At 45.1% G+C, this 144,179-nt stretch overlaps 1 protein-coding gene and 1 long non-coding RNA gene across 9 annotated transcripts; one reads left to right on the forward strand and one right to left on the reverse strand.

Annotated features, from left to right (window-relative positions):
- Positions 1-4,727: 4,727 nt before the first annotated feature.
- On the reverse strand, positions 4,728-13,282 carry LOC140614635 (uncharacterized). 4 transcript variants are annotated; one of them, XR_012015433.1, is made up of 6 exons: positions 13,081-13,282; positions 12,012-12,104; positions 11,636-11,835; positions 7,364-10,286; positions 5,304-5,448; positions 4,728-5,172 (listed from the first exon to the last, which is right to left on the reverse strand). It is a non-coding gene; the product is annotated as an uncharacterized lncRNA (long non-coding RNA). The 4 variants fall into 4 exon arrangements; XR_012015429.1 differs by having other exon boundaries at positions 4,728-5,177; XR_012015431.1 differs by having other exon boundaries at positions 4,728-5,177; positions 7,364-10,582.
- Positions 13,283-14,575: 1,293 nt separating this feature from the next.
- BDNF (brain derived neurotrophic factor) lies at positions 14,576-68,254 on the forward strand. Of its 5 annotated transcripts, none has more exons than XM_072793725.1 (2): positions 14,576-15,082; positions 64,641-68,254. In XM_072793725.1, the coding sequence occupies exons 1-2, from the start codon at positions 15,080-15,082 to the stop codon at positions 65,403-65,405; spliced, it is 768 nt and encodes a 255-aa protein (XP_072649826.1). In that variant the 5' UTR covers positions 14,576-15,079; the 3' UTR covers positions 65,406-68,254. The 5 variants fall into 5 exon arrangements, with proteins under 5 accessions (XP_072649826.1, XP_072649828.1, XP_072649827.1 ...); XM_072793727.1 differs by lacking the exon at positions 14,576-15,082 and adding an exon at positions 15,685-16,071; XM_072793726.1 differs by lacking the exon at positions 14,576-15,082 and adding an exon at positions 15,687-16,154.
- Positions 68,255-144,179: the final 75,925 nt, after the last annotated feature.

Below are 144,179 nucleotides of genomic sequence, written 5' to 3' on the forward strand. Positions count from 1 at the left end.
TAAATGAAAGGATAGGGCAAAAGTGCTCCTCAAGACTATTTCTAGTAAACCAGGTAACCTCCTTATACATGTCTGGTACTTTGGTCTCCCAAACAACATATTTAATAAGCATCTGTCGGTTGGAAGAAGAAGTCCCTCTATAAATGGGTTGTCCAATCTCTGCTTGGGGAGATCCAAGTGTTCACGCACGCACACACACACACCTTAATCATAAACCCTTGGTAACAGAGTTTTGGGGTTTGCTTTGTTTGCCTGTAGGACCTATGTGTGTCTAGGACTCTGCCTACAGTTACCTCCCCTAGGTTCGTAATCACCCGTGAGCATTGTTGCCTGCTAAAACCATGACAGTGGGCAAATAAAACACAAGTGAACGGGTGGATCTGACCTAGAAGCTGCATAAATACTATGTCACAGCTCTGCCTCCAATGTTCCAAATAAGAGGGTAAACGTTGGCAATCCTTTCATTAAACCGGATCATAATCGCTGAAAAAGCACATACTCTAAAGTCTTTCTGACATCAATAAAAAAGGTCACAAGATTGGGAGAATTTTGACAAACTATAATAATGACAATAAATGTAAGTGTATAAAGCCACTCTGGCCTTTCAGCAGGAAGCTTCCTGTCCTGGGTGCCATGACTGAGCACTGCATGAAACTCTGGGGCAAGGTCAGTAATCGTGTGGGAAACCTCACGAGTAGCACGTGGCATGCTTCGTATAGCAACTTAAATGTTTTCTCAGTTTTACCTACATAGGCTGTTACAGAGCTGGGTTGCATGGAGGGGTTTCTGTAAGTCTGTAACTACTCTAAAATCCCAAGCAAACTTTGGAAAGGGGGTACATTTTTTCTAAGAGATTCCAAAAAAAAGTACAAAGCTAGTTGAGAAGACCTCCTACAAGGCCTTTACTTTGTAATTCATGACCACTCCCCTTTCCTCTTTTCCATGGCCCATCTCCATTCATCTTGATTCCAGGTATATTTTGTAAAATTGTTAGTTTTTTCCAAGATATATACTATCCACGTCAAGGGAGAAAAGGGTGACAAGGTCATATCGGGCGTAGCAATCTTTTCATCACCCATACAAAGCCAAAGGAAGTACTCAGTAAACATTTAGTGATGGAAGGAATGAACCATCTATTTATAACAGCAGAATCATTGAGCTGTTAAGTAAGATCATTATGGGCCTCTAGTTAGGGTTTGATTTGATGTCATTGTGTTCACAACTTGACTTTTTTAAGAGCTTGAGATAAAGGAAGGAACTCATTTTAATTCTGAATTTAAATATTACAATAGACGGCAATTAGCACAGACATCAAAGGAGTGGAGAAAATTTCATCATTAAGAGGATAAGGATGTTATTATAACCAAAGAAAGATGATCAGATGCCAACCTATTAGAGTAGCTGCTAATAAAATAAATCTTCATAAGATGGGTTAAATTACCTCCTTAATATTAAACAAATGATTTTACAGAGTTGTCTTGCTGGAACTGAATATGAGGGCAGGTCGGGGCATATCGGTTCCCTTGTTTCTGCGTTCCATGATGAAAACAGAAAAATGCAATCGTGATCATAGCAATATCTACAGAGTCATCTCACTTTCGAACACCTTTCACATGTTCTCATTCCTTGATTAGATTGAAAGGTATATCAGGCCAGGTTCAGGGTGTCCCAAGACTCAAATGTAGAACCAACTGGAACCTATGGTTGTTTTATTAACAAGGTAACACCTGTGGCCCCTGGCAATTTTTAGTCAGGTCTGTGCCTCTAAAGGAAGGGGAATTCACATTCTCTTCACATTCCATTCTGCTCCCGTACACACAAGGGTCAATCACTGTGATGGACTTTTCATGTTCCAGTGTCATTCTTCAGCGCTGGAGGAAGAAGAAGGTGGTTCTAAAATAGTTCTGATACAGCATTGGGAACAGCCTTTCATCCATGGGAATTACCTGAAATCATACGATGTCTTAACTGGTCACAATTATTAAACCTCAGCAAAACTACATAGTCCTTCGAAAGGAAGCACACGATGGCTTACAAAGGAGGTGACTTCTCTGCTTAATAGCCAAGGACAGCAGCGCAAAACGATTGGGACGGGAAGCAAAGTCTACCTTGTCCAAATGAAGAGCGCAGGGGAACTCGAAATTGCCAGAATGCAGTTACCCCCGCTGGACCTGGGCAGGCCAGCGTCTGACACTTGCAAGCAATGCCGTAGGCCTATGCAGTGGACACGAAGCCTCCAGCTTGGATTTCACCTCCATTCAAGGTATAAAACCTACACTCTGAGAATATCGAGTACAGAGATGTTAATTAGTTCCCTGCTGTCAGGTTCAGAATTGCCCTCCTTGAGACCAATGCCTTCACCTCACCGAGGAAACTGAGGCCTAGAAGTCACTTTGCTTCTCTGTGCCACTAAATCCACGGTTTCCCCCAATTAAGTTTAACTCAACAACTATTTACTGTCCCCTGCTCTGTGTCAGCTCTTTCCCTGAAGTTCTTGGCATTTAGAGAGAGAGACGGGGACCTTGTTTCTGCATTTAAACACGGCCGCTGTGGGACACAAGTAATTTCTTTTTTTTTTTTTTAATTTTTAATTTATTTTTTATAGGTGTTCAATTTACTAACATACAGAATAACCCCCAGTGCCCGTCACGGACACAAGTAATTTCTATCAGAAGGCAGATGCGCCGTGGGCTAGACTCAAGGACAAATGGGGCCAGGGGTGAGTTCCTTCCAGGGAGGAATCTGGAGAAGTTCCAGAGGAGGCCTGCCGTGCTGTGCTTCCAAAAGCCCCCCGTAACCTCCCCCTGGGTCTGCCCTCCTACTCAGAGTTCCTGCCCTGCCATTTCTCAGGCCCAACTTTTATTCAGAACTTGTCTGGAATTCATGCTCTTGGGCTTTCCTACATTTTGACTTGGGGACAGGGATGGATTCAGGTTCTGTAAGACCTGGAGTGTATACAATCTGGGGGACTCTTTAAGAAAGACCTCAATGTTACAAACACAACCTCAGGTCCAGAAGGAAATGTTTACTTAGAATAAGAAAAAAATATCACAAATAGCGGCAGCTGTGGGAGTGGGTCCTTCTCTTCTTCGGTCTGTCTGTCAACTTGCCAGAAATGCTTACACAGGGATGCTTCCTAATTGCTACCTGGCTTCCGACCGCCACTATCGCACCTCCAGCCTTCTACAGCTCCTGGAAACTCCTGTCTCTCTCCAGGGGTCTGTGCAAGGGAAGTGCTTCGTTAGCTTCACAGTAAGCCTGACTTTGCCTGAGGAAGTGACCACCTCAAGGTCACCTGGCCAATCCAGGACCAGAACCAGGTTGCTTGAGCAGAATGAGCACAGACTTAGAAGTCACACAGACCTGGTCCCAGTCTTGTCTCGGGCACTAAGAGCTGTGCGTCTTTGTGCAAGTCAGTTCTCAGTTTCACCTTTCTCCTCTCTTAGATGGAAATGAGCAGACTAAGCACATGGGGCAGGTAAGTACTCTAATTGCCTAGCACCATTCCTGACTCGAAACAATGCTTGGTAAGTGGTGACTGTTAGGAAGACTCCTTCCAGGATGCCTGGATGGCTCAGTGGTTGAGCATCTGCATTCTGCTCAGGGTGTGATCCTCGATCCCAGGATCGAGTCCCACATCGGGCTCCCTGCATGGAGCCTGCTTCTCCCTCTGCCTGTGTCTCTGCCCCTCTCTCTGTGTGTCTCACGAATAAATAAATAAATAAATAAAATCTTTTAAAAAAAAGAAAGAGTCTCCTTTTCCTTGGAAATGACCTCTTCTCCCATGGTTAGAATTCCTAGATTTTAGCTGGGCACATGGATGTCCTGACTCAAGTCTACATCCCCGAGCTTGTGTTATCAGATAGGTTTGGCCATGTGACTAAGTTGTGGCCAGTGGCAAAACCCGTGTCCATCTTCCGGGGAGTGTCCTGAAAACCATCGAGTACGCCCTTCTCCAACCATTTTTTTCTTTCCTGATGGTATGGAAGACAGAAAGAGCCTGGATACCTGGCACCATGCAACACCATATGGCACAGGCTACCTACTTGGACTTTCAAAGGAAGTCAAATTTCTAATATATTTAATCTACCTTTTTAGGGGTCCTGAGCCACTTTCAGCCAAAACTAATTCTAGAACACATCAAATCCCACGCTCTTTACACTTGGCTACATGGCCCCCAGTTTACAATGTCATTGTATACATCAATCTCACCAGGTAAAACTAGAACTTTACAAGATTTCGAGTCCTTAAGCTGATATGTCACAACTGGAAGGCGTCAATGGTGGGACTTGGGTCCTGTGGTAGACCACTGAGAGCTGCTTGTTTAGCAGGCACATCTCACCCAGCTCCACTGACAGCTATAGGTGGGCCGACCTGGTTTTATCATTACAATCAGCAGCAGCATAGCACGCCTATTGCAGGAATGGTGGTTACCATTTAACATGCTCTCTCTCTGCATTAGCAATATGACGTCCAATTAACACATTAAATTATCTCCAAAGCCCACGCAGCAGGGGCAATTATCCTTATTTCACAGATGAGGAAACCGAGATCAAAGGCGCCAAGTTACTGAAACCAGACAAGTGACCTGTCGATGGCAGAGTTTATCAAGATCCAAACCTGTCTTAAACCAAATCCCTTAAAAATTGCACCTACTCCTTCCCACAAAATGAGACTTGGTAAGAATGGCTTATAGAGAGTTCATACAACAATAAGCACCCGGTAAATCAGTTCAGAATGTTTATTATATTATTATTACAAGCTATTGTTATAAATTGTTATTTATTATTATTGTAACAAGCTACCCCCAGCCTTAATGGTTTACTTACATCAGCAACCAAGTCATATCTGATGGTTTTGTGACATAGGAATTCAAGCAGGGATCGGCTAGGCAATGCTTGCATTCCCCATGGCATTGATCAGGGAATAACCTGATGGCTTTCAGCTGGGGCCGCGCTGACCTGGAGGTTCCAGGACGGCTTCACGCACATGCACAGCATCCTGGCAGGGCAACCCGGAAGGCTGGGCTCAGCTGGGCCCTTTTCCTTCTGCATGTAGTCTCATGGATTCACGCGGTCTCTCCAGCAGGGTAGTGTTGGACCTCTGACATGGTGGGACAGGGCTCCAAGAGCAAGTGTTTCGAGACACAGTCAACTTCAGTTGATTCCAGGACTAAACTTATTGAAGGAAATTTCACAGAAATAGGAAAGCAGGTAAGTTGGCTTTCTGAAATACATATCAGTTTGCTAGAACTACCATAACAAAATTGCATAGACGGGGTGGCTTTAACAACAGGAATTTACTTTCTCACGGTGTTGGAGACTGGAGGTCCAAGATCAAGTTGCCGGCAGAGTTGGTTTCTTCAGAGGCCTCTCTCTTTGCCTTGCAGATGGCCACCCTCCTGCTTTGTCTTCACATGTGCACGTGCATCCTGGAGTCTCTCCCTTCCTACAGTGACACCGGTTATATTGCATCAGAGCCCTACCCATGCATCCTCCTTTTAACTTAGTCACCTCTTTAGAGACCCCTATCTCTAAATATAGTTACATTCTGAGATACTGAAGATCAGGACTTTAATATATGGATTTGGGGGTGGGGGGATACAATTCAGCCCATAACAAATGTCAAATCTAATGACGTTGTATAAGTAGAAAAACTAGGATCCAGAGACAGATTACAATCTGCCCAGGTCAGACAATACAATTAGTAATAGAGTCAGAAGGAGACTTCTTTCCAGTGCAGCCCTTTCCCCAACATGTCAGAGGATTCCAAGACTTCTCTCCTGCCTTACAGAAGGCAGGAAACAGAGAAACCAAGAAAGGCCCAGTGTGGGGGCCAGAGATGTCTCCTTTTCTCTTGAAATTTCAGGCTTTTCACAATTGCCTCTTCTCCAAGTCATTGGGTACAGACCTAGATCTCTGGCCTACTCATTTCTTTTCCCATTTCTTGGCTGATATTTCTGATGTTCAGGTCACTATTTAGATTCTGAATCACAGGAATATTAGAGAATATGATGTCCTTGTTTCTGCCTTAACATAGATCTCAAGACTTTGGGAACATCTCCTCAGCGATTTGCAAGCCCAGGCCCATTCTGGAGCTCTGAGTCATAGCATTGGTGCCCCCTCAGCTTCAGTGTCTACCCCATCTTTGATTTGTAGCTCTTGGGTTTCAAGAAGAACCTGCATCTCAGGGAGGACGTGGCCTTTCTGCTGTCTAGGCTTCTTCTGGGACGCACCTGCCACCTGCTAGGATGGAGGTGAAGGAAGGGGAATCTCCTGATGTGGTTTAAGCCTTCCCGGGACATAAGACAATTGGTATTCAATGCTCTTCTTCCAGTCGCACGGTGCATCCCAATCTATATTTCTATGTTGTTATGAGGTTAGAAAACAAGTGTTCCCAGAGAGAAGAGGGGAGGTTTAATTCTAACTCATGTAATGAAATTCTATTAAGCTTCAATTATCTACCAGCCATGGCATGGGGGTGGGGTGGGGACAGAATAGTTCATTGAGACTGGCCTGTCGCAGTACCCTAACACACATTAGGCTGAAAAAAAAAAGATCAATTGTGGATGTATTAAGGGTGGGAGAAGGCCAGGAGGGGTAAATGTAGCCTTGAAAGCATGAGCTTTGGAATCTGAAAATCTTGAGTTTTAATCCCTACCCTACCGCTAACAGGCGGCTTGACTTTGGGAGAAATCAGTTCGCTTCTCCATAACCTGGTTATAATAGTACATCGTCAAGAGGATTAAACAGAAGAAGGAAGGTAACTTCCTGAACACAGCGCCTGGCACATTGTTCGTGCCCAATAGATAGCAGCGGTCATTTTGACCTGTCTCCCGGCGCTGCTGTAAGAATTAAGTGACCTAGACTCTTGACCTTCCCCATCTCTCCCCTACGCTGTACATCTGCTTTTCTTCCAATTTTCTCCAGCCAGTAAATGATTTCTTCAAACGTGCCATTGCTCACGCCAGAACCCTTGGTCACCTCATTCCGCATGACCCCATCACCCAGTCCTTTGATTTTTCCTTCCAAATATATCTCACATCCACTTTTCTAAGTGAAAGCCTTGATCTGTAATAGACTCCTGCCTGGACTCTACACCTAGACCCTTCTCGTCCAGACGTCACAGGGCATCCAGAGTAATCGTTTTAAAATATAAAGTGAATCATGTAACTTCTTCAGTTTAATGGTCTCCCAAAGCACAGAGGATAAAAATCCAAAGCGCCCCAGAGGCCCTGCGTGGTGGAACCACGTGCTCACTTCTAGAGCCTCCTCTTGCCCTCTTCCCTCCCTCCCTCCCTCACTACGCTCCAGCTGCATGGCCCTTCTCGGTACCCAGGTATACAACTTAACATTTCTCCCACCTCTGGTGGCTTTAAAGTACGTTATGCATTTCTTTGACAATCCTCCATTTAATAGGTGAGGTCTGATTTTCTTCTCTTTACACGTAGGCCAGACTTGGTGACTCGCTTGTAACCCATAGAATGTGGCAAAACTGAAGCTCTGTGGTTTCTGAGACGAGGTCATCAGAGGAATGGCTTCTGCCTGGCTTTCTGTTTCTTGGATTCCTTGCTCCAGGGAAGCCACCTGCCATGTTGTAACGACACCCAAGCAGCTTGCGGAGAGGTCCGTGTCGGCGCGGAATCCCACCAACAAACAGCAACAGTTATCCGTGTCCATGAATAGCCTGGAAAGGGATCGTCGCCGGCTCTGTGGAGGCTTTAGATGATGACAGCCCTAGCTGAAATCTCCACGGCAACCTCACAAGAGACCTACCCTGCCCCCCAAGCCAGAGCTTCCCAGCTAAGTATTCCTGACCCGCAGAAAATACGGGTGTAAAGAATGTTTATTTTCGTGTTACACTACCAAGTTTTGGAGTGATTTGTTGCATAGCAGTAACTAAAACATCACCCCGGGAGCTTCTTTCCGGGGCCACTTTCTCTTCTTGCAACACTCATTCCTCCCCTGTTCCTCAGGCTACCGGTTCCTGAGGATGCAGAGGAAGGCGGGGTGGTACGAAAGTGGGGCTAGGCCAGCCCTTGTTGTCCCGATGGAGGGAAAGGTAGCTAGGTAATAACATGCACATGAGCATCACACAGGCCTAAGGAGAAGCCAGAGAGAAACGCCGCCTCCTCCTACCTGCTGCCCTGAATTATTGACCACCACAGCAGCCGGAGACCACTTAGAGCAGTGGACCTAGAACAATTCCTGCCAAGGGCTGTCTAATTGAAAAGACACAGAGCTGAAAATGAATTTTGACAGAAAACTAGAATTCTGAGTTAACCCATGGTATGACTGATATTCTCCAGATAGTTCATGGGGGAATTTTCAAAGTTTCCAGAAAGTGTGTATTTTCTAATACCAAATGGACAAAATTGCATGATTGTCCACTCTAAAAGCTCCATATTTTCCTGCTGTAAAATGAGGGGGTTGACCAGAGTGACCCGCAAGTCCTTCCATCTCTGAGCTTCAGGGGTCAGATGAAGGTGTTAGGATCTCATATGCAAAGTCAGGGACAATGCTTTTTCTATGAATTAAAGAAAAAAAAAAAGGAATGTTTTCCAGGATTGATGAAGAGGGAAAAGTAACTTAACGAAGAGTCCTGCACGTTGTAACTGATTATTTACATTTCTTTGCTGAACGGATGGAAAAAGTACCATCTTGGTGATGAAGAGCAAGCAGAAATGTGATGTTACAGAAGCAGAGTCCTTGAGCTGGGGAATGTTGGTAAAGTTCACCATGTGCTATGAGTGAGGACTTCTACAGGATTAATAGATGCCTATTTTAAATGTTCTCAATGAAGAGATAGATGAGGTCCCCCTTGTCTCCTCATTTTCCAACTCTCACTTATTTCCTGGTCAAAATCCATTTTTTATCCCTCCTTTTGTGACTAGTGAAATTTTGCCAATAGGAACAGTGCTAACTGAGGGCCTTTAGAAAAGCTAGAGCCATTCTTCTGGCCTTCATTCTGTGCCAGAATCTTTCTACTCTTGTTTCCATAAGGCACTCTTGTCGCATCCTATTACTTCCACTACTTTTAGAATGATATCACCTCAGTGAGGTACCATCTTTTCTCTCCTTACAAAAGAAAACAGACCTAGTTTCTTTAACCTTTCAGCAGAAGCAAATTCCCCAAATCCCTCTGTCATTCTGGTTGCCTTCTGCTATGCCTTCTCTAGTTCCAAAATATCCTATTTATAGAAAGAAACCCAGAATGAGCTCAGGACTTATAATATGACCTAACCAATCCTCTTTACATGACTAGAATAATTTTCCTGACTTCATTTCAGTTTTGCAATGTGCCCAGTATATTCCAAGCCAATTCATTTTCCCCTTATTTCAGTGCATATAAAAAGACAAACATTTAAACTATGGCCAATGTTATTTATTTTGAGAGGTTGATGTTAGTTGTGTTCAGGAACTTTCTAGAATTAATGGGTTCAAGAGCAAGTCAGAGTTTGCAGTTGGCGTAATATTAGGGTTAAAAGACGAGGTCTATTACTTGGATTATTTTTTCATTTTTTGGCATTTGCTTCAGTTAATAAAGCGATTAGCTATTTTTTGACAAAGACTGTAATCCCAGTGATGCCATGGGTTGAAGCAGCACGTGGAAAGTGTGGTCCAGCCCCACCACCCGGAAATTTGTTAAAAATGTGAAATCTCGGTCCTCATGCTAGACTCCAAATCTGCTTTTCAAAAAAAGCTGCCCGGGTAGGGTACCTAGCTGGCTCAGTCAATAGCACATGTGACTCTTAATCTCAAGGTTATGAGTTCAAGCCCCACAATGGGGGTAGAGTTTACTTAAAAACAAAAACACAACTACCCAGGAAATTCATGTGCCCATTAAATCATTTGGAAAAAAAAGTATGGTTTAGCATCTGTGAAAGCTTCCTTCCAGATGTTTTAGGCAGCTTAAATATCAAACACAGCCTGGTAGGCCCCACCACGATATAGACGCTATTGCTTTTACGAGTTTCTGTTTGCCTTTTCATGATCCTAAGTTATGGGACTCCTTGGGGACTTGCTTTCTCATTTTATTCAATTTCTAATATTATCTTACATTTAGCTAAGTATATTTTCTTCCAAGCCCTGACCTGACATGCTCTTGACCTGTCTTAATCTTCTATCAGCTTTTCACATTAACAACGTCACTTCTCCCCGACTTGCCACCCATACTTCCTCTTATTCATCTCTTGTCCGTAGGATGGTTTGGAAAGAGTCATTCGGTTCTTCCTCAAAATCCCATGTGGTCTTGCTTCAGCCTCATTATGTGGCTGTCTGGTTTTCCTGAAATTGAGTTAAGTCATGATCAGATCTTTTGTCTCATGCTTACTTGTCAGGCTCAGGAATGCACCAGGATTATTACAACTAAACCATAACTTTTCCAAGGCTTTCTCTTGTTTGCTTCTTTTCGATGCTCTGCTTGTTTCCTCTCTAACTAAACTAGGTTTGTAACTGGAAGATTCCTTGGGTTCTTTTTAAATATGAGCTCAACATCAGGTTCTTGGCAATCATTGCCTATTCTTGTTTTCAGAAAGCTTTCCAAATTGTGCATCGTGATTCTTTGCCTCTCCTTCTATTGCCTGTGGAGAACCATTAAAAATCAGGAAGTGACTAAGGGAGCCAATCTTTCTTCCTACCTGGTCAGAATCACTTCTCATATCATAAACACAACTCTTTTGCTGTGTGGTTTTTTTTTTTTTTTGGTTTTTGTTTTTTTAGCTTCCAAGACAGCAATTATGTCACCATCTGAAGATTCTCTATGAACACTCTCCTTCATGGATTATAACAAGTGAAACTGAGGCAATGACTGCTGACATCTGGGCAATAATTAGCCAAACACTCTTCCACTGTGTCATCTTCCCCTAACTCCCCAACCCTTCATGGATTAGATCTTGGCCTTATGAGACTCCGAGATCTGTTAGGCTTGGGAATTATTAATATAGGGATCACCAACTCCCAAGAAGTGGCAGGCACAGAGTAAGTACTGACGGGCAAGAAGAAGTAGGAGTAAGTGAGAAGAAAGGAACTAATCCATCCAACACGAGGTGGAGCACCTGGCAATTAATTACAATCAAATAGATTTAAAAAGAAAAGTTGGAAAGAAAGAATGGAAGTACTGTCTCATCACTTCTGCCTTGATATGAGGGAAGGGAGTACCCAAACCATTCTTTTTACTGTGACACACCGAATTCCCTTTTAGAAGTCAAGGTTTTGTTCCAAGAGATATCCCAAGCATCTGCTTATTCCCCCAAGAAAAAGTAATACTCTTTCATTTCTGATGGTGTAGACTCCTGTTTTGTTACCTCGCTCCCACTAATTCTGAAAATCTTCACACACCTCCCTAATGATATTCTTGTGCCTCCTAGTCTGGATAAGTCCTTTCTTATTAATTTTTACGCTCATCTTCAGAAAGATACAGTCAGAGACCAGATTTTACAACTATGACTTTGGCAGAACACTGCGTGTGAACGTTAGACAATTCACCTACCAGGGACACAATATTCATGGTTTCGAAGCAAAAATCCTTTCTTCTAGGTTTTGTTAATACGCTTTGCTTTAAATCTGGCTACATTGTTAAGTAGTGATCTTTAAGGAACAAGATTTGTTTACTGTTCAGTTTGAAATGTTCTTACCATTGCTAAAAATGAATGGGGTCAGATGAACCTGGAGAAGTGTGATATTCATATCACAGCTGACTCGGGTTGTGCAGAGAAAATGAGATGACCTCAGGAATAAGTGCTCCCAAGATGAAAACTGTGGCAGGTACAATGCTTGGCATATGTCTTAACAAATGAAATGACTGCAATCTTTGCTTATATTAGACACTGGATTTCTGCAGATGGGAAAAAAGAAAAAGAAAATGTGTAAGTGAGTGGAACGAGGTAAGGTGGAGAGCTGATCATGCACCAAGAGAATTCTCATCGCTGGGAAATGAAGAACAGAAAGAAAAATACTATATGTTAAACACCACCTCTTCACTTCTCTCTCCAACTCTCTATGAGAACTCACCTTAAATAGCAGTTCTTGTCCTTCATCTTGGCCCATGACTTGTAGGTTTTAGTTAATGACTCCAAGGAAGAAAGGCAGCGGTCAAACGTATTCCTTGGAAAACATTTTCGGTACGATTATGTGTTGTCTAAATCATTTCAAACTAAGTAATCACTCATGTTTTGAATCCCCAAGCACCCAAGCTAACAACTCAGGGCACCCTACTATAAAATATGGCGTTAGTTTTCAGAATAAAGATCCCTCAGAGAGAGAAATATCTGATAGTCTCTATACAACCTATAAATTGCTGACAAAGAAGCCAAATAAATATAACACATGGATGACAATGGGAATAATTATGTTCATATAGTGATCGTCTCCCTGTGTTATTTCAAGGTTTCAGATCTGTAATGGAGTCACTGAATAGGCAGGGAAACCTAATTATGGCATTTTGAATCGCATTCTCAGGAAACCAGTCTTGTCCACAAAACCTGTACCCCCAAGACCTCTGAGGATGGTATGTACCAGCTGTCCCAGTCTTAGGGCAGCATCTGCTGGCTAATTCATGGATCGACAAAAAGTGGCAGTTTGTGGACAATCTGAGCAGTCCTCTCAGTTGGAGGGAACTGTTGCCTTGATGATGGGGAGGGTGCCTGGCATCCTTTTATCGTGACCTCCCTCAGGTGTCCAGGAGGAGGACGAGTCTAGAACTATCCCTGCGGAGGTCTAGGAAACATCTGTAACTACCCCTAAGGAGGTGTAGGGAACATCTGTATATTTGTACCTTGGTTGGAGCCTCGGATGAATTGGGTTGGCCCCGGAAGCATCTCTAGGGCGCTATCAACTCAACACTGGACTCACTCATAGTAATAATAACCCGGAGCCAATGGGAATTCCAATGAGCAGACGTCCATGTACGCAATTAGGAATTCAAGCCAGTTTTCCAAGGGGAAGGCATTTCTGGGATGGGGGAGGGGGAGGGGGGCAGATCCTTGAGGCAGCCCCAGAACATCCTGTCGCCTCCGATCAGGTCTTCACACGCGAGGAAGCCACGAATGAATGGCGTTCAGACAGGGCGCTTGCGACTGACCTAAAGGAAGTGGAGGCTGGATAGGGCCGGAGGGCCTGAAACTTCAGAGCCATATCCACCATCTTCTGCAGCATCTCTCTGCCTCATCCCTGCAGTCAATAGCGCCGCGGCCAGGGCCTGCGACGCCGCCGATGGGCTCCCCGGGGTGGGGACCCTGCGTGGAGAGTGAAATGATGGTGCAGTTGGTGCCAAAACGACGCCAGCCCCCACCCCACCCCCCACCCGCACCCGCACGAAACCCTCCTGGGGACTTCCCGGGGCCTCGCGCTCCTCGGGGCGGCCGGCATCTCCATAACAACTGGCGCACGTCCCTCCCCGCGTCCTCGGCTCGGCTCGGCTCGCGGGCGTCGGCCGGGGGGCTGCAAAGGGCGGCCTGGGCGGAGAGAGGCCTCGGGGTGCGCCCCCCAGGCTGCGGGAGCGTCGCGGGGATGGGCACAGCGCGCGCGGCCCGAGCTCCCCGGGCCCCCTCCCCTCCCCTCCCCTCCCCAGGCTTCGGAGGGCGAGGCCCCTCTCCCGGCTCCGGCGCCCGGGGAGGGGGCGCGGGGGCGCTGCGAGCCTCTCCTTGAAGTTCATCCTCCCCTCTGCAAGTTTCTTCCCGCCGGCACGTGACCTCCCCGCGCCCCAGCCTGCGCAGCCACTGGCGAGGACGCGCGTCTCCAAGCCGCGGGGCTTCCTGGGAGAGACCCCTCCCGCCGCGGCGATCCCGGCCCGGCCCCGCGGGCGCGCCCCCGCCGCCCCCCGCAGGCCCCCGGGAGCCCCCAGGCCCGCGCGCAGGCGCCCCCGAGCCGCGCGGCGACCCCCCCCCCGCGCCCCTGCCCGCGGCTCCGCGCCCCGCGGCGCTCCAGGCCGCCCCAGCCGCGCGCCGGGGCTCTGACTCCCACCGGAGGAGCCATAACCCATTAGAGCACACGCAGTTAGAACTTCATCCAACTCAGCCGCCCGAGAGCTGGGCTTGCACAGGTTCCCGTGGGCAACTGGTGGCTCGCCCCGGTGCCTCTCGCCTAGTCATCGGTCCCTGGGAGGGAGAGGAAAAGTTGTCGGGCTGATGCGCGCTTCGACGCACGCAGTGGTGCCCAAGGGCGAGTCACTCCCCCACACCCCCCGCCGCCCAGCCCCCAGCACCCCCCCGCCCCGGATCATCACTCACGACCTCATCAGCTGGAGACCCTTAGTCATGATGGGGGAGGGGGGCACGAACTTTTCTGAGAAGTTTCCTTTCTACCGAGGGAGTCACAGCGAGCTGGGCACGTAAACAGCCTGGAGAGTCGAGGCCGCCCCCCCTCCCCGCCCCCTCCGCTCCCCTCCGCTCCCCTCCGCTCCCCTCCTCCCCTCCCCCCCTGCGCTCTTCTGCTATTATTATTAAAGCGGTAGCTTGCTGGCGCTGATAAGCAACAAGTTCCCCAGCGGTCTTCCCGCCCTAGCCTGACACGGCGAAGGGTTTCTTACCTGGCGACGGGGAAATCTCCCGAGCCGAGCTCAGCTCTGCCAGAGCCCCAGGTGTGACCTGGGCAGTGGACAAGGGAGCGGTGTGCAGGCTGCACTATTTTTATGAGGGTACCCTTGAAACTCCTCACTTTCCCCGGGAACTTTCTGTGCCAGGACCCAGTGACGGGCGGTTGGGAGGCAGCCCCAGGAACCACCCGCTATTTAGCAGGGCAGTTGGGCAGTCCTCGGTAACCTCGCTCATTCATTAGAATCACGTTAGAACTCCAGAGAAAGCGTGTCTCTCTCGGAGTGAGGGCGTTTGCGTAAATCTATAGGTTTTTCAACACCGATGCCAGTTGCTTTGTCTTCTGTAGTCGCCAAGGTGGTTGAGAGTTTAAGCTTGCGGATATTGCAAAGGGTTATTAGATTCATAAGTCACACCAAGTGGTGGGCGATCCACTGAGCAAAGCCGAACTTCTCACATGATGACTTCAAACAAGACACATTACCTTCCAGCATCTGTTGGGGAGACGGGATTTTAAGACACTTGAGTCTCCAGGACAGCAAAGGCACAATGGTGAGTAGCAATAAACCCTGCATTATAATTGAAAAATCTTGACATGTTGCTTAACAACGGGCATATCACAGCTCTTCCTGGCACTTCACACGCCAAAGAACAGCAGCTACTCAGGCCAGGAGAATCGGGTTTTTACATAGTGCAACTTTAATTGGAATCATTTGAGATTTAACACAGCAATGTGGAACTGCGTGGAACAAACTTGGAGCTGGAGGGGGGGTGTGTGTGTGTGTGTTATATTGGCTGTTCAAGGCTGATGCTTCTCTCCCAGCCTTCTTGCATTCCATCCTTTTCCTCTATGTGTGTGGTGTATGAGCATATTCTATGATTTATATGTGGGCATGTAATTGACATTCGCAAGGGGGTTAATTTCCATCTGAAACCAACAATGCTATTAGAGGTTGGGGTTAGGGGGTGGAGGGGGGGCAAGGATGGGGTAGAGAATGGGAGTTTGGGTGCGGATGGGGGTGGGGTTGGTGGGGGGAGAAATAAGTCAGAAGTGCATATCACCGGGAATGAAATGGGTAATCCTCTCCTAGAAGAAAAGGGTCTCATCAACATGTGATCAACTATTAACAGGATGGCTTTGGCAAAGCCATCCACACGTGACAAAACGTAAGGAAGTGGAAGAAACCGTCTAGAGCAATATCAAGTATCACTGAATTAGAGATTTTTTAGCCTTTTCCTCCCGCTGCGCCGGGTGTGTAATTGGGCGAGCGGAGTCCATTCAGCACCTTGGACAGAGCCAACGGATTTGTCCGAGGTGGTGGTACCCTAGGTGGCCTCTCGGCCCCGCAGTGAAGCCAGCTCCGTGTCGCCCTTAAGAAGCGTCTTTTCTGAGGTTCGGCTCACACCGAGATCGGGCTGGAGAGAGTCAGATTTTGGAGCGGAGCGTTTGGAAAGCGAGCCCCAGTTTGGTCCCCTCATTGAGCTCGCTGAAGTTGGCTTCCTAGCGGTGTAGGCTGGAATAGACTCTTGGCAAGCTCCGGGTTGGTATACTGGGTTAACTTTGGGAAATGCAAGTGTTTATCTCCAGGATCTAGCCACCGGGGTGGTGTAAGCCGCAAAGAAGGTAAGCATCGGGGCGGGGACCCCCTGCAACCCCAATTCTTGAGCTATTTTGATACTCAGTCTTCCCGAGAGGACTTGTGGTGAAGGGGAGGAGGTGGAAGGAGAGCATGAGAGGGGGGTTGTTTCCTGGTATTTGCCCAGTTTGGATTGCCCTAGGTGAGAGCCTTGGGGTAAAGCGAGAAGGGGGGTGGGGGGGGGAAACAGAAATAAAGGGGGAAAAAATGCTCAGTCTTCCTGCGGATATAATGAGTTTAGTTAACTTGGACCTGCATATGTCTGATTCAAATGTAAGATTTCTCTTTTTCTCCCCTTCACCTCCTTCTTTTCCGTTCTTTGCCGGTGTGTGTGTGTGTGTGTGTGTGTGTGTGTACAGTAGATTCATTACTAATTATGAAGCTTTTACACAACATTCGATCCCCTAAATTTTGACTTTGTGCCATTTAGAATCAGGCGGTGGAGGTGGTGTACGGCGAGGGAAGGGGAGGTGGAGGCTGGGGAGGAGGTAGGAGGTAGCGTTAAATCTCCAACACAAAATGAATCAAGGTAATTTCAGCTCTTCTAGTGAGAAGGATTCATTCTCTATGTATCTCTCCCCCCTCCCTTCCTCTCTCTCCCCCTCCCTGCCTCCCTCCCTCCTTCCCGCCCCCCCTCCTTGTACCCCGCCCCCTCCTCCTGCCTCCATCCCTCCATCCCTCCATCCCTCCCTCATTCTATCGCTTCCCCTCCGTCGCCCTCGCTGGATGTTTCTTTCTGGTGGTTCTTTTTTTTTTTTTTTTTTTTCTTTTTTTTTTTTCCTCCCTCCCCACGAGTTTCGGGCGCTGGCTTGGAGGGCTCCCGCTTTCTCAAGGGAAGGGGAGCCGCCGAGACCGCGCTCCGCTCCCCCGCCGGGCCGGATGCCTCACTGAGCCCAGGTCCGAGTCAGTCGGGGTAACTAAGGAGAGGGGGGGCCTCCGCTCGGTGGAAGAAGGTCCCTTCCGGGCCGGGGGAGGGGGCCTGGGCGGCGGCGAGGAGCGCTCGCAGGCCCGCCCGGAGGATGCTCAGGCCGCCCGGCCCCGGCGAGGGGCGCCCCGGGGGCGCGGGGAGCACCTGCGCCGCTGAGCGCCCCCCCCGCCCCGCCCCGCCCCCGCCCCGGGGGGCGCCCCGCGATGCCCCAGCCTGCGGCGCGCGGTGCTCGGCCTCTCCCGCGGGAGCCCGGGGCCGCCGCCCTCCCCGCCCCCGCGACCTGCGCCCGCCCCCGGGCCGGACCCTTTGTTCCGGCGGCCGAGCCCGGCTCGGGGCTGGGGCGTCCCGGGCTCCTCCCCCCCGGCTCAGCCCTGCAGTCAGGAGCCGAGGGGGGGGCGGGGAGCGCCGGGACCCCGGCAGTGCCCGGAGGCGGGGGCGGGCCCGGGGGCGCGGGGCCGGGGGCGCGGGGCTGGGCGCGCAGCAGCCGAGGCGGCTCGGAGGCTCCGGGTGCAGCCGCGCTCCCCGCGCGAGCCCCGCGGAGGGAGCAGGAGGGAGGAGGGAGGAGGGAGGACGCCGGGAGGATGGAGGGAGGGCGGGGCGGGGCGGGGCGGGGCGGGGCGTGGGGGCGGGGGGATTTCTGATCCGTCTGATGCAATTCCAAGCGTGCTGCAAAGGAACTCCAAGGAGTCCGCATCACCACCGCCACCCACCCTTCCCAGATGGTGCTGTTTTAAATACGGATCTGCAGGGCTGAACGCAGAACTGGGAGATTTATTGCAAAATCCCGAGAAGGGCGGGAGGGGTGCGGAGGGGAGGGAGGGGAGGGGAGGGGAGGGGAGGGGAAGGGGAGCGGGTGGACCGGGAACGGATCGGCAGGATTTAAAGGTGCAACGCTTGCTTTTTCCTTTTTCCCCAATCAAGCGGCAACCGGTCGCATTTTTTTTTTTTTTTTTTTTTTTTTTTTTTTACCCTGCCTGGATTCTAATTCACCAAGGAAGAGGTGTAAATATTGTGACATTTTGAGGCGGCTTGATGGATGAGAAAAGAATCATCTGTCACTCTAAATTGCAGAGTTCCCTCTCGGCGAGGTGTCTTGCTCGCGAGTACTCCCCGCTGCCTAATACAGTTGCTAGGGCTTCCGAGGGAGGCATCGCTAAGGGAATATTAGCCTTTTAGTCGACTTGCCAATTTATCTGACAGGCGACCCGAGAAAATTGTAGATTCCGCGTCTCTGGGAGACCAGGAGGGGGAAATGCTTAACAGCCTCATGCTTGTAACCTCGAGATCATTAAGCACTTAAACCTGCAAAGTGTCACGTCATCCTCTGTCACAGACACACACGTCCTCGACTTAGGAGGTAAAATGGTTTCGCCTAGGGCGCCGCGGAGACGAAGGTCCCTTTAAGGATGGTGCACCTGCTAGTCACTGTTGATGTGTATTTACATAGAGCGTCTCAGCAGGAAGGCAAGAAATTTCAATTGTCCGGTTTGCAATCAGAAGGAAGATTAGAAGGTGATACAGAGAGAGAGAGAGCAAGGAAGGGGGGGGGGCTCTTTTTAACCCTAAAAACCAGCAACCTTCTAGCCTACTTTTGGACCCCTGGTCTTGCATATTAATATTTCCGTGTGTGAGATGTTCGCTTGGTCTAGCTCCCCCAATGGAATATATCAGTATTGATTCAGATGAAAATATATTCATCCTGCCTGTAGCTTTTTCAGTGTCATTGATAGTAAGACCTACAACACAGCAATTTTTGCAGGATAGGAAGAAAAAAAAATGTCTGAAAGGGTTTTGCAAACTGGGAAGCAGACGCTCTCCGCAAATGGGAGCTGTCACTATTTTACATTCTCTTTACGTGCAGCACTTTCATTGAATGGAATCAGGGTGCTAATTATTTTTAGATGATCGTTAAATTTGTATGGTTAAGGCAGGAATAGGGATTGTACAAGCAAGATTTTTGCTGGCTTACAAAACAGTATTTGTTAATTGCCTACCAGTGTGAGTCGGAAAGAAGGCCTTGAAAAGATACCAAAATCAACGTACGTAAACTTCGTTTATTTGCCAGCCTCTTTTCCTATCAAGTCGCTAATCTAAATTTTTAATAAGAGGAGAAGCTGGTGAATCTAGTTTCTTTTCTTTTCCTGGCCTGTCCTCTAGGGGAAGCGTTAGTAAGAAACAAAATCCCCAAATCAGTCAATGTGCGAGGCAAGGCCTGGATGATGACCACTAAATAGATAATCGGCCACAAAAACCAGCACATGGAAATGAAGAAAAGCCAGCATGGAGGCATTGCCGGAAAAGAATTTTTATTTTTAATTCTATGATTTGGGGACCAGGCTCCAACTTGCTCAAATAGCATTCACCAGATCAAATTGCTTACAATCTGTCAGTTAAAATGATGTCTCACTGAACATATTTTTTATTCAATATACTTCTACCAAAGGCCAGCAAAGCTATTCTTTGCTTTTGATTAGGGCAAACTATTTAAATGATTCTAATGAATACCAACTGATATCATCTGGTTTTAAAATTCTGCTTAAAACTAAATTTTTTTTTCTGAAAAGCACTGACTTGCCAGAAAAATATCTATTTTGGTAGCTTTCTTTTCACTCTATGGATAATTTAATGAGTTGCCTATTTTAATTTTACAACTGCTACCTCAGAAGTAACTCAAATTATCTTTCTTTGGCTCGTGTCTTTCCCTGCTGATCTGCTACTGCTGTGTGTGCGTGCGTGTGTGCGTGTGCGTGTGTAGGGGCATGTTTGTCTCTGTGTCTTTGCTGGTGTCATTAACAAGCGGGGCTCTCTTGAGTTGACACGACACAATCCACGTAAAGAACAGAGTGTGGTACTTAATAAAGATAAATAGTAACACCTAGTGAGAGCATACCACTATTGAATCCTATGGAAATGGGGAGGGGGGGTTGCCTGTAAAGGCAGAAAGACTGAATTCTTCAACAATAAAAAGAAAATTTCCTTCCCCCTTTGACTTAAGAGTGATCATACTTTCAACAATTTGAAATCTCTCTCTTTCTTTTTTTTTACTTTGGAAGTTAAAGCTACTGCTTTAACAAGTGTGTCTTGAGGAAGATACACATGTTCCCTGAAGACTAATACCCCAAAACAGCATGATGCAAAGGGCAGAATGTTAAATTCTTTGTCCCTGCCTCCATTTTCATTTGGCAATTTGGGGAGTGTTCATTCTGAGTTATTAAAAATGTAGGCAGACTTTCTTACTTTTTTTTCTTTTTTCCTAACATTCTAAAGGAGTCCTAGAAAGAATTCTGCTATAATGCAGACTTTATTTGTATTTCCTGATAATAGTATTTTGTAGGCATGTAGTGCTTTGATAGCTTTTTACCTTATTCCTTATTTGATCTCTTTGGCATTTGTGTCGGGTAGGAATTAGCAGTCACCTTTTTACAGATGAGGAAATTCAGATTCAGAGTTGTCCAGGACCACGCTGCTGGTAAGAGGTGAAGACTGACTCAGTCTATTTCTTCAAATTTCACGGATCATGCTTGTTCCTCTCCAGACGGTGCCACCTCAAATCCCACTTAGGTATCTGAGGGAACTGTATGTGTTATCTTTCTCCTATTTTGATTTCTTTGATAAAAAAAAAAAAAAAACTATTTACAAACAGTTCACCGAATTCTATGACCTTGCCTTTCTAAGCCACTTCAATCTCCTGCAATTGGAGACTCAAAGGAAGGAATCTTCCTGTACCTGACATACCATCTAAGGCACAGTCTCTAAGTCCCCAAAAAAACAACACAGAAAATAGGAAGAGCCAAAGCCAAGAATCATTTTGCTTTTCTAGTGAGTCATAGAATCCAAGGGCTGGGAAGGTTCTCAGAGGTCACTTATCCCAACCCATATCTGATGCTTGAATTCATACTGACTTGTTTTCTTCCAAGCCTCTGGAATTTCATCCCAGCTTTCAATTCCTGGGATCTTGCTTGTCTTGGTAGATACCCTGATACTTACGGGATCATGAACTTGACCGGCCGCTTCCTACTTTGCCCAAAAGGTATACTTTCTAGATGCTAAGATTCATATTTCTATGCAATAAGCATTAACTTACAAGCTGAAGATTCAGCAATAAGGAAGACTAAATGGCACCTATCTTGGTGGAGCTTATAGGTTAGAGACATGACTCGTCCTTTAATTTCCTCCAATCTCCAGAAGGGGACAAACTGCTGGAATCTTACCTTTTTCAAGAGAACACAGTGAACCAAATTAAAAGTCTGAGTTCAAGCTTCCCTCCCAACTAGTTGTCAGGAGCTGAAAAAAAATCCATTAGTCCCTCAGCATCTCTATTTCCTCACACATAAGACAAGGAAGATGTTCTCAAGATAAACTCTCAATTCCATGTTAGCTCCAAGTTTGAGTGATACAACAGATAACTCCTCCTTGGCGGAAGGTAGGGCCTAAGTCACCCTAACCTTTGATGATTTATAATTTGGGGTGCCACCAGGTTTTTAACTTGTTTGTTAGGAAGCACGTTATGAGAAGTCAAGGCAACTTATTTAAACCCCATATAGAAGGAATCTAGATGTTGAACCTGTGGTTTTCTAAGAAATGACGACTGGGAGAGTTTTAATTTGAACAATGATCCCAAACTCCTGCAGATTATTTTTCAAATGTATGGGATGATGAGAGAGACTCACTATCAAATTAATTGCTCATCTTCTTTGTGCAAGCATAAGTTCTAATTTTTCAGGTCATTTCCTTTTGAAATCAGAGATATTACATCCTGAAATTGTCTGGGCCTCATGAATAATGCATTATATATACATGATAATAGATAATTAGATGGACCAACCAGGAAAAACATGAAAGGGAGCTGGAAGCTCAAGGATTGCAGAAGGTGTGTGGGCATTTTGACATCCAGGAAATGCTATAGATCTGTCCTTAGCTAACTCAGCCTGGTGGAGATAATTAAGAAAAAATGTGGGTGTAGAAAGGCTGCAAGCCATTCCCTGGGATTGGCTAGCTTGCTGCAGTAGTTCAAAAACAATTGGCACAGCCACCCACACTGGACATGATTGCCCTTTGATGAGGCAGCTATTGACTTTTATAAAGATGCCATATTTAAAATAACTTCTGATGCACTACGGATGACAGATATCATTCTTGAATTCTATTTTGGACAAATGGCAAAATATATTCCAAAGTATTAATTTAAAAATTAAAAAAAAAAAAAACCTTTAAAATCTCGTTTCTAAAAACCAGCAGTTTAGCAACATGTGACCTCTGAATTTAGCAGTAAAGTCTGAAGCTAGGAGAAACATGCGGTCTATGTGAGACATTTTGACCAGTTGCAAGCATTTTCTGGACCACCACAGGAATTTAAAAGTACTTTGCCGATGTTTTTAACCCTTGAGTAAAGGTTAAATGCACCAAAATACTCCTCACGCCGAGAAAGAGAAATCCAATCAATTGCCCTCAACAGCAGAAGAAAATAATCTGCGATCTTTGTGCTCGGAGGACATCGAAGGGCATGTTATAATGTTAGGGAATCTAGAAATTCCTTCAGAATCTGCAGGGTCCCACACTTATCAGCACTAGAAGAAGTTGCAATTGAGTTTATCTTATCTCCAGCTTCAAGGAAAATACCAACTACCCACTCCCTAGGTAATAAGGCGACCTGTGGGAAGAAATACTCAAATTGGGTGATTATGGAAAGGTTCCATACATACCTAAAGCCTTTCCAATGGGACACTGCAGGGTGAGTGACTAGAAAGGAGAAACGTGAACATGAAGAAAATTGAGCAGAAAAAAATAAAAAGCCAAAGTAGGATCACTATTAAAAGAGAGATTCTAGAAGTAACCCCTCTGCGTATCCCCTAAAGCCATTTGTTGAGATTGGTCTGCACCATCCATGCTCCTTATTCTGGTTACTTTGGTGGGAAACCCATTTCTTCTGCTTTTACCAGATTCCTTCACTAAGGGCTACTTTCTTCCCAGCAACTTCCATAATCAATAGTTGAAAATGGGCTTGTTGTTTCTCCTTGGAGTATGTTGGATTAGCATGAGCTCTGTAACCACTCTTGGCCCATGGACTCCACTCTTGGCAGTCTGGTCAAGCCTATCAACCCTTCTCAAAATAATGGTTCTAAGTAAATAAAGAACTATAAGATTGCAAAGGAAGCCAATTATATTTAATAGTCATGAAAATATTAAAAAAAAACAGTATATTGTGTGATATGGTAACGTGTGCTTTTTTAATGCACGAAATAAGATCTAACAGTATGTCAACACTGACGTTTTGCAGTGGTGATTAAGCATCAACGTCTTTTGAGATGTCTGTAACAAGTGACAAGCGATAGGAAGGTGTCTGTGATTTCTATTGGTGGCCAAGTCTGCAAATACTACTCTGTAGCATTTCACAAAGCTATTTGACAACACGACACTTGTTGGCGGGTGCTTATGAACATAGTGTAGACTCAGAAATGCTAATCTAGCCTCTTGCTGTCTGCCAGTATTAGCCATTGAGTTTTCCTCCCTGGCAGAAGGAAACTGGCATTTGGGGAAAACTTTTAAAATATACTTTTACCATTCAACAAGTTGCCAAGTGGAGAAGGAACCAAGTGATGGCGTGGCTAGGGGTATGGTGACGTGTTTCTATTGATTGAGCTTGCTGTCATTCTAATGTTTATCCTTAGTACCACCAGCACTACCCCCACTGCCCTAGAAATCCACTACTGTATTGAAAAGTTCACACTCTGGTCACTAACTCAATGCACATTGCCTTGGACACCTTGTGTGACTTCACTAACCTCAACAAACTGTAGACTTCATTTTGTCACTACCGTCCTCTGGGAACTATATGCACATTATGATGGGATGAGATAACATTTATTTTGCATTTATTCAGTGCTAAATTCTTTGCTTTGCATTTGAATATACTGTTTAACCCTCAAAGCGACTCTCTGAGATGGATTATATTCTAATGGTACAAATAAGGAAAGTGGAGCTCAGAGAGTTTCAGTGATTTACCCAAAATTACACAGCCAATCTTAAGTGGAAAAGCTAAAATTAAAACCTAAAGGTTTTCTGGTTCCAAAGTCCATTGTAAAATCATGTCTCCCTATCTCATAGCTACCACCCAGATTTGATATGCGTCTCGCATTTTCGGGTTTGCACATACATTTCATCAAGAGATCTTGCCAAACCCTTTGAGATGGCTGAGAATCTCAAAACTGGTTGCCGCAAATGCTGGTCCAGAATTATATTGAATCTCTGCCAACGAATGAAAGACTTTCAAACTACTCATTGTCACCTATCCTCTTTGGAGTCCCATTCTCGCAGTCACAAAATGGAGACAGGGACAATACTTAGGGTTTTGAGCGGATCCAACCAATTAGCAATAACATCGAAATTTCTTGAGTTCCCTGTGGTGAGCATTCTACATTTCCACAGTTAACTGAATCCTCACAACCATTTTAGGATTATTCCGATTTTAAAGATAAGGAAACTGAGGCATCCATTAATTAAAGAACTATCCAAAATTTGCATAGCCACTAAGTGGCAAAGCTCGGCTCAAACCCAGGTCAGCCTCATCCCAAAGCCTTTTCTTTTACTTGGTAAACTAATCTGTAAATCCTTTAGCTGTTATTATCACAATTGTTGTCATGTTTAAAACACTAGCAAGAAAGAGAATTTCCAGAAATAAGTATATCATCACTGAAGAGAGAGATGAGTATCTGGAACTCTTCACCTGCCTGTTCTTCCTTCCACTTACTTTAGTTTATTAACCCAATGGATGATGTCTAATTCCTTTCTTAACTTGTTCAGGGCAGCTCCAACTTAGCTGGCTTCTGAGAGTTATTGAGTAAGAAACGTTGTAAATTGTTTAGATTAGGACTTAGTGTGTTTAGAAGCCATTTCATAAATTTGCCTTTTCAAACTGTTAGTGGCTCTCGCGCTGCAGATGCTGTGAGAGGCACACCCTCTCCAACAACACAGTGGATGACAAACCTCCAAAGCTAACATGTTGTTTACAGATACGGAGAAGAGAAGGATGGACAAGCACAATCCTGAATGTAATTACAAGGCTTACAGCCCCTGTTAGGGACTAAAATGTTTATTGGCTTTCCTTGTGCAATTCAATGTTCTTCCTCCAAAGGCTCCAGTCCAAACTTGGAATTTCTCTGGGAATCGCATCTCATTTGGGAGAATGCCAAAACTTGGTGTTTGGGTCCGTTGTGTCTTTGCGCCAACTCAGAACTCGAGCATCAGCTCTAGAAATAAGCTGGGAGATGGTCCAGGTAAGGGAGTCATACCTGGACTTGGGCATCTTCCTGACAAAACTCATCCATCTCCCTCCTGAAAAGCAACTCCTAGAAAGATGTGGCTTTCAGTGAGGGCCCGGAGGCAGACTGGTAAGTCTTGGTAGCACGAGTCAGTGGTGTTTGCAGAGCTGCCGAAGTTATGTAGGGAATCAAAGATGGGGAGACCCCCTCCTGCCTCCGCTCAGATGTGTGCAAGACAGGATGGCCTGAACGCCTAACGTGTTTGTTATGTCCTGGAGCTCAGAAACCATTCCGGCAGGAAAGGATGATCTTAAAGAACACGTTAACCTATGAAAACATCCACCGAAAGCCTTGTCAGAGGTAACTGCGTGCTATAAAGGATAGAAGACTGTGAACTCTAACCTTGGCTCAGGGCTCTAACTTTAGGGGAAATAATGATCCGAGTTTCAAGCTTAGTTTACCAAATGATATACAGTTCCTGGAAGGAGTCTAAATGTAGGGGGAAGGAAGTATCTTAATGATGATTTAGGTCACAGGTACCTCCAGTGCACTGAAGTCACCTGAATCATTTGTTCTTTCTGGGCTACCGTCTGAATGCGCTGCCCGCAGGCCTTAAAATTGCCTGTGACAATGATAGTTCTATTTTCCAAGAATAAAAACATAAGAAAACAATGGATAGCCTAAGTTTATATATAGCTTAATTACTAAAATAGAAACACGATTAACAAGATGTTGACAGCCTGCCAATAAGACATTAGTAATTTTAAATCGATAGGACAAAACTAATTACATTTACATTTTTTTTCAACACTCCACAGTTACTTTACAATGATTGAGACACTAGCTAAGGCAAGATGAATTGAAACCTCAAGTTTTCATTGATTCCTATATTTCTTATCTGAGATTTGACAAAACAGCTTTCTTTGGTTTCCAGTGACAATCTTTGTAGCTTCCTCCCCACTCTGCCTACGAAAACAAAACAAAACAAAAAATTGATTATTTCCCTTAAAATGATCAAAATAGAGGGGAATTCTAATATTAAATTTATTTATTAAAATCCCTAGTCTTAAAAATGATAGGAAATGTTTGCTAATTTAAACTTTATATTTTTTAACCCACATCATTTTCCAAAGAAATATTCTTTTTTTTTTCTTTTTCTTTTTCTTTCTTTTTTCTTTTTCTTTTTCTTTTTTTTTTTTTTTTTTTTTTTGGTAAGCTCTACACCCAACATGGGTCTTAAACTCATGACTGCAAGATCAAGAGTTGCATGTTCCACTAAGCCAGCCAGGTGCTCCTCAAAGAAATACTCTTTAAAGCTGTTTCTTTATTCTTCATATAACATCCACACACATAATCCCAGTTTTGTGATTAGTTTCTATTATTAAGTACTCTGAAGTTGTGCTCTTATAGAGACCAAGTAATTGAAGGGTAAATTAGATATTTATAAGTTGTTCCTAAAAATGACAAATGCAATTATATAAACAAATATCAACAATATGAGTTCTCAAAAACACAATAACAAAAAGTAATATTAAACATGTCAATTAGCCAAGCAAATAGTCAAGAATATGTCAAACTTCTATATATTTTTTGAGACAAATTGGCATCATGTAGGTTAGCACGATTCTTTTTTATGGAATTCAACTTATTTTTACTCACTTTAATTAGTTTTTGTGTGCAGATAAAATGGAAGGCAATGGAAATTTGGCTTGCAAAGTAGTTCTAAGATGATCTACATCCACAATCTGGTTGTAATGCCATAAGAATATGTTTATTATGTGAGAATGGTAATTCAAATTAGCATTCAGTATAGACATAAAGCAATGAGCAATGCAAGCTAACTTGAGTTATTTATCCTGGGAACTTTTTCTTTTTTTAAATTAAAAAGGTCAGAATATATAATAGTATTGGCTCATTCTTCCCAAGTACTCCAGGAAAACATGTCTATGGAAATAAAAGATCCTCAATGCTAAACATTTTCCTGCATTTGGGAGAGGCATGAAATTTGGTACCAAAGTGTTGGGTCTTCATTTTTCTAATTCAGCATCGAGGCTGTCTCGAGGAAAGCTGACTGTGGTCTGAATTTGCATCCCAGAAATATATTTAATTTGTATCATGGAATCAACGTCTGACTTCCAAAATTGGATACCTAGCCATGTATCCCCCTACCTCACACACATCACCCACCTTTCCCAGGTCATAACCACTGCCCAAGCAGAGAAAAATAGGTATATATAGCAATGACTAGAGGAAGAAAAATCAAGTAAAGAGTCTTGGAATTTAAACGTGTAGCTCTGCTTTCCCCCATTCGTTCCCCATTCTATCCCATCTCTCTGTCCTCGACTTTCATGAAACATTGTATTTGTCCTGTCCATCTGCATCAGCATCACCCTCTCTTAGATCCAACTAGACTTACCACTCATGGGGCCCTGCACTGATGGACTGAGGTTTCAGAAGTGCCTACTTACAGCAAACACTCCTAGTAGTCTTCGTTAGGTCACAGAGTCCCTGGGCAACTTCTCGAAATTATATTATGAAGGGGAAATAAGTGCCCTCCTTTCCTATTCAGTTTCTTTTTAGTGTTGATTTCATTCCATGGCTGGCCTCATTTCTCAGGACTAGTAAGTTGAGTTTGTAGTCACCACAGAATGCCCTAAATATGCCCTAAAGAGACAACCATGAGTAGTGGGAACGGTATTTCCGCTGATCCCATGCTCTTCATCTGGGCTATAAAGAATGAAGAGGCCCCAAATATTTGATTGTGAGGTCATAACAGACATATAAATGACAAGAGAAGTGATCATTTAAATGTGATTCTGGGAATCATGTAGATTAGCATGATGCTTTTGTATGGACTTCAATTTAGTTTTACTCTCTTCTAACGAGGCTTTATACGCAGACAAAATGAAAAGATATGGTTCAAATTAGGAGAAAGTTGAAGCTTTAAAAGTAGTGCAGTGTTTTGTAGTCCTTACCTTCTGAGAGAAATTACATCAAAATAAACCCCTGAGAATATGTAAGCACAATCCCACTTGAACAGATAAAGGTTCACAACTTGGGATATTAAGCGGAGTATAGAAAAATCACTTGTTCTTAAACAATTTTTTTTTTGAGAAGAAAAGAAATAAAAGCTAAATGTCCTGTTCAAGGCCTATCTCTTTTTTTTTTTTTTTTTTTTTTAAGGCCTATCTCTTTTGCAAAGTGCTTTGTCTAAAAACTAAGGACAGAAGACACAGCTCTGGCATGAAGGCTCATCTTTTTTATGAAACAAACCACTTCTGTCTCTAAGTTGCGAGGGAAGGATTTGTCAATCTGATTGAATCTCCCCTTTAGTTTTTCCCAACAGCTGTGTTCAGATAATTCATGACTCCCATGTTTCCTGAGCCCTGGATAATTTCACACACATGTCTAGTACGGGGCTCTACATTTTCAGAAGAATATGGAGATCTTGGAGGAGTTCCAGAGTAGACCCAGGGAAATGATTAATGGGTTGGAAGTTGGAGTTTATGAAGAAAGGTTGTGAGATCTGATTTCTTGCTATGAGAAAAGTCCGAGTGGTGACTTAATAACACAAGGAAGTTAGTGAGCAGCTGTTCTCCATCTTCACTAAGGTTAGATGAAGTAAAATGAGATATAAATTGCAACAAGAACAAAATTGTGTTGTAAGTTGGAACTTCCAAGCCCTAGAATTGCTGGATCCTTAGGAAGGTCTTCAGAAGAAGGATGTGGAATCTTCTTCAGTGGTCTGCAATGATAGGCCTAGGAGTGGTGAGGAAGACGAGATAATCTCTTACGATCTCTTCTGGATCCATCGTTTTATAAATCTACCTAATCACTCAGAAAAATGATCTGCCTGGACAATGCCTCATTTCCTTCCTGTCACTACTCGCATCGGTTATCCCTTATCATTTGTCTACCTTCTGTAAAATGCCGTTAACCAAGGGTAACTAGGGCTCTGATCGATCATGATGGGCCCTCCCCGGCTGCTAGGTGCCCTTCCAGCTTTGGGAACAGGTTTCTTGTCCATCACTACTATCCCCTGGCCACTGCCAGCATGCTGGAAGGTCGGTCTTCCCACACACCCATCCTATGACAAGGGAAGACAAAACCCGACATAATTTCCCACCTTTCACTCATTCACAAGTGACCTAGCGGATTAAAAGACAAATCTTATGCTCAAGAATTTGAGTGCCGAAAGACCTGAAATATGTCTTATTCATCTGCCTATAACATACTCCGTAGAGTTGGGGCACACGGTTGGCTCAGTCGGTGGAGTGTGTGACTCTTGAATTCAGGGTTGTGAGTTCGAGCCCTACACTGGATGCAGAGATTACTTTTAAAAATAAAATCTTAAAACAAAACATAGTCTGTAGAGCAATGTGTGGCAGTAGGTATTCAGCAAGTTTTCATCAGTTGAATGAGGGTAACCATGACATGAGGACGGTAAACTGAAGATTAACTGAAGTTGAGAAAGTCAAGAGTTTCAGATAATTCTGTGTGCTAGACAAATCTAAATCTCAACCCTTGCCGCCACATGTGTAGCATTGAAGGTTTTATTCCTACCATCCCTGTGCTATCTGGAGGACTTGGACCAGCAGCCAGCTGCATGTCCCACGCAGGTCCTTGGTCAAAGAGACCATTCAAGATAGTTTCAGAGTCACATAAAAATAGGCCAAATTCCTAGTGTGATTTTATTTTTAATATGACTTTAGGAAGTTCAATGATTACTTTTTTTCTAAATTCTCTTTTTCTCACGTTTCTAACTTTATCCATGAAGAATATAAAATTTAACGGTAGATAATCTCTCACCACCACCATCAAACAGCCTGTGTAGTTAAGTCTCAAAAATAATGTAATCTGTTCCTTACGGTTTGATCCTGAAACGACCTGAAACCCTTTGGTTTAAACTTGAGAGTTCTTCCAGCTCTTCTCCCAATAAAACCAGCAACATACCATAGGCAGCTATCACTGTCAGTTCTAACTCTTGTCTGTCTACAGTCACGGCCCTTTTGATCACACTTAAAGAAACATTACAGTGAGTAAACCAATTTATTCTTTACTATTAATTTTTAAATGTTCTCAGGGAAAACCTGGTAACTCACAGGGTTACAAGTTGATGACTCTCATATGTTTGGGGACTAGTCTCAGTTGTTTTATAATGGTTTTGGCGCGGTTTCTCTCGATCCAACTAAATATTATTCCCAGATGGGACTGGTTTTTGACCTCTTTGTTCTATTCTCCTAACTTTGGCCCTTCTAACATTTTCATACTGTGGCTCTTTTCTTTTGTTTGTTTGCCACTAACGGCCATGCCTGGTTGCATAATTACTGTAACAGGTGTTGACCAATTTGGACACATTTGATTATGGCATAGAGCTGTACTTAGGGTCCGTAAGAAGTTTACAGAGAAGAAACACACCTCATATTAAGGTACCGTCTGATGAACAGGAATATTACTTCTCTTTCAAGATTTTTCTCAAAATAGACCTTACTCAATAATTTGTAGGATTAGAGGGGACATACCTGAATGCTGTATTGGGCCTTTGATGTCACGCAGCATGACACTGAAAATACCTTTGCCACTCCGCTAAGCAGGAGAGTTTTCTGTTTACTTATTATTTCCCCTATGCTAATTACTAAGATTTTCAGCAGTTTTTGAGGTCAATTCATTGGATTCTAGACAACTTATTTATTTATTTTGTTGCAAGGAGGATTTAGGGCAGGAGTAACTAGGAAACCTAAATAAACATAATCAAACATAAAATGCTTACAACGATAGTAGAGTTGACCTCAGCCAATTAAAATTATTAATAGAAAAAATACGTCAATGTCAAATCTGAGTCTACCGCCTCTGTCCCCGCTTGGGTAATGAGGATTAGTTTATGTTTCCTGATAAGAATAGATGGGAGTTTGCATTTCTTCCTGACCTTTGTTCTTCTAGAACATTGGGTTAGAATAGAACTGACCCAAAACCAAAAACAAAGATTTTAGGTAATTCAAAATTAATGGGGAAATAGGGAGCATTTTCTTTTCAAGGAGTCAAATCTTTCCTCCTTTGGGTGATTAAGAAAATGTTCAGATCATGAATCTGGAAACTGTTCCTAACATATCAATCACCTGAGAGACTAATGTTTAGAGAGAATCAGAAAGTTGGCTCTACATCCTCAGCATCACCCTTGATCGTAATAGGAAAATAATCTCGTAAAAAGCTTGATCTGGAACCGTCTCCATACGCTACCCGAACTAAACAAATACAAGAATTATTCAGAATTCCATGCCACACACTAGTACAACCTTGGCTTCTTTTAGCTTCATTGTTTTTGAATGCAAGGTGTACTTTTAAGGCAAATAAGCAAGTATCTTAAGTCTCGTCTTTTATTGTTTTGGTAACAGTGGCATCACAAATCAGAACGTTTCAAAATGCTCAGAAATGTCAAGAGGTCTGATTCATCAAAGGGTTTATCTGAATTGGCATTGGTCTTCTTTTATTTCGAAATAGTCCTGCCATTTCTGACTCCTCTGTCTTTTCCTCAGTAAAACTGCACCACACACTGGAAGGTAGAGATACACACATTTATTTGCATAACGTCAAGGGAGAGTAGGAATAAGAACATTGGCCATAGACCACGATCAGAGTCTCGGAAACGAGAACACTTTTTCCTTCAGCAAAAATGCTGATGTGGCAACGTGGATTGGGCAGGTAGAGGATTCGCCATAACTTCCCAGTGAGCAGCACCGGGAATGCTAAGATTCTTGACTTTGGGTAGGTATTCCTCCCCCCCCACCCCCCCGCAGGAAGTAAATTACAATTGAGCTTAAAAACCTGAGGAAGTAGCTCATTTTCAAGCAAATTTAAAGTTGGAAAGTAAGCATGGGTTTGAAATTAGCGTAAAGTTATTTTTTCAAAGTTTAGGGTAGGATTCCTGCAGTACTTTAGAAGGCAGTACACGATTTGTGTGTACGCGTGTGTGTTTAATTTACGAATCTAGTCTCTTAAAATGTTTTGCAGAATTAAAAGAAACTGTGTCTGCATTCAGCCTCCACCCCAGGGAATCCATACAGGGGTTCTCTGGGTTGGCCCAGCCCAGCCTCATGCCCCCTGACATTGATTGCTTGTGGCTCGCCTGCCAGTTCCACGCGCATGACACACCTCGCCCTCAACTTCATCATCTGGGGTGCAGGGTACTTGGTTCGGGTCATGTTTCCTGTCAAGTTGATAGAGGTGCAAAGCTAACTGTGTGACACTCGAAGAACGTGCTTTTTTCCCCCTTTTTTAAACAATTTGACTATTCAGTCCAACAATTTGCGGACTCCTCCTGACAGCACTTCCACTAAGGGACAGAGAGCTTTGTCTGTTTTGAGGGACGGGGAGGCGGGGGTATTTCCAGCCAGAGTTCCCGAGTTCATTCAAGCCTTGTCTCTGGCATTTATTTAGCTGTGCGGATTTGGATTTGGGCAAACTGTTTCGTGGCACTGAGCCTCAGGTTCTTCGCTTATAAAATAATAACCGCTTCTGTCACTAGTCTTTGGACGCTCTAAAACAGCTGATGTAAGTGAACTCATTTTGTCAACTGCAAACCCTTAGATATAATATTATTACATACTGGGTTCAACACCGCATTCTTGATGACCACAAGAGGGTCCAGGAAAGGAAACTGTTTATAAAGCTTCCCCTTTCCCCAAATTAATGCGAGAGTGTTTAGGGAAATTCTTGCAGCAAGGAGTCTTAGCAATTAGTGGGTCAGATCCCTTTGAGATTAGAGAAGAATGCACAGACTCATAAAGCTGCCTACCAAATGGGGGGGGGGGAGATTCCTCTGACACCCACTGATTCATCCCTTGAGGGTTTCTCAGAGGGTGACCTCGGGTTTTCTGCATCTGGAATCCCCGAGGTGCTGGTTGCAATGCTCATTCCTAGACCCGGCCCCACCCCTCCTAAAAATCACCAATTTAGGAGGGGAACCAGCGCTTCAGCTGCACCCAGAGGACCTTCGTGAGCCCGCGGGAGGTCCGGGAGGTCCGGGAGGTCCGGGCCCTCCGTCTGTGTTTTGAGGTCCTTCCCAGCAGCTGCCAATCGGCTGAACTGACGGGAGGAGGACTGAGCTTTAGGACGGGAACCGAGGTGGAGGGTTGGCCGCGGTCGTCCCCGGGGGCCTCGCCCGCGAAGTTCTGCGTGCGGGTGCGGCCGCCTGCGCCCCGGGGCTGCCCCGCGCCGGGGGGAGGGGAGGGGAGGGGAGGGGAGGGGAGGGGAGGGGAGGGGAGGGGAGGGTGGGGGAGGGGAGGGGGGGGCGCGGGGGGGCGCAGGGCGCGCGGGGACGGGGCTGCGCAGCCGGCGTGGCGGCCCGGGATGGGGCAGCGAAGGCGCGGGGCGCGCGCGCGTGCAAGTTTGCTTGGGGGGCGGGGCGCGGACAGCCCTGCAGAGCGGCGCGGTGCCCCGCGACGGACCCTCCTAATAAAAAAAAGATGGATCGCTCTGAACGCGCTCGCTTCTGATTCTGCTAATTCGCGCACCGGCGTGTCTCTTTCGAGGCAGCGCAGGTGTCCTGTGACCCGCGCCAGGCCCGGGCCCGCTCGCGCCCCGACTTCCCCCGGCCGGCGGGCGCGCGGACACCCGGAGACGGGCCGCGGCGGCCGGGACTCGGCGGCCGGGACCCCGCGAGCCGCCGCCTTGATGCCCGCGTGGACGAGCGGCGGCGGCCAAGGTGGGTCCCGCTACCTGCGGCTCCGCGCGCGAACCCGGGCCGCGCCGCCTCCCCGCCTCCCTGCGCGCCGGCGTCGGCGGGTCCGCGGGGCGGGGGCGGGGGCGGGAGGGGCGGGAGGGGCGCGGGGGGCGGGGGCGGGGGCGGGAGGGGCGCGGGGGGCATCTCGCCGCCCACCCGGCTGCGGGGCTGCGAAGGGCCGGGGCGCGCGGCAGGCGGGCACGACCCCGGCCCGGCCCCTCCCCTCCCCTCCCCTCCCCGCTGCGGGGGCGGGGGGCGCGGGAGCCCGGGGCCGAGCCCGCGCCGCGGAAAGGCGCGCCGTCCCCTTTAAGCGTCCGCCCCGCACGGGAGTCGGCGGCGGGGCGGGGCGGGGCGGGGCGGGGCGGGGCGGGGCGGGGCGGGGCGGGGGCGGCGCCGCTGGACCAATCGGCGCCCGCCCGAGGAGCTAAATCCCGAGCGGCGGAGCGGGCGGCGCAGGCTGGAGCTCCCGGCCCCGCGCCCGCGCCCGCGTGGATGAGACGCCCGCACGGCGGCTGCGAGCGCTGCTGCGGGGCCGGCGGCCGGCGGGGCCCACGGGGGCCGGGGCTGCGCGCGGGGGCCAGGAGCCGGGCGACGATGTGACCCCGCCGGGGACCCGCGGGCTGCGAGTGGGCCCCGAGGTAGGCGACGGGCGGGCGCCGCGGGCCGCGGGAAAGTTGGCCGGGGGGCCCCCAAGTTGCGGGAGGACGCGGGAGCCGCCTTCGTCGCCGCCGCGGCCGAGACCCCACCCGGAGGCCGCGGAGCGGGGCCGCAGCCCGGCGGGACCCGGAGCCCTCCCCTCCACTCCCCTCCCCTCCCCGGGCGCGGGCGCGGGCGGGCGGGCGGGCGGACGCGGGGGTCCGGGACACCGGTGCCTCCCGGGAGCCGGCCGGGACCCCGCGCCCCCCGCGCCCCCCGCGCCCCGGGGCTGCAGCCGGGCCCCGCGCCACCACCTGCGCCCCACGGGCTGCCCCGCGCGGATCTCGGGGTCCCCGTCCCAGGCCTCCAGCCGGGCCGCCCCCTGCGCCCCACGGGCTGCCCCGCGCGGATCTGGGGGTCCCCCCGCTCCCGCTGCCCCGGGGCTCCGGCCCGGCCGCCCCCTGCGCCCCCCGGGCCGCCCCGCGCGGATCTCGGGGTCCCCGCCCCCGCCCCCCGGGGCTCCGGCCCGGCCGCCCCCTGCGCCCCCCGGGCTGCCCCGCGCCGGTCCGTGCCCGTCGGAAAACTTGAGCTCCTCCCGCGGCTGCGGCTGCGCCCGCGCTGCCCCGCCCCGCGCCTCCCGGAGCACCTTGCGGGGCGCGCAGGCCTGGGAACCGGACGGGGCGTCCCGACGGGGTGGGGGGGGCTTCGGGGACGCCCAGGCGGGAGGAGCGGACGGGTGGGCTGTGCCCGGGCGACCGAGCCGAGGGCTGGGGGGCGCGGCGGCCGGAGGATGCGCGCGGGGCGGGGGCCGAGGAGGAGGATGCGCGCGGGGCGCGGGGCGCGGGGGGCACGGGCGGGGACGGAGGCCTGGGGGGCGGGCCGGGGACCGAGGATGCCCGCGGGGCGCAGGGGGGGCCGGGCCGGGGCAGCGCCGGGGACGGAGGCCTGGGGGGCGGGCCGGGGACCGAGGATGCCGGAGGATGCCGGCGGGGCGCGGGGCGCGGGGCGCGGGGCGCGGGGCGCGGGGCGCGGGGCGCGGGGCGCGGGGCGCGGGGCGGAGGGGGCCGGCGCTCGGGGCTAGGGAAGGCCGGGGGCGCCCTCTGCCGGCCGAGCTCCCCGAGCAGCCGCTGGAGCCGGGGGGCGGCGGGGGGGGGGGCGGGCTGGCTCTTCGCGACCCCTGCGGGCGCCGGGGGACACCTGTTGAGGATGCTGCTGGCTCCCGACCCGACCCGACCCGACCCGGACGCGCGTGGCTCGTGGCCCCTGTCGGGCGCCCCGCGCGGGGGTCACGAGGGCCGAGGGTGGGCGGCGGGTTAGGGCCCCCAGGGCTCGTTTCGCGGTCCTCAGGGTCCCTGACCCTTACTGCCCGATGTCAGGGGGAGCCAGGGGGCAGTTTTTGGACAAGAATGCAGGAATGTCCGTGGCCAGAAGCAAAGAAAATCCTATTTCTGGATGTTTATTAATGCCCCCAGTGCAATTATGTTTTAAAGCAAACCGGTGTCTAATTGGGAATATTGTTGTTGTTTCTGAAATGCATAAAAACGTGGTAGGCTATTAAGTAAGATCTTCACACTGGCTCTGCTTCCTGGAAAATGCTCCTTCTCTATTTTTACCCAGAGATTTATGAGTCTATGTGTTTATTATAAGGTTAAAAGCCATTTTGGTTCTATACCTTTTTTTTTTTTCTTTACAGTTTTACTTACTGGGGTATACTTACAGACTTCATCTGACCATGGGAACCCTCCATGGTTACCTCCTGCAAAACACTATCACTTTCAAGTTGAAGTTTCTGAGATAACGGCTTGCGGTGCTCCATGTTGTTACCCGTAGTAGATCTCATCACACGTTGTCACACGTTGCACCGAGAGTGCAAAGTTTTGGCCCAGGGACCTGCACCCCTTTAAGACACTCCTTAACTCCTGTTCCCTGTTTCTACAAACACCTTATGATTTTTCTCTCGTGAAGTTCACCTCTGGGTTAGCAGCAGAGGTGAGAGAAAGGAAAGAGACACTTGTTGAAACGTAACCGTGACTTTTCCTGGAATTTAAAACATGTTGGTCACCATGACTGGAATTCCAGGGCCATAAGGTCGTTGTCTTTTTTTCTTTGATGTTATTTTGCAAAATGTGATTAAAAAAAAAATGTTGGTAAATACAGACTGGTAATGAGTATTTTGATAGGAGAATTGTTATGTAGGTAGTGCTATTTTAAGTTATTACAGAACGTTTTCTATTTATAAATGATATAAGCAGAAAGAAATTATTTCCAGATAAACAAGACTTACGTACATGTTTTGAAGCACTAGAACATTGCATCCACACTTAGACATCACATTTTTTTTTAAAAGCAAAATAACAGCGTGATTTTCCACATGCCTTTGGAGCCATTCATAGCCCATTCAGAACTGAATTAGTAACTGGAAATCATGTTTATTTTAAGGTGATATGTAAGGTTATTTAAGGTATAAAGTAGGTCAACATTTTAAGCATCCACGGAATAAAGCATTAAGGAAATCTCTTTTAGGATGTCTTTTCAATAAGTGTAACTTTTACTTTCGAATGAGAGGAACCAAGAAAATGATCCTTTGCCTAAAAAGCAAATGATTCATTTATACTAAGTGAATGAATTGTCTAAAGCTCCTAATGGCCAGAGTGGTGGGGTGGGGAGGTGCTGGGATATTGCTGGTTCATTGTGATTTACCAGGAGGGGGGGAAATCCTGTAAATGCAAATTTCTAAAATCCTGGCTTCAAGTCTTTTGGTTTCCTGTTAATAGGGGCACCATTAGAATGTAAGCTATTCCCTTCTTCCTGGAATCTTACTTTTCAGTAGTCAAAAATGCAGATGATTGATAATCCCATTTCTTTCAAACATAAATAGCTCTGGCTTGTAGCTCAGCACACACAGCAAGCTGGGCACGCCCACCCGATATAGCAGAGAGCTCTGTTAACATTTTTTTTTTTTTTTTACCTTTGTCTTTAAAATGTTCTGTAACTATCCCCCTGCCCCCAGACCTCCCTTCACACGGCACCCAGAGCTTCATGCTCTATATCCAGGTAGAGTCACGGCCAGCAGCTTTGGGTCTCAGTCACGGGCTTACTCCTCAACCAAGCTTCAGGAATATTGGAGATGTACACAGTGGAAAGGTCATGTGCACGCAGTTCATTAGCATTTTAAGATCTAGGCAGTTAGTCCCAGAGTAGAGAGAACAATTTTCGACTTTGTGAATGAAAGCAGAGAGCATGGAAATTGTATGATTGCTAAACTCTGAGCATCTTTTAGAATGAAAGGCACTCCCATTTCGATGCCTATAATACCAAATTTATTTTAATGGTTGAAACATCCTTTTCAACTGCCATCTCCCAGTATGGAAGATTGCAATTTGTGTGAGGGGGCCAGCTCAGCCAAATGCAAGTGAATATGTCCCTTTAATAGGGTAATTGCTAACTTTTCTCAACTTGTTTTCAAACGATTGTTATGGAGCACTCAGTTTCCACTAATTGCAAAATTGCTGCTTAATTGAAGGACTCTCAGCCATCGAGAGCAGCCATTCAGCCGCTGGCAAGCTCTGTAATCTCAAGCTGTGAATTGCATTTTAAAGAGGAATGGAGAAGAGAATTCAGGGGGAATTCTAGGTTTTACTGCTGGCTGCTCAGTGGAGGAAGAAGGCATTTGAACAAGAATCACATTAAGTTGCGTTGTGATAAATTGTCTTTACTAGGATGAATAACATACCCAGATGGGCTTCAAAAGTGAGTGAGCAAACTTATTGGTTACCCTTCTGCATCCATTTACTCCGTTTAGTATGGAGTAATGTTAAGCAAGAAATGATGTAGGCAAATGAAATCCGTATGTCATTTGTATGTGGTGGGGCTTAACCCTAGGAAACAGAGGAAAATTTTGGTATTTTTAAGCCTAGGCATATGGATCCTCAAAGCCCTCTTCAAGGCATTGAAGGCATAGAATTGTTCAGTCCTAAATAATTTTATACTTAAACACATCTCTGGCTTCCTAGAACACTTTTACCAAAGCCTTAGGAGAGGCATAGACCCAATTATTAAATATATGGAGTCATTCTTCATGACAGACATGAAACAATGAAGCTCACCAATATATTGATTTCTGAAAAACTTTGGGGGGTGGGGGGTAAGGGAGTGGGAATACGGTGTGTTCCCCAAGCGCGACAGGAAGGTATTCTCGGCTCAGTAGGAAAACATGCGGTAAGAGGTATGGAAGCTTTCCTTTAGATGCAGGTACTCCTGTTCAAGTTCAAACCCTGGGGCGCTTAGGCTCTTGGTTCACCAAATCTGACCAGATTTGCTAGACGCTAAGAAGCGGTTGATGTCTCGTTGGTACATTGTCTGAAGTTTGAGGATGGGTTCCATTAAATGAATTGGGGGGGCCGGGTGCGGGACCCAGGAGAGTGACTGGGGGCGGGGGGCGGGGGGGGGAAGCAGAGTCAGTTTACAAGCTTCAGGGACAGCCATAATCTAACAAAAGTTCATTTCCAGAGAGCCCAGAGAGTAACAAATGCTATGCAGTTTTCCCCCAAAGGTTCACTTGAAAGAACTTTTCATTGGTTGTCATGGTAGTAATGTCCTGATTTTGAAAGCTCACAGAACCTAGTAGCTCTTAAATGTGCTTTCATCTTGATTCCTTTGGTCTGACTGAAGCTTTATGACCACCTTCTGTGTTTTTGACGTGCCTCTGCATATTTAGAGGGAAGAGGGCGGGCAAAGGGAGAGTCCTTAATTCTAAGACAATATAACCAAGGACATGTAAAATCGTGATTTAAAAAAAAAAATCATTCAACTTCAAACCGGCTTATTAAAATGAAACTGGAAGACAGTCTGTCATTTAATTTCAACTAGTGTATATAAAATTAAGATTTATACTACGGAAATTCAAAAAAAAAAAAAAGATAAAGCGGCATTTTCAAGAAATTGAAGCAACGCGTCAAAAGTTGAAGTAATAGTGCCACCTAGAGAACAAAATCACCAGCTTTACCAAGCCAAATGGCTTAATTTGCCATATGAGCCATTTCTTTTCAGGCTACAGTTACTTGTAAGTCTCCCCAGCTACTAGGATTGGCTCGCCACCCTCTTCAGATTTGGCGGGGGGTAGGGGGGCCGCAGGGGGAGAGATTTATTATGCATTTGGGATTGTCCATGAGATATTAAAACTGGCAGATCCACAGCTCAATGGGTACAGCAAGTCATTTTAGCATTTTAATATAGTAGCCAAATGTAGAACAGCCTGCCAGGAATAAAGGCTGGCTTTCAATATTTTTTTGACATTTATTATTTTTAATAATATGTATCGAAGCATCGAGTACAAAGGTTCTGATTTTATTCACTTGCTACAGGCAATTCATTGCACTCTCCGAGACACAGTAACACCAAATAAATTGAGTAGAGAGACCTTAAGAATGTCTTTGATCTAAGATCCAATTTTGACTTTAATGATTTGAGAAAAATTAAGAGTAAAATAAAGGATCAGATATGTAACAAGACTTTAAACACCAAGAAAGTAAAGGGGGGAAAGAGACAAGGAGAAGGAAATTTATAAGAGCTGCCTCAGCCTTGGACTAGATAAAGATAGAATCTGAGCCAGCACCAAGTAATAGTAGTGGAGCCAGGAACCGATAATTATAAATTAGCTTAAAATTCTTTGATGACAAAAATCTCTGTTTAGTTCACTTTCGCGTGCTCCCACAATAGCCTCCAAAGCCGCGCTGGTAGCAGAGGGGGCCCTTTGACAAACGCTGTTGAAAGAACAAATAGGTGGATTAATAGTTGCTTCAGATTCTGACGAGCTGTGTAGACAATGAAGAAACCTCATAATTGCGGGAAAATGTTTACTTGTTTTGCTGGTAGAGAAGTAGAAGTTGGAAGTAGTAAGTGTAGTGCTGCTTTTTTTTGGGGGGGGTACCTATTGTTGATGTCCTTTACTTGGCTTAGTTCTGAAATTTCTTATGCATAATTTTCTTCTTTCATAAAATCAATCACGTTTGGAACATAGGAAATGTTAGAGTTGGTTTAGGCAGTAGCAACCGGAAACTTACTGGTGGGTTTTTGTCTAAATGTTTTCCAAGTTTTGGATGTCAGTGACTGTGTTCCAGGGAGTGGAAACCCGTGCACATGTGCGTGTGTATATTTTTTTTAACAGTATATGTTAAGTAAGTGCTAATTTCTTGCAGTAAGCAAATAACCAAAGTCATATATTTTCTGTATTTTGTGTCATGCAAAGGAACGATCGGGTGCAGAAAACTACTTTTCAGGGGGAAAAAAGTACTAAAAAAAGAGGAGGAAGAAAAAGGAAACTCATTGAATAGGATTTTGGGGAGCCCTGGGGGGCTCAGTGGTGGAGCGGCTGCCTTTGGCTCAGGTCATGACCCCAGGGTGTTGGGATCAAGTCTCTCTCTCATGGGGCTTCCTGCATGGAGCCTGCTTCTCCCTCTGCCTGTGTCTCTGCCTCTCTCTGTGTGTCTCTCATGAATAAATAAATAAAATCTTTAAAAAATACAACTTTTGCCACACGAGATTGTGTCCAATCAGTCTTGGTCTTGGAGCTGCTGGCATCAGCATTTGCTGCATTTTCCGATGCTCTTTCTGCCTTCCTCTGTTTTTGAAAACTGAGACTCTGCCCAAATCAGACAAGTTTCTCTTATCTGTTCACGTGTTTGTTTATTTCTTGAATTACGGGGAGTGTTTTTCAACACAGATAAATTTCTTTTACATCCTACGGGATCTGGAGGTCAAGGAATTTGCTTCGCGCTGCTGGAAGGGATGCTGGGCAGAGGCCCAGGCCACATTCCTCGACCAAACGTCAAAGGTGCGGGCTCCCACGCCCCACTGGGAAAGCGCATCCGCAGTAACATGTTGGCTGATGACGTCTCTAAGGGCACAGACGCTCCGCTTACCACATGGAAACACAGAGCCAGAAGACACTGTTGAATCATAGACTTTGCATCGTTTACATTTACTTGGATGTAAAATAGTATGATTCGGTTAAAATCCATCCTATGACCATAGGCTAGAATAGGGAGTTGGGCAAAGGTTTGGGGGGACGACTGTAGAAAGGCAACCTAGGTGTGCTGACGTACCCGCAGGTGCGTGTGACCGGCGGGGTGGCCCCGGGCAGGAGCACAGCCGCTCCCGCGTGGGTCTACACCCCCGCAAGCGGAGCGCTCACCTGGGGAAGCCAGGGACTCTCCTCCGCTCTCGGATAGACTCTGCGTGGAATGTCATCTTCGAGGGACTCAAGCTGCTTTCCCATACTGAGAGCCCGGGGACACGGAGGCACGGGGCCTCTGAAGTCATTGCATGTGAGGAACGGTGGAGGCGACTTGGAATGCATGGCCAGGAGAGAAAAACTTAGGCTGGAAAGGCCGGTGGGGTTCGGTGTCTCAGCAACCCCATCACATGATCCTGGCCACCTGCAGTGCTGGCTCAGGAAGAGCTCTGAGGCCCCAAGAGAAGGCCTCAAGAGAAAGGATGTTCCTATGGCCCATGGCCCATGCCCCATGCCCGCCGGGGCCTTGGCGGCAGGTTTGGGGACCTCCTTATTTACAGGACGGTCTTCACATGGGGAGGAGGGAGTGGGTTGGTTTCCTGTCACCCCAGAGAGCAGCTCCGGGACTGTGAGATAATGTGGGTGCCCTCCAGTGTCTGCAGGTGTGCTCAGTGCCATTTAATTCGGCAGATGCTGAATGCTTGCTTAGTGCATACAAAGCGCTTCATCAGGCGGATTTATGATCTAACAAAAAAAGAGGCTTTTTAGGGATAGGGGTCAGTTCCAGGTATAGATGCTTAAGCAGGTTGAAAACCTTGTGGGAAAAAAAAAAAGAAAGAAAAAAGAACCTTGTGGAAAGGGTGCATGCCAGTGTGGAGGTTGGGGTGCGGTATACGGGGCCAGGAGTACCCAAGTTTTCAGACGCACGGACCATATCGGAAAGTGAGCTCCCCGTTTTCACTTAACGTACAATCCCAATGATGACAATTACCTGTCTTTGCTTTTTTAATCCTCTACCTTTGCAGCTTCATGGAGTATCAGAAAGGCTTCTCATATTTTTACAAAATGCTGCACTTTTTCCCTACTTTCGTATGGATTCCCAAAAGTAGTTCTTTTTTCCTCTAGATCAGACTAAACAGAATGTTTCTAAAAAGAGCTGATCAGATTCAGATGCCCAAATTGCTTAACAAATTAACTTTTGACATTTGGATTTTCTAGAGAGTTCAACAGCGGGGCTAAAAAAAAACCCTTGAACATTCACCTCCTCCTTCTGGGAACCAAGAGCTCTTCAAATAGGACGGTTTTCCAAAGTTTCTCTCTTTAAATATAATAGGTCAAAGAAGTGGACCCCTTCCTCAACCCCAGGGGAAACCGGGTTTCAACATAAAATTTCTTTTTTATAACTTATTTTGCTCTTGTGTAGACTAGTTGGAGATTAACCAACATGGATATTGTCATTAAAATGCAAGTTTAGACAATGGGGGTGCATGGCCCACTCCCATACTCATGAATATTTATTCTTTATGACCCATCTCTCAGACTCCTTTCAAGTATCCTATAGTCAGCGTGTATGGGTTTACTATTTACGTCCCCTTTAGGACCTCACACATTTTGTAGTTTATGTTGCTGTGTGTATGTTTTCTCCTGTTTCAAAGCATTTCTTTTTAAAAAGTGGGAGTATTCACTTGATGGAATGAGCACTGGGTGTTATTCTATATGTTGGCAAATTGAACACCAATAAAAAATAAATTAAAAAAAAAAAAAGAAAGTAGGAGTATTATCCACAGCGATGACTGTTTGACTCCTGAATTCACCAGGCATTCGCCGAGCACCCAGTGGGTGCCAGACACTGGGCTAGAAGGGGTTTCTCTTCCCTGAACGGATCCATCCGCCCTAGGTGCTTGAGAAATCCATTGATTTTCCCCTATAAAGCTTGGTTACCTCTTCATATACTCACTTCAAGAGAGGCCTGGTCCTTAGACAGAAAAAAATCTGAGCAAATTCTCTGACTTCCTCTCCATGCTGTATTTTTAGCTCTGGGCTGTAACATTTTAAAATGACTTCCTCCTCTTTTAAGAGTTGATCTTTTTTATCACTTGACTTTCGGGTGTCATTTTGTATGCAGGTAGAGACAAAAGTGCTTATTAGTCGTGGTCTTCTCATTTTGCTACTTGAGGGTATTCCGCGAGGAAATCTCTGTGCCAGTTGCTGGTAGAAGCCACAGTAGGACTTCTGCACCAAAGATGCTGGTTCATTTCCACTGACTTTGTGATGGATTTTTTCCCTTACATACAAGGACATGTTTGGGCCTCTTAGTATTCAGGAATGTGTCTTTCATTTGACAGTGTTTATAAATGCTGTATGTATATAAATTTAAATTGTGAGAATGCTTCCATTTACTGGAAGCTGGTTTCATGGTTCTGCTGAATAAGGGAAAGATGGAAAACTCAGCGTAGTGAGTACTATCTTGCCTTTAAAGATTAGTCGGTAACAGGTTTAAATTTAGTAATGTGTCTCTTTAGCGTTTACTGAAAACCACTTTTCAATCCATGGGATCTCCTTTCATGGTGAAGTCAGGAGGTGTTTTTGCTCAAATATGCGGTAGAAGTACGAGTCCATATGTGGTGTTCATGGATCATGTAAATACGCCGATATAACTAAGAGCAGTTTGGCACCATCGGCTCAGAAAGGATTGTTTAACTTCTTGATATATAACAAGGAAGCGGATTTTCATGTAGTTCTGTGAATTTCAGAAAAATCAGGAAGTGGATCGAGAGGGGGGTGATAGGTCCCACTTTCCTTCTCATATGCCAAGCTCACAGCCACGTGCCCAGCCTTCTCCTTCGCTCCTGAGCAGGGCGGCGAGAGTAAGCAGTGAATAAACGGTGCCAGAGAACACCCCATGCTTCGTGTTTTGAGACGGACTCAGACAGAGAGAGACACATGTCCACTAACCTCAAAATCAGTGATATAAATATTAATAAGTAAATTGTAGAACTGGCTTTTTCCCCCCTTACAAAACCACATCTAGGAATCGGCATCTGTAAGACAACAGTAAGCAGAGCTGTTCTAATTGAACTGCAGGTGAGAACATCAGTGTCCTGCCCCTTTGACCTCAATTTTGTCCCTTGCAAGAGACCCCTTGACACTCTGCTCTGCAAAACCCAGATGGGAAATGAGTTTTCCAGGTAAAAGTCAGCACATAGAAATCCCAAAGTCCTAAATCTTCCTTCTTTTTTTTCCATGAAAAGGACTATCCTCCTGCCCATTCCTTAGCCATTCATTCTCTTGCATTGAGAGTTGTATTCATCTGCTTGTTCGGAGCATTCCTTAATCAAGGAGATACTTGTACATGACATTTTCCCCATTGCATAGTTTTTAGAAATAATCATAGATGTATAATGGCTGAAAAGCAATGAGGGATGACCTTAAGGATTTTATTGATCATTAAAATTGGTCATTAACAAAATTCATTTTAAAATGCTTTTCCTAAAATATCAGTGTGTTTTTCTAGTTCTCACGTTCTTGACAATGACTTTCTTAAAAGTTGGAAGCCTTTATCATCCTAGAGCCTCTGATTGTTCTTTAAAGTCATTCGCATGTAAAAATCTAGGGGAACTCGCACCATCGCTATTCCAAGCACCATAAGAGGATGTGAAAACTCGCCCTAATGCAGTAAGCATCGGTATTAGACCAAAATTCAGTTGGTTTGTCATCGTTAACGTTCCTACATGGTTTTCTTGGCTTATGTCATATGTAGACAAGACTGCACACAGTAATAATCGTGTCCAAAATCTTGTTTCATATTTTAAAAACACATTCCCATGTCTCATTTCCTTTAATCCTACAAATAACCCTTTGAAAATGATTGAGCGGACATTATTCCCATATAACAGATGGGGAAACTGAAGCTCAGAGTAGTGAAATAATTTGATCCAAGAGCCGGGATTACAACTCAGTGACTGCTCCTGACCTAGTCCTCTTCCATCATGTCTGTCCACCACCATAACCCATGGTATTCAGGTAAGAAACCATATTTCACCCTTGGCACATCAATGTGAGTGTCTGGCACAGGTGTAGGCCAATCGCGTCGCCTTGGCCTAGTGTCCATGCTGTAGAGCAGAGATTGGCGACCTTCTGCATGCCAAGGAGGAAAATGATGATGGGAAGATTTTAAAAGATTGTTTTAAAGAGTTTTTAAATTTAGTTTCCTTTTTTATTTTTTAAGAAGAAAACTCTTGAAGAGAGAAACAGAATAAGTGATTTTTTAAAAAATATTTTATTTATTTATTCATATGAGAGAGAGAGGCAGAGACACAGGCAGAGGGAGAAGCAGGCTCCATGCAGGGAGCCTAATGTGGGACTCGATCCCGGATCTCCAGGATCGTGCCCTGGGCCAAGGACGGTGCTAAACCACTGAGCTACCCGGGCTGCCCTAAATGAATTTTTTGAGCTTGAGCTTCTTCATTAAAATTTTACTTAAAGCCGAGGATCCGGGTAAGTGAACCATTGGAGAACATACCAGAGCGGGATCCTCACACCTGATGATCATCAGAATTACTTTTGAAACTGTAAAAAAAAAAAACACCCAATACAGAGATATCAGGTACTAGTCCTTGAGATCCATCGGTTTGGGACAGAGCCCGGACATATGGTTAGAAACTTCCACATGCAGGAAAGCTTAAGAATTGCTGAACGAAAAGCCAAATAAATTGAATATCCTGTCTTTAGAGAGACTTATCATTTACTTCATTGCTCAAATACGTGGATTAGCGCATGGTTAGAAGGGATTTGTGGCCTTGTAAATAATCAGGAGTTCAGAGGTTTTGAGATGGGAGGTCTGCTGAAGACAGTCTCTGACTCCAGAGATATTTCCCCTGAGACTTCGTTGAGAGCAGACGCGCTGGGACACTCTTCCCCAGCTCAGTGATCAAGTTGGAGTCCAGGCCCACCACTTCCTACAGGTGTGACCGCGTGCCTGTCGCGTACACTGTGCCTCAGCCTCTCCGCGGGGTGGTGGTAAGGATTCAGTGCTTTAAAACGCGTAAAGTGCTCGCGGTGGTGCTTGGCGTAGGGAGGGCTTCATGAGTCCTTCAGTCACTGTTGTTGCTGTTGGCACTTTCCAGGCCTACGTAGCACCATTTGTGACTGATTATCAAGACAATTAAAAACTTTATTAACACGCCTCATGCCTACATTTGCTTCACTTGGTACCGAAGTTGACGAGACTAAGACTCTTTTGCTGTACTCTTTGGAGTCTAGTTTGTTTATTAACAACTTTCTCCCCCGCCCCCCCGCCCATCCATCTAAATCCTGCTCATTCTTGAAGACCCAGCTGGAGTGATGGAGCTGGATTCCAGGTCTGCCCCTCACTAGAGCTGCGATCTTGGGCAAGTTGCCTAAATTCTCCATGCCTTGAGTAATGTTGAGGGAAATACTCCCCCCTCCCCATCCTGTGCTTCTACAAGGGCACTTGCCCTTGTCAATGTGTAAAATGCACACAAGAGAAGGGTCGGATCAGAGAAGCATGCTGGGTCTGCTCTCATCCCCATTACTTGCTCCTTTCTGTGAGAAGTGGTGAATAATCTGGTCAGGGGGCCCTTCCTGAATCTCTCCTCTCCTGGAGTGTATACTCTATGTACATCAAAGCAACGGACCTTCTGTGCTGAAATCGAGCCCACCGCTCTCCTGCTCTGTGGGACCACCACATCCAAATGTGTAGGTTCTTGCCGGTCCAGCCATTATGCAGTAAGCAGTAAGTGCAGGGCAGGCTTCTTCGGGCCCTGCCAAGACCTGTGCCCACCGTGTTTCCCAGCCCAGCTTTGCTAACATGAGGTTGACTCTGTATTTTTGATTCCCTCTTGGCAATTTGCTTCTGTTCTGTTCTCAATTCAGAATCCTGAAGCGAGGAGGTATGGTGACCCTATATACGTACTAATAAGTAGGAAGTTGAATAAACAATAATTTTTTTTTTCAAAGTTGAATGAGTTAGGGTCCTTCTCCCAAAACAGCTGAGTTACCAGTTAGCTTTTGTCTCCCCATGTATTTCAGTCTTTCTACGTTTTATTTTAATTCCAATTAGTTAACATACGGTGTTACCTACAGTTACAGGCATAATACAGTGGTTCAGCAACATTGTCCATTTTAGTCTTAATTCTACAACTAAAATTGTAAGCCCTTTGAAAGCAAAACCTATGTGTCTTGTGTTGTCTTAGTTCCCATAGCACGTAGCTGACAGGTGGGCATATACATAGTAGGTGGTGCCAGAGGTACTTGCTAAATAAATCAGCATTTCCTTCACGTGTGGGAAAGACCAGCGTTGTCATGTTCAGCTAGGCAAGCACGTGAATGGAAGTGCCCATAAACGAGTCTTGATTTCCAGCTTCCATGTCCCAGGAGCTCACCAACATTGAACTCTCCATGGGCACTTCTCTTTATGGCTTCTAGGTGCTAAGAGGTTAAACAGATCAGATAAAGTCGCCTTCTGCTCTACAGAATATGATTTATACTGAACATAAACCTAAGTCAACAGCCTCCTTCTCTGTCACCCCTCCTCCCTCTCCCTCCGTCTTTTGGAGCTGCCCTTGGGCACGTGTCCATGACAGCGTGTTCTCCAGTCAACTGTAGTTGTTGGTTTGTTCTGTGTCCAACCAGTTCCCCATCCCTTCTCTCTAACAGCGAAGTCCCCAGAGGCAGGGACCCTGCCTCACTCATCGGGGCGTCCCTGGCATCTGCTTAGAGATTGTTAAGGAGCAAAAGGTTAAAAAGCAAATGTTAGGAGAAGGCTAAGTCACAGTCCTCTTAAGCTGTAAGTTTGACGCCTCGACCCCAATGAAAGGCTTTAGAGGATAACCTAGCCACAGAAGGATGGATGATGACCTTTGTGTCCCTGAAAGGAGAAGAGGCGGAAATGGAGCTTTAAAAATACTTGTGGGATTTTCTTTCCTCATGGAATAATGGTGGTCTGCCGCTGAGCTTCTTCACGAGAGAGGATGGCAGAAACACAGCTGGTTATGACCTTCCACTTGAGCGATACGACCGGAGCTCTGCTGGTGGGACACGAGTCTGAATCCCCGACCCCGATGTCCACCATGGAGGTGTTACCTCATTGGCCCTATGTTCCCATAAACATCTTTAAAGAACTGTTTTTTGATCTTGTGAACCTCTAATTGATAAACTGTGTGAAACTGACCATTTGGGGTGACACGGAAACACTTCCTTGAAAGCTACTGACAGCTGGGAAGTGTTCCCACCTCCGTAGGTCTCAGATTCTCTAGTTATTCTTAAAAGTCAGTGACAGTTTAAACTCAGGGCTTACTCTCTTGAAGACTTTATTGAGTTTACCCAGTCAAGGGGCACCTGGCTGGCCCAGTGAGTAGAGTATTTGACACTTGATCTTGGGGTTGTGTGTTCAAGCTCTATGTTGGGCGTAGAGCTTACTTTAAAAAAAAAGTTTGTCAAATTGATTATTCCCACTTTACATAAAGCAGCCTTGAAAATTACCTCTCTTAAGCAACATACATCCAAACTCGGTAAGTTTTTAATAACCTTTGCTGAATAAATAAACGAATCGTTAACTAACATGTATGTAATGTGTCCTTAATAAGAGATAGCTTATGGCTCTTAGGCAAGAAGAGAGTCCAACTTGAAACACTATAGGTTAGTAAACCTCCTAGGGAAATTTCTGTAAGGGAACACGGTCTGCTGTGAAACATGAAGCTGGCGGTGAGGACATTGCATTTGGCCCAAAGAGGCATTGGTACTTCTCAGAATGGCCTAGAGTCAAGATTCATTTCATTAAGAGGTGATCCCAGAATGCACGGCACCATGTAGACTACTTAAGACTCAGCTGGAACCAGGCACCTTGCACAGGGCCTTCTTTAACCAAAAAGAAAGATGTTCTTTTCTTACTTTTTCTGAACCTTCTGGTTTCTCCCCAGGTGTCTAGGGGCCAGTACCGAGTAGAGCACCTCCAGTGAACTTCTTCCTGTGGTTATTCCCTGCCTCTATGAATGTACCTCAGGAGGCTGTGGAATGCCAGTCTTGGATTTTCATAATTAATTTAACATCGTGGTGTGGCCTTGACCATCCATTTAATGGGAAATCTGCTTTCCAGATGACAATAAATATGAAGATGAGAAGATGGTTGTGTTTTTTTGGTTTTAGGGGAGTTTTTTTGGTCTTTTTTTTTTTTTTAAAGCATGGTTTTTCATTCAGTCTCTAAATTTGGGGTAAAAGTTCCCTTAGGGAGTATTTTCAGACTGTTTGAAGTTTGCATCTAATTTCGGAGGAAGATTGGAGGCCTACCTGTGTGTGACAGGCACCTGTTGCCGACACCTATACTGATCACAAGGGATAGGGCCAGCATCTTGGATCATTCATTTGACATCGATCTTGCATTTGTGTTTTAAACTCCGTGTCCTTAAAGTTTGCTCCTGTATATATCATATCTCCCTAATTTCCCTGTTAGGCTTATGGAATTTGCAGTATATTCATTTGTAGATGAACACGCTTGGAGTCATTTAACCACATGTCTTCCTCTTCACGTCTGTTTTCGTCAGCCCGCTCTTGTTTTCTGTTTACACTTTGAGATTATTTTGGAGATTTCCTCTTCTCCACCACCGCCCCGACCATCTCAGTGTCTCCGAGACTTTTGGTCTTGTGCTCCTCCTGTGTTTGGCTTTGGTCACCCCACAGGCTGGTGGTATGTCTAACAACATTTGTTTGCACAGTTGCCCTTTATGGTTTCCAAAGCCCTTTCCCATGTGTTGATGACCATTGGTATGAGGCTGTGAGTCAGGGAAGGTGAGATTTCTTATCCTCCCATCACAGAGCTGAGGCAGCAGGGTTCCTCCGATTGGCTCACCCATGAATTTGCCCAATTTGTTGGTTAAAAAATGGCCAATTATCAGCCAGTTCATAGGATCAACTTAATAACAAGTGGGAAAAGCATGCCCAGAACTCAGGTCTTCATTGCCCAGTTTCTTCTAGGAAATTTACCAGAAATTGAGATGGCACCCAACAGACGTCTTGATTTTAGTCACTACTGGGATGTAGCAAGTTAACCTTGTTTCTAGGTCCTGAGATCCATCCCAAATCACAGATGAAGCCTTGCTGGGCTTTAGAACCTTCACACCCCAGGGGCTGCACTTTTCAGGAATGATTTTGCGCTTTCCTGAAGATGTGTGATTGAATAATCAGTACTTTATAAGATAAATTAAAACTGATGGCGTACAGTGTAAACATCGAACTGTGCCGCAGTATTGCTGCACTTCTCCCGTAAAGTTGCCAGCCGGTTCCCTGCAGCATACAAATAGGGGATCGTGGAAAAACATGGGGTTTAGAGCCCAGATAATATCTCCACATTTTGAAAAGCATACATTTCCGGTCACGTTCACATGACTCTACCAATCTCATTGAAAAGATTGATTCTTAGTCTTACTTTTCTCTACAGACCATGTGCTTTAATTAGGAAAAAAAAATCCCTTTAGTTTGCCTAGAAAAGTGGCGGAATGGTTCTTTTTCATAGAATTTTTGATGGGGCCTCTTTAAAAGGGAAAGCCACTCCTCGTCCTGGGTGTGGCCTGGCTGACCTGGGGAGTTGCAGCGATGACTGATGGCCCACACAAGGCTTAGGGTGGCCCTCCAGAAGCTTAGCTGACACACCGCTGATAAAGACACATTTTCTTTTGTTAATACCTGTGAGGGCTTTCAAAACAGGCATTTCCAGTTCTATTCTCAGGCTCTTTGCAGCTGCCTCTCTAGAAGTCTGCTGTCATCCACGGGCTGACGGGGGGCCAGAAGTGTGGCATTCTGGTTTTTGTGCCATGATGCGTCCAACCTGCCACACACGTTCAGGATGTCCTCTTCGGTGTATGTGTTGTATCGACTCAGTGTGGCTGGGGGGTCCACTTGGCCTTTGCTGTTCAGCCCACGGGCCTCTGGGCACCCATTTGGAGGCAGGGAACCCATGTAAGGTCTTCACAACCCTTGTTCCTTTGGCTCTTTGGGCTTGATTTCTCTTGTGGGCGCACTCGGAGGGTCCTCTGCTCCATCCGTGTTGGATCATCTGTTCCCCTGTCTTTGTGGTCATAACTAGTTGCATGAACTACTCCTTAATATATTTGAGGTTGTCCTGCCATACTTTTTGTTTCACTTCCGTCTCAGCCTCTCAGCTCTGTTCTTGAAGAATGGGAGTATGACGTGAGTCACAGGTGGGGTGGCCTAGGGAACCAGGCGTCTCGACTTGGAGAGGATTAGGTTGGTACTAAAAGGAAAGATTTTATGTTGTTGTTGTTTCCTTAGGCACCTTGGCACTTGGGTCTTGATTGAAATCATTCTTACTCAGGTGGAGTTGGGGCTATTTGCCAGTTATGGTTAGTGACCTAAAAAGCACGTGGTTCTGTTCCTGGCCCAATGAGATCTTCTAGGAAAATGTTCTGACATTTCAAACAAATTACCTCCGTGCATTGTGTTGACACTATGCCCTATTAAGTAGGCATGTAGGGCTGAGACCTTGACGATTCAATATGGGGAAGAGATAGTAAAACAGGAATATTCGGGTTAGAGTCAACTTTTGTGGAATTAGTGTGTCAATAAACTGCTTATCAGGAATGATCATAGAGGACTTTGCTTAAGTAAATATGAAATTGATGCTTAGGGTTTGAAGGTGTCTCTGCCAAGTAGACCTCCCTCAAAATATAAGATCCCATCCACATCTGACCCCATGTGGAAAGAAGCATGCAAGCTCTGGTTCAAATTCCATTTCTACCGTGTGTCTTTAAGTAATTTATTGAACCTCTCTGAGCCTCAGTTTTCTTTTCTTCTTTTTTTTTTTAAGATTTTATTTATTCCTGAGAGACATAGGCAGAGGGAGAAGCAGGCTCCCTGTGGGGAGCCTGATGCCGGACTTGATCCCGGGACCCTGGGATCATGGCCTGAGCTGAAGGCAGACGCTCAACCACTGAGCCACCCAGGCATCCTGAGCATCAGCTTTCTTTGCTGTAAGCTGTGGATAACTGGGGTATCCATCTTGCAGCTTATAAATGTTAGCTGTTATCTTTAATCATTTTTAATACAGAGAGGTTATTTATCCAGCTGCCCACAACTTCTCCCAAAATCTACAACCCCCCCAACCCGCCACTACCACCAGTGCTATGTTTGCTTACAGACACTATGTAGATAAAAAACACATCCCTCATCCTGTTGCTTAGATTAAATATGTTGGTGTTTGAGTTTGCATGTATTCTGTGGGAATCAATGTTTAGTGAAAAGGGAGGGAGACAAACAGATGTTCTCACAGTCCCGATGCTCATGAAACAGAATCGAGTGTTTCCATAAAGGTACAGTCTATTGGCTTAAGCGATGTGGATATTTTCTGACCAGCCATATGGATCTTTTGTCATCCGAGATGTTAATATTTTCCTTGTATTTTATAGTAGCTCTGGAACATGGCCAGTTTCTGGAACAGGGTCCACATGGCTCATTATGCACAGGGCCCAGAAACTGGCCGGCGTGAGCTGTTCACGTGAGCGGGGACACTGAGAAGAGCTGGGGATGCGGGAGGGCAGTGGGCAGGAGAACCAACTGCATGGTGTTTGCTCCTGCATAAGGCTGCAAAGAACGGGCACATCCCTGTGCTCTTTTAAGTGATTAAAAGAAATTGTAGGGGATCCCTGGGTGGCTCAGCGGTTTAGTGCCGCCCTCAGCCCTGGGATCGAGTCCCACATCAGGCTCCCTGCATGGAGACTGCTTTTCCCTCTGCCTGTGTCTCTGCCTCTCTCTCTCTCTCTCTCTCTCTCTCTCTGTCTGTCTCTCATGAATAAATAAAATCTTTAAAAAAAAAAAAGAAAAAAATTGTAGAGTTAGATGCAAAAATAGCCCGAAGGACAAATGGATGTGTGCAGCAGAGGCACCAGTTTTCCCCACGTGCGCAGGAGGTTAATCCTAGTTAAGGCCTGGAACGTTGAGTTTCTGCAGAAAGGGCTGCACGTCCACACACGTCTTGGCAGCTGCCCACACGCATCCTCATGGCGTGACTGTGCATCCCAGAGGGAGGGCTGCGGCGTGCAGAGTTTAACACACTGATCCCTGAAAATGGTCTCATGAAGGTGAGCAACAGGGAGCTACCGACATCCCCTTGTGGGACGTCTTTCCCTTAGGATTGCCTGGTGGGGCTTTAAAGGGGCTGCCCCTCTCATTCCAGGGGCACCCCCTCTGTCTGGCTTCTTCCCCGACCTGTGTTTCACCCCTTGCTTTGTAGGAACCCGTGTTCTCCGATGCAGTTCAGAGGATAGGGTCTGGTCTAGGGGGAGGTGTCTTCACCAGGTGGGAGTCATGTGTCCCAGGCTCATTCGACCCCTTGGCAGTAGTGCCCCCGAAGGCTTCCAGTTTGGATTGCGATGGCTCTCGTGAGCGGATAGTCTGTGATGGAATGCGCTCAGGTGACTGGCTAGCCGCGGGAGGGAAATCACTGGCTGTGGAGGATTTCAGGCGCTCCATCCGTGGAAACGCTGGGACCGCCAGGCCTTCACCAACAGCTCCGGGCCCACTAAGCCTGTGTTAGTGTGGAGACGTGTCTGCTGGGCGTGGGCTCACAGCTGCCAGAATTGCCGTAGCACCTGCTCGCAGGAATTCGGAGGGGGCCCGGCAACACCTTTCCAGCCACCTGTCAACTGGAAGTTTCCAATTCTGAGCAGAGAGACCGCAGTCGTCTCTCTTGCTTGTTTTTGGTCTTTGTCTGTAATTGTAATTGTTCTGGCTTGTTTGTTCTCCATGTCGGCCTTGTGGCAAACTTTTTTTAAAGGGGGATTCCTCTTATCCTCTGGCTTGAAAGGGTGTCTGTATGTTCTCCCTTGGGGACAAAGCGTGCAGTCACACCCCCCCTCTTGCACCCCCCTTCTTCACTTTCCGTGAAGTACAGAGCATGCTTATTCCTGGATCCCGGAGCTGGGAAGGCCGTGCTCTGCTGTGGGTTCACAGCACCACCTGGTAGTAGGTGCACCCTGTTTGTCATCTGGAGGGGGCAGTCCCTTAGCTGTGCTCACATCTGTACTGTGTGCGGCTCGAGGTGGAAACCAGTAGTACTTAGGACTGCACCTGGGAAAGGGGGTTCTGTGTCCTCTCAGTCCCACCCATTTGCAGGTGATGTAACAGCAACACTATCAGAGTTCCCGAGTGACTCATCTGTATATGTACTGGTGACTCGGTGACTCGGGTGTTTGGGAACTAGCTGTCTTTGCAATCCTTTGAAAAAAAAAAAAAAACCTAAACAGTGAAGCAATCTCCAGTTCTGTTGATGAAACTACCCCCATCAGCTCCCGGATGATATCCCAGTGACTCAAAAATTTTTAGGCTTTTCTTTAGAAAGCTGACTTCCCCTCCCCCCCTTTAACCTCCTCCAGTCTTAAAGGAGATGATCCCAGTTGTCAGAACCCGACTGAGAAATCGGGTTGCCTGCTGTGTACCCTACTGACATAAAGATGAATTGGGGTTGGTTAGAGGATTTGGATGCTTGATCTGTTTCAGGGTTTTGTTGTTGTTGCCACTGCTGCTGTTTTACGAATTTTATTTAGGAGTTAGGTGGTAGGAGTTCGCTAATCGGTTAGTTGTAGGAGAGGCTTAGAAACAAATCTTCATGTGGTGAGTGAGTCAGTTTTCCCTGCCTCTGTCTCTGTTTCACCACCAGAGACATCTGGCTGAAAAGAATATTCATGTGTGTGGAAATCTATCACCTGCTAATGCCGTCGGTGTCATTTCCAGTCTGATTCTGATCGAGGGAATGATGTTAGGCTTTGGAAGTGATCCGGGAAGCCAATTATGCTTGTACTTGCTTTGTAGCGTGGAAATAGAAATTAGTGATTGAGTGGAAGTCCAGATTCAGGTCAGTAATACAATATAAATTCTCATTCAGTCCATCATGTTTATAGGCATCCTGCACTGTATGTGTAAACACAATAGTGGAAAAGACAACAGAGCTAAAGGGAACACAGACTTATTTAGTATCATTACAAAAGGAAAAATATTTTCCTACATAATAAATGTCCCAATAAAATGAGTTGAACCAATGAGGAGAGACGGCAGGTAAGCGCAGAATGTACCAGATACTTAAGTTGAACCCAATTAACCCTTTCATTTCCTTATCTTAAGTAACTTTCCTTCTCTCTGTCATTTACAATCCAGCGTTCCTCAACCTTAATAAGGATACAAATCACCTTGAAGTATATGTGAATCTTGTGGAAGTACAGATTGTTTTAGTGGATAGGGTGGGTGGGATGGAGGAAAGGAAGCTGAGGTTCTTCGTTTCTTATAAGCTCCTAGGTGATGCTATTGCTTCTGGCCCATGGAGCTCACTTTGAGAAGCAAGGTTTCAATTATTTTTTCCAGGTCCTTCCTTACAAACTGGGCCATTGAAACTTAAAGGAACCTTGATCATATGGAAAATCAAGATTTCTGTCTGCCATGTATGGGAATTTGATAATGCATTGTTTTTTTGCAATTTAAAAATTAGAACATTGTTCAAAGAGTGACAAATACCATATGATTTCATTAATATAGGGAATTTTAGAAACAAAAGAAATGAGCAAAGGGGAAAAAAGAGAGAGAGAAACGAATCAAGAAACAGACTCTTCATTACAGAGAACAAACTGATGGTTACCAGATGGAAGAGGTATGGGGGATGGGTTAAACAGGTGATAGGGGTTAAGGTGTGCCCTTGTGATGAGCACCGGGTGATGTATGGAATTGTTGAATCACTATGTTTTACAGTTGAAATTAACATAACGCTGTATGTTAATTAACTATAACTTAGGATAGACTTAAAAAAGTCAAGAAAAATAGTAATAGAATACTGTTAAATCTGAACTTTAGAATTTCAGGTGAGATTTGTTTATAATAAAGATAATGGAATCCTAAATAAAGAGGTCAGGCTTTTTATTAATTGAGTGTTAACTGCCATTTTGTTCTTATGATCTAAAAACCAGCAGTTTAAGAGGCACCTGGCTAGCTCAGCCAGGTAAGAGTCTAGCTCAGATCATGATCTCAGGGTCGTGAGATGGAGCCCAGGGTCGTGAGATTGAGCCCAGCATCAGGCTCCACGCTCAGCACGAGTCTGCTTGGCATTCTCTAGCTTCTCCCTTCCCCCTTGACCCTCCCCCTGCCCACGTGAGCTTGCACACTTGCTCTCTCAAAATAAATAAATACATAAATAGAATATTTTTTAATAGGAGTTAAAAATGTATTTTAAAAAACAAAATTTTGAATCCATCTATTCGTTTGATAGGCCAGTGACCTGTGTGTGCTGGAAACTCTATTACAGAGACGTGCATTGTTTGGGTGGGATTGCTCTCTGAAGAGGAGGCGAAGGTGAGGGGCAGGGCTTAGATGAGCTGCCAGCTGTGGGTGGCTCTGGCTTTCAGGGGTTCTTCCTTGGTTACAGTAGAAGAGTAGGTTTCTTGGGGCAGTAGTGTTGGAGGAACTTAGGGACCTTTGGATGGTGACAGCCGTGCCTGGGATTGGAATGACAGGTTGGGTGATCTCTGACCAGACCTGGTCCTTGTGCCAGGCATTTCCTACCCTTATTCCAAAACTTGTTCCATCTCATTTTAAGACTTACCATTCTTACTTTGATTTCACCTCCCTAAATACTACACAAATATTACCAGCGCGAAGGGAAGAGAGTCATTTAGCCTGTGTGGGAACCTACTTTATACAAGGTACTGTACAAATTGTAAATCAGAGAGAAGACCCATCCCCATCCTACTGGAGACTACGGTCCTGCTTTACCCCTGGGTGACTTAGGTCTCTGGCCAGTAGAAAGATTTTTGCTTTTTTCAAGGATGGAATGGAATAAAGGGTGTTAATAGAGCATCAGAGCTATATGCTTGCTATCAAAAGTGGTATGTAATTTATCTATCAAATTAGTAATTCAAGGGGCTATACTTTTTTACATGATAATTATGTGTCTGTATTATTCTGGGTCTGTAAGAACCAGCAGTTTCTCTGGCACTCTGAGTAAGACATTCTGTGTCTACAAATGTCACAACTCCGTGGAGCATACTAGGGGATCAGAGCGTACTCTGGTTTGAGGGACTGTGTTGTGTAGAAAGCATAATTGGTTGCACATGAACGTAAAATACATTATGGTTAAAAATTTCATTTTTAAAGGCACTTCCTCCATAGCTTTGGAACATCTGCATTATCAGATTTCATTTCCTAAAATATTTGTTAGTTTCAATTGGTTGGTCATTCAGGCAAGTAGGTGAGCATCTGTCATGATCATTAGGCCCCCACCGCCGTCTTATTTATGGATGCCAACTGCCAAGTATTTTCTTTGAGGAATATGAAGTTTTCTGTTTTTGAGTTGTTGTCGTTTATATTCTTCTCAGCCAAGCAGTATATACCTAATGGGAAAATAATGCAGAGGGATAAAAGAAACTGGTCTCTGTAGTTGAAGGCCTAGTTTTCCTTTGGAATCTCAGGTTCTGACCTTGTTCTATCAGGGGAACCACAGAGAGTGGATGAGTTGATTAAAAACTCTGGTCCTCTTTCCTCCTGTACAGAAGGGGGATAATTATAGTTACCTGCACCTCTGGGGTCCTATGAGTCTTAATTAGTTAATATTTGCAAAGTGTTTAGAGATCTTTGAATTAAAAGTGCTGAGCAGTAGAATCCAAGTTCAGTGTAATTATAATTGGAATGAGAGTTTCGATTCCCGTCTTCCCTCTGCCTCGCTCCATGGTGTTCTTTCAGCCAACCCAGACCTGGCCCGTGGGTACCACTCATCCCTGCACACTTTTCTCCAACCCCTTCTGCTTTTGCAACTCACTTCAGCCTAACAGTAGAGAATAGAAGATAGAAATAAGTTAAAAGATATACCCAAGCCCAGAACCCCAATCTCACACTGAAGTAACTGTTCACTAATTCATTCTTTCTTTCTTTCTTTCTTTCTTTCTTTCTTTCTTTCTTTCTTTCTTTCTTTCTTTTTGAGAGCGCATGTGCACACAGGGCTGGGGAAGAGAGAGAGAGAGAATGTTAAGCAGGCTCCATGCCTAGCACAGAGCTGGACATAGGGCTCAACCTCACCACCCAGAGATCATGACCTGAGCCAAAATCAAGAGTCGACTGAGCCACTCAGGTGCCCCTCGCTATTTATTTTTAAAGTTTACTGAGAAGAAAACCAGCCAGTTAACTGGTCTGTCCCACTCTGTTACTCAAGGTCCCCCTACACCTGGTGATAAACTGGCTCTCTGGAAGCATTTTCCTGCTCAGAAACTCTCACTGGCTCTCCCATGCCTGTAAGGCAAGATCCAGACTCGTTAAGCATCACCCTGAGAGCCTTCCAGAATCTGACAGTCACTCTCTGTTATTTCTCGCCATTCTCTTCCAAAGCTCTTCTCTGGGGAAATGTACTCCATGACTCCTAACCAAGCCTCCATCCATCCGTCAGCGTCCTTTCTGGACACGTCTAAATCATCCCCATCCTTTGCCTTCCTCTTCACAAAGCATTCTTCATTCTCTAACTGGAAGTAACCTCTTTCTCTTTATAGAATTTTTTCTTTTTACTTTTCCTGGATCGTGTCTACCTTTCTGTTTTAGTTACTTAAATATATGTCCTACTTCCCTCCTACACTGTAACATTTGGAATTAGATTCCTTGTACGATGATTGAACAAGCAAAGGCTAATCTATGCATGTAGTGAAACTGGATACAAATGAAAGATTTTACATCTTACATTGATCTGCAAGATTGCATTAAGGTGGTCTTTGAATAGGTTTGCGTCATATATGTCAGGAATTAACTATTAATTGATAATTTCTTCAACAGTACCATTATCCTTGTTGCTTATAGGACTACGCTGAGCAGCCATATCTTTAAACTGCTTGCTTTGATAGCATGCTCATAGACAAAACTCTAAGGGACTGGCTTTGTGTTTTTTCTTCTGTGTGCCTGAATTACCCCTGTTGCTTTTGCTTTCCCTTCCTAGCTTTGGCCATGGAAGTGTTGTTCTATCTAACATGCTTAAATTTTTTGCAGAGCTTTCCTTTAGAGGAAGACCATGTTGTCTGAAATCCCATCTCCTGAAATAATCAAGCCTTAAAGTGGAAGGGACTTCTAGGTCACAATTAATCCAATACTACAAAGTAGTATCTCAGAGGTGCTGCCTTTAGAAAGTTGGGCTCCAGGGTACACACACCTGCAGAGAACCGTGGCCACATCTTAAAAGCTCCTCCTCTGACCACTCTTTGTAGCAGAGCCTCTCTTCTCCCTGCGGTTACATATTCTAAACCCGGCAGCGGGTCCTGATGGTGAAAACTTGGACAAAGAGGTAACCTGTTAACCTCTCTGAACCATAATTGTCTCATCTGTATAATGCGGATAATAATACCCTGTCTTACCTCCTTGTCACAATCAAGTTAGATCATACTTGTGAATGTGCTGTAGTCTTTTAGACAAATGTAAGTCGTTGCTACAGCATCCTGTCCTGGATATTCACCTGGTTGAATGTTGAAGACTTTGGAGTCATGCTTAAAACTAAACTTTCCTTCCATTTTGTCGATTTTCTTTTTAGCCCTGTGTACTATATTTAATTTTTTGAGAATAGGGCTAAAAAAAAACAAAAAACAAACCAAAAAACTCCTTCCTAGCATCTTATAGGTATGATGGAGTTGATTGTTGGAAACCTTGGAGCAAAATTAGCACCAGTTGTTTTATTGCATATCAACAGCTGTGTAGACTAACAGTCTCCTTAGCAGCATTACATACCGCCTCTTTATCTCTGGCGTAATGAAGACTCGTCTGAGCGGCTAAAATGTCAGGAATTGTCATGGAAGCTCTTACTTGCTTTTGGGATTCCCTAATACAACATCTAAAATCACTCAATGAAGAGGTTCAAGGCAAAAGAGGCAGTTACAAGACTAAAAAGCCCAAGCTTTGCCATGATCATTGTTATCACTGGCTGCTTTTCCAAGGGCTTCTATTAAAAACAGAGCTACAGAAATAGGGGCAGTTCGTATGATATCATGTCATTTGCTTTTAGAAATTCTTCAAGTAAAGCTTTCCCCTTTGCAGAAGCTAAAGAGATTCCGTGTGGCTGATCGTTGACATCTATCGAGTCCCTTAGGGCCTATAATTTGGGGTTAGCATGACCTGTACGTGGCCAGATAATTCCAGTGGGCTCACTGGTGCTTTCCAAATGGAAAGACTTCCCATGAAAATTGGGTCAAAACTGTCTTTCCTCATGGTTTAGGAAACCCATTAGTAAGTTTTCCCTGAGAACTATGATATTATTCTGTGTTAAGCATTAGTCGGGTCAGGCATGATTCATTCCCTCAGAGAGCTTATCATCTAACTGCAGACCGGCCATGGTTCGCAAACACTGTTAACAATTAACAAGCGAGTAGGGAACCAGGTACGAGGTGAGATGTAGTGTGCAAATTTTAGAAGACAAGGAGGGCAGCGTGTGCGGGGCAATTAGAGAAGGTGGCGCATATGAGCTGAAGCTTGAATGGGCTGTGAAGGATAAACAAGACTTAGTCAGATAGAGAGAAAAGAGTTGGCCCGAAGAATGGGACAAGTCACTTCCAGGCCTTAATGTGTACGGGGCTCCAGGGCCTCTGGTCTGATCAGAGCAGAGGTGAGTAAGGTTAAAGCCAGGTTTTGAAGAGTGCGAATACCCAGCTTGGTAAAAGAGGTTGGGTAGGATCTAGTGGAACAGAAATGCCATTGCAGGTTTTTGTAAGAGAACGACGAGATTAAGAGTGGTGAGTCAGCCAGTGGTCATCATAGTTGGATGGATCAGAAAGGATGTGAGGTACATCGGGGGGCATCGTCATCCCGAAACAAGGGGGTGACAGCTGAGCCAAGAGGGTGGCAGTGGGATGGATGAGAAACGTGTTTGAAAGGAAAAATGAGCAGGACTTCTTCACTGATTGGATTTGAAGACCACACCCAAATCATGTGGTCAGACTTGATTCCAAGATCTCTCACCTTCAGCCTGGACGGCCCAAGCATTCGGAAATCACTGTCAGAAGCAAAAGAGTGAGGAAGGAACGTGGTGGCCCCCACAGAAAAAGGACTGAGTTCGGTGCTGGATACATTACAAGGCCTTGTGGGCGGGTCGGCGGGCAACATCCGGGCAGTGTCCGTCTGGGCAGGGCTGGCCGTGGGGGGGGACTTCAGCACCAGGTCCTTGGTTACTCGTCTGTGCAGATGTCCAGCCTTGAAGGACGCCCCCCTTGGGGCTTCAGGATGAACCTTTTGTTCTTCTGAAATATTTACTTATGGAAGAGCTGAGAAAATGGTATATATACTTTGATAACCAAGAAGTTATTAGTAAAAAGCTGAGACCAGTGAAAAGCAGAGTAAACTTCTTGAAGCCCAGTGTAGGAAAGGTATCATTCAAAGACTCCTTACTGTAGCAGTGGTGATGAGACAGCTGCCCCACTCTGCAGCTGAAGATGCCTGAGTGCTTCGGGTCATTTTAAGGAGCTCGTGTGGGCACTTAGTAAATATTTATGAAACGTACTCTTTTTCATTAATTCTAAGATGAGCATTTTCTTAATTGTATTTTTAACATCTCTGGAAAGGGTTGTGTCCTACAGTTGATATCATTTTACTGTTCTTGTTGGCCAGGTAGGAATCACAGGTAGGATATCACAGCTGTCATCGCCTTAACCAATATATTTTGCTTAGTTTTCTTTTGTTACATCTGCAGAAAAATTATATGTGATAAAATGTGTCCAAATAAGTCTCAAAGAGCTCCTCAGTAAGTACACGGTAACAGTTCCCAGCGATAAAGAAAGCAATAGTTTAGGGGCGCCCGGGTGGCTCAGCGGTGGAGCATCTGCCTTCGGCCCAGGGCGTGACCCCAGAGTCCCAGGATCGAGTCCCACATCGGGTCCCGGCAGGGAGCCTGCTTCTCCCTCTGCCTGTGTCTCTGCCTCTCTCCCTCTCTCTCTGTGTGTCTCATGAATGAATAAGATAAAATAAAAAAAAAGGAAGCAATAGCTTAATTGACTACATTCTTTATTTCTGGTGGTACATAAAATGGTGTGTCTTATAACGCCAGCATCTTAGATATAATGAAATAAATCATATTAAAAGATAACTGATCGCAGCCAGTCTCTACCAGGGTGATACAGACCGCTGGAGTACGGTACTCTAAATGTGCATTCTTTCCTCGACCTACATTGAGGTGGCCCTTGGGTTGTTTTAATTTGGGCTGGGAACATCAGGAGGAAGGATTTTCATCCAGTGGTGTCAATACCACCTGCCAGGACCAGAAAGCTTCTTTGATGGTGCAGAATCCAGAACATGCACAAAAAGTTCAGTTGTTCGCGGCATGGGTATCTGTGGCTCATTCAAACCCGTGGGCCCTCCTGCCCCGGGACCCTCAGGTACTCCAGACGGGCCTGGGCGTGCTTGCTGTTGGTGCAAAGTGAGAGTGGATCCACCAGGAAAGTTGTGGGTGTTTGGGGTTGTCTCTTCGTGGTCTCCTGTGAGAGCCGAGAACGGAAACCCTCGTTTGTCGGAACCAGCAGTATGGCCTGTTGCGTGGAGGTAGGTTGGTGCCTTCCATTGGGTAGAAGGAGGCCCGTCCTTTGTCCTGCTGGCTGGCACAGGACGACACCCTGGCACGTTTGTGCCTTGCAAGCGCTTGCTCTGGGCCCGGGAAGCAGGAATAGTTGCGGGGGTGGGGGCTGAGGGTGCCTCTGTGTCTTGCTAAGGGACCTGGTGCTCCAGGTAAGTGCGCTGATGTCCTTCGCCGGGTGACGGTCACCGAGGGGCGGCCTGTAGGTATGTCCGTGTTGGTTGACCCCGTGCCGGCCACTGCCAGGCCTGCCTGTAGACAGACAGCTGGGGTGCAGCAGCCGGCCCATGGGGTGGCCCTCGGGGCTCCCGGGGACCCTGGAGGTGGGGAGGAGGCCCTCACTGCCTCTTGGGGAACGTGCAGGATGCCACCCGGCGCCGGACAGGTGCTCGGACACGTCCCCGCGGGCCCGGCCCGCCGTGGCCAGCGGGTGCAGGTGCAGGTGTCGGTGCGGGTGCGGGCCCCGCGGGAGGGCGGCGTGGCCGGCTCGCCCCGGAGCACTCGCGCTGTGTGCATGGCCCCAGCCCCGCGCAGAAAATGATGTGTGTTTGGAAATAAGCAAAGCATCTTCAGTTGTGACCACGCAGGTGCAGCAGGAGAACGCGGCAGCCGAAGTCGGGAGCCCCAAGCCCTCGTGTAAACTTTCTTGGGGCCGGGGAGCGAGTCCTCGGAGGCCTTCAGGCTCCTTATCTGCCACGCTTGCTGGAGTTCTCTTTCTGCTTTGTTCTGATAGATGATCTCTACGGGAGGGGGGAAAAGGCAATGGAAAGAAAGGCCCTTTCCAGCTCCCCGCCTTCTTTCTCCTGGTGCCGCTGGTGCCCGGGCACCACGGAGCCGGAGGCCCCCCAGGCCCCGCGGGCCACTGCCCGTCTGTCACAGGCTCCTGCAGCAGGACCATGTTGCTGACTTGGGGGGAAAATTACTATTGCACTTGCAGTTGTTGCTTAGTAACATTTCTGATTTTGTGTTTCCTGTGACAGCCTGAGCAGAGATCATTAAAAATTAAACTTACAAAGCTGCTAAAGCGGGAGGAAGGAGGAAAACTTGAAGCCACCATTTTTTCGCTCGCTCAGAAGCCATCTAAGCTCAGGTTTCAGTGCCACATCTTGCGGCAGACCCTGCACAGTCCCTGGTTTATATTAAACCTATTAAGCCGCGTAGAGCGCGCTGCCGGCGTTAGCTGGTGTCTGGTGCAGCTGGAGTTTGTCACCAGCGCATAAGACCCTTGACCCTGCAGAATGGCCTGGAATAGCAACCACGTGGCCGCACTGCATCCTCGCAAGAGAAAGCCCTAACGAGTTCTGTGTCCTGTTTCTGCTTTTTCCCTACAGTTCCACCAGGTGAGAAGAGTGATGACCATCCTTTTCCTTACTATGGTTATTTCATACTTCGGTTGCATGAAGGCTGCCCCCATGAAAGAAGCGAGCGTCCGAGGACAAGGCAGCTTGGCCTACCCAGGTGTGCGGACCCATGGGACTCTGGAGAGCGTGAGTGGGCCCAAGGCGGGTTCCAGAGGCCTGACGTCGTTGGCCGACACTTTTGAACACGTGATAGAAGAGCTGTTGGACGAGGACCAGAAGGTTCGGCCCAATGAAGAGAACAATAAGGACGCGGACTTGTATACCTCCCGGGTGATGCTCAGCAGTCAAGTGCCTTTGGAGCCTCCTCTTCTCTTTCTGCTTGAGGAATACAAAAATTACCTGGATGCTGCAAACATGTCGATGAGGGTCCGGCGCCACTCCGACCCCGCCCGCCGCGGGGAGCTGAGCGTGTGCGACAGCATTAGCGAGTGGGTGACAGCGGCAGACAAAAAGACTGCAGTGGACATGTCGGGCGGGACGGTCACCGTCCTCGAAAAAGTCCCTGTGTCGAAAGGCCAACTGAAGCAGTACTTCTACGAGACCAAGTGCAATCCCATGGGTTACACGAAGGAGGGCTGCAGGGGCATAGACAAAAGGCATTGGAACTCCCAGTGCCGAACTACCCAGTCGTACGTGCGGGCCCTTACCATGGATAGCAAAAAGAGAATTGGCTGGCGGTTCATAAGGATAGACACTTCCTGTGTGTGTACACTGACCATTAAGAGGGGAAGATAGTGGCTTTATGTTGTATAGATTATATTGAGACAAAAATTATCTATTTGTATATATACATAACAGGGTAAATTATTCAGTTAAGAAAAATAATTTTATGAACTGCATGTATAAATGAAGTTTATACAGTACAGTGGTTCTACAATCTATTTATTGGACATATCCATGACCAGAAGGGAAACAGTCATTTTGCGCACAACTTTAAAAAGTCTGCATTACATTCCTCGATAATATGTTGTGGTTTGTTGCCGTTGCCAAGAATTGAAAACGTAAAAAGTCTAAAAAAATAATAATAATAATGATAATAATAAATTGCATGCTGCTTTAATTGTGAATCGATAATAAACTGTCCTCTTTCAGAAAACAGACAAAAAAAAAAAAAACCGACAAAAATTTGAACCAAAACATTCCGTTTACATTTTAGACAGTAAGTATCTTCGTTCTTGTTAGTACTATTCTCTGTTTTACTGCTTTTAACTTCTGATAGCGTTGGAATTAAAACAATGTCAAGGTGCTGTTGTCATCGCTTTACTGGCTTAGGGAATGGGGGATGGGGGGTATATTTTTTGTTTGTTTTGTGTTTTTTTTTTGTTTGTTTTGTTGTTTTGTTTTGTTTTTGTTTTTCTTTTTTAGTTCCCATAGGGGGTAGGGATGGGGAAAGAATTCCTTCACTATATATATTCTGGTTGATAAAAGATTTATTTGTATATTGTAAAGATGTTTGCAGTATCAGTCAGATGACTGGAAAATGAATAAAAAATTAAGGCAACCGAACAAAGTTCCCAGCCCACTTCCCATGATGCACCTCCTAGGCTCCCCCGTGCCCTCCCACGTGGTCAGGGGAGGCTGCTTTTGTTGGAAAGAACTACATTTTCTTAGAGCACATTCTTTCCCTCCCGCCCCCTCTGGTCCCCTCTTTGTTTCGTTTTCTCTTAAAGGAAGAAAAATCAGTTGCGCGCCCTGAAATAATTTACCACTGCTGTGAACAAGTGAGCAAATTTTGCCACCGTAGCACTCCTATAAGCATGGAGAACAGTGATTTCTTTTTTTTTTTTCCTTTTCCTTTTTTTTTCTTTTTTTTTTTTTAAGAGGAGAGAAAGACAACAAAACACAAAAACAGATTCTTTTTTACGAGGGGTAGACATTTGGGTAAATCATTGTAAGGCTTAAGAAAATCATGGGAAGGCTTAAGAGTGGTCTCGCAAGCGGAAGGTGGAGCTCTGTACGGACCCAGAAATGCCTAGATCAGGGCAGGAGTCCACACTGCCGGTGGCAGGAGACTGCGCAGCCGTCTGGAGGCCGCGTGGAGCTGACTCGTCATCTCCGGGCGGTGCAGGAGGAATTTCTGGGGGCCATCCTGAGGTCTAGGTGGGGGTGGGCAACGGTACATTCCGGAAGGGAGGCCTCTGAGGGACTTTGCAGGGGCGGCTCTGCAATGACTGTGTCGCGTTGCTTGGACCTCGCGCTTTAAGTGCCTACATTATCTAACTGTGCTAAGAGGTTCTCGCTGGAGGACCCCACTCGGGCTGACTGAAGCTCTGCGCCCCTGGGTCATTTGTCCTAAAGCTGGATTAGCCTGGAGCAGGTTCAGAGCCGAGTGTGGCACCGTGATCTTGAGACGGATGCAAGGAGGAAGAAGATGCTTGCGGCAGGAACGCTTGCGGCTGGGACAGTAGACTTGAGGAGACCAGGGTTTTGTCTTCTGAGAACTTTTGGTAAGGGGGCAGGGACAGGAACAGGCCCCCAAACTCAGGTTCGGATGACCAAGGCTACCGAGAGAAAATCTTGTCCAGAGACAAGACTTCGGGGAGGTGTCTGCACATCTGGGACACCAAAGGCCTGAAGGTGCCTTGCGCGATGGAAGAGGCCGGGCCGGCGCTGAGCGAGTCACGCCCTGCAGTGAAGGCCTCCGCGGCCTCCTGCCCGTCCTGTCTCACCTCTGCCCTCTCGGGGTTGGAGAAGTAAAGTGGGGAGTCTGGAGTAGTGGTCGCGGGAGACACGGATCCCAGGGAGAATTAGTGCTAAACCCACTCACCCACGCAGCCCACTACCCAAGCCTGAAAATGCCCTAGGCCAGAGTCCTTGAACAGCAGAAAGCCTGCAGAGGTTGCTGCATCTTAGCAGGGCGAGGGGTAAGCAAAAGAGGCCTTCCACCGTGACCCAGGGCATGAAGACACCATCGCAAATGATTGCCCTTTGTTCAGTCTTTCGCGAGCCGAGCCTACCCCTTAGGGAACCACCCGAACACCTGTCTTTAGAAGAGGGAAGACTTTAGTGTAGGTTTGTTTTGTGCTGTTTGAAAATGCTGTCTTTGTAATTATTTTTGACATGTAACGAATATCTGCTGTACGTGAACTTTCGCAGCTTGCTTCTGAGGGACAAAATCCTAAAACAGGGAGTCCCAGCGCCATCTCAAAGTCCTGCACAGGCCAGATCTGTTACGTGGTCGCGTAGGAGACATTCGGCAACTGTGTGGTCACTGGCTCTCTCTTACCTGATAGGATGCGTCACAGTCACACGCTTGGTGGTTCACGTTGACCTAAGATTTATTTTGTTAAAATCTCTCTCTGTTGCTGTTCGTTTTTGTTCTGTTCAGTTTTGTTTTGTTTTTAAAGTCTTGCTGTGGTCTCTTTGTGGCAGAAGTGTTTCATGCATGCCGGCAGGCCTGTTGCTTTTTTATGGTGATTCCCATTGAAAATGTAAGTAAATGTCTGTGGCCTTGTTTTCTCTATGGTAAAGATATTATTCACCATGTAAAAACAAAACAAAAAAAATATTTATTGTATTTTAGTATATTTATATAATTATGTTATTGAAAAAAAAATTGGCATTAAAACTTAACCGCATCAGAAGCCTATTGTAAATACAAGTTCTATTTAAGTGTACTAATTAACATATAATATATGTTTTAAATATAGAATTTTTAATGTTTTTAAATATATTTTCAAAGTACATAAAATCTGGGGGTTCTGGGTTTTTTCTCTTCACTGTAAAACAAACATGAAAACGTGTTTTATTATAAATACGCGTGTTCCTTGCTTTAAGACCAACCTGACTAGTTTTAGCAATTGCACAGCCCCCCAAGAGAGGATGCTTGCTTATTTCAAAGCAGGGGAGGCCAATCCTGCAGTCTGTGAGCTTCCGAGAAGCTCTAGGATTGGGCCTGTCTTCCACAGGGGAAGACGGGAGTGTCATATTCTAGGACACTTGAAAGTTTTCTCCTTTTGAAGTGATATAGTTTCATCAAGTACCAAACCATGTATCCTAGCAACATCAGGATCCATGAATCAGGGCTGGCTGGCTCTATTTGATTATAAAATAACTGTTAAAAAAAAAAATCAAAGTAGGTTTACTTAGGTATAATGGGAATAAATTGGCCCAAATTTAGAAAGTCAATGACTGAAAGAAAACATAGAGATTCAATATTTGGAAGCAGGTCATGTACCCTCATTTTGGAAATGGTACCATTTGCATTATGCATTTGTATCCATTGCACTGATTTAATTTTTGTATGTGGAGCATGCAGATTTTATATCATAGTACCCATGATCTAACAGATTGCTAGGATTTCTAAAAAGATTTGCCTCTGTGATGGCTGCCAAGCCGCTGGGTAATTTAGTTAAAGTGTTTAAAGTTATCGCTAAATCTTAGGGAAATAAATGGAAGGATTTTAAATTAGAGAAAGAGCCATTAAGGAAAAAAAGCATCTGTTCCTACTCTTCAGACTCCCCATTTGAACACTGACAAACCCATCCCAGAACGTGGTGAACTATATCTGTGCAGTGTATCATTTCTATTTCAAACACACACACATGGTTTCCTCTTGTATTGTCTTATAAATAAGGATCAAGAAAGTCATAACAAACATTGACTTGTGTTGTGTATATGGAAGAACAGATCGAATGAGATGAATGACTCAATCCTAATCTGTCCAGGGGGCTTTGCAAACAAAGTACTCCAAACTCCAGGAGAAGACCCTGACTGGCAGTGGAGGCCCAAGCCCAGCCGTGGAATTAGAGCTTGGGTGAACGTCAGGCTCCACCGGTTTTCGTAGTCAAGGGACACCAAGGTATTTTTGAAAGGATTGTGTGAGAAGGAGAGAATCCAGTGTGGCCTCCAAATTACGTGAAGTTAAAGGAGCGTGGGGTAAACAGTTACTGGGAGTTTTCATTGAAAGATGAGGTCAGAGGAACAAACCACGTAGGCTCTACCAAATTTACCAACTTAGAGTCAGCAGGGCTAGTTAATTTGTACTCGGCTCACTGGGGACAAGCAGTGAAACCTGTTCAGTCACTGGGATGCCTCGAAGTAACCCAGATCCTTGCTTTCTTGGATCGATTGTTTTCCGCCACATTGGGAGGCTTCCGTGGGGATTGGCGGGGTCTATGACGCTTACTTATTGGCTGTACTAATTCCACGAAGGCGACCCCAGTTGTGACATTCAAAGCACCAGAGAGTGGGTCAGTGCTAACTCTTCTCTTACTCATTTAAGTGATCACTAGCCTCTGGATAAAATGTCCACCCCTCACAAGCCGCAACCAAGGGCTTCCAGCCCGGCCTCCGTGGGGCCAGCAGTGGGGCCGTGTCAGGGCTGAAGCCCGACGCAAACCCTGCCCATCTTCTCCGCGTCCTCTCGTCAAGCCTGTTTCAGACGCCGGTCAAAGTTGAAACGGCTCCACATTTTGGTAAGCTGCTGCTAAGTAAAGGATGCTAATAATTGGCGTAAGAACTAGTATACACGTACACAAATGTAGGCAGATGACGTAGTAAGCATTTCGTAGTCAGCTCAGAGAAACTCATCCATGGATTTGATCCACCCTCATAATGTTGGACAGCAAAACTAGTGATGGAATCTGGGCCCTTTTTAAAATTTTCTGGTTTCCGGTTTTGGGGTTTTTTAGCGGTGGGTTGGTTTAACTCTCGTTGTAAGGTTAGTGGGTTGACGATTTGAAGGGACGGAGGGTTGGGAATCTAATGTCGGTTACGTTAAGCCAACTGGTGGGTGGTTCTGGGAATCCCCACCTAAGAGCCAAACTGAGTGACTAGAGTAGGTGCAGCCGCTGCAAACCAGCCCGCGTCTACGTGCAGTGCAGCTAACACGTGTCTCCCTCCTCAACCTGCACCTCTGTCCCCGGGCTTGAGCATCCTCAGCGACTCCCCCGATTGTAGCCACCATATTAATTCTTTATAGAAAAGCAAAAAGGCCACCTCTTCATCTTTTGATGAGTGATTAAATGCAGTAAATTGCCCGAAGAATGTTTAAATATTAACAGAAAAAAATGTGATCCTACACATTATTATATTCCTCATTAAGAAAGAGTTCTCTAGGCGGCACGGTCTGTAGGACTTCCAGAGGCCCCTAGCTCAACCCCTCTAGTTATTTGCTAGGCACAGAACACCGGAGCGTAGGCCCCCCGACCTGGCACTGGCTTGTCTGATGATAGCGTACCCTCAGGATCATGGCGTTGTACATGCCGGCCTAGTAATCACTCCTCGCTGTGCGCACACATGCACACACGCACACGTGAACAGACGGGACCTTTGCATTCACTATCTGTGTGAGGCGCTAATCTCTTAAATCTGGCAAAACAATTATTTCTCCCTTTCGAAAAATAAGCCCTTCCTTCTGTACTAAAATACCCCGTACAACACACTGCAGTTTAATGACGGGGCATGTCTTCGGCTTGTAAATGACCCAAAAATGTTGACTGGAAGACTGAGCTTGAAGTGCATGTTCTACGTTGAAAAATCATAAGGATGCTTCTGCAGCACGGCACTTTGGGATTGTGTGCTGCTCAGATGGTGCCTTAGAAAGCAGGAGCCGGTCTGCATAGAATGGCTGAACCCAGGGGAAATATTTTTGTCTAGCTTAAGTGCTCACATTTTGGAAAAATCCATATCAAGTATTGCAGTACATACTCAAATTAATTTAGTCGAGCTACATTCTCCACTGAGCCCTAACATCAAAAAAAATTTTTTTTCTGGACTGGAATTTGGTGCATATCAAGCAGGGAAAAGAGGAAAAGACACAGAAGGAAGTAGAAACTCCCTAAACAGGAGACCTTCGATAGGTACCAAACAGCAGGTACTTGGGAGTTGGGGTCCCCACGCTCTGGTCTAGCTGGACTACCTGCAGTGGCTCCCAGGGTGCACCCTCCAATCAGCAGCAGCCTCTCCAGGAACTTGTTGGAAATGCAGGTTCTCAGGCCCCACCCCAGACTTGTTGAGTAAAAGCTTTGGAGGTGGAGACAGCAAATCTGTGTTTTCAAAAGGCCCTCCAGGCGATTCTCAGGCCCACACAAGTTGAGGAATCACAGGACGAAGGGAAGGAAGCCACTGGCCCAGCCTGTGCCCTAAATCGCAGGAAGGTGGCACAGCGCGAGAAATTGGAACTGTGAGTTCGAATCCCAGGCAAGCCACTTCCAGGGCCCTGAACACGTTCAGACCATCGAGCTTCTTTTTTCCACTTCCTAGAAGCCACCAGAGCAGAGCAGAGCAGTGGGTGCTCCGGGGGGAGCACTGCTCAGCCGGGACCAAGGCCCTGCTGCTCGAGAAGCCAGCCCAGCCCCTAAATGTGTGCGGGGGACGCTGGCCACAATTTAGAGTCAACAACTTTTTTTTTCTTCTCTTTCGAAGCTACAGCAGGCGTGGATTCAGGACCCAGAGCATGTAGTCGTTTGTAACACACTTGGAACGACCGAGAAATGAGAAGCAACATGCAGCAAATTAATAAGGAAAAGATTATTCCATCTGGGGAGCTGGGCTCTGCACCTGCCAACACGGCCCTCGCTCCGTGAAACGAGCTATATTGGTCGCAAATTAAATAAGCTTCCTGAGTTAATCAGCTCTGACCGTCCAGCTGAGGAGGCCGAGCTCACCCTGCGGAGTGACCGGCCCCGAGGCGCCGGCGGCTTCTCTGGGGCAAACCTCTGCCCGTTGCAGGAGCCGTTTGCCGGAGCAGGGCCTGGAGAGGGATGGTTCGCCCCCAGCCTCCCCGTGTGTGCGTGTGCATGTGGGTGTGTGCACGTGCGTGTGTGCATGTGTGCGTGTGTGCACGTGTGAATGTGCATGTGTGTGCGCACTCTCCTGCACGTCGTGGACACCCAGGCAGCCCCGGAACCTTCCCTGCTTGCGGGCTGGGGTGGAGGCGCCCGAATCCGTCGCCCATCTACGGGCAACGTGGAAACCCGGGTTGGGGCGCACGTGCTGGGACCTGGGGTGCCGGTGGCTCAGGTCGCCCCCGGCCAAGCCGCCCGCGGCTCAGAACCTTCGGGGCCCCCTCGCCCGCCGACCCGAGGGTCCTGCAGGGAGACCCCGGCCCCGCGGGCCTGTCCTCCTGCCCTCCCTACTTCATCCCTTGCGGTGCGCAGGGAGCGCAGAGGTGGGGGCGCGCAGCCCTGGGGACACCCCTTCACCCGCGCGCCCGCCGCCCTCGCGCACCTGCCACGCGGTGCAGGAGCCGCCCCGCCCAGGCCGCCTTGGCCGCTCAGCCCCGCTGAGCCCCCGCCCCGCCGAGCCCCTGCCCTGCGGAGCCCCTGCCCCGCCAAGCCCCTGCCCTGCAGAGACCCTGCCCCGCCCAGCCCCTGCCCTGCGGAGACCCTGCCCTGCGGAGCCCCTGCCCCGCCGAGCCCCTGCCCCGCCGAGCCCCTGCCCCGCCGAGCCCCTGCCCTGTGGAGACCCTGCCCAGCCGAGCCCCTGCCCTGCGGAGACCCTGCCCCGCCGAGCCCCCGCCCCGCCGACCCCTGCCCCGCCGACCCCTGCCCTGCGGAGCCCCTGCCCCGCCGAGCCCCTGCCCTGGGGAGCCCGTGCAGGCCCCGGGGCAGTCGTCGGGGATAGGCCCGCGGGGAGGCCCGGCCTTCGCGGCTGCCCGCACTAGGCCCCGTGCGCACCTCCCCCCGCCCCGCAGTGCCCCCCCCGCAGCGCCCTGGCCCCTGCCCCCAGCCCCCGCTCCCCACCCCCCTGCCCCCCCCCCCCCTCGGCCAGCTCCCTCGCCCCGCCCCGCGCTCCCCCCACCCCCTCCCCCGACCCGGGGAATCGGGCGGGTCCCCCAGCCGGGGGCGGGGCCTGCTCACGCCAGCCCCCAGCTTCGGCTTGTTCGGCGCCCAGGACCCCCTGTGCCACCTGCACGTGCTCTGTGGCTGCGTCGGCTTCGGCTTCGGCTCCCTTCCCGCGGCCGGTGGGCGGGGGTCGCCTCCTCACCTCCCAGCATCCGGGTGGGTAGCAGTGTAGACTCCGCAGCCTGACTGCGGGGGCTGAACCCGGCTCTGCCCCAGGGCTGTGTGGGTGCGGCCTAGTTCCTGACCGCCCCTGTGCCCGGTGTCCTCCTTCTTCTTAAAAGACGAGCAAAAATACTACCACCTGCCTCGGGACTTGGCGACAACCAAGTAAGTGAGTGCACACAGGGCACTGGGAACAGGGATGGAGCAAGGAAACGCCTCAGGAAGGTGCTACAAACCCGTATTCTATTGACCGAGGATGAACTGGGCTCACCTGGCCTGGAAGGCAGAGATTCTTCTCCAACATTCTCTGGCTCTCAGAGGGGATCCCATTTCATGTGTGTTTCATTGCGCCCAGGGCACTCTGTGTCTTCTGGAAGACTCCCAGAGGCGGCCCCTGTTGACCCACCGGCCGGCTCTGGCTCTTACCCCGTGGCCAGGACACACACTCAGGCAAATGGAGGAGACGCGCCACAATAAAAGGCATTTTTCTGGGCCATGAAATCCAAACGAAGCCCGTTATCCTTAAGTGTCCGGTGCAGCTGAAGCAGGGCCGCAGCCAGGGCGCAGCACATGAACTCACACAGTGGGAAAGGGAAACCAGGAGCCACAGCCACGGCTCTAAAAATAGCCAGGCCCTCAGGAGGAGGGGGCACCCCTCACCCTTGGGCCCCGCGCACCCCACCACTGCACCCTGAGGATGAGGAGGGCTCGCCCTGGGCCAGCAGGGTTCCACGCACCCCACGCCCATCTAGGTGGCCGTCCCAGTACCCACATGTAGGGGGGAAGGAGGGGCCCAGGGGGGGCCCAGGGGCTGCCCAGAATCCTCACAGTCTGGCCCTGCTGACAGCTGCAGAGGTGAAGAAGTGTGAAGAACATTCGGGAAAAACAGAAACAAAAGAAATGGCAAGCAGCTCCGTGTCTGAGGAGACTTGGGCTTTCACGGAAAAGGGAGAGCGCCAGTGCTGCCCTTACTGTTTGGCTTTGCTCTCTTAAGGGTTAACGCGCACAGAGGCTCATGTTGCAGGGAGGCCCGTCCAAAAGGGGACGCGACACCGCTCTGCGCTAAACAATCCCAGGGCTGGGTTTCTCGACTTTGTGCCAGCTGTTTCCAATACCTGGAAACGGGGCAGCTGTCACCCCCTTCAACCTCGTGGCAGATCAGGAGGGTTTCCTGTGCGTTGCCTGGATTGGGCAGACAGAATGTTCTGGAACCACTTGCTAAACTCAGGAATGCCCAATCGCCCCTCCAGGTCAAAAATTTATGAAGTTACTCTGTGTTTGCGATTGCCGGAGGAGAGAGGGCCGGGGCCCAGGCCCCACAGAGGTAGCAGGGGTAGCAGGGGTAGCAGGGGTAGCAGGTGCCACCTCCCGTCCACCCCACCCCTTCCGAGGATGGCAGGCGTCACTAGTAAGTCCTTGCTGAGCTCGGTTTCAGCCTCAGAATCGTTAGAACTGTGCTTCGTGTCATCACCGCCAGCTGAATGTGACTGACCCAAAGGACGACCTCACCTGCCGCCCCCGTTTCCCCAGGTTCTCAGGAATACATCCCGTCGGTAGGGGAATACACCGGGCAGCAAAGTGCCGAGGCCTGCGTGTGCCCATCAGGTCGGAGCAGGACTGGGGGCCGAGAGGGCGAAGAATGTTCCGCAGACAAGTCCGTAGCCACTGGCACCGTCGGCTTTGGACACGTGACCTGGACCTGAGAAGCCCAGTAAGGGGTGATCACGACTCAGGAAGTGGTGGGACGCAAGGAACAGGGTTTGGCGATAGGCAGTAATCTCATAGTCCTGCGGGATGTTGTACGAGGCGCCGAGCTATCTGAAACACGTCAACCACGAGACACGAGTGACTGAGGAGCTAAGGGAACCAACAGCACCCAAGCCTAAATAACTTGCCCGAGGTCACACAGCAATAAATGTGAAATTCAGATCGGAAGCCACATCTGCATGAGCCCAAGGTCCTCAATTTTCAAAAAAAAACAGCCTTGTTTTATTTTCTTTCATCGATCACATGCAACCTAAAAATCTTAGTGCATAAAAAAAAAAAAAATCTTAGTGCATTTACTGCTGCCTCTATGTTAACAACCCCTGGCATTCTCAGCACAACCCTATATTTCCTGGCCTTCTTCGCGCGCGCCCAGCTTTATTGAGGTAGAATTGACCCGTAACATTGTGGAAGCCTGAGAGGTACAGTGTGACGACGCGAGACACAGGTATCGCCAATGATCACCGCTGCCGCCTTAGCCGACGCCCTCCCCTAATTACCGCCTCGTCTTTGTGGTAGGAACAGTGAAGAGCTACCTCTCAGCGACTGTGAGGTGCCCAGCACAGCGTCGCTAACCGCAGCCACTGCGCTGTACATTAGACTTCCCAGGACGTTCTCACCCCCTTGCTGGAAGTTTGTGCTCCTTAACCAACATTTCTGCTCCCCCAGCACCCCCCGCCCCCCGTAGCCACCATCCTAGTCTCTAGTTCCAGGAGTTCAGATTTTTTTAGGTTCCACCTGTAAGTGAGAACATACAGTACATGTGTTTCTCTGTCTGACTTAACTGCACTTAGCAAAATACCCTCAAAGTCACGGCACGAACGCCAAGGCCCCTCATCTGAACCACGAGACCAGTAGCTCTCGGTCTCCATACACCTGAATCACTTAGGGAATTTTCTTAAAAACTGAGCTATGCCAGCCCCCGCCCCGGAGGGGTTAAGTCAGACTCTCTGGGCGTGGGGCCCAGGCACAGGGGTGTCTTAAAGCCCCCTAGTAGTTCCGTTGGGTGGCCAGCGTGGACCCACCGCCCGCACGGGAGAGGTGCCAGCTGCCGCAGGAGGGCTGAGCCCGCGGACCAGGGGTGAGTGGCCCAGGGACGTGGAGGACGGAGCTCACAGGCCGGGAGGCGGGCAGGTCGTTGCCTGTCCCGCGTCCGGGGGGCCTGCCCGAGCCAGCGACAGGCTCCGACACGTCATTTCACTCAAGCTTCGCTTGTCCCGCTGGACTCCAAAGAGCTTCATAAAGTTCGAGCAGAGAAGAAAGCAAGCGGTCCCCGCCGACTGCTTGGACCGCCTTCTGCTTCCACAGGTGGCCGTCGGATTAGCCTTCGGCCTGGCGGTCGGCTGCTTCTGATGCTTTCGCCTCCCCCCACCCGCCGCAAGCTGCCGAGGGGTCCGTTCTGACTGACACCCCGTGGCGGCTTGTCGGTGTCTCGGGCCCCTCCCGGAGGGCTCCCGTCAGCAGCAAGGCAGGACGTGCCCGGCTGGGGCAGGCCGAGGGGCGAATGGGCAAATGGCCCGTGTCGGCGGGCAGCAGGTGCCCCTGCCCGGTCAGCTGCTTGGAGCGCGAGTGGGCGAGTGCCTGGCTTTCCCCCTGGTTTCCAGGCCACGGACCGGAGTCCCAGCAAGCCCCAGGCTGTGGGGCCAGAGGCTATTTCGGGCAGTCCTCTATCCAATGGCAAGTTAGGGGTGATGTCACCCGAAACCGCCAGGGAGCATCCGGTTTCACCCCCATCTAGACACGAACTGTGAGGAAATGGAAGCTAGGGCAGGGAGGCCAAAATGCGGGAGCCACGACGTCCCTGTCTGTATTTCTGTGTCATCTCTTCTCATGCATTCCTCTCACTTTCAGCTGCGTCCCCACCACTGCAGGTCGGGTCTACACCAGCTCTCACCTGGACTCTCGCCACGCCCCTGGGGGGCTCCCCACCTCCAGTCCGGCCCCCTACCCCCATGTACCCTCCCGGACAGGCTCTGGGGAAATAAGGAGCGTGAAAGTGCTTTGTGCCCAACCATAGGAATCCCCAGGCCCACCCGCACACCCAGGTACCGCCCGGCAGGAACCGGGGTCGCAGCCCTTACTCGGGGTGAAGACTCGGGCCTGCAGCCTGGGCTTCTGCGAAAGGGTGAAGTGGCCACACCGAGAGCAGTGGTTTGGGGCAGCGGCTGGGAAGGTGTGCCCACCGCGCTGGAGCCCCAACAGGTGCCCCGCAGGCCTTCGGGGGCCCTGTGGGCGGTGCCGCACCCTGCCACTACAGCCACCCCGGCGACAGGCAGGGAGGGACCCGGCGGTGCCCATCTCAGAACTGAGGATGAGTGGGGCCGGCCCACTTGCCCAGCTCCCTTGGGTGCACACTGCGGGCCCCTGCTGCACCCCCCGCTGCGCCCTGCTGACACACACGTGGACGGTCCCCGCTGGATGGGCGGCCGCGTGACCGTGTGGAGGGCACCCCCCACCCCGGACACGAGGAAGGGCTCACCACTGCTGCCAGAGCCGAATCCGGTCACGCTGGCCTGTGGGGCCTCCTGGGATGCAGCCTTAGATCATCTTCCTGCTTCAGTGTCCGGACAACTGTCGCCACTCCCCACACGCAGGGCTCGCGGTCCCCTCCTGTTCCCGGGGTACGCCTCGTCCTCGTGCCCCTGCACCCTTATGCTCACGGCAGGCCTGCCTAGCCGCTCGGCTGTAGGGAGGCCACATAGAACCCAGACGCCCGGTGAAATAGGAGTTTCAGGTAACTCCTGAGTGACTGTGTGACACAGATGCGGCCAGACACGACGGGGGACACGCTCACATTAAGAAATGATCTGTGTTCATTTCAATTCAGATTTAACTCTGTTTTGTAGAGTCTATAACTTTAGTCGACAAACCCGACTACGCGTACCCTCTGGGTTTACTCTGCCCGTGTCAAAGCGGGGTTCAGTGCTCCTCCGTGTTTTCTGTACCAAACCGTCGGTAAACAATGGGTACTTCACTGAGGGTTTCTTAGTAAATATGGAAGCTGGGGTTTACATTTCATAATACCTACCATTTTATCTAAAAAAAAAAAAACAAAAAAAAAAAACAAAACTTACTGAAAATGACCTCACGAGCCTCTGATCTTGGTCAAAAAAGTCCTCAAGTATTCTTTCGACCTCTTTCCTCTGTAGCATTCCGCCCGCTCCCACTCTTTAATGTGCAGAGAAGCTTCCATTTTCCCCACCAGGGCAGCGGGCCCAGGCTCTTCTGCAGGCTACCGTGGACCCACCAAAGCAACTTTTTAATTAGCCATGGCCCTCCATACACAGGCATCATCTCCTAAGAAGATTAAAAAATTGTCCCCCCATTTATAGAATCTTCAAGGTTCGATTCCCTTCAAGGTTCAGGGCTTTCCCAGGAGGACGGAGTCGCTCATTTTCCAGCTGGGAGTCACTTGTGCAGGGGACGAAGCCCCTGGCTTTACCCCACGCCGCGCTAGGACCATGGATGCTCCATTCACGCCCGCGCCCACCACAGCGTGCCTAGCTAAGTCCGCGAGGAGCATCGATTAAATAGAACGACCCAGTGTAACGCCGCATTTTAAATGCATTTAGCTCCACGTGGCTGTAACCAAGTTAGCGGGAGCTCACAGAACCAATCCCGGTGGCCAAGTAGAGCGGCTGGACAGGCCAAGCGAGTGATCCTCCTCCCATCCGCATGCTGGACAGCTGAGGGGTTTCCTTACAAACATCATCATGTCAAGCCACCATCCCCGGTCAAGTGAGTTAGAAGCTTCAGCATTCGGGCACCCACATTGTTTTCAAAGCTCCCAGGTGATTGTACTGAGCAGCAAAATGATGGGTGTTCGCTCGAGAGGTGGCCCTGACGTGCGCCTCTGGTTCTAATGCACGACACAGAAGAGACAAGAGGATGTAATATGGGAGAGTTACGGTTCTCTTTTTCTTCCCCCCCTTGGTGTTTCCTAGTTTCCTAGAGCTTTTACACACGCACGGACACATGCCACACCCGCCAGAGTCTGGCCATCGAGCCTTGGCTGTGTGTTCCCTTTGTGAGCACGAGGTGCGAGGCGGCTACAGAAGTGCAGCTATGGGAACTGCAGTCCTGGATCTGGCTGGGTCGGGCCTCGCTCTACCAGCTACCGTGGCCAGTGCCACTCTTTCGGGTTCTGGTTTCACCAAGGAGTCAGACACTGTGATACCTTTTGGATTTGAAAGGTCAAGAAAAACCTGCTAACGCAGAATTGGCCAGCCCTCCACACCTCCCTGCCGCCACGCACCGACCTGAACTAAGCAGAGAGAAACCAAGGCAATGGCTTCCTTTTGGTTTGGCCACACTCCACTTGACGCTCTTCCAGGCCTTGCGAAGCAGAATTCCTTTCAGTGCATGGGGCTGTAAAGAGATGGATTCTTGAAATGGACTCTGGAAAGTGGGGATGAGCATGAGCAGAGGGAAAACGTGGGCCCGGGAGTCAGCAGACTGGAATCCCTGGCCTTGCGCTGCCCCTCCTGCTGTGTGACCTGGGTGTCCCCCTTACTTCTTTCAGCCTTGGCCGTGTCCTCTGCAAAAGGAGGACCCTGGATTCAACGATCCTAAGAGCCCTTCCAGGTCGAAGTGCTCCATGGATCCTAAGTCCTGAAGCGGTACGTGAGAGGTCCGTGGAGACTCTGGGAATCACCCTTAGGAAACAAAACTCTTGCCCCAGGTCCTGCCTGCACACGTGCTCTGTGCACTGAAATGTCCACCTTGGACTGGCTCCGTGTTCTTGAGAAAGTTGTTCTTCCTCTCTGGGTCCTATTCTTGTCAGCTGCGATCTGATGTTCAAGCACATTCTATCTACCATCCCTTTCAGCTCTGCCATTTTAGGGACCTTGGGCGCCCTGGTGGCTGAGGGTTTACGTCACCTCGAATGCAGTACTGGAATGTAGGACACCATCTAGAACACGAAGGAGAGACCAGAATCAAAGACCGAGAAGACACCAGTGGTTCAGGAACCTAGCTGCGAACCAAGCTCAAATGCAAGTAGGAGGAAGGAAGGGAAAAAAGAAGGGAAGAAGGAGCCAAAGAATTCACAAATGAAATCTAAAGCCTGGATATATTTTATTCAGTCAGGGGGAGATACCTATAACTGCATTTCAACTTAGATATGGAAATCATGTCATACCTCAGAAAGAAAGCTCTTCAAATGAACAAGGATGGTGCTTGCAAAATCAGCTCCCTTTGTGGTTAAAAGAAAAGAAAACTTTATTCTGGTAAACTAGAACTTTTTCAGAAAAGAACTAATCAAATATGCCCATGTTTTGCCAATTTTTACTAATAAATAATCACCATGTCTCAAAGGCTTAGGTCTTCTTTAAAATTTTTGTTCTTTTTCCATTTGGTCTTTTTATTTTTGTAATTTTTTTAAAGATTTTATTTATTTACTCATGAGAGACAGAGAGAGAGAGAGAGAGAGAGAGAGAGGCAGAGACACGGGCAGAAGGAGAAGCAGGCTCCCTGCGGGAAGCCCGATGGGGGACTCGATCCCGGGACACGGGGTCACGCCCTGGGCCCAAGGCAGATGCTCAGTCGCTGAGCCCCCCAGGGGCCCCAATAAATAAGTCCTTTTAAAAAACTGTAATTCTTTACGGAGCCTAGCACACCGTTGGCACAAAGTAGATGCTCAGGAAATAATCATTTGAAGAAAGTGATCCAATATTTAACTTGAAGAACGTGACCCAGTCAGGTGCACTTTTGCTGTCCTGGGATGAGCTACCTGAACGGCACACTTGTGGTGCGCTGACACGCGCACGTGGCGAGCCTACACCCTTTCTGCTTTCCCTCCACTGCCTCATGCCTACCAGCTCCGTCGGGAAGCCCGGGAGACGCGGCGCTGGCCCTGGAAGAAGGGACTGCATTGTAAAAATTGTTCTCTTTCCAAGGAAATGTCGATAACACTGAAGACACCAAAATGTTTCCGGGGGAGGATAAAGACATAAAAGAATTACTGTTTCACCGTGTGATCTTAGGCAGGTCATTTCTGGTCTCCCAGGCGTAGTCTTCTCATCGCCCCAGGGGCAGGGCTGAACACAGTTCATGATTCCACGTCCTTAGACGGTTCTTTCTTCCCCGGATACCTCAATATGTGCTGTAAGGAAGCCGGGATGCAGAGATGTAGACCTTATCCCTATATCCCTTATCTCATGTAGATGTATCCCTATATGGGATATATTTTCCAAACGCAAAAAAAAAAAAAAAAAAAAAAAAAAACCGAAGTAAAGGCATTTTTCCTTATAGAATTATTATTTCCGTTACGACTCATGAATTTGCGTGGCATTAGCCGCAAGGGCACCCCCTGTGAATGTGATGCCTTTGCGCTCACACGGGGCTTTTTGAGATGTTTCAAAGGTTTTCACTCTCATCGTTAAGGGATCTCCCGACTCCTGAAAAGCATCGCAGCAAGAACAAGAAAGACAGATGCGTAGAAAGCCTGCATCCCATGTGCATCCCGAACATGTATGAGGCACCCATCATTTTTCTAGGTTTGGTAAAGAAACTTAAAACACATGCCCCGGACTGCATCCCCGTGCCCCCTGGGAGAGAAGACGTGCAGACGTACACACAGCCACGCACCAGCAGGACAAACGTCCTGTGCAAAGACTGGTTTGCCTAAAACATCCTGGGGACCAGGCAATGGGCCAAAAGTTCATTCTAGGATTTTTCCGCCTCAATAATAATAATCCTTTCCAAGTGTGTGGTGCCCTAGAGTTTCCAGAACCTTTCACATGCATTTCTTAATTTAATCCTTGGGACGGACTCACGTCACCCCGCCTCCACCTGCGCGGCCGCAGGTCTCTCTCCTCAGCTTACAGACGGAAACTGTAATTCAGAACCAGAGAAGGCTTGTGGAGGGCAAGAAATGAGCATGAGGCTGACACCAGAGTCGGGTCTTCTGACTCCAAATCCTGCTTTCTTGTCACCTTTCAGACTGTTTATCTGAGGTTTCATGGCGATGAGGGGCTGGCTGGAGAAGTCTGGAGGCTTCGGGTACAGTCCCGGAGAGCAAGAACCGATGGCCGGGAGGGGAGAGGCCAGGGGCCTGCAGGAAAGGAAGACGCGCCGAGCCGCCCAGCCCAAGCCGGTTGGACTGGGAAAGCGCTTCTATCTCCAGGTACAGGGGAGGGAACTCAGGTGCAGAGTGATTAGTCCAAAACACACAGCCCAGGGGCGCCTGGGGGGCTCGGGGTGGAGCGTCTGCCTTCGGCCCAGGGCGTCACTCCGGGGTCCTGGATCGAGTCCCACGTCAGGCTCCCGGTGCATGGAGCCCGCTTCTCCCTCTGCCTGGGTCTCTGCCTCTCTCTCTCTCTCTCTCTGTCTCTGTCTCTCATGAATAAATAAATAAAACCTTAAAGGAAAAAAAACCCAAAGCACATAGCTAATGGCAACCTGAAGATTTGAAACTCGGTGGGCCTGACTCTGAAGCACCAGGGAGACGGGGCCGTGGCCCAGGCTGAGACGATGCCCGTGCCAGCTACGTCCACCTGCGCGCCGGCGGGTGTGTGCAGAGTACCTGGCACTGCCATTCTGCGCCCTCCCAGATGGGCACAGGTGGGCGCCGCTCGACGGGGCAGGGCCGTGACCCAGCGCGCCAACAGGGTAGGGGCTGCGGTGCTGCGGGGCCCTGTCTGCGGGCCGCCTCCCCCGCAGGGGCGCAGGTGATGGACACGGGGGTCAGTGCACAGGTGGGCCTGGCACGGAGGGGCGCAGGTGATGGACACGGGGGTCAGTGCGCAGGTGGGCCGGGCACAGAGGGGCGCGGGTGACGGACACGGGGGTCAGCGCGCAGGTGGGCCTGGCACGGAGGGGTGCGGGTGATGGACACGGGGGTCAGGCTCAGGTGGGTCGGGCACGGAGGGGCACAGGTGATGGATACTGGGTCAGTGGGCAGGTGGGCCAGGCCCAGAGGGGCGTGGGTGACGGATACGGGAGTCAGGGTGCAGGGGGCTGGGCATAGAGAGGCGCAGGTGATGGACTCGGGAGTCAGGGCACAGTGAGCCAGGCATGGGGTGGGGCGCGGGTGATGGACATGGGGGTCAACGCGCAGGTGGGCCGGGCACGGGGTGGGCGTGGGTGATGGACACGGGGGTCAGGCTCAGGTGGGCCGGGCACAGAGGGGCGCAGGTGATGGATACCGGGTCAGCGGGCAGGTGGGCCGGGCACGGAGGGGCGCAGGTGATGGACACGGGGGTCAGCGCAGCTCACGGTGCCAACAGCCGGGTGTCCTGCGCGCCCGGGGAAGGAGCTGGGCAGTGCTGCGCGCACACCTGGAGGGGTCGGGAGACAGGTGCGCCCCTGCTTCCTCGCCAGCACTGCGTCCCTGTGCCCCCCCACCCCGCTGCACACACCGGGGGGGGGGGGGTTCCCGAGGCCCCGGAGCCCAGGTGGTGCAGGACCCCAAAGGGCCGCACATCCTTGGACCCTCGGGGCGGCTTCTGCAGGGACGAGGGACGAGGCCCCCGAGAGAAGCAGGCGAGGGTGGGACCCCAGCCTTCCCCTCTCCTCAGGAAACAGGTGCGAAGGGTCCAAGAATCTTTGGTTTCCCCCTAAAGAGAAGGCTCTCCCGAGGGAGAGGAGACGGTGAGCTTCGGGTTGTTCCTTGGGGTCCCTAGAGGGGGGTTGGTTTCCCACCTGGGGTCCGGGGGGCCCGGCAGTCCCCGGGGAGGACACCTCCTCAGCGCCCATCTCCTGCATCGGGCCTCGGGTGCTGAGAGCGCCCAGCCCGGGACATCCGGCCCGCTGAGGAGGGGCCGCAGGGCCTGGGGCTCTCCTGGGTGGCCCATCGGGCGCGGGGACATGGTCCTCTAGGCCAGCAGGCTGAGGGATGCTCTCCCAAGCTGCCGGGGATGGATGCACTTTGACATCATCTCCTGCGCGGCCCAAGCGCAAACGCGAAACAGCATCTTGGGAGGCAGGTGGAGGAGGAGATGTCCGAGAGAGAGAGAGAGAGAGAGAGAGAGAGAGAGAGAGAGAGAGAGAGAGACGGCCGCAAACAAATGCGGACGGAGGTCCCTTGAGAGGCACTGGCGTCAGAGAAGGGAACACATCACAGTGAGGTTGTGGCCCGGGTGGATTAAGAAGCTATCAAATTCACGAAGAACATGATAGTCAAACGAATCCTGGCCCAGCCGAGAGAGAACACTTCCAAGGACTTTATCTTCACTAATCAGATAATTTTAAAATCATCTTTGGCTGGTACTGCAGGCGCAATGGAAAGGGAGGATCCCCATGTGTCAGACGCCTACTGGATTCCGCGCGTGATGGTCACACGTATCTGTAGCTGTGGCACGAGGCGCAGGGCACTGAACCACCCCGAGACTCGATTTGCATCCCTAACATGAGAATGGTGATGTGCGCGTCTTGTAGGATTATTACAGGAAATAAAGCCAAGTATACGAAAGCCCCTGCTACTGGGCCGGGGACACATTAAGTAGTCGATAAATCATCGCCATCAATCAATCATCAATCAATCAATCATCGCCATCCTTATCTTATTATCTCCGATTCCTCCTAACAGCCCAGGGCTATTATCTACTTCCTGATGAGAACTTAAGTGCACAGAGGTTACTAGTCCAAATTGCTTGCCTAAATTCTTCCAGCTAATAAGAAATTCCAGTTTAGGTTTATTTTCAAATTTTTTTTTCCTACAAAGTTTTTTTTTCTGATTTAGTGACACGAGCACGTTGATTTTCTAAATTTTTCTAACCAGAGCTTTTTTTCTTTTTTTTTTTTTTTTATTTCTTGAACCAAAATTGAACGAGGCGATGTTTTTATACCCCACAAAACCTTCCCGAGGCCCTCGGTTCATTGCCAGTGCTTTCCTCTATCACCCCAAACAGTTCTGTGATCTGACACCTGGGACCAAGCCCTCTCCTGTCGGTGGCCCCTCTGCTCGGGATCTTGGTTTTGGGGTGTCTGTTCCAGGCCAAGTCGCTCACACACCATTTAGCGGCCGTCGGACACATGATGCCTTCCTAGCTGGGTCTGCACCCTGCACTGGGTTCCTCCTACTTTTTTGCTACTCTCACTCCTTTCCTGAAACTCTGTCCCCTGTTTGTCCGTTGTGTTTCTGACATCCCACATCCTGACATCTGATGATGTTTTGACCTCTGATTTGGCTTCTCCGACCTCTGTTCAGTGTGGCTTTAACGTAGCTCTTAGGTCCCTTTCTTTTTTTCTTTCTTTTTTTTTTTTTTTCCCTTGGGTCCCTTTCTTGAAACCAGCTTGTGGAAACCAACTCACGAGAGCGGGCCAGGGCCCACAGGGCAGGAAGCGGAGAACTATGCTGCTGTTTGCAAATAAGCCTGAGTGTTTAATACCCATTAATTACCTGGTCAACCCAGTCAATTCACTTCTAGGCATCAATGATAAAAAAAAAAAATAGTAAATTGAACACCAATAAAAAAATAAATTTAAAAAAAATAAAAAAATAAAAAAAATGATAAAAAAAATAATAGAAAGGCACGCATATATGTAAACAGTATTACAAGCATTGCTTGTAATAGCACAACAATGGAGTTTGAGGACCCATCGATGGAGCAATACCCAATGTCATCGAATAAAATAAAGTTAATCTAGAAAGATAGTCAAGCTGCAGTAAGTGAAAAACGAAGTTGCAGCTGCATGTGTAAAGTCTAATCCCCTTTTGGTTTAAAAAGCCACAGCTTATATGTACATAGATATTTGACTTTGTCAGCAAAAGAAAATCCTGAGAAGAAACTCTCCAAGCAGCAACAGTGTGTTGCGGCTTAATTTTTAGAATATTAACTTTCATTTATCCTCCCCATGTTTCTTCCTTTCCTCCACTGTAAGCAGATGGTCAGGGCTTTTGGGGGCCTCTTGCCACCAGGAAATTTTTGTTACAGGGCCAGAAACCAAAGTTGTCTGTAAGACACGTCTGATCCTGGTTCTGGAATTTTATAAAACCCAAACCCATGGAAGAGACTCTATTTGGTATCTTGGAGGAGGAGGAGAGGAAAGGGAAGGCCTTTGAAATGGAAATGGATAGAGGTCTGTGATCCTGGAGTACTCCCAGGAAGAGGAAGACCTCAGATGAACTGGCCTAGGGAGCTCAGAAATCTAAAGTCTCACGAAAGATTTTTCCTGGCTTAAAAGGAGGCCTTGGAGGAGCCAGAACTGGAAGAGATCATGTGGTTTGAGACCGTGAACGCCTCAGCAGTAAACACAGTCTACACCCAATGGTCGAGGGGTCCCCAGGACTTGGTACTACATAGAACCCTGGGACCTTTGCCCAACACCGAGGGTGGCAATAATGGTCGAGACTGAATTTCCAACAACCTGATAGGATGAGGGTGGCTCTAGACTGAGAACTGGATTTAATTTGTGTAAAATAAATAACGTGCTATTTCTTGTACATCTGAGTTTATAAAATAAGATTCGTGTTCCCTACACATAATGGGACTGGAGAGTCAGGGGGCAACTTCACTTCTTGTGTGAATCTTATAATTTCCAAGTGGTAGGATTATGGATAGCTTTTCTCTTTCTTTTATTGCTGCCCCCTTCCTGTACTTTTCAAATACACCCGTTTCTAATGTTTATTAAGTCGCCCCACCCTCTCAGTCCGGTGGCAATCTCTGCAGAAGGACAGTCAATTGCACAACCATCATTCCTGGCCCTTAGACATAGGTCCTCTGTATTCACTTAAACATCACCTGAGGAGCACCGGGGTGGCCCGGTGGGTCAAGCATCGGACTCTCAATTCCAGCTCAGGCCCTGATCTCAGGGTCCTGAGCTAGAGCCCCTCGTCGGGCTCCACACTCAGGGTGGTCCGCTTGGGAATCCTTTCTCCTTCCCTGCTCTCGTCCTGCCCCTCCCCGCTGCTCTTTCTCTCCTTCGAAAATAGCTAAAGAAACCTTTTTATAAAAAATCACATGAAAGATCCACCTGGTCAAATGGTCTGTGACACTCGCTGAAAGGGGAATGCTCCCTCCCTTGGGTGCTGAAGGCCTGCTTCTCTTGGACCCTGCATTCCTCTATTCTCGCAGAAATGAACCCCCATCTGCCACCTCTCCAACCATCTCCTGCCACTGTGAGCTTTCCCCAAAACGTTTGTCACATTGTGCACTTACCTTCACACTCCCTTTATTCTCCAGAGCTCCCTGATGAGCTTGTTTTACAATTTCTTTGGAGGGCTTCCCTAAGGGAAACCGCCTCCAGGGGTGAGTCGGTGGGAGAGATGATGGCTGGGGACGGCATCCGGGTCTGAAGCGCTCTCTGCTGTCACTGCTGCAGAGACATAACTGAAAGACGCAGTAGGGCCAGCTAAGCCCCCTCCACGGAAGAAACAGCAAGAGGCGCTTTTGTCCCCATCAGTCCTCGGGTCCCATTAATCCCTCCGGTCAGAACCCGTCGCTCTCCAACATCCAGCCTCCCAGCTAGCAGGCCCAACTCTGCGTTGATCCCCGCAAGGCCCATCTCCAGACCTTTGTAGAAGCTGGTTGCCTTTCGTGACAAACCACCTGCATCACGGTTCTGCCACCTTAATCCTGTCTCCTACTATGAAGCTCCCCCTACTTCCTCCTGGCAACGGTCACCTTCTCTGAACGCGGATGTCTCAGGAACACACCTGTATTAGTCAGGGTTCTCCAGAGGAGCACAACCGTATATATAAGTGTATGTGCAGGTATATATTGTAAGGCAAGCTTGCATGTTGTGACTTCAATCTTGGGGCCAAAATCCACATCTTAAAACATACCTTTACAGCAGAATGTGGACTGGTATTGGATCAAGCGACTGCGCACCAAAGCCTGGACAAATCGACACCTACTATTAACCATTACCATCTCTTCACTGTTACTCTATGTATTTAAACTGTGTCTCCACAGTAGGATTTTAAGCTATTGGAGAGCAGGGAACAGAATGGTGTCATGAGTTCAGGAAGGAGGTGTCAACTGAAAGCCTCATATAGTAACCAGAATTGGAAATACTGAATCTCAGTCTTCCTTCTGAATGTCAGAATCTCAAATACATTTCCTGTGCCTGTGAACTCAACCATTCAGGGATAGAAGATGTGAATTCTCATTCTTTCTGCTACAGACGTCTGGATGCTTGCTGTGGAAACGGGGTTTCCACGGGAGTTTGGCTCTACGTGAAGAAAGGAAGCAGCTCTCAGCTAAGCCCAGACTTAGCAACTGTTGTAAAGGGTCAGTGGGGGTAGATTGTTGGAAGTTGTCACTGCATTGAAATCCATAATTATCCTTGGATTGCTTTAAGCCATGCTAGCCACGATGGAGAACACGCAGGGGCTGAACTGGTCGACAGTAGGTCAAACATTAATTGGGTCGTTCTCGCTTTCTTGTCCTTCACTTCTCAATACACACACATACAGGCACACGCACACTCACTCACTGATCTGACTGAATTTTTGCCTAAATTAACTGAAGGTTGACCAATTAATTACAAGGTAAGTCTGAGAATCAATCTTTATGGAAGATTGGGAACTGAGTCAGAGAAAAGAATACCCAAAGGGGAAGAAGAAGGGCAAACTTATCTGCCTCATGGCCGTTTCTGCTACCCTCCAGAATGAATCACAAATAATTTCAAAAAAGATCCCGACTGCAGTTGACGGTGTTCATACATACAACCCCATTTACAGAATGTGTCTGGTGTGGTAGGGTTGAAATCTTACTGTTCTTATCCTTTCCCTGCAACCTGTCATATCCTAGAGGGATGGGGTATATAAAATTATATTTTAATATTTAATATAAAACACATACAAGTAGTACTTCATCTGCCTGTATCATGTTCCTAGAAGTATATTTAGAATTTTAAGCTGTTCCAACTATTACACATTTTGCCAAATTTCAGTTGTTGAGGGAGTTGTGTTTAAACATCTGTTGACTGCAGATGTTAAGCAGTGTGAAATAGACTTTTAAGATGCCAAAATGCAATTAAAATCATAATATTTTTCCTAGTAACATATCATGCTACACCAATGGAAATTCAAAAATCTCACACTCCATGAACAATGGTAATAATTCTCTAAACAAATCGGCTGTGGCTCACGGCAGGGGAGAATTAACTTTTAACTAAATTATGTTACATTAGCAATGCCAGTTTGCCCAGTTCTTGAAGAGTTTTGTTTTTTGTTTTTTTTTCTTTCTCCAAACCAGGCAGTGGTCAGTAAAATGCAAGGAAAGACATCTTTTTTGGCTTGAAGGATAAAGATAATTGGAAGATGAACTTTTCCCTTACTTTTAGCCGGACCACTGAGCCAGTAGATGTCAGTACTTAAAACACAGAAAGGCCAGCTCTTCTAATGTGGGGGTGCCTGACTTCTACGTGGGCTAAGATTCAGAGGAAGATACGTGGAGCGTGGAACCTGGGTGTGCCTCAACCTGGGTGTTAAGCTCCACCTCCAATTGTGGAAGAAACACATCCACAACATAAGCAGAGAGGATTATTCTTCTGTGCTTCCCACCACCTGAAGCTGCCTTGTTTTGGTTGCTAGGTGGGAAGTAGGAGCATTACTGGAGCTTCTAGAAGGGAAGAGAGACACATCTTTTTAGTATGAGTTAAGCACCAACCGGCCAACAGGCTTCACTTTCCAAAATAGCTCCCTCTCCTGCCTGAAATTCTACTGCTAGAGTTTTCTTTAGGTTCAAAATCTTAAAAGCTCTATAATGTTCCTGAGTAGAACAACAGAGCCATTAGCAGTCAATGTCTCTCTTAAGTTCTCTCTCTCTCTTTTTTTTTTTTTTCTATTTCAGTTTCAGGTCTAATTCTATCTGCATCCTAAAAATATGTTTCATATTTTCATGAGGACTGGACCTCCAGATATAATTGGTTCAACCACCTTAATTTGTCGACTAAATCGTTCAGAAATTGTTTTCTGAACAAAAGTGAATTCATCAAATTTGGTGACTCACTGTTTCTTATCTCAATCATTGATTGATTGAGCATCTGTTATGTGCCAAGCCTTAGGGGCAATAGGGATAAAGATTCATAATCCCTCTTTCTGGCACCCTGTCAGTCTGATGAGGACACGAGCGCATAACCAGACCATTACTATGTGGTGTGGTAAGTGATAGAGGAAGTAGGCATAGGGTGCTTTCGAGCACAGAGCCACAGCCAGCCTCATCCTGGCAGTGTATTGATGATAACATCCTTGGGTTTCCAAATACAGTATGTTGAAAAGTATAATGAGGAGGTGATAAATTAGTACAGAGTATTCATGTAAAGTTCTACTATGACTCTACACCTATGCCAAGTGTTTGGTTTGGGAATGAGTATTGGAGAAGAATAGAAGTTAGGAAGGAAGAAGACATCATCTCCTCCATCAGAGCGTTCACAATTTAATTGTAGGAAATAAGGTGGAACTATTAGGGATTTTTAAAAATCAAGGCAATCTACAAATTCACAAAGCATAAGCATCAGTTGGTGTGGCAAACAATAAGTGATACAGGTAATGAGGAAAGTAAAGACATGATATATTTATAGGATGGTATGATCTCAGAAAGGTCCTCCCAGGAGGAGATGGACATAAGCTGATACAGAGGGGTTGATCCAATTGATGTTGTTAAAGTGAGGGGCCCAAGCTGTCTATACAGTGGGAGCAGCGGGGGCAGATGTCCACAGCTGGCAACGAGGGGGGACATTTTGTTGTGATATGGGTGTTACAAGGGTGGAAATAAGAGATTATGCAATAAGGATCTGAAATTTCGTGCAGGGTCTTTTACTCACTCAATATTGAGGGTCATGCACTGGGCTATATACTGCAGACACAGGTATTAATAAATTCCTGCCATCTTGAATCTTATAATCTAATCCTAGAAAGACATTTAGATTTCTTGGCGTCTCACTGTATTAGAGCCTATGCCCCTTTCATGACACCCTTCAAATGTGATCCACTCAATGAAAGCTCCCCAATCTGTTCAGCTGACATACTTTGTAATGACAATGATACTAGCTAACATTATTAAGTACCTCCTGGATCACCGTACTGTATTAAACATGTTGCATGGCTTATTCACAACAGTAGTTATCATCTAAGTGTTTCGATGCGCCAGGCATATTTCTTGCAAAGATTACATGATTCAATCCTTATAACAAACTTTAGAAGTACGATCTAGGATTATCCCCAATATCTATACAAGAAAAGTGAAACTCTGCAGGGTTAAATAATTTGCCCAAGGTCACCCTTAGCTTTTCGAGAGAGAGGATGCTTAGAGAATGAAATGGCCAACACTGTGGACCTCCCGATATGATAGAATGTGTGGCTCATGGCACCACTTATGAAGTATGTTTGCCAAAAAAATTTGAATGTAGATCCAGTTAGTTCTTTAGATCTCACTTTCAGTTTATTGAAAACAGAAGGATGAAGAATCAAGATGAAAGACACCATAAAGAAGTGAAAGAAAAACTTAGGATTTAAGAATGTAGGACTGACTGCAGGTCAGTCAACTACACGCTAGATGATAGATATGATAGATGATAGATAGATAGATAGATAGATAGATAGATAGATAGATAGATAGACAGTAGAACTTGGTTTGGGTTGAGTTAATTTAATTTTTAAACTTTGGTTCCTGATTTGAGCAAGTTGATTTTAAAAAGACATTTTTAATAAGTGGGAAATTTGAATGTGAATGTGTGTGACTGCCTATTGGAAGATACTAAGCAAATATTCTTTTTTTTAAAGAGTTATTTCTTTGAGAGAGAGAAAGAGTAAGGGGAGAGGCATGGGGAGAGGGAGAGGGAGAGAAGCAGACTCCCTGCTGAGTATGGGGCTCACAGCAGGGCTCCACCTGGGCTTGATGGGGCTCGACCTCACGACCCTGAGATAACAACCTGAGTGGATATCAAGAGTCGGACACTCAACAGACTGAGCCCCCCAGGCACCCTGTTAGGGTACCAAGCAAATATTCTTAATTTTCTTGGGTGTGATCATGGCACTGAGGGTATGGAAGAAAACACTATTTTTTTTTTTTTTTTTTGAGATGTGCACAAGTGAATTAGGAAATGATAGGAGATCTGGGATTTGCTTAAAAATATTTAGCAACGGGCAGCCTGGGTGGCTCAGTGGTTTAGCGCCACCTTCAGCCCAGGCCGTGATCCTGGAGACCCGGGATCAAGTCCCACGACAGGCTCCCTGCATGGAGCCTGCTTCTCCCTCTGCCTGTGTCTCTGCCTCTCTCTCTCTCTCTCTCTCTCTCTGTCTCTCATGAATAAAAATTTTTAAAAATCTTAAAAAAATATTTAGCAACAATGAGGACAATAGAAAGGGATAAATGATGCCATCATGGCAAATATTGGCTGATTGTGGAAGCTGGTTGATTGTTATATAGGGAACCATTATATTAGTCTCAATTTTTCTCTGTGTTTGAAATTTTTTAATATAAAAATTCATTTAAAACAATACATAGCTTAGGGATGCCTGGCTGGCTCAGTCGGTAGAGCAGACTTTTGATCTCAGGGTTGAGATTTCAAGCTGTATGTTGGGTGTAGAGATTACCCGAATAAAATTTTTAAAAAGTCAAAAAATGCATGGCTTAAATAATCAACTAGGCTGAAAACGGAGGCTCCCGTACCACTGGGCCCAGTTCTGCCTGTAGTAGGTGCTCAGTAAGTACATGGAGTTATTGGAATTGGAGCATGGAAAACAGCTACGGTATGGACGGGAAATGCCTTTGCACTCTTCAATACAGTCACAGCAGTTGTGTGCCAAACAAGAAACCTCTCTTCTCTTTCTTCTCCGGAATGCTGCCTGTTGCTTTTTAACTGAAATATCCTCCTTTTCTCTTTGCCTTCAGGACTGCCCTTCATGTTCATTTGGATCAAAATTCACATGGATGAAATTTTAAATGTGGGCCTTGGCAGGGTGTTCACCTTGTGAGTCCGGCTTGCCTGATTACAGAAAGCTTTGCCTGCAGGCTGGGACTCTGGCCTCATCTCTGAAATTGCAAACAGCAGCCACAACTTCTACATGCACATGATGAAATCAGTGCTTTAAGAAGATCAGTTTCCAGCTCCTCTTCCCAGGGCACCTCCAGGTCTGTCCTCCACGGCGTCGTTTCTCTTGTGGTGAGGTAAAAGCACTCCTAAATCGTGACTGTAGAGGAGTGGGGGCTGCAACAGGCAGAAAGACACTGCCCGTGCTAACCTCCTATTTTGAACATGACCAGACTATTTTTTTCCATATCAAAGCTGCGGGGAATAACAAAAATGACGTCAGCAAATACTTTTCCGGAAAATGATTTCTTAGACCAAATATGAAATTACTGCTACTTTTCCAAGGGGGAAATAAGACAGAGAACTCTGCATGTTAGCGTGGTTATAATAAGATATTTGTTTCTCAATTCTAGAAGCTGGCGATTGAACTCCCAGAAACGAACTGGCACCAATTCCCATGAATGAAATGACTATGAATCATTTCATTCTTGAAAATTAAACAAAGATGTGACTTAACAGGTGATGAGTTGGGTGGACGTGCAATATTTCCACAAACACTCAGCCACAATAGGTGCTCATATTATCGGTATGAACCAGAACTCTAAATGTTCCTGCATCTGAGCCTCGTGAGAGAAAAAAACCTGAGTGTGTCTGTTCGAACATGCTCCACAAATTATTTTTGTGGAGGTTCGTCTTTCAGTGTTTCGGATGAGGTGAGACATAAATTTTGTAGTATGGAATGTCCCATGTAGCCTGGTCATCCTATTAGAAAAAGGTTTCTGCTTTTGAATAGTTCCCTCACCTAACTGAGAGATAAAGGGAAAGAAGACCAGAATTAACAGTCACTTCTTGATGCTTCTTCTACAATCCAGAATTCCACTCATCCATCACTTCGAGCAAGCACTCCCGTACTGTGAAATACTATAACCACCAGCCACACGTGACTATTTAAATCAAAATTAATTAAAATTAAAGATTCAGCTTCTTTTTGCACCAGCCACATCTCAAGTACTCAATAGCCACCCATGGCTAGCGCTACCATACTGAAGAGCCAAGATTCGGAACATTTCCATTGTTGCAAAGAGAGTGAGGGGGCATTGACATGATTCCCATTTCCCTATTTTTTTCAAGTTAGAAGAGCAGCATTTGTCCCTGTAGCCCTCATAGAAGGATATCGTAGGATCAATAAGAAAATACCTGAAATTAGTTTCTCCAAAATCCTTTCTAAAACTGAAGACTCGGTTGAAATAGTATAAGATTTTGACTAAATGGGCCCTGAAATATTCAATAAGAATGACCAAATTGAAAAATTTTGGAGTCTACTGGAATAGTTCACTGGACTTTTGATATGTGATAAAAAAAAATAGCATTTTGTTAGAGCTCATTTGAAACTAAGGGAATGGCCCCATTTACCTAGATGCCTATATTTATATGTATCTATATGCCACTGACTGGAAAAACCCTCACATAAAGAAGATGTGCTTAGGCTCATAAATCTAAGGAAATTATTTGGATGTATGGCTTGACCCAAAGTTAAAACCAATGTTAGATTAAGTAGTGTCTGTCGGCCAATGAAGATTAGTGGAAAAAAAAAAAAAAAAGCATCACTGTGGGGGAAAAGCATTCATTCAGCAAAAAATGGAACATACCAGTACCAGTCATTGTCTAGGTGCTTAGAGTATTTTAGGAGAAATAGCATTAAAAAGATAACCAAATTAATAATTAATTATAACTGAAATAAGTGTCAAAAAAGAAGAGTAAAAGTCCTATAAAATCATGTAACAGGAGGACCAAATCTACTACTGCGAGTCAGAGATTTTCTTAAAGCCATGATATACAAGGAGACACTTGAAGGATGAGTAGGATTTATCGAGGTCAAGAGGTGGGGAAAGAACGTTTTGGGAGGAGAATATGTGCATTAAAATTGGAAACAGCATTGAACATTTGTTGTGTGGCAAGGTGTGGCAAGCAACAGATAGGAAGGTGTAACACAAGGCTGGTCCTACAAGGCTCATGCAGGACCTTATACACCATGATCAGTAAATAAACTAATCAATGAAATATACACTTGTAGAACTGCTGCTGTTGTTTGTATTCTAATGAACAGTTATAATATATAGTAAAAGGCATAGTTATGCAGAGGCACATAGTTTCGAATGTTACTTAGTTACCCAGATCTATGAAAAGGATTTTCAGATGGAGGGAAACGGTGTTTTCAAATTTGTGGAGGTAAGAATACAGCATTTTCTGGAAATAATTAAGGGCAAGGGCAAGAGAAAAAGTTAAATTGTAGACGAGGCCAGGTTGTTGACATTTTTAAATGACAGGATAAGGTGAATGAGCTTTATCTGTTATGCAGCAGAGAACCCTTGAAGATTTTCATTAGGGAAGGAGCAAAATGAGAACTTTATTTAGGATGATCAATCAAGTGAGAGTGAACAGTTAGGGAGAGAAAAATTTAAATGGATATTAGGGTTTGAATTTGATGTTGTGGCCACAGGCAGGTTCTGTTAGAGTCTTGATGTGAGGAGAAAAACTTAAATTAAAAAAATCATTTAGTAGGTCGAAGAAAGGTGTTGGAACAATGAGGTAAGGAAGGGTTAAGAATGAGTGTGTTGGGGGAAGGGTTGGTTAAGGGGGGTGTATGAAGAGTCAGACTCTGAAAGCCGAGACAGAAGAGGACAAGCTCTTGATGCTTTTCCAGACTCCACTTCCCTCTTCTCTCTTCAACAGCATCGACATTTTCCTTCGGACAACGGCCCACACCTCAGCTTCAAGAAGCATCCAGCTCCTGGTTTTAGTAATTGGCTCAGGCCAAACAGGTGACCCTGTTTGGGCCAATAAGAGACAAGGAGGCTTTTGCTGGGGCTTCTCTGGGAAAGAAGCTTCTTCATAGTTCTCTAAGAGGTAATAGTCTTCCTCCCCCTGAAGAGAGTAAGAAAGGATGTGGAGCCGAAGACAGCTGCAGCCTTTTTATACGAGGATAGGGAACCAGGAGGAGAATGAGCCTGTCAGAGGCAGGGGAGCAGAGGCAAATGAGTCACCGAGAAGTGGGTCAGGACCTGATGACACTGAGAACCTCAACACTCCAGTTACAGGAGCTAATAATTTTACTCCCCCCCCCTCCTTTTTTATGTGCTAGTTTGTGCCGGGATTTCTGTAGCTTGACACCACCCAAATGAGGCTAAACGATAAGGGAAACAAAAATGTGTTCTTTTTTTTTTCATTTTTTAAAAATAGAGAATCTGTGAGAAATTATCACCAGGAAAGATTAATTTTATCTCAGCTATATGATGAGAACTGGCTTTATAATCAAAAGGATAGATTATAACCTATAAGTGATATAGTAGCACAGGGCGTTAAAACCAAAGATCCCATTTATAGCCATGTGCTGCTGCTTAATTTTTTTTTTCCAGAATTGTTGGTTGCAATAAAGAACCATGACTAATAAGTGAAATTCAAAAATTTAAAGAATATAAAAAAAATCACTGCTCTTAAATTCCCAGTCATTTTTGCACATTCACAAATTTATTTTCACAAAAATGAGATCCTACGGCATGTACCGTATTATAACCTGAGTTTTGCACATGACAATCTGTGATAGACAATGTCCATGTCAATAAATGAAGATTTATGCCATCATCTTTTTTTTTTTTTTAAGATTTTATTTGAGAGAGAGTGAGCACAAGCCGGGGGAGTGGGGGGCAGAAGCAGAGGGAGAAGCAGACTCCTTGCTGAGCAGGGAGCCCAACGCAGGGCTCCATCCCAGGACTCCATGAGCTGAAGGCAGGTGCGTAACTGACTGAGCCCCCAGGTGCCCCAATTCACATTATCATCTTACTAGCAGTTTCACATACTTGTTTCTACAAAGCATATTTTCTGAAGGTAAAGAGAAAAGATTCCAAGCCAAAGTGTGTGCTCAGAGCCTGCCTCTGCCCCTTACATCTCAAAGACTCTCTGGTTCCTCATTTCTCTTTTGCAGTTTAAATGAAATGCTGCCTCCATGGTCCTTAGGACAATGCCTGGCACAGGGTAACACTTGGTAATGAGAGTTACTATCATCATTTTTAATATACTGTGGCTGCAGGGGCCAAGGTGAGGACATACATATGAGATGTAAATACAAAATAGAACTGAGGCCCTATTCGTACATGACAGAAATGAATCAATAAGAGAAGTAATAAGAAATAACCAAAATTATCATATTCCTTCATTACTAATTTCAAGGTCAAGCCATATTTACAGCACGCTCAATACAAAATTTGAGCAATGGGATTGTTGAAACAACGAACCCTTGAGCCCTTTATCTGATGCCTTCCCACTTTCTGCAAATTAGGATGAACAGAAACAAAGAGTGGAGTTTATGGTCTTTATGAAAAAGTGCTTTTCTCTGTGTCCTTAGGCAAAATGCCTTCAATTGACACAGGCTCCATCTGCACTCCAGGCAAAACTGCACGTTCTTCTTTTTTTAAATGTGTGTCTTTAAAATACCATTTGGCACCCACCCTACAAAGCTTAAAAATTAGCTTTTGGGAAAAAAAATCACCCAAAATGTTGCCTCGCGTGTAGAAGCAAGCAAATTGAATTCATGTAAATGATCCTTAAGAAATGTCTTTAAGTCTGTATTCCAACAACTGCATTTTTAAAAATACACATTGGTTTGCTTTTAAAATTCTCATCTCCTTATATTTTTCTTCCTCTTTTAGGAAAGAACCTGAATTATGCAAATATAGCTTGCATTAAAAACCCTAGTAAGTGGAAACCCCTATTTGCATCATGGAAAAATTAGGGAGTCATTATTTACTCTTCAGAATGATTTCCGAAAATAATTCAAAGTAAAATCCTTTTATTTAGAAAACTTACCAATAAAAAAATATATACAAAAAAAAAAAAAAAAGGAAAACTTACCAAGGAAATTTAAAACATGATTTAAATATGATACAACTTTTCTGGAATTATTACTAGGTACAGGTACAGCAACACAATAATGCACATGAAAAAAGTTAATATATCGTTCATTATACCCTCAGCAGTATATGTCAGTCTGTAAATATTTGGAATGAAGATAAGATTGCAGTGTCTCTAGCACAAATGACCCTAGTGGTACAAGAAATTGCTCTTACCCAATAGATGCTGGCAAATGGTAATAGTAGGAGTCATTTTTCATTTGGCTGAAGATCTTTCAAGGCAGAGACTATGTCTTACTCATATTTGTATTAGAGTTCTTTTCCCTGTAATACGTTGAGTATTTGCATTCTAAAACTGCCATCTTGTGACCTAGTCAGTAAATAATTGGATTAACTAGCTGACTTTAGAAAAAATAAAGTAGGATCCCTACCACACTCTTTAAAATTTAAAAATGAATTCCACATGGATCAAAGATTTAAACACAAAAAACCGTAGGCTTCTCTTTCAGCAACATGAGAGACTAGTCCTTGCAGACTTTTTCATGGTACAGAACATCTAAAAGTTTGAATTAAATTGTTAAAATATATTTTAATGCGTGGATGAGCTGTCAGGAAGTTAAAGGGAATTTTCAAAATCCTCGAGGCCAGAATCAACAGTACAAAGAAATAATCTAGTACAAAAATTACTTATTCCTGGAAGCCCAAAGCCGTGGTTTTATTGGGCCAGACCTTAGATGCAAAGTTGGAAGTCATCAAAGCAGGATGAGAAAGGAAAGCAAAAATTCCAAAGAAGGAACCTCATGTTCGAAAGGTGATGTCCTCATTAGATGAGAAATAAACTTGCAGCAAGAAGAAAGTGTTGGTCTATCTCAGACTTGACTCTAAATGAAGTTGGGAAGGAGAGAGTGTGGGAGGGAGGGACACCCCGCCCCAAGTTCCTAACCACAGCTGCCCACTCACACTATTTGTGGGGAAGAATTAACAGTATATGTGGATGCTCCCAACAACACAAAAAATAACTGTAGTTATTTCAAAATGTAGTTCAAAGTGATAAAATGTAGTTATTGGACGACTTAATGACATTTTGCTTAAGTAAGGATTGGGAGACTACTAGTGAAATTGTATACCTACTTCACACCGTCCACAAAATATCAATTCCTGATGGATCGATGACATTGAGAAGGGCAAAATTTCAAAACCTTTAATAAAAACTATAGAGTATATTTTTCAACTTGAAATTAGGGAGGAGTTCTTAAACAAGGTATACAATGTGGAAGCCAGAAAAGGAAAGATTGATAAATTTGATCACTAAAATTAAGAACTGTTTAATCAAAAAATACCATAAAGAAAGGAAAATGACAACTCCTAAACAAAAATTATGATAAGCTTGGAAGGCAGACTTCCCATAACCACACAAAAGCCCTTTCTTCAGGCCAGTGTGGATCTATCCACCTGTGTTCTTCATTCACTTGGGGACATTCGTTTGGCTATAACGCCACTATCTTCTTACCATCTTATTTAAGATATTGTCATCGGAGTCGCTGTAAGTGGAGCATATCTGGATTTCAAGAAACATTGTTCCGTTCTGGTCTGCCAGAATTCCTCAGGGAATTCTTCTGTGTGTTCATTCAGCTGCTTATTCATTCATTTATTCGTTTATTTTAATTAGCAAACATTCACTGGGCTTCTACTTTATGCTTAGCACAGCAGTAAGTCCCGAACATCCTCAAGAAAACTAGACTGGATTTTTTTTTTTTAGACTGGATTTTAAAAACGAATGTATTCATTCACTCAACAGCTATCTATTGAGCAACTATAATATATAGCAGGCACTGTTCTAAGCGTCAAGATGTAGCAGGGGGTGAAATGAAAGAATTTCCTGTCCTTATGGAGTTCACTGTCTATTAATACCGGTTAATAGAATACCGGTTCTCTATTAATACCACATTAACATTAATATCTAAAGCTCTCTTCATCCTGCCTTATCTATTCACCCAAAAATTCCAATCCCTTGCATAACTCCCCCCCACCATCATTGTGTTTCTGATGGTTGCCAACGGGGGGCATCATTCACCCCACAGTTCAGGACAGGCTGTCACTCACTACTGGCCTTTCCTCCACCATTCTGAGCCAACCACCAAGACAGATGGCTTTAATTGGTCCAAGCTCTGTTAATGCTATTATTAGAAACACAAATTTATATAACTCTAGTAGCTATTCGGCACGTGGTAGGCGCTAAGTCCCTAACACGCATCATTTAATTCCATGAGATACTCTGTGTAGTCTTTAGCTTTGAAATATATCAGCACAGATAGTAATGAGTGTGTTTCAATCTACACCTTAGGGTAGTTAATTATCCTAGATAATTACCCTATTTAAAACCACTTTAGGAAGATTAATTAATATTCAAAGGACTCTACTCAGGAAAATACACTCCGAGGATGTCTGGTTAGCCTTTGAAAGACCCTATTGGAATTCCACATTCCAGAGGCAGTTACTACAAAACTACTTTAGTCTTTTAGCTGTCATGATCTCTGGTCAACCCCAAAAATTTATTAATTAGAATTAGCATAATGGATATTAGAAATCATTTTTGTTGGTGAAATGTGGAGTGTTCCAGATGCTGGATTGGCTACTAATATTATACAGGCACTCTCTCTCGCCGTTGCTAAAACAGAATATAAAAATCTAGTCCCTCGGTTGGCTCAGTAGGTTAAGCGTCCGACTCTTGATCTCAGCTCAGGTCTCAATCTCAGGGTCATGAGTTCAAGCCCATGTTGGGCTCCACACTGGGCATGGAGCTTATTTAAAAAAAAAAAATCTAGTCACTCAATAGCTCGATTGCTTCAAAAAGGAATCCCTAGGTTTAGGGTTCTAAAAGAGAGGATGGTGTTACCTGGCTCCTACTAGAAATTTAGACAGAATTATACCCTTAAAAATTGTCACAGTCAAAAAAAAAAATTTGTCACAGTCGCCTAAACAGAAATACAGAGAGCTGAGATTTTGTCACACTTACAAAATCGTTTGTATGACTGGTGCTTCCTTATCTGTGGCAGAATTGGAGAATTTGGCCCGAGACTTGCTTTTATTGCAGTGAAGCACCTGATAGATTTTGGAGAAGGAAACCTACAGCCCTCATCTACCTCCCTCCCGCCCTCCCTCCCTACCATGTAACTATTATAAGCTACTTACTCTTTACCAAAAATAGCCTAATAGTAATAATCCCTGGAGGATCTGATAGTTCTGAGTAAGCAATAGACTTAGGTCCATTTGCCACAGTAGGTATTACCAATCCATTTTAAAGAGGAGGAAACTAATAAGGTTTGAGATGTTGAATCACTTCATCGAGTTCTTGAAATTAGTATGTGAAGGAAGTGGGATTTGAAAGGCAGGTCTGTGGGATTCCACAAGCTTTATACGAACCCCTTAGCAATTATATGACGATGAAACTTTGCCTTACGTTACGGGGCACACAGCCATCTATTACGCTCTAGCCTTTGGAGACAAAGCTTGGTTGTCTACCCATAGGTGAGTTACATGCACAACTATTGCAACATCGGTCATTCGAAAATACATAACCATCCTATTGAGCTTCCTGTCCACATTGCCACTTCTTCAATTTTGGCTTTTTCCTGGCACAATTTTGGGCACACAAGTGGTTCTGGGCCCCAGACACAGAGGTCTTTTTAACTGTGTCTGCCTCAGAAGGGAAGATGCAGGGCATCCTGAAATCCTGCGAGTTCTCTAAGACACTATTCTCTGAAGGATTCTGCATGGAATCTTGCAGAGAAAAGAAATTGTAGGAAGGGGACAGGTTGCTAGTATTCAATTAGTTTGAACTCAGATGTTCGACAGCATATGAATATGCACTGCTCAGGTCACAGCCATGTAACGCAGTCCACGTAATGTTCTGCCTAAAGCAGAGACGGCTCAGACCCACTCTGACAGTGGCTCAGGCTGAGGGGCTTCCAGTAAAAGCAGTGAGATGCCCAGACCAGTGGGACTCTGAGGCTTCACCCCTGTTGGGTAGGGCGGCTAGCTTCTCCCCATGTGTTGATATCCTGTGCATGGCTATAGCCGTGCCAGGACTTGCATTAGCCATAGTGCTGCAGAGCTGACTTACGTTCTATTGTCCACCTGTAAGCCTTTGAAGTCACCTGTACAAATGGCCCCAAACCTCCCTGGATGGTGCCTGGTATTGAGAGGAAGGACTCAGTTACTTCGGTAATATAATAATAATAATAATAATAATAATAATAATAGTAATAATAATATTGGAATCATTTTTAATGTTTATTATATGCCAGGTACTAAGGTAAGTGCTTTCCATATATTATTCTAGAAGAGCTCACAACAGCCCTCTATCTGGGTATTATTATTATTATCACTGTTGTCTCTCTTTTTACAAATAAGGAGACTGAGGCTCAAAGTTTAAATGATTTGGAGCCAGAAATTAATGTGAGTCTGCTTGATACATATTGAGTCTTCTCTTAACTGCTTTTCTTGCAGGCAATCAACTCATGGCCTATGAGACTCCTTTGGATTACAGTAACTCAGATTTAATGCGTTTGATATCTCTCTTGAAGAAATAGTGATTTACCTCAACATGGTAAAGAGAGCATAGTATTTGGAATCAAGGGATCTGGAATCAATCCTGGCTCTATTATTGGCAAACCATCTGATCTTGAACACATTAATTTCCCATAGTCTGCTCTTCTTATCTGTAAGATGGAAAGGATACAAACATCACCCGGTTATTATGTGAATTACGTAAGTCTCACTGCTCTTTGCTTTTTAGTTGACCAAGCACTTTTTTGACTTTCCATTTATTGCAATATTCTGGGCCGATATCTTTGTCTCTTGTCCCATTTGAGATGTTGGAGAAAGCTTAAGCTGAAAGGCTACCAGTAAGTAAAGAAGCAGGAGGAAAACTATAAAATACAGACACAAGATACAATACACAGAAGTTATTTAGCACTGGGGCAAATATCCTAAGAGCCTTTAAAAGTGTCCCTACTTGAGCACATCCAACTAATTATGTTTGTTTAAAAAATGCAGATAATAGTGTAATAGGCTTTAGAAAGCTATCCACTAACCATGCTTAAATTTTAAAATAAAAACATTTACTGTCTAGTAAAATAGACCTGCTACATGGCAATTCAACCAATCAGAAAAATCTTCCGAAGTGTCTCTATCCATTTGTTCAATAATTATGAATACCTCCCAGCTGCCAGACACTGGTCTTGGTGCTAGGAATACAATAGTGAGCAAAATGCACAAAAAGTTCTGCTTTTATGAAGCTCACACTCTTGTGAAGCCTCAAGCAGTGAATAAGTTAAGTAAATATATATATTTATACATTTAGTGTAGTAGAGAGTGACTTTTGAGTAAAGACATAAAGGAAGTGAAGGAGCTAGATCTGTTGATGCTTGGGTAGCTCCATCTTAAGGCAAAAGAAGAGGAAACATCCCCACATGGGAACATATCTAGCTTGTTGAGGACCAGAGAGACTAGCGGAGCAGAATGAGAGAGGGGAACACAGAGTGGTATTGGGGCAGCGGAGAGAGACAGAGTAGTGACAATGCAAGGGTGAGGGAGGAGGCAGTTCAGGTAGGTTGGGTCTGCAGGTCATATTAAGAACTTTGGATTTTACTCTACATTTGACCGTTAAAATTGATACATTTCCAAGATCACTCTGGCTGCTTCTTGAGAATGGACTACCAAGGGGGCCAGGGCCAAAAGCAGAGAGACCAGCTAGGAAGCTATTTCAATAATCTAGGCAAGAGACGACAAGACTTGGACCACAGTGGGGGCAACGGGAATGGTGAGAAGGGGTTGGAAAACAAACAAACACATAAATTGTCTTATTTTGGAACCGACAGGGTTTGACGACAGACTGGATGCGGTCTGAGTGAGAGAGATGAGTCAAGGACAACACCAAAGTGTTTTGCCAAAGCAATGAAAGAATGATGGAATGATACCAAGACAAATCCCAGACTCCATAGTATGGGAGACGGCACCCTTCACAGGCTCCTTCCACTTTGCTCCCACCATTTTCCCTCTGTGCTCTGACCCATTTTCAGTTCTCTGAGATCATCAATGCTCTCTCTTGCCCATTGGCCTCCACACAAGGCATTTCTTTTTCCTATAAAACTTTTAATTCTCTGAATTCCATGAGAGGGGGGCACGTATCTTCAGCATAGGTTGGTAGTGCTAAAGATATAATTGATTAAATATCTAAATACTCCAGGTGACTGGGGCACCTGGCTGGCTCTGTCAGTAGAGCACATCACTCTTTTTTTTTTTTCTTTTTTGCAAAGATTTTATTTATTTATTCATGAGAGACACAGAGAGAAGCAGAGACACAGGCAGAGGGAGAAGCAGGCTCCATGCAGGGAGCCTGATGTGGGACTCGATCCCAGGACCCTGGGGTCACGCCCTGGTCCACAGGCAGATGCTCAACCACTGAGCCACCTAGGTGCCCTGAGCATGCCACTCTTGATCTCAGGGTCACAAGTTCAAGCCCCATGTTGGGTGCATAGCTTATTATTTTTTTTTAAAGTGCGAAATATTCCAGGTAACTGAGGTTTGCCTTGAGGATCCCATGGTGCTAGAAAGAAGTTGGGTCAAGGCTGAGAGGGAAGGCAGGAGCTGAGTCACAAGGAGCTGCCACCGTCACTGAAGGATCAGTGTGTATGGGGGTGGAGTAGAGACTGGGGTGCTTGATCCAGATCCCCTTAGCAGCTCCCTCAGCTATTGGAATCAGTGGCTGAGTTTGTCACTGGAAATTGTCTCAGCCACAGGGACTATGTCACTCAAGTTGATGTTTGCATTCAGGGAGCAGCCTGTGTCCCAGGACAGTTTATGTGAAGACACAATGACTGGCTTCCTTGACTCAAGTGGGGACGACTCTGATGGGATGTCCCAACACTAGGATATCTGATAGGATGGCTGAGGCCTGAGTTGGGGCCGTCTTACAGGTCATCTCCCCTGTTCTGCTCCACCTTACAAGAGTATGTCCTAATAAACCTTCTCCAGCAAGGCCCCTTCCCAAAGTCTGCTTCCATAGACCTCCGTCTAGGACAGCACACATCTTTCCAAGCGACAGCTCCATGGTGGACTTCAGCCAGTGGAATCGCTCGTGTACCTTGGGGCTCAGAGAGCCACAGTGGCTTCAGCAGGTGAGACAGCTGTGAGGCTGAGGCTCTGACAACTGGAAAGGTTCATTAGTGAAACTATGCAGTATAATTTCATAGAAGATTATTCTATCTGGAAGCTAACAGATGGCTCTGAAGCCAAATTCGGGACTCTAATTCAACAGAGAGATCCTGCTGATGTCACCAGCACTTGAGCTGTGTGTTCCAGTGTGGGCTTTTTAAGGGTTTTGGTTGTCTTTTTTTTTTTTTCCTCTTCCACAAACAGCCATAGAGCCTCGAGAGTTAATTCAGCCTTGTAGTCACTCCAAGGCCATCTGTTGTTCAAATTAAAATACATATTTTTAACTTTAACCTTTCAATCTCTAAAGTTTTAAACCTTTGCAATAGAAACAGTCACTTTGCAACAGCTTTTCAGCTTCCTGATTCAGTGACATCAATGAAAGGGTAATGTCAGTTTCAGGGACGTCAGTAAGGAACGTTGGCAGGGCTGACATCGGTAGAGGGACATGGAGAATTTACCAGGCTATTTTCTGTTCTTGCATGACATGGTAACGTGCTATGCTCTCATTAGCTGGAGGTAATCGAAACTCTGAATAGATTTCATGAGGGATAATTGAAGAATTCACATTTATTCTGAGACACAAATAAATAAAGAAGGATCTAGAAAAAAAATACAGCAGATTTTAGTTTCCTTTGTTAGTTCTATTAATCTGTTGGCATATTCTAGTGTGGAAGCTAGAATAAAATGTAACCAAAATATTAATGTCTTTGTGAATGATTCGTTTCTATTTAAAAAGCCGTGCGTGCTTATTGTAGAAAATGCAGAAAGCTCCAAAAGATACTCATAATCCTGCTGTCCAGACATAAATCTTTTAACGTCTTGGTGTATTACATTCATATTTTTAAAAGTTTAAATACGTCTTGAATGCGGAGATGAGTGGGTGTCGTAACCTGTGATATGCTGTCCTTGGTATTTGGAGGAGCTATAGCTAATCCCACACTAAAAGGGGCATATGTCTTGAATCTATTTCATCTTATCTCTTCCACCAAGGCTTATGGTTTTGAGGGGGCCATTCCATCTGCCTGATCTGTAACAAATAAATAAATTTGCTAAAACTATTAGAAACTTCACAAATCAAAATGGGGTATTACCATCCTCAGTTTGACTTAATTCAACCACACTTCTTATTTACAATAGGTACTATTGTTCTGTGCTATGCTGGGCGAAGTATAGGGCTGGGGTGGGGTAAGGAGCTACAGGTGAGTCAGCTTCCTGACTCTAGAAGCTCCTGTGTGTTCCTCCACACAACAAATATTTATTGAACACCTTCTATATGCCAGGCTTTGCGCTAAGTATTGCCAAGAACAACAAGGACAAGGCCCCTACCTTTGTGGGGCTTAATTCTATTGGAGTAAACAAAAGAAATACATAATAAATGAGATTTTTATTTCAGGCAGTGTGCAGTAATCATGGTTGTTTTTTTTTATTTTGTGTGTCTTATTATTTTTCTAGATTAACTCATTTTTATGGAGGTATGATTGACACATATTATCGTATTTGTTTCAGATGTCAGTGTAATGATTCGATATTTTATATATTGCCAAATAATCACCACAATAAATCTAGTTAACGGTCAGTTGCCACACATAGTCACAAAATTTTCTTTCTTTTTTTTTATAAATGTATTTTTTATTGGTGTTCAATTTGCCAACATATAGCATAACACCCAGTGCTCATTCCGTCAAGTGCCCCCTCAGTGCCTGTCACCCAGTCACCCCCACCCTCCGCCCTCCTCCCCTTCCACCACCCCTAGTTCATTTCCCAGAGTCAGGAGTCTCTCATGTTCTGTCTCCCTTTCTGATATTTCCCACTCATTTTTTCTCTTTCCCCTTTATTCCCTTTCACTATTTTTTATATATTTATTTTTATTCCCCAAATGGTCAAAATTTTCTTTCTTACCATGAGAACTTTTAAGCTCTACTCTCTTAGCACCTTTCAAATATGCACGACAGCATCATTGACGATAGCCACCATGCTGTACAGCCCCAGGGCTTATTTATTTTATAACTGGAAGTTTGTACCCATGGTGGGATGTTTTAACATGTTCAAAATCTTGCCGGCCCGGGAGAGCTGACCTCCCCAAGGCTAACCGATTCTCGCCCTGGAGCACGCCCTTCCTACTCAAACCAGCTGATCCTGAGTAGCCTCCCTCCAACTACCCCCTCACCTAATGCCCACACCGCATCCAGATTTCTTCTGCCCTATGTCATCCAGGGCCAGGTACCAGGCAACCAGACCCCCCAAGAGTGCAAAGCCCGCCAGAACTATTCAGACTAATCAGTCCCACGTGGTTTTCTCTGCCTCGCCTTGCGTTTCCCTAAGAAACCTCAACGAAGACCCTGGCGTGGGCTCTCCTCTCGCCCCTGCTTCTATCTCTGCACCAAAACTGAGCATTTCCCCTGCGGCCCTACGGGGTGCTGCACGCCCCCTTCTCTCAGGAGATGAAAGTAGAACATTCTTCTTTCGGTGTTGACCTCTCCTGCTATCACTCAGTCATCTCCATAAGTGAGAGTCATTGAGGCACAGTAGCAAGTGCTATGAAGGCGTTAAGACAGGGGTGTTATGGAGAAAAGCTGCCACTGAGGGTGGCAGTAAGGAAGAGCTTCTCTAAAGAGGTGGCATTTTGGCTGAGCCCTGGTGGAAGGAGCCAGCCAGGCAAAGAATATCCTAAGCAGAAGTAAACACAAGTGCAAATATCCTGAGGTTAGATGAGCTTTGTTTGTCCAAACCACAGGAAGGCCGGGCTGGCTGGGGCAGAGCGGGGCAGGAGGAGGTGGGAGAGGTAAGCGGGAAAGTTCACGGACGCCCCAGAATAAGGTGGGCCAAGCTCCACATGCAAATAAGCATTACAATATATTGCAAGCCATGCATACTATTTGCACTTCTCTCAAAGTCTTTGGAGACACAATACTAGTGAATCCAAAGGTTTGGAGCTCTGGTGCAATTCCAGGAACTGTGGCACAGCAACGAGGAGGATTCTTCTGGGTGGATGCGTTTGGTAGAGCCCCTAAATCACACCCTGGCCTTGCTCTTACATTTCCCGTAAAGTGAGCCTGTGAATTGAAGGACTGCCTTCACCCAGCAGGGCTGAGGGAAACTGCGTAGATCACAACGTGCATAAAAAGGACAAGAATCAAGTGCAAGGTACTCATCTCTACGTGGGTAGAGGTTGGGGGAGGGGGCGGTTCTCCTTAATAAGTTCTTGTTGAAGCTCAGCTTACCAACTGTTGGGTTCAGAGCCCGAGATGAATCATGATTCACAAGCTGCAGCAGATTCCTGATTAGAATGACAACTAGGTGGCTTCGTCCTCGCGGCTGTATAAAATCAGACACAAGAAGACACAGCCTATCCTCCCTTTTGGTTTGATGCGACATACTTGTGTTTCCATTTGCCTGCTAAGCCCATAAAAATATTCAATCTCTAGGTTCAAAAAACAGACTCTAAATATTGTTGGGGAAAGAACTGTTTTAATTTAATTATATCCTTGTGTAACACAGTCCATATATAATTTTCCTCATATATGTCCCTCAAGACAATGGTCATCATAACAATCCATTAAATATTTATTTTATATATGTTTATATTTATTCCACATCATATTCCAAAAAGGATACGAGGCACCTTGAAGAGTATAAACAATTTAACATTATACAAAGGATGACGCAGAGAAAACTGAAGGCAGGAAGGAAAACAGAAGCAGAGACAGGTTGTGTTACCCGGCATATGTGCTCCAAGGCGCTTTGACCTTACCAGACTCCATGAGCGTTATCCCATTTGATCCTTAACATAATCCTACAAAGTTAAACCTAGAAGGCTAGTTACTATCAACCCAATTTTACAGATGGGGGAACTGAGGTACAAGGAACTGACGTGTCTTCTCAGGGCAACAGAAGCCCAGAGGTAGGCTGGGGCCAGGTTCCTATCTCCTCACTCCTGGCCCAGGGCTGGGTGCCTCACGGCGGCCACGCTCCAGGGTGGGAGAGATCCGGGGAACGCAGGGAGGGCCCACGAGCGTCTCCTTGTCCTGCCCTCAGGTACCATTCAAGTACTTCCTGCTGTTTAGGGGATGCCCAGGGCCCCCGCAGAACCGTGCCCCCCCCTGCTCCGCCACATGACCCCCCAAAGGCTCATTTACACTTACCTCCTTGAGCAGCATCAACCCCTCCTGTGTTATGAAAATCACCTCATACGGTTTTGAGGTCCCCCCGGGGCTGTGGGCCACGCGGGGACCCGCTAGCTGTGGTATGGAGGCTTAGACATGTGTCTATTAAGGCAAATCATGAACCAAAGGTGATAGTTACAGAGAAGGATGTTGTGGTCTCGATAGCATCAGGATCCTTCCCACGAGGCTGTCCAAGCAGAGAGGGGGCTGAGCGGCGAGGGAGGTGTGGGTGGTGGTAGGTCCCTCCCTGCACGGCTCGGGCATGGGCTCAACGGCCACTTGTCAGGGGTGGGCCTCTACTCGTGGGCTAGCTGCCTCCGTCTCTACTGCCAACCCTGCAGATTCTCGCGTAGTCTAAGGGGGTCTACACCGAGGGGCCGCTCTAGCCCGGCCTCTCTCCTCTCAGGTAACAGAGAGCCTGCTGGGAGTTGACACCCTCAGTCCAAAGTGGGACCTCACGGGGGAGAGCTCCCCCGGCCTGCTAGGGTTGGGTGGGGAGAGTCCTCACACCCTTCCATTCTGCTGTGGAGAAGCCATGGACCCGGGTAGCCTTGTTTCCTGAGACGACCTGGCTCTCTGTAGAGGTTCCTTGCGAAGCTTCTCTTTTTAGGTTGCCGTTTAAAGGTTTTTCCCTAAAATCACTGAATTGTATCTCTATTTTTAAAAGTTTAAAAGCGTTTCTCAGGGAATTTGAATATCAGGAGATGTCTGAGCATTAAGGCAGCCTTACAACTTAGTCCCGGCTGGTCTCACGGTGATTGTTCCCAACAAGCAATGAGGTTGGAATAGGGCGTCAGGGAGAAGGGCCGTGCACCTTCCCGAGAGGCTCCCATTCCAGGGTTTTCAGGGTAACACATGTTGACGACGCTACCACTGAGACTATCCTGAGAAGCTGACGAAGAGGCACAGTGAATGAGGGACCGGGACACACACAGCCGTGGTCCCCAAAGGCTGACCCCGGTTTTGTGTCCCACGTCGCCCCAGTTGAGGGGCGGGCACACCGCCGACTGGCCTCCACGGCTCCCTCCCCGCCAGCTTACAGGCCAAGTGAGCCATGCCCGGACTGCATGTGGCACATCTCCTTTGCCGGAGCCTGCCTCGAAGGAGCTTATGGTCTTGGGGAGGCTGAAAAATATGAATGTGTTTATTTCTGCTGCATCCTACTCAGAAAAGAATGGAAGGCAGTTTATCTAGAAACAGCATCACACTGTGAACTGAGGCTAATACAAGACTGCAGACCGTAGATGGACCAAGAAACGAAATGTGGCATGTACATGACGTGGAATATTATTCAGTCTTAAAAAGGAAGGGAATTCCGACACAGCCACACATGCAGCGTGGATTGCCACCCTCCAGGGAGGGGGAGGGAATGGAAATTATTATTTAAGGGGTATGGAGTTTCAGTTTGGGAGGATGCAAAGTTCTGCAGATGAATGGTGGTGATGATCACACAGCAACGTTGGTGTCCTTAAAGCCACTGATCTGTATACATAAAAATGGCTAAAATGGTAAATTTTAAGTCATATATAGTTCACCAAATAAAAGTAAGAGACACTGGATTCCAAAGGCTTCATACAAAAAACAAAACAAAATAAAAACCTCAGACACTTCATTAGTGGGGTGCTTGGGTGGCTCAGTCGGTTAAGTGTCCGACTCTTGGTTTCAGCTCAGGTTGTAATCACAGAGTCATGAGATCGAGCCTGGCATCGGGCGCTACATTCAGTGAAGAGTCTGCCTGATATTCTCTCCCTCTCCCACTGCCTTTCTCTCCCCCAAATAAATAAATAATTTTAAAAAAAAAAACAATGAAATATAATGAACTATGCCCTTAGAGATTGGGGCAAGTCCCACGGGGATCTTCCCATCCTTTTCTTCAGTGAGGCCCATATTATTTCATAGAATGTGTCACAAAAACTGTTCCACCAGTGGCCAGGAGTCCAGGGAACTTCAAAGTAGTGCTGAGTAAATGGTAGAAACCATAAAGTGCCATTGGCATTCAGAGGAGGGTGAACTTGCTGAGAGATCCTCAGTAACCAAGGGCTTCCAAAAGGCTTGGGGGGTGGGGGAGGCAGCCGCTGGAGCTTCAGGAAAAGCAGGATTTAGATTCGTGCCTGGCATGTAGTGGATACTCAGGAAATGTTTGTTGTATGAATGAGTGGTAAAGAAGAAAAACTACAGGCATTTCATGGCCAAAGGAGTAGAGAGGACATTTTGGGGAGCAATATCTGGTTGCAGGATATTAGTCTGGACTTTTTTTAGTGGCAAGTGATAACTTGACCTTGATTTGGCAAAAAAAAAAAAAAAAAAAGTATGGAAAGCAGATTGAAGTGATTCATAATTAAAAGAAAGCGTTGAACATTAAACAGTGGAGGCCGGCTGAAGGTGGGTCTCTGGGATGGATATGAGAAGGGCCTTCCAGATCCCTTTCAAAGACGGATGTGTTGCCTCAGATATTGGCCATGTGGTCAGTAGACAGCCATCAGCTGTCAGCTACTGCAGGGTTTGCCTCACCCAAAGACACTTACTTGGGGACCCATATCTAGTGACCAGTCACAGTGGGAAGATAAAGGCCGGATCATCTTGGGTGATGCAGGACAATTCCAATGGGCCGTGTACACTACAGAGCTCTCTGTGGGATCATCCACGGCTTTGTTGGACCTGTGTGCCAGTTCAATTTCTCCCCCTACCCACCTTGTTTCTTCCCTTCCTTTCCATGAATGTTGTGTCCCTTTTTTTTTTTTTAAGATTTATTTATCTTTTTTTAGAGAGAGATGAGAATGAGCAAGAGGGACAGAGGGCGAGGGAGAGAGATTCTCAAGCAGATGCTGCACTGAGTGCAGAGCCCCATGTAGGGCTTGATCCCATGACCCTGAGATCATGGCCTGAGCCAAAACCAAGAGTTAGATGCTTACCCGACTGCACCATTCAGGAACCCGTGAGTGTTGTTTCCTAATAAATATCCTGTACCCCGAAATCCATCTCAAGGTCTGATTCTTAGGCTTTGACAGCCTAAGAAACATGAAGAGCAAAAGGCTCAAATGCCACCAGGATGCTCTCTCTGTCTGTCATTTCTCCTTTTCTCTGCATCTTTGCTTCTGTCTCTTCCACTCCAGGTTGACTTTCTCCAAATATTGGGAGACCTGCGGAAGACACGGAGATGGTCAACAGACACATGAAAAGATGCTCAGCATTGCTCATCATTAGGAAAATGGAAATCAAAACTGCAATGAGATAGCACCTCACAGCTGTCAGAATGGCTAATTGAAAACACAAGAAACAAGTGTTGGTGAGGATGTAGAAAAAAAGAAACCAAAAAAAAAAAAAGAAAGAAAAAACCCTCATGCCATGTTGGTGGGAATGCAAATGGGGGCATCCACTGTGGGAACAGTGTAGAGGTTCCTCATAACATTAAAAATAGAACTACCCTACGATCTAGTCACCACACTACTGTATATTTACCCAAATAATACAAGAACATTAATTTGAAAAGATATATGCACCCCTATGTTTATTGAAGCATTATTTATAATCGCCAACACGTGGAAGCGGCCCAGGTGTCCATCAGTCGATGAATCGATAAAGAAGATGTGGTGTATATACACAATGGAATATTACTCAGCCATAAAAAGAGTGAAATCTTGCCATTTGCAAAACAACATGGATGGAGCTACAGAGTGTAATGCCACGTGAAATAAGTCAATCAGAGAAAGACAAATACCATATGATTTTCACACATACGTGCAAATTAAGAAACAGAACAAAAAAGGAAAGAAAAAAGAGAGAGAGGCAAACCAAGTAACAGGTCCTTAACTACAGAAAACAAACTAAGGTTACTGGTGTGGAGGTAGGTAGGGGGATGGGTGAAATAGGTGATGGGGATTTAAGCGCACACTTGTCATGATGAGCACTGAGTCATGTATGGAATTGCTGATCACTGTGTTGTACACCTGAAACTAATAGAACACTGGATGGCAACTACACTGAGTTAAAAAAACAAGAAAAATGAAAAAGAAAACCCCAAATAAAAGATGTTGCTTTAATATTAAAAAAAAAAATTGGGAGACCTGAACATGAAGTGTTTCTCATAGTCTTTGCCACAGAAATGAACAGATTGCTGTTGTTTAGTTTCTAAAAATAATTGTTTAAAATCCCAGAGCCCAGCTGAGGTCAGGTGCCCGGCCCCAAGCAAATCACCTCTGGCCTGGATCTCAAGATATTATAATTGGCTAGATTTGGGTCAAAGACTGATTCTCAGGAACAGGATTATATGAGAACAAACATGGTGGCCCCCATAGGGCCATGAGGTTTGTGGGAGGATTGGTGAGCAAAAACCTGGATGGTATCTCCTACATTTCAGGGAGTGGGAGCAATTGCCTTTGGAAGATTGATTTGTGATTGTGAATGTCAGAAGAGATAAGGCGTCTTTATCTATTTGTTGATTTTTAGGCAAACACTTAAAGCAACAGGACTCTTAAATAAAGTTCAATTTGGGAACACCAAATTGATAACAGCGGAGCTGCTGATTTTTTATTTTTATCTTTTATTTATGTTTTTGTATATTTTTTTATTTGGAGTTCAATTTGCCAACATAGAGCATAACACCCAGTGCTCATCCTGTCCAGGGCCCCCCTCAGTGCCCATCACCCAGTCACCCCAACCCCCCACCCACTTCCCTTTCCACTACCCCTTGTTCATTTCCCAGAGTTAGAGAGAAAGTAGAATCTAGTCTTCTCATCTTCTCAAATTCCATACAGCAACCAATGGGTCACCTAATTCATTCATTCATTTTATAAATTTTTTCCGGGTACTTATTCTGCCCCAGGCATTATTCTAGACACTGGAAAGACAACAGCTTAGTAAAAATAAGCAGCACATTTCTGGAGCTTATTATGTATGGTCCTGAGAACACAGTTTGAAACCCACTATTCTGGGCAATTTTGTGGGAGTAGGAGGATGAGGGAGTGAGAGAATGAAAGGGATTCTTTAGGAATACTGACCTGGTGGTTGTAGATGCGGTCAGCTTGATTTGGTGACGACTGGCATGTTGATTAATTGGGGGACCATTGCAATAACCAAGATATGAAGTGCTGGTCCTAAATTACAGAAAAAGAAGAGGAAATGAGAAAGAAGCACGGATACAAGAAATATAATGTAAGAAAAATTGATGAGTTTTGGTGACACCTTCTTAATGGATCTGGCCAGCACCTATTAATGCACAATATTAAAACAATCCTACATACATTTATAGGTACTAGGCTCCCCCTACTTTTTCCACTCAATCAAATGTGCAATATATTCCAATCCATGTCACTGTACTTACATATTAATCAGACATTTTTGACAGCCCATTTCTGTCCCATTCTTTCAGCACATGGCCACACACATATATCTCTCATGGCTCCGAGTACAATACTCTCTCCTGACGAAAGAAATCCATGCCAGTCTTTATGTCTTCTTTGTATTCCACTATAAGCAGTAATAAATTCCTGAACATTTGCAGAGCAATTAATGTCAAATACCCCTTTAGACAAGACATTGTCCTCTGGTTTCTCAGGGATTTATTTTGTGTTGTATGAAAAAATTTTAATATTCCTCTTACACATTTTAAGTTCATGTATAGGTCAATGTGATAAAGAGAGAAGGTCTATTTTTCTGGCTGTATTTGTGATGACTCAGTATTTTCTAGCATCTTTGGGATGAAGATGCTTGTAAAACTATTCTCTGGTATATTCACTTTGCAATTTAGATTTTCTAAAAGTTTTATGAAGATTACCTTTAGGAAGGTCCTATTCAATCATCACGCAGTTCCTGACCTCACTTGGTTTTCACAGATGAGGAACGTGGATTCTAGAGAGTTAAGAGACTATACCCTGGACTTCTTAATTTCAGCTCTGTGTTCTTTTGCTACTAGAAGGCGATATGAGAAAAAGTAGGCAAGCATATATTTTTATGGCAATCACCATAAAGGATCAGAGTAATTAGTAACTGAGCTCTGGTCACAAAGCTTGGGGCAAAGGTTTAAACTTAATTCCTGCTGTAGAACCTTTTTTCTGTGTTAGAGCTTTGTGCACTTGATCCTAAGTATCTACCCAGGCAGCAGGCTAATTGAAGAGAGAGGCCGTGTATTATCTGTCCTTGTATCTCACACACTACTTTACTGGAAACAAAGATTCTAGGTCACATTTTATTCATATACTTATTCATTTAACAAATATTTATTGAGTAGCTCCAATGTACCAGACACTAGTCTAGGTGTTTGGGATAAAGCAATAAGTAAAGAAGACACAGTCTTTACCCTGTGGGACATATTGTATAATAGGAAAACAAGACATTGAACAGGTAGAATCTAGTAAAAAAGAGAATATTCAACAAGTAATAGGAAGTCTGACCAGGCTCACAAAAAAGGAGTACAATCTCTGGGAACTACTATTAATAGACCACCACCCGTTCCTCTCCTTTCTTCGTCATTTTATATAATGAAAACACCATAAAGTCCAGAGGCAACTGGCAAACTAGAAAAAAAAAGATTCATAACATATACCACAGACAAATGGGTAGTATACCTAATATATAAAGACCTCTTTTTTTTAAGATTTTATTTATTTATTTGAGATAAAGAGAGAGAAAGAATGAGTGGGGATGAAGGGCAGAGGAAGAAGCAGATTCCCCACTGAGCAGGGAGCCTGACATGGAGCTTGATCCCAGGACCCTGAGATCATGACCAGAGCTGAAGATAGATGTTTAGCTGACTGACCCACCCAGGCGCCTCCACATAAAGAATTCTTAATAATTGAGATACTGAGGATTAAAAACTCAATAAAAAATGGGAAAAGACATGGACAGGTAATACACATAAAATAGATACTAAAAATGGACCTCATATATATAGAAAAAAGGCTCAAAGTCACTCATAATTAGAAAAATATAAATTAAAACAACACGGAGATCTTATTTCTCACCTATTAGACTAGCAAAGCTTTAAAAGTATGACAGCATATTCTGTTGGTGATGCTGTAGGGAAAAGTGTTTTTTTTTTTTAAGATTTTTATTTATTTGTTTATCTATTTGAGAGAGAGACAGAGACACAGAGAGAACACGGGCAGGGGGTGGGGGAGAGGAAGAAGTAGACTCCCTACTGAGTAGGGAGCCCTATGTGGGGCTTGATCTCGGGACCCTGGCATCATGATATGAGCCGAAGGCAGACGCTTAACTAAGCCACCCAGGCGCTTATGGAGGAAAATGTTATTTTTGTAAATTGCTGGTGAAAATGCAAATTTGTACACCCTTTCCACATAGAAATTTGGCAATACTTAAGAAGACTACATACATATTTATCTTTCCACCCAACAATCCCACTTCTAGGAATCTACCCTAAAGAGATATATATATATATCTTTATTTTTTTTAGGGGGGGGCGAGCAGAGGGAGTGAAAGAATCTTAAGCAGGCTCCATGCCCAACGTGGAGCCCAATGTGGGGCTCAATCTCACAATCCTGAGATCATGACCTGAGCTGAAATCAAGAGTTGGGTGCTTAACCAACTGAGCCACCCAGGCGCCCCAAGATACACTTTCAATGATGCAAAAATACACACATACCAGAATATTTGTTGCAGCATCGTTTGTAGTTGTCAAATATTGGAAACCACCAAAGGCCCATATATAAGAGAGTGATTGGATAAACCATGATACATCCATACAATAGAATACTATGCAGCTACAGAAATTAATGAGGAAGATTTCTACAAAAAGTAATATTGAATGATTTCCAGGACATACTGTTAAATGAGAAAAGCAAAGCCCCAAAGAGCATCTCTAAAATACTATCCTTCATGGAAGAAGAAGAGGTTATAAGAAAATAATACAAATATCTAAAAAAAAAAATTAAATAAATAAATTTTAAAAATTGAAAAGAAGGAGCGCCTGGGGGGCTCAGTTGGTTAAGCATCTGCCTTCCAGGCAGGCCATGTTCCTGGACTCCCAAGATCGAGCCCCAAGTCTGGCTCCCTGCTTAGCCAGGAGTCTTCTCCCTCTCTCTCTGCTCATCCCCCTACTAGTGCTCTCTCTCTTTTACTCTCTCTCTCTCAAATAAATAATTAACATCTTTTTAAAAATTGAAAATAAAAGAGAATATATACAGGTATAATTTCATTTACCTACAAGAGGTAAGTGGAAAAGAGGTGGAATGAGTGGGGAATGGGAACAGAGCAGCAAGATTGAATGACGGTCTCTAAGTCTACCTTTTTGTACAACATTGACACCTAGAACTGTAGTAATATTTCACAAACCCTTTGCATACCTTCAAAATAAGCAAACAGTTAAAAATCAACCAGTATGAGAGGAAAAGAGGACCCAGGATGCTATAGCTGTACCACATATGAATAGCATAACACCTCTGAAATGGATGCAGAAGAAAGGAACTAACCTAAGGAAGGCTGGAAGAATGTGTCTTTTTTTTTTAAGATTTTATTTATTTATTCATGAGAGACACAGAGAGAGAGGCAGAGATACAGGCAGGAGGAGAAGCAGGCTCCATGCAGGGAGCCCGACGTGGGACTCGATCCCAAGACCCCAGGATCACGTCCTGGGCTGAAGGCGGCACTAAACCGCTGGGCCACCCGGACTGTCCTGGAAGAATGTGTCTTAGGATACTGTGAGGCTAAAGAGAAAAAGAACTGCGCATAAGTGCTGTGATCCAGTCAGTAAAAGTGTTTCTCACAGAGGTATGGAATAGCAATTCTGAAACTACTTTATGTAAGCAGGAGAATTGAGAATTGAATAAGCAAGTAGATAAATTGTGGGTGATAAGAGCTGAAGTTTTTACCATTGGAAAAAGAAGTTATAAATAAGGAAAAGGGGGGATGTTAGAAGGAACCCTATGGTTATGGAGTGGAATCAGAGGTATCAGTATACGGTCTACATGCCTACATAGGTTCATATATGTATACATATATGTTCTCCAGCTCTGTCTGCTGGTAGCAGTAATAGATCAGCAATAATGAACAAACTCGGCACCCGGAGCCTTGGTCTCTAAGCACCATTCTTCTCAGTGAAGAGAACTCCTAGAAGTGGTTGATTTCAAACCAGAGGCAGAGTAAACACAAGATGATCCCGGAACTCACTATGGTGGCAAAAAGGAAGAAGAGGCCGAAATAAGATGGCAGCATGTCCAAGAAAACAGGAGGCAACCTGAAGGAGATCCTAATGGCCAGAGCTGGAACAATAGGAACACAAAATAAATATTGATATAATTGGATTTGCCTCCAGAGAATAATGTGTCCATGTGGATATAATAAATCATCATATAAATGAGTGGGGGGATGCAAGAGCTCTTTCTCAGAACAGATTCCAATTGATAAACCTAGAAGAGAAGAGGGACATAAAGAATCATCATTAGAGAAACATAACAGTAATTATTGCAGACGAGATGCACTGATGGATACAAGTTTGAGGAGGAGTAGGATTTGCATAATCGAAAGTGCCTCTCCCAAGATACTTAGCAATGACAAAGGCAAAAGTGATAACTTTACAATGAAGAAACCGGTCGGACACCAACTTAATCAAGTGATCATGGTAATAATCCACCACAGTTGGACACATTGACCTCATGAACCCCTTGATAAGATGCACTGAGAGAGATACAGGAGCATTTTGTAGTATTCTATCTAAAAATGCATAGCCCCAATCTATGAAAAAATATCAGATAAACCGAAATCAAGTGAAAATCTACAAAGTATCTGACCAGTATTTATCAAAACCAGTATTGGTCAAAAAAGTGAAGACTGAGAAACTCTTACTATTAGAAGAGAGTAAGTAGAAACAACAGCTAAATACAATGTGGGGTCATCTTCAGGATCCTAGTACCCAAAAAAAGACATTAGAGAGGAAAATGGTGAAATTCAAATCAAGTCTGGTGTTTAGTTGTCTATATTGTGCCAATGATAATATTCTGTTCTTCAGCCTTATATTATGGTGAGGTAAGATGTACTGTTCTTGAAACTCTTTTGTAAGTTTAAAATTGGTTTAAAATAAGCAGTCTTTGTAAAAAAGCCCTTCATGGGAGATAGAAGGGCCCCTTAGATCTTAAGGTGATAGGAACCCCCTGCTGGGCAGGTGTCCCAGTCCTTGAAGTCTGTGGGCCTCTGTGCCTCCGTGCGAACCCAGAGCTTCAGCCTGAGCCTGCAACAGTGTTGAAGATAATTACTGAGCTCCGGGCTCCCATTTACCATTCTGTCTCTGCACTGACCTTGAATAATAAGAAGAACCTCACAGTCCTCTACTAATTCCTAATGAATGACCATCTGACCTGAGCTGAAATTTCACGGTACAAAGATTTTACTAAGGAAATGTGAAAAATAGGGCATGCTTAACCTGTTTTTTTTGTTGTTGTTTTTTTGTTGTTGTTGTTTAAAAAAAGTGCATTGCAGCATTATTTATAATAGCCAATGTATGGGGGGAAAATAGTGTCCAAAACTAGGGGATTGGTTAATAACTTATGTTATATTCATACGTCACTGAAGAGCAATTTAAAGTTATGTGGACTATTCAATGATATTCCATATCATGTTCACAAAAATTCAATAAATAGGGTTAAAAAATAACATGCAGGTTAAACAATTATTTATGTATCAATTTACTTATAGAGAAATTGAAAAAGAGAACATTTGGGAAAATATTCTCTAAAATGCTAACAGGAGTCTCCACAGATTGGTGAAACCAGCAATTCTTCCCTTCACTTTTTTTTTCACTTTTCTGCATTTGCCAACATGTCCACAGTGAACATAATCCCTTTTGAATTTAAAAATAAAGCAAGGAGATTTCTGGTTTTAACATGGTAGAGTAAGGACATCTGTGCCCTTCCTCTTCTCCAAAGTCACCTTGCAACAACAAACAGAAGGAAAGCAGAAATGCAGGCTCCATCTTTGAAAGAACTAGGAAATAAGTAGAAATCTGAACCACAGTATGTGAGCAAGGAGCTGCTCAAAACAGAGACTGCCAGGGACACCCATGGAAAGATCATGCTGGGCCCCACCTGCAAATGCAGAGCTCAAGCAAAAACCCACAGAGGAACCAGTTTTCCTAAGAAATGGGAGACCCTGAAAGGAGAGGCCACCAGTTCCTTGCTTGAACAATGATAGTGGAACATGCAGTCTTGTAACGGAAGCCTCTTTGGTCCCCATCTGTCACCCCAGACAAGCGGGGAAGCTGGCTGGGGTTGAAAACAGAACCACACAAACATGACCTCTCAACAGGAAGTAATCTCTTGGTGAGATGAGGCAAGGTGAAAAGACCCTGAACTGCCAGCTGCCACCTTCCCTAGCCCTGAAAAACCAAGGACAAAAGCAATTCTTTCACACACCTGTATACCCACACTCACTCATGCAACCCTCCATCATAAGGAGCTTTATCACTGAGGTGCCAGGGTGGCTCAGTCAGTGGAGGGTCTGACTCCTGATTGCAGCTCAGGTCACGGGATCAAGCCCCACATCGGGCTCCAAGCTCAACTCAAAGTCTACTTGTCCCTCTCCCTCTGCCCGTCCCCCCATGCAATGATTGCATACTTGCTCTCTCTCTCAAATAAATTAAATCTTTTTTAAAATTATTTTTTAAAAAGTTTTATTACTGTGTCAGTTTAGATTAAGCTCAACTACATAACAGAAAAACCCCATCATCATAATAGATGTTTATTTCTCTCTCACTTAAAATAATTTTTAAAATAAGATTTATATGGTAGCTTCAGGGTGTCATCAGAGAACCCAGCTCCTAACTATGTGCTCTGCTTGCCTCTGCACGTGGTTTCCACCTTCAAGCCTACTTCATGGATTAAGACAGCTTCTGGAGCTCCAGTCATCCACAGTCTAGGCTGAAGGGCTAAGAGGAAGGCTTCATTCCCCTCCCACGTGCAAGGAGCTGACCCAGAAGCCATACTCATCACTTTGGCTTTCCATATTCCTTTACATGTAGAGTTAGTCACGCAGCGTTAACCAGCTATAAAGAGAGCTGGGAAGTTTAGGGCTTTAGTTGGGCACAATGACAAGGAATAGAGTCGGGTTTCTGTTGTTATAGAGGAAAGAAATGGATGTTGGAGAATGAACTATAAGTGGACAGAATTCTGTATAACTCAGAAATACAGGGGCGCCTGCGTGCTTCAGTCGGGGAAGCATCTGACTCCTGGTCTTGGCTCAGGTCATGACCTCTTGGGCCATGACATCAAGCCCCACCTCCCACCTCAGGCTCCACACTCAGCCGGGAATCTTCTGCTTGAAGATTCCCTCCCTCGGCCCTCCCCCCACTAGTACATGTATTCCCTCTCTCTCAAATAATTAAATAAATAAATCTTGAAAAAAAGAAATAGAAAAAAAAAAAAAGAAACACAATCTCGTTCTGTCTCTACAAATCTCCTGCAAATAGCTACTTCAGAAAGAATTTACCTCATTCAAAGGTAAATAGTGATTATAAAGGAGCCAGTAAATAAAAATAGAAAGGAGATAAAGAAGAAAATAAACAGAACAACAACAACAACAACAAAAAAACAAATGGCAGTGAAGAACATTCACCTCCCTCCAAAAAAATGTTTCCAGGAGACACTTAAAATCATGATCACACATATTGTCATACACCCCAAGAATTTAATAAAGTTTTTAACAATCTCAAAGCAGTATACAAGAGCCAAGTAGGAGAGAAATGGATATTACTGAGAATACCATACGGTATACAGAGGACAAGGCTTTAAAAAATGAGCAAAATGAAATACATATGAAAAAAGCACTACAGAAGTTAAATGAAAAAGTACATAACTGGTATCCTTGAATTACAGGTGTCCAATTCTGTACATAATTAAGATGGATTTAAAAATAAACAAAAAAATCAAATGTGCACTGTTCCAAGAAAATTAATGTAAAACAACTGACGCCAAGATATAGCCTGCTGGATTTCAAGGATAAAGACTCCTTTCAGCATTCAGGCAAAAGGGCCATGCCACTAATGTGGGTGAAGGAAGGGTGGGTGGGAACCGAGCCGTCCTCTGACATCCTCACAGCATCATTTAACATCAGGAAATAGAAGAGCGATGCCTAAAAATGTCCTGCAGTCCAAGGATTTTAGAATGAACTAAACCAGGGGTCAGAAAACTTCTTCAGTGAAGAATCCGGTAGTAAATGTCTTCAGCTGTGTGGGTCACACCCTTGGTTGCAATTCTGCTATCACGTTGGAAAGCAGACATGGACAATACCTAACTGAAAGGACATGACAGTGTTCCAATAAAACTTTATTTACAAAACCTGTGGCCCATGGGCCATAGTCTACAGACCCCTGAACTCAACTACCGCTTAGAGATAAAAAGCAAAAGAATAGTATTTCTGAAGTTGTGGGATCTTCAGAGATACATCCACATAACTTAATGTCAGAAGGCAAACTTCAGTGGGCAAAAAAAAGATAAATGAAGAAATTGAAGCAAAAGTACTGGCAAGAAATAAAAAAAGCTAAAATATGCTCTACTACCTGGAGAACAACAACAAAAAAGGCATACCTTCCGGCTCCTTTGGCAGCAAGTGCTTCAGAAGCCCCATGACGTGAAAGGATAATTCAAGAAACCAAGACATCTGTTGGAAACCATGAAAATTATGATCAGTTCTAAATAAAGAAAGTGATGTCACATTCACAGAGCCCTTTTAAAAACATCTCACAATTCACAGGGATATTTGGATTGTTAACCTACAGTGACAGCTGAAGTAAAAGGGCCTCAATTTCTCAAAAGTAAAAATGAAGGAGTTGAATTAAACCAGAGCTTTTCAGTCCTGACTGCTCATTAAAATCACCTGAGGCATTTTTCCCCCCAAATGTCTGGGTCCCATCCCAGACCAGTTCCATTTCTGGAAATAGGAAAGGCAAAAGTATTTTTTTAAGTTCCACAAATCTTCAGATGCATAGCTGTGGTGGAGAACCTGTGGACTAGATGGTTTTTGAGGCACACATCAATTCAGATATTCTATAATTATATATAGATATTTATATAGAGAGAATTATTCCAAATTTGGAAATTTAGCAATCGCCACACGAAAGAGGTTAAAATAGTCAGTTTGGGATGTGAGTTTCTGTAACAGAACCTTATAGTCCACGCTGGTCCAAGTAACAGAGGCTTCTCCAGAGAACCTAAAGAACTCATGCCATTCTAATGCAACGAAGCTGGTAATTAGTCACGAATGAAGTATATAACTCCCAACTGACAATGTAATTTAAATCAATTGTTTAAAAAAAAAAAAAGTGTCCACGTGCCTGTCAAGGAACTTGTAAATGTCAAATGTTCCTTATTGTTGACTGTCTAAGGCCCTTGCGATGATGTTTGCTTACTTTTATTCTTAAAAAATTTTATTAAGTTTTAAATTTTAATCTAGTATAGTCAACATACAGTGTTCTATTAGTTTCAGGTGTACAATTTAGTGATTGAACAATTCTTTATGTTACTCATTGTTCATCATCATAAGTGTTCTCTTAACCCCCTTCACCTATTTCATCCGTCCCCCTCCTACTCCCCTCTGGTAACCATCGGTTTGTTCTCTGTGTTGAGTCTGTTTCTTGGTTTGTCTCTCTCCCTCTCCCTCTCTCTCTTTTTCCCCCCTTCGTTCGTTTGTTTTGTTTCTTAAATTACACATGGTGAAGTCATACGGTATTTGTCTTTTTCTCTGACTGACTTATTTCACTTAGCACTATACCCTCTAGCTCCATCCATGTTGTTGCAAATGGCAAAATCTCATTCTTTTTGATGGCTGAGTGATATTCCATTGTATGTCTGTACCACATCTTCTTTATCCATCCATCTATGGAGGGACAGTATTTGTTTGCTTTTAAAGACCATTTATTGAAAAAAAAAATAAAGACCATTTATTGGTTTGCTTTTAAAGAGCATTTCAGCAAGTCTAGTCCTTAATATATTTCTTAAATAACTGACTTCCAAAAAATCAGCAAAATCAAAGAGAAATTTAAACATGCCAAGAAAAATAAATGAATCCCAATAGAAAAAAATAGCTCCCTAGATAAACCAGATAATCATTAATTATCAGGGTGACAATAGTTCCAGTCTGCCCAGGGTGATCTTGATGTGTACCTGTTATTCCAGAACAATTAGTAACAGTACCTCCTTTCACACTCAAACATTTCCTAGTACAGGCAATACGTTGCATGGTGACTCTACCGCTGATGTTCAATAATAAATGGGCTGTATCTCTTCATTACAGCAGATGCAAAGGTATATTCTTTCAAGTATATTAATGACGAAAACTGTACCCTCCAAAGAAGGGACAGAATCAGTAGCAAGAGTGTAGAAGTGGGGCTCAGGCCTAGGCTGTGGCGTGGAAGGTAGAGCGGAATACACAGTGGAGTCACAATTAGTATTTTCATAAGAGGGTGTCATGAGATATTTAAAGATACCTTCTAGGAAGCCAAGTTGGAGTTGTTGAGGATGGGATTGAAGGAGTTTGGTTCAGACAGAACTTGCTAAAACGCTAAGGGAAAAGCAGGTGCAGGGACCAGGGTCTCAGGGACCAAACCTGATCAGGAGCAGTTAGGGGAGGAGGGAGTCCCAGAAAGGGAGGGTTTGGTATAGGACAATTTTGCCCAAGGCCTTCTACTTGTTTCTTCCAACTTTATAAATGGCCTAGTTTCACCACCGGAGCGTCTAAAGCACTAAGGTTGTTTTTGGCACTTAAGTGAAGGTAAAATTTGTACCAAAAAATGTAAAATAAAGTCCATTCTTGCCAATATTTCTTAATTCAGATCTTTGATTCAAACTTCAGTTTTTTTTTTTTTTTTAATTTTCAAATCAGGAAGTCTGGCTTGGAGAGAAAACGGAATGGTTTGCTAAGATAATTATCCTGAACTAGTGTTACTGATCTTCTAAGATGCTCATGCATTATATAGAAAATTAGAGTCTGCAGAAAACACAGAGAGTAAGTGTCAGACCAGTCAAATCAATCGTGTCAGTCAATGAAGTGACGAATGTCCCTGTCCCATCTCCTTGATAGCCAAGAAAGAATAGGTGACAGCACCCCAAAAATGAAGTATAGCATTTATTCATTCAGCAAGCATGTATTCAGATATTACTATGTACATAACACTGCTCCAGCCTGGAAAATTATGAGGGTTTTTGAAAACATGTGAAAAATGAACTACAACAACAATAAATGTTTGAACCCATAGAGGCAGGGAGCTAATGAACAAGCTGTTCAAAAATGCTCAGCTTTGTTTCTTTTCCTAGAGTTTAGCAACCATCCCTGTTCTTTTTTCAATAAATTCCCCTTTTTTGCTTAAGCAAATTTAGACTGATTTCTGTTAGTTGCAAATATAGAACATTGACTAAAATGGATAACAATGGCAAATCCGATATTTTACTACAGGAAAGTAAGTGTAACCCAGGCATTCCTGACATTTGGTAGAAATTCATATCAGGAATATAGCAACCAAAGGGAGTATCTGCTTGGAAAGAAATGGATCAAATATGAAAGGAAGGGAAGAAGCCCAGGGATAAATAAGAATAAGATCAGTGGGAATTCTCAAACTTGACACTGGAAGCATAGAAGGCAAAGGAGAAAATGAGAATGAAGCGGAAGAGATAGTTACGGAAGCGTTCTACTGCTGATTTAATCGATAGAAGTTGTAGATGGTGCCTTCCTAAAACATACTAGCAGCCCCGAGTTTTTATGATTGCATATTGAAACTCTTAAACTTACTTTTCCGTGTTGAATTTGAGCATCCATCCACAAACTTCTGAACAAACACTTCTAGCTGTCACTAGGTGTTGACCTCGCCTGTTGGATGACGTGTTGGTTGACCGAAACAGCTTGGTTTTAGCCCTGTGGCCACTTTTGTCCTTACCACACTGTTTGTGCGATTATTTGTGTATTCTTTTACATAAACTTTTGTGATTATTTTCTAAAATGTGAGTGGGGGATAGAAAGATTAGTATGCTACCACTAAGCAATATATTCCTCATTAGTTTACTACAATTAAAACCAAGATTGACATCATTAATTGTATCAAAAATAGTGAATTTTTTGCCATCAACTGAGGCCACTAGAATTAGGCTGTCAAGTGATACTTAAGTCTTTTGGGTTTTTTAAAAGTTTTTGTTTTTTTATTTTTTAAAGATTTTATTTATTTATTTGACACAGAGAGAGCACATACAAGTAGGGGGAGCGGCTGGCAGAAGGAGAGGGAGAAGCCGGTAAGGCACTGGATGCAGGGCTCCATCCAAGGACCTCAGGACCATGACTTGAGCTGAAGACAGACGCTCAACTAACTGAACCACCCAGGCACCTCAACTGATACTCAGTTTAAAGGAAAATAATGATATTAAGGAAAATATTGGAAGACAGAACTATCATCAACTTTTTTCTCTAAAAGTTGTGGTATAACTAATGATTTTACTGCATTATTCTAGAAACAGAGTCCTCCACTATAATACCCCATCTACTATTTAATCCCTGTACATCTGATTCCCTGCACAGTGTTAAGAAACTATCATATATTAAAATAAGGGAGTGCTTCTGTGACAAAGTTGGCACAGAGACAGGCTATATGTTGATGGGAAATCTCAACTCTCTTGACATCTACTAGAAGTCTTTTACAGCTCAAAGTAAAGTAGTTAAAATTGTTTTACCCACCTTACTGAATATCATCTCTGAAATAATAGAAGCTGCCGCAAGAAGACTGCTATTTTGGACCAACTTCTCTGACAAGGAAGAAGTGAGTGGTTGCCGTGTCATCTTGGAATTTGTAATAAGGAGAGGAAATATACAGCAGAGGCTGATGTGTGCTGAAGGTTTTAAGAAAGCAGATGTCAAAAGCTTCAAAAGAAAGGAAGGAGTTATAGCACAGGGGGCGGGGAAAGCGGTGGGAAGAGCTCAGACTACAGACTCGAGAAAAATGTAGGTTTGAATCCTAAGTGTGCCACTTACTAGTTGCGTGACACTAAGCAAGATATTCAACCTTTCTAAATCTCAGTGCTCCTTGCAGATTAAGCGTAGAAAGGAAGAGCTACAAACTGCCTGGGAAGAAAAGAGGTTTAGTGAAACCTTTTTAATCTTATTAAAAAAAAAAAAACACACATACAAGGATAGTAATTATGTACGTCACATAGGTTTGTGGGAAGAGTTAACTATGAAAAGTTCTATGAAATACTTAGCACTGTGTTTGGTAAATAGTAAGCATTTTTTTCAAAATGCATGCACAAACATATTCTATGATCTCTAAAATTCTAAAAGAGAAATAAGCGATGAATTCATGAAAAGAACTATTCTAGCTAGACCAGATTTCAAATGAAGGGAAGATGGAGTAAATGAGAATCTAGCTAAGAATGAACACCAAAGGCAAACCCAGGCCTCTAAGAACTGAGTTTTAAAAGGGCAATGCTCAAAAAGAAATGAAGTTATATTTCTAAAGACAAGGAGGCTTCTTCAGGCACATTTTGTAAGAAGAAGACAATGAATAAAATACCTGCACTCTTTGGGGTCTTTTATAGAAAGTTACCAAGTGAAAAAGAGAAGGAGGAGCCACATCATTTCTATTTGAGGTCAGCATTTCCCAACAAGAAGAACAGTCCTTAGCCGGTGGAGGTGGGGGAGGAAGCCAGGCAAAAGGAATATGTACCAAAAGAAGGGTTAGAAGAGAGAAAGGGAGGACAGAATTACATGGATTCAAATCTCCAGATCCATAGACTAGGTGGTGCCTCAGATTTTTTCCAGAATCATAAATGCAATTGCTGGACATAAAAGGATTTGTTATAGCAATGAAGATCTGAAATTATTCTGACAAAGAAACATTGATATGGAGATAGAGATATACTCGTTTAAATAAATTGGCCACCCAGATCTTTATAGATTTTATTGGGCTTTATAAATCATACACAGTTTTTTACTTTGATGCATTCTTGTGTCGAATATTTAATTACTTAAGTCAAATAAGACGCTGCTAAAGCCAGTCAACCATTAGTGGACATCATCCATTACAAAAGTCTGCTTCATCCTTCTAAAGTCTGGCAAATAGCTCAATGAAAATCTTTTTTTTCTTTTTTCTTTCTTTTTTTTTTTTTTTTTTTGAGAGAAAGAGAGAGTACGTGCATGAGCGGGGAGGAGCAAAGGGAGAAGGAGAGAGACAATCTGAAGCAGGCTCTACACTCAATGTGGAGCCTGACATGGGGCTTGATATCACGACCCTGAGATCGTGACCTGAACCAAAATCAAGAGTTGGAGGCTTAACCGACTGAGCCCCGCAGGAGGCTCTCAATGAAACTAATTCTTAATCATCCAACAAGGATTTGAACATTTATCACTGCGAGGGAACTAAAGATGATCTCTTCTTTCTATAGAGTGAGAGAGACGATCATGTAAAGAGGTTGAAGTTCAAAACATAGTTTGTCTGACACACCAAACATAGGTACAAGAAAATTGCTACAGGAATGCAAAGAGAAAATAATAATTCTGAGTTGAGAAATCAAAGAAAGGGGACGCCTGGGTGGCTCAGCGGTTGAGCGTCTGCCTTTGGCTCAGGGCATGACCCCGGGGTCCTGGGATCAATTCCCACATGGGGCTCCCCTGCAGGGAACCTGCTTCTCCCTCTGCCTGTGTCTCTGCCTCTCTCTGTGTCTCTCATGAATAAATAAATAAACCTAAAAAAAAAAAAAAGAAATCAAAGAAAGGAAAGCTTGCAGGCAAGATTGCTACCAAAAAGACATAACAACTAATATGAAATGACCAGTCAGAATGGACCTCTGACAAACCAGAACAGGCTCAGGCAGTAAGTATCCAGTATAGTGATACTGGTGGGAGCCAGTTGAAAGCTAGCAGTGGTTAGAGCAGAGGTCTCATAAAGACTAATCCTCAAAAGTTTTGTGGACTTTTGATAGGTTTAGAATAGCAACAAATCAAACAAACAAACACACCATCTAATCTAAAAGAAGAATATAAACAATGGACAAAAAAATGAATTACATAATATGTAACTAAGAACTTTGAGCTCATTGGTATGTGGTAGAGCTGGTCGTTATGACTTGTGGAGAGACGTAGATGTGGCTGGAAAGTTTTTTGAGGCTCATCTATCACTTAAATACCAGAATAAATGGTTTGAATTTAATTTTACAATAACCACAATAAGAGCTACAGTTTATGGAGCACGCGCTATGTAACAAAAATTTTATATGCATTATTTCATTTAATTCTTACAATAACCCTATGAGAAGGATCCAGTTATGACTCCCACTTTACAAATGAAGCCTTAAGAGGTTTATTGACATGCCTGTGTTCACACAGCTAATTAAGGGTTAGTATTTAGATCCAAATCCATAGCCACTAAATGAGCTGTATGTCTTTGACTGTGGAGAAGATGGGAACAATGACCGATTTTTGAGAGGCAGCCATAATTAAAACGGAGTTTCTAGAAGATAAAATATGATGGCAATGGGTTTCTAAGAGGAGTGAGAAACTCAAAGTGGGAAGTTCAGTTAAAAAGTTTAGTTCAGATGAGAGACATAAGGGCCCTGAATGAGACATGAGAGCAAGAAAGAAAAAAGGACAGATAAAAATATTGAAAAGGAAGAATTAAGGGAATTTAATGTATTAGGTTTTCTATGCCACATAACAAATTAACACAAACTTAGTCGCTTAAAGCAACAAGTATTTATTATCTCACACTAAACATACATGTATTATCTCCAGAGTCTGAACACAGCTTAGGTCTCTGCACAAGGCTGCCGTCAAGGTGTCAGTTGGGTTGTGATCTTATCTGGAGGCTTGACTAGGGAAGAGTCTGCTTCCAAGCCCATGTTGGGAGAATTCATTTCTTTGTGTTTATATGACTCAGTTCCCCCATTGTGTTGGCAGCTGTCATTGGGGAACACCTCTCAGTTACTAGAGGTCTCTCCAAGATCCCTTCCCCATGCTTCCTCCCCACAAACACTGCAGATTACTACCTCAAGGCCAGCAAGGGGATCTCTGCTATTTCAAGTCTCTGGGGTCAAGGAAGGCTAAATGCCTTTCTTTAAGGGACTCATCTGATTAGGCCAGGCCCACCCAAGTAATCCCTTTTGATTAACTCAAAATCAACTGATTAGGGAACCTTAATCACATCTGCAAAATCCTTTACCTTTGCCATATAATGTAACCAACCTAATTACTGGAGTGTCATCCATCAGGCTCTACACACACTCAGTGGGAAGAGATTATACAGGATGTGTTATATTCGGGGGAGGTGGGGGGGGGTCTGGAGGCTATCTTGGAGTTCTGCTCGACACATTTAACAGTTGATTCGATACAAGAAGACACAGACCACTCAAAGTTTTTAACCTGAGTATTTAAGATGATATTCATTAATTGGGATATGATGTAGAAGAGGAAAAGAGGTTTAATGAGAGATGTAGAAGAGGAAAAGAGGTTTAATGAGAAAGATCAAGAATCTTGCTCGGGATTGCTCATCAGCGGTAGGTACCCCCAATGGTTTCAAACAAATTGCATCAGTTAATTTCAATGGTATTTAATATTTTATTAAGATGATGTGGAGAAGAGGGGCTTCTTACATCTGGAAGTGATTCTATCATAAAGTACACAATTTTTTAAAATGTTACAAAGAGCCATGAACTTGAGAAACATTTAGCAAGTTGATTATGTTTTAGATTCATGTCTTCCTTTTATCCCAGCAACCAGTCATAGTGTTTTTTTTTTTTTTTTTAATTGGGTTGTTTTGATAAATGTTCCTTTCAGGCTCTGTTATTCCTGAGAAATAGCCAAACATCTTTTTTCCTCATGAATGTTTATCTTAAAATATATCCAGTAATAGCTGAATGAGTTGTTAAGCAAGTAGATAAATGAAATACCCAAAATAACCAAGAAAATATCAGGGTTTTAGTGCTAGTATAAATTAAAACAAATCATCCAAACTCTCATTTTAAACTATCTGAATTATCCCATGGCTTTGGGGTTAATACAGATTACATGTTCCCTGGCACACAGCGAAATGCAGATTATTATTGATTGGCCAACTTAGAAAAGAAATAGTTACTGAGAGTTTTCCTAATGCCGGGCCCTATACTAGAACTTTTACATATGCTCTCATTTTATTCTAACAACTCCAGACTAGGGATATATCAGCCTTATTCTTTTTTTTTTTTTTAGTAGATAAGGCAGTTGAGGCTGAGAAGTTAAATGCTGCATCCAAGCTGGGAAATGGGAATAGCCTGATTTCAGACCCAAATTTATCTTATTCTTCATGAACTTACTTACTCTTTCCACTATTAATCTTTCTTCAGTTCTTAGATTAGCTATGCCTCCCTCCAGGAAGACTCCCCTGGCCACTCTGGGATCATCCAACACTACATCGGTCGCACGTTCCCACCATCATGTGTTCCCATACAACCAAGTAGGATCAAAGTGCCTGATTTGTACAAATGCACAGATAGGATTCAAATTGCACCTTTACATTTGCTAAGTGCATAGACTTGCAAAATTGACTAAGCCTCAGGCTTTACACTGGTAAAATAGGAGTAATATACAGTACCCGGCTCAAGGGGTAGCTGAGAGAATGAGCCCAGGAACACAAATCCCTGTCACCGCCATCATCATCATCATCACCATCATCATCAGATGTTATTTTACTTATTACACTGGGTTGCGATAGCCTCTTTACTTTCCTGTGTTTCACACTAGACTGTAAAACCATCCCTTGGACAGAGGCTACGTCTTATTAGCATTTTCCCAGAGCCTAGCACAGTGCCTACCTGGCACATAGCTGGCACTCAAAAACTTCTGCTGAGAGAGAAACGGAAGGAAGAATGGGGGGAAAGAAGGAAGATGGAGGGATAGAGGCATGGAGGGAGGAAGGAAGGAGGAAGGGGGGAGAGGAAGCAGGATAGGAGACGGCCCATTATGTAGGTGTTCTTACTTTTCATTGGCGCAGCCTCAGAAAAGGCACAAACTCTCATGTTTCTTGCAATATTATTCACAATAGTCAAGATGTGGAATCAACCTAAGTGTCCATCAACCAATGAATAGACAATTGAGATGTAATTTAGATAGATGATAGAGAGAGAGAGAGAGAGAGAGAGAGAGAGATGAGACAGAGATAGATATCTCAGCCATGAGAAAGAAGAAAATAATCCTGCCGTTTGGGACAATGAGGATGAAACTTGAGGACATTATGCTCAGTGAAATAAGTCTGACAGAGAAAGACAGATAACTACTAACTACTAAATACTATATGATATCACTTATATGTGGAATCTAAAGTCATAGAAACAGAGTAGAGTAGAGGTTACCAGGGTGTGTGTGTGGGGGGGGGGGGGGGCGGGGGGCTAGGAATGGGGAATATCGGTCAAAAAGTGCAAACTTCCAGTTTAAGATAAATAAATTCCGGGGATCGAATGCACAGCATGGTGATTAGAGTTAATAACACGATACTAAAGACTAAGAGAGAAGATCTTAAATGTTCTCACCACAAAAAGAAATTGTGATTATGCGACACAATACAGGTCTTGGCTGGAGCTGCAGTGGTAACCACTTTGCCATCATACGAGTGCGTCAAATGCACAGGTTTTACACCGTGAACTTATACAATGTTATCGGTCAATCATATCTAAATAAAACTGGAAAAAAAATAGGGCATGAGAATGTATGCTGATGAAAATAAGCCGTGACTTCCCCTGAATTATATTTAAGGACCAGAAGCCTTAGAAAGTAAGGTTTGTTATGACACCCTTAATGCCAAATATGATCTGAAAATCCTAATTGTTGAATTGTGCCTGGAAAAGGTCAAGCCCAGGCAGCCTCTTAGCCAGGGAGCATTGTCCCTCCTCGGGAGAAAAGATAGCCAGCCTTCCCCTTACAGCCTGAGAGTGATGTGCTAAATGCAGCGCCCTCCACCCCACGGGGGGAGCCCGCTCCCAGCCACCACCAAGTCCACGCCTGCTGTGAGACGTGCCCCTGGCTCCCACCGGTGCCTCCACGTCAAATTACCTCACTTTTATATTTATGTCCATATAGTGGACATAAAATGTGTACGTCTAAGGCGTACCACGTGTGGACTTGATGTAGTTTCCTATTGCGGCATGATTAGCACCTTAGCCCTGGCTAACGCCGTCATCACGTCCCATCGTCCTCACTTCTTTTCCATGGTGAGAACAGGTAAGGTCTAGTCTCTCAGCAGCGCTGAAGCGTAGAGCCCAGATGGCTGACTGGCACCGCCACCTGCACAGTAAGTAGGTCTCTAGGACTGACTTACCCACCGCCGTGCTGCCCTGTAGGTCTCTGGGACTGACCCACCGTCTGACTGCAGGTTTATACCCTTTGACCAGCAGGTGCCCGTGTTCCCCCCGCCCAGGCCCTGGTGACCAGCGTTCACCTGGTCGCTATGTGTTTGCCTCCCTACTTTTTATTTGATGTCTCAGCTGTACCCATTCCCACTTCATCACCTTTGGCTCCTAGCAGGCCGGTGCCCGTTTTTATCCTCCTGATGGAAAGAGCATATTTGCATTGGCGTGTGCATGTGCACGTGCACATGTCTGTGTGTCTGCAGGTGATCATGGAGGGACCCAGCGGGAGCCCCGCATCCAGCGTGAACAAACTACCCGGACCGGTCTACATCACTAACACAGGATCAGCCAGTGTGGGCGCTTGTGGGCCGTGGTGCTAACAGAGGATTCCTCATATTTATCACATTTTTTGTAATAGTCAAAGTCAGGTAAAAATGCAAATTAGGTGAAAGTAACCCCAGGAAAGAGACACTAATACGAAGATGAACAGCCCTATTCATCTGTGATGCAAACTCCATTATTGGGAGCAAATCTCCTGGGACAGACTTGTGCGGCTGCATAATTCACCGAGCCCAACCGTCCGGAGGAAGTGATGGTTAAATATTGAGCATCTGATTGGAAGACAGCGGTGGCTTCCTGCGCTCTCCTGTAGTGGCCTTGTCCGATTTTTCTCATGAACCATGTAGCACTGGAATGTTCTCCTACGCTGGGACACACCCTCCTGGGAGCGCTGCCCTGAAGATGAGGGCTCGGGCTCCACAGGGGTTATCTGACGGAGGACCTCGTTGTGCCCTCTGCACCTGTCATTGCCCTTCCCTCATCCACCCCCCAGTGATGCGTGGAACCCATGAGCCTCCCTTGAGCCTGCACCCCCCGCACCCCACTGCCTCCTGCACATTACAGCAGCCTAATGAGTGCAAGAGGCAAGGCCAGCCCAGGCTTCTTATTACCATCACATTCCATTTTCTTCAAACAAACCCCACACAGAACAAAAGCAGGGCCTTCTGGACACAGTCTTTGTTGTGGATGTTTAATCATAACATTTTGGTGGGACCCAGAATATTATGGTGATGGCTTTCAAGCAATTTGTGATATGCATGCCTCGCTGATGATGTCACCGCACGCTGCCACTGTGTTTTCTGCTCCATGGCTTCATGCAGCATAGTTTCCTGTGACAGTCGACTCTACAAATGCAAACAGATGTGTTTCCCATGACCTTAACCCTGACAAGTACAGGGTTGCTTCATGTACTTCCCCGGTTAACGTTTTTTAGAGCTTCAAAATGCAGTCTCCTAAGGTCTCTCTGTGCTGGAGCATTTTATACTTTTTAACTATTTTAGGTATTTTAGGAATGCGATAACACTAATGAGACCTTAGGGCAAGAAAAATGACGAAAAGCACACAGGCTCCAACTTTTAAACCCATTGGTTTCCCTTATGCGTAAGCTCTCAATCAACTGGCCAAAATGATAATTAGGAGCTTTTTGGAGCATTACATTTTAACGCACAAATATTCAAGGGAGGAACATCTGGAATAAGGTGATGTCTGAATACACATATGAGAACCTAGCGAGAAGAATTCATAGTATGTCATGAGATCACTCCGTAACAAGCAAGTGGGATTTGTCCTCCGAGAGCTGATACATAAAATCCACGAAACCATCCGGCCTCAAATGTCATAATTGTCTCAAGAAACCATTTCCTCTTTTGTGTTTGTTCTCCTAGGGCCTAAGGAAATGAAAAGAATTTGAGTCACTGGGCATGTCCCTTATTTGTGCCAACTTGTGAACGTTGGTAGCCATCTCCGCGTCGGGCCCTCACTAGTGTCGGATAGTGTGTAGGAGCGCTGGCCTTGAAGTCAGACGGGCTTGAAGCTAGAACATCTCAAAAAGTTGTCTGTTACAACTGATCTTTTAAAATCATTGCTTATTTTGAAATAGATTTTGGCTCACAAAATAGACTCTAGAAATAATACAGAGAAGTTTCATGTATTTCACTCGGTTCCCCCTGATGACAATATCTTCCATAATCATAGCGCACTGTCAAAACCAAGAACCGGACCTGGGTACGATACTGTTCTCTAGTACAGGCCTTATTGAGATCCCACGAGCTCCAGCCTGGGCTCTTTCTTGGGGGAAGGTTCTTATGTCGTTCTGTAACCAGTGTGGCCATCACCATAGCGAGGATCAGAACTGCTCCATCCTTACACAGAAGTTCCTTTGGGTTATACCTTCACGGTTATACCCTCCTCCCAAACCTAACTCCTGGCCATCACTGATCGGTTCACCATTATGATTTTTGCCTCTTCAAGAATATTATAGAGGCGCCCTGGTGGCTCCATCAGTGAAGAGTCCGCCTTCAGCTTAGGTTGTGATCTCGGGGTTTCGGGATCGAGTCCCCCATCGGGCTCCCTGCTCAGTGGGGAGTCTGCTTCTCCCTCTCCCTCTGCCTCTCCCCCTGCTGTGCTCTCTCTCTCTTTCTCTCTCTCTGTCTCTCTGTCTCTCATTTAAGTAAATAAATAAAATCTTTTAAAAAAAGAATATTACACAAATGGAACCAGGCCATATGTGACTCTTCGAGACTGGCTTCTTTCACTTGGCATGATTCCTTTGAAATACCTCTAAATTGTTACATGTGTCAAGAGTTGATTTTATTGCTGGGCAGTTACTCCACAGCATAGATTTACTGCAGTTTGCTTATCCGCTCACCCGTTGCAGGACATTTGGGTTGCTTCCAGTTGCTATTACAAAGAAAGCCACAGTGAACATTTGTACACAGGTTTTTGTGTGACTGTAACTTTTCGTGTCTCTAAGATAAATGCCCATGACAGTATTGCTGGGTCAGATGATATGTGTATATACAACTTTACAGGAAACTGATAAATTACTTTCTAAAGTGGCTAAACCATCTTACATTCCTCATCAGCCCTTAGCACTATTGATATTTTTAATTTTTTGTTATTTTGTGTGTGTGTGTGTGTAATATGGAGCACATGCAGCTTTAATTTGTATTTCCCTAGAGGCTTATGTGTTTATTTACCATCAGTGTGTCCTCTTTAGACAAGTGTTCATGCAAGTGTTTTGCCCGTATTTTAATTGGATTGTTTGTTTTCTTTCTATTGAGGTTAGCGAGTTCTTTATTATTCTAAGTACAAGTCCATCATGAGATGGCAACTGAGAGTATTTTCACCAAGTGTGTGACTTTTTTTTTTTTTTTTCATCCTTTGGGCAGGTATTTTACAAAAAGCAAAAGACTTTCATTTTGAGGAAGTCTAATTTACCCATTTTGTTTCCGCTTTAATGCAGGGCAGGGATGGAGGTCAGGGTTCCATGCACAGGCTCTGCCAGAGAGGCACACCTCCTCATTATTGCAGGACAGGATTTGTCATGAACTGAATTGTGCCCCTCCCTCAAAAAAAATCATATATTGCATCCCTATCCCAGTGTGATTGTATCTAGAGGTAGGGCCTAAAAAGAGGTAATTAAGGGTAAATGAGGTCTTAAAGGTAGGACCCTACACTGATAGGACCAGTATCCTATCAAAGGAGGAGACATCTTTGTCTTCGGCACATTAGTGGAGGAAGGGTCATGGGAGCACACAATGCAGAGGCCGCCATCTGCAAGCCAGGAATCCAGATGTCACCAGAAACCAATCCAAAGCTACCCTGAACTCAGACTCCAGCCTTCAGAGCTGTGAGAAAATAATTTTCTGTTGTTTCAGCCGCTCAGTCTGTGGCTCCTACTATGGCAGCCTGAACTGACTAATAGAGGGGTGCGAGTCAGAGTTCCACCCACAGGTCAGGGCCCCCATCTCCTTAGTGCAAAGAGGCTGGCCACCGGGTTGTGCCCCACGGACTCTATCCCTGCACCTGTTGGGGTGGAGGACTGGCATGACCCGCCCATGGTGTGAGCCCTGTGAGCAAGCAGGTATGGGTGAAGGTTTCTGACCCACTGGGCTGCACTTTTCACAAAGAACTTTTCCCATTCTTTGTGTGGAGACCCCAGGCTCCTATTGCAGCTATTTTCTGGTCTTCACCTGTTTCCAAGCTGTAGGCTTCTCTAGTGGGCAGACCAAGACAAATAGGAGGCAGGAAAAAGTCCCCAGGAAATTCACTTCCAGGTGATTACTCTAGTCCTGAGGCTTCTAGGCAATTCAACTTCTCTATTTTTCAGACTTACATATTTTTGTCCAGGGGTTTTTGTTGTGATTAGTGGGAGGAGGAAAATGAGATGTTTCCTTCATCCTGCCCAGAACTGGAAACTGTTGTTTTTTTTTTTTTTTTAAATAAACTTAAAACTAATATTTCAGGAGAATAACAACAGCATTCTCAGGGATTGGTTTTCTTGATTGGGGGAAATATCCAGGATTTATTGACAGCCCAGTACAGAAAACACTGTGCTTGGTAGGCTCTTCTCAATTCTAGATCGAGGAGTCAGTTTCTGTGTGACCTTGGGCAAATTGCCTGACCTGTCTATGTCTCAAGCTCTTTATTTATCAAAGACATACTTGGACTTGATCTAGGTTACTAAATAGGTTTCATCTCTTGAACCAATAGAACGAAATAAGAAAGCTTTTTGAGTACTCTAAGACCATGATTAGTCTTAGTGAGAAGGAAAAGGAACACTGTATTTTATTAGGAATGTCTGCCTTATGCACAACATAAGATTATGATAGCATACTTTCTTTATTTTTTATCCTTGGATTAGAAGATCACTCAGAACCTTTCAAGTTCTAAAATCCTATAATTCTAGTACAAAAAGGAAATAACTTCAATATATAGATATTTTAAATAAAAGTAAATGAGGTAAAAATGATCTTATAAGAAGGGAAGATAATCCATATTAGGAACACAGAATGAATTAATTGAGAAAAAATTTGTCTTGGTTTCCTGACAGTAAAAAGGGACAGTCATTGATTACCTGGATCTTACCCTTTTCTGCCTCTTTTTACCTCCTCTCCTACCTTTAGATTAACTGATAAAAATTTTTATATTCTCTTTACTCTGTATGAATTTGGAAGCTTTAGAGAGTATTTCTATCCTTTTAATGGTTACTCTTAAATTTAAAAAATATGTACTTTACAAATGTTTCAAGAAGAGTGTAAAGTTATTCAGCATTAGTACCTCTATCCTCCTCTCAAACAGGTTAGAGATGTTAATGCACTAAGTATTCAGAGAAGACTCCACCTTATTTTCCATTATTCTTGTTCAGAGATTTAGCTTCATGTTTTAGATACTTTTCCACTTACTTTTTTCAGTTTCTCTGCTTAGTTTTGCATCTTGTATTAGAGTCTTCCTCTGAGTTAAAACTTCTTCTTGCTAACATATATCCTTTATAATTCTTTTAATGATGATTTGTGAGTAAAAAATTCTCTTGGTCATATATGTGGGAAAGTGTTTTTATTTCCCTACAATAAGAGTGTGTCACCACTAGCAGTGATCACAAGTTAGGATTGGCAATCAAATTCACATAACACAATATGGTTGAATCTATCATCATATTTATTTAGATTCATGGAAAAACAGAAGGCAAGAAAAACAGTATTTTTCCCATTGAAAAGCCATAAAGCTATATATGTACCCAGCTTCTTGTTTCTCCTCTTACCTACTGAAGATGTATGCAACAGATAGGGATGACTTCAATATGTATGTGGTTTAGCTTAGCACAGAGAAGCTACTGCTTTAACCCATCAGTCTTTTATATTGTTCCTGTCACATAATTCCAAGGCTTGTGTGCCTACTCGTAACAACCTCAGTCCAGAAGTACTCCCACCAATCAGAAATTTCACAGTAAATAAGACAGATAATTATTTCTTATACATAACATTCCACATTTGTCTTAACAAGAGTCCAAAGAAATGATGCTGTGAGAGGGAAGAACAGAGGTCTTCTTCCCAGGAAAGCCTGGGCCTGATCTCACAGGTGGTTTAGTCAGGCATAGAATTCTAGATTGAGAGTGGCTTTCCCTCAGCAATTGGAAGGCACTGCTCCATTGTCCACTAGAATCTATAGTTGCTGATGTGAAGTCTGCTGTCTGCCTAAAGGTCATTTCTTTAAAAATCTGATTTTTCCTTTCTTCTCTTTCTTTCTTTCTTTCTTTCTTTCTTTCTTTCTTTCTTTCTTTCTTTCTTTCTTTCTTTTGTCTTTTTTTTAAGTAGGCTGCATACCCAGTGTGGAGTCCAACATGGACCTTGAACCCACAACCCTGAGATCAAGACCTGAGCTGAGATCAAGAGTCAGACACTTAACTGAGTCACCCGGCTGCCCCAAGAATCTGATTTTTCTAATAGATTTTAATATTTTCTCTTTATTTTTAATTTCATTATATTTAATTATTTTTAATTTCATTTAGTTTTATTTATCCTTCTTAGACTCTGGATTACATTTTTATTTTATTATTTATGTATTTATGTATTTATTTATTTATTTATTTATTCATAAGTCACAGAGAGAGAGAGAGAGAAAGAGGCAGAGACACAGGCAGAGGTAGAAGCAGGCTCCATGCAGGGAGCCCGATGTGGGACTCAATTCTGGGTCTCCAGGATCACACCCCAGGCTGAAGTTGGCGCTAAACCGCTGAGCCACCAGGGCTGCCCTAGATTACATTTTTAATCTGAGGATTTGTGTCTTTGACATTTAAGCCAGTCTCTTCAACTACTGCTTCTCTACTTTTTCCTCTATTCTGATTTTTTGAAGCCTCTGTTAACCTAAATTTTACCAATCTATCCTCCAATTCTCCAAACTGCGCTTTCATAAGTTCTTCAGTTCTATTTTATGATTTACTCATTCTTTGACTGTGTCTTTTATAAAGTTTATACAATCTTATTCTAATAACTCTAATAACCCATTTCTAGATCCGCCTGTTATTGTTTTGTTTCTGCATGTTTTTCTTGTTTTCTAGTCTGAATTATTTCCTTATTTTACCTTATTGGTGAAAGTCTGTAAGTATCTCACTATAAAACCTTTTCCAGATTGTTCCATTTTTTTTTCACTTCATCTGAAAATGTATTTAAATAATTTATTTTGGTGGCTATCTTTTCTTAGGATCTTTTCTTTGTAAATTACACAAATTAAATTAGATTTTCAGATTTATCTTCAGTAGGAGGAAGTTTTGTCCATCATTTAGGGGTTTCTTCCTCCATGGGTCTTCTCTCCTTCTTTTCCTTTCTGGTTGTTTTTCAACTGTCCCCAACCAATCCAGCTAGCCTCCCAAACTGAGATGAAATCTTACATTGATATATCAGGTAGCCTGTCCCATAAGGATAGGCTAACATGGCAGGTATCATGACATTAGAGCTCTAGTTACTGGTTGACATCCTGGCTTCAAAGCTGTGTCTGTATCTTCCTTTCTTGGATATTCAGGTAGTAGTAGACAGAAGTTTGTTTGTTTATTTATTTGTTTGTTTTAAGCTTTCGTTTATGGCATGGTATCCCATCTCATCCCCTCATTTCAGACAATTATCCCAAGTCTGATCCCCACTTGCTTGGCACCTTTCAACCTTGTCACCCCATTGGAACTGAACTTTCGTTGTCTCTACCTCGTTATGGTGCCAGAGCCTAGCAGACCCTTAGCTACAGCCCCATTTATTGCTTTGTATTTCTGTTCTCTTTCTGGTTCCAAGAAACATTTATTTTGTTCTGTAGAGTATTGTTATCCTTTAAATTTCTCTTTTATTGTTTTTTTCCATAATAACTGTCACCCAGATAAAGGAGTAGCTCAAATGATGAAACTTTGTCTTGAACAGAATTATGATAGATCTCATTACCCAATATAAAAAGTATTCCACTTCCTTAGAAACATTCTTTTGAAGATACATTTAGTAAGATAATGGAAAAATACTTTAGAGGTGGTTCTTCTGAAGTAGACATTTCTTTATCACTCCTGCATAAAACCAGTTAGCATATTACTTAAATGTCATTCAATGATGACATTTCTAATGGAATTAGAGCTGTAGTCTAAATAAATTTTTAAACTTGGTTTAAGGTTAAAATGTAGAGACTGAATGGTTAGCTTCAAATATCCCTCAAATATCACTCTTCTCAGCTAAGCTTTTTGACAGGGCTGAATTTCAGTCAGTCCAAGATTGAGCTCTTTAGAGGAAGTGAAGACATTGTGTTGATTGAAAAGAGATCCATATGCTTTAGGCATATGTTTTAGACTGTCAGGTGGCAAGGCTGACATTCTGTTATAAAAATTCAGGAGCCTGACTTGTATTCTCACCCCAGCAGAAGGCCTTCTCACCCCCCAAAGTGAGCCATAGCAATGCCTGTGAAAAAGCTAAACTTTTTATTTAAAAAGAGCTTCAAATCCTCTCAAAGTCTTGGTAGAAACCTCACTTGAGGTTTTTCTATAGCACAGGAGGAATTTTCTAGGACCCAGAGGAAAATATTGATAAAAGAAGACCTTAGTTCAGAGGGTCTTTTAAAAGGAAGGGGCACACATGTCTCCTTTATTCAGAGTTGAATTCAACAAGGAGCCTCCATGTCCCCATCTCTTACTCCATTCTGAGGATAGAGAAATGACGGTTGGTTCTTATCCTTGAAAGATTAGATCAGAACAAGACTAGAGACAGAGAGAGGAACCAGAAAATTACTAGTCATCATGAGACATAGAAAGACCAAACTAAGTCAATAAGAATGTTAAAATAGATAAGGAAGGTTTAAAATGTACTTAAGAAATAGAATTCAGATCTATTATAGAGAAAGGATATAAGAAGATTTTATAATTCCAGAATGATTCTTACATCTTTTGCTTGACAGAGATGATTGGTAGGGCCATTAATCAGCACCAAAAAAAAAATTGCAAGAAGATAAGGAAAAGGACCAATAAGGCAAGGGTTAAGGTGTTAGATAGATTGGACTTGAAGTGTTAGGGAGACATCTAGAGAGAAGAATCTAGGGGGCAGTGTATATACAGTAGATTTCAGGACACAAACTATAAATTTGGGAGTTATCAACATATAGGGATGCAGAATTAAAAGAGAAATAACTCTAGAGGGGAGAGTAGGAGAAAGTCATCACTTTTCAATCCATCAAAAATTTCCCAGTTGAGATAAATGAATAAAAATCACAGATTTAACTTTTTTTTTTAACATCCTGAAGCCACAGAATACCCACCTTCTTTACTTTAGTTGTATCTTGAAATTGGCTCAGCACATCTCAAGTGCTGACAAAATAACCAAGCAACCTGAAAAGTTGGATTGGAGACTAGACTCATTCTCTGAAATACATAAACTGCTAGCAAAACGCTCAGTCTGAGAGAGAGAGAGGGAGAGATCATGGAATCCCACAGAGGTTCCAGCCCGTGATATCAAAGAACACAAGTCCAAGTAAGCAGTATCTCTCATATATAGACCAAAAACTAAAATAAAAAAGAGAGACATATATGGGGTGGGGGAGGTTTCCAACTGCTTCATAAGGAGTCATCAGGAGGTAGCAGGGCCCCAGGGATCAGGTGAAAGTAGGAGAACAGGTTAGGAGAAGACTCAGACAGTTAGGACCCCCAGCAGTGGAGCCCCAGCAATTCCAGAAACAAGGCAGATTATGTATTATCAGAACCGTGGTCTCTGAAGCTTGGATCTCAGAGAAGAGGTCCTAAAACACCTGAAATCAGTGCCTGAGTGACTCAGTCAGTAAAGCATCTGCCTTCAGCTCAGGTCATGATCCCAGGGTCCTGGGATGGAGCCCTGAGTCAGGCTCCCTGCTCAGTGGGGAGTCTGCTGCTCCCTCTCCCTCTGTAGTTCCTCCTGCTTGTGCTGCCTCTCTCATAAATAAATAAATAAATACATAAATACATAAATAAAATCTTAAAAAAAAAAAAGCAAAAAACCCAACAGATAAACTACTTCCTCAACAGTGCTCCAATCCATGTGTTCTTTACATTTTCACTGCTGCTTTGGTTCAGGCCACCATCATGTCTTGCTGGAATTATTGAAACAGCCTTTTACTAGATCATTCCACCTCCAGTTCTACTCTCTCATCTTGACTCCACTCTTGTCACTGCACCTGGAGTGACTCTTTAAAAGTAGAAGTCTGATCCTATCACAGCCACCTTCCATTTTAAAACCATTCCCTGCAATCCTCCTTCTCAAAGGTAAAGTCTGAATCCTTAATGTGACTTTACGTTTTTTAATGATCTGGCCCCACTCACTTCTGTTATTCTGTTTCTCACCACGTGCTGCCCCCTGTTCCATGGCCGGGACACACTAAATAACGAGCGGGTCTCTAAACTTTCTCCCTGCCGAGAATACTTTTTAATTTCTTCATCCGGGGATGCCTGTTCTCCTTGCATCTCAACCGA

This window comes from Canis lupus, chromosome 23 (assembly GCF_048164855.1).
Source record: "Canis lupus baileyi chromosome 23, mCanLup2.hap1, whole genome shotgun sequence".
Classification (NCBI taxonomy): domain Eukaryota; kingdom Metazoa; phylum Chordata; class Mammalia; order Carnivora; family Canidae; genus Canis; species Canis lupus.